At 38.9% G+C, this 142,238-nt stretch overlaps 10 protein-coding genes, 1 long non-coding RNA gene and 2 pseudogenes across 17 annotated transcripts; 9 read left to right on the forward strand and 4 right to left on the reverse strand.

The window, feature by feature from the left end:
- Nucleotides 1–8,403: 8,403 nt before the first annotated feature.
- Nucleotides 8,404–9,891, forward strand: LOC145502288 (uncharacterized; annotated as a pseudogene).
- A 3,618-nt stretch (nt 9,892–13,509) lies between these two features.
- Nucleotides 13,510–14,781, reverse strand: LOC145503417 (uncharacterized; annotated as a pseudogene).
- A 4,256-nt stretch (nt 14,782–19,037) lies between these two features.
- On the forward strand, nt 19,038–21,493 carry LOC145502287 (uncharacterized). Its single transcript, XM_081481544.1, has one exon. It carries the CDS (start codon nt 19,226–19,228, stop codon nt 20,390–20,392), a length of 1,167 nt encoding a protein of 388 aa, XP_081337670.1. The 5' UTR covers nt 19,038–19,225; the 3' UTR covers nt 20,393–21,493.
- Nucleotides 21,425–41,238, reverse strand: LOC145502277 (SLIT-ROBO Rho GTPase-activating protein 1-like). The gene is made up of 18 exons (XM_081481534.1): nt 40,910–41,238; nt 37,213–37,399; nt 35,215–35,371; nt 33,411–33,473; nt 32,838–32,951; nt 32,605–32,733; nt 30,726–30,947; nt 30,336–30,428; nt 29,827–29,994; nt 29,632–29,710; nt 28,893–28,923; nt 28,403–28,511; nt 27,828–27,888; nt 27,041–27,118; nt 26,614–26,748; nt 25,729–25,834; nt 24,665–24,891; nt 21,425–24,178 (listed from the first exon to the last, which is right to left on the reverse strand). Exons 1-18 carry the CDS (start codon nt 40,968–40,970, stop codon nt 23,175–23,177), a joined length of 3,024 nt encoding a protein of 1,007 aa, XP_081337660.1. The 5' UTR covers nt 40,971–41,238; the 3' UTR covers nt 21,425–23,174.
- Nucleotides 41,239–41,376: 138 nt separating this feature from the next.
- Nucleotides 41,377–51,817, forward strand: LOC145502296 (uncharacterized). 6 transcript variants are annotated; one of them, XM_081481557.1, is made up of 5 exons: nt 41,377–41,939; nt 47,945–48,007; nt 48,451–48,491; nt 49,276–49,347; nt 50,052–51,816. In XM_081481557.1, the coding sequence occupies exons 2-5, from the start codon at nt 47,965–47,967 to the stop codon at nt 50,763–50,765; spliced, it is 870 nt and encodes a 289-aa protein (XP_081337683.1). In that variant the 5' UTR covers nt 41,377–41,939; nt 47,945–47,964; the 3' UTR covers nt 50,766–51,816. The 6 variants fall into 6 exon arrangements, with proteins under 6 accessions (XP_081337683.1, XP_081337679.1, XP_081337680.1 ...); XM_081481553.1 differs by lacking the exon at nt 41,377–41,939 and adding an exon at nt 41,961–46,649 and having other exon boundaries at nt 50,052–51,817; XM_081481554.1 differs by lacking the exon at nt 41,377–41,939 and adding an exon at nt 41,961–47,631.
- A 14-nt stretch (nt 51,818–51,831) lies between these two features.
- Nucleotides 51,832–67,048, reverse strand: LOC145502275 (uncharacterized). The gene is made up of 20 exons (XM_081481532.1): nt 66,556–67,048; nt 65,565–65,811; nt 64,597–64,847; nt 64,036–64,142; nt 63,286–63,517; nt 62,423–62,732; nt 60,942–61,216; nt 59,896–60,108; nt 59,462–59,592; nt 58,947–59,107; nt 58,689–58,734; nt 58,425–58,521; nt 57,796–57,986; nt 57,163–57,280; nt 55,858–56,039; nt 55,223–55,375; nt 54,694–54,906; nt 53,981–54,033; nt 53,015–53,563; nt 51,832–52,722 (listed from the first exon to the last, which is right to left on the reverse strand). Exons 1-20 carry the CDS (start codon nt 66,638–66,640, stop codon nt 52,617–52,619), a joined length of 3,720 nt encoding a protein of 1,239 aa, XP_081337658.1. The 5' UTR covers nt 66,641–67,048; the 3' UTR covers nt 51,832–52,616.
- A 108-nt stretch (nt 67,049–67,156) lies between these two features.
- LOC145502278 (protein MCM10 homolog) lies at nt 67,157–78,501 on the forward strand. The gene is made up of 18 exons (XM_081481535.1): nt 67,157–67,240; nt 67,408–67,626; nt 67,828–67,881; nt 68,267–68,464; nt 69,497–69,942; nt 70,709–70,870; nt 71,262–71,395; nt 71,614–71,694; nt 72,799–72,983; nt 73,377–73,437; nt 73,527–73,600; nt 74,462–74,697; nt 74,904–75,030; nt 75,273–75,418; nt 76,043–76,156; nt 76,668–76,819; nt 77,212–77,254; nt 78,229–78,501. The coding sequence occupies exons 1-18, from the start codon at nt 67,222–67,224 to the stop codon at nt 78,310–78,312; spliced, it is 2,535 nt and encodes an 844-aa protein (XP_081337661.1). The 5' UTR covers nt 67,157–67,221; the 3' UTR covers nt 78,313–78,501.
- A 10,254-nt stretch (nt 78,502–88,755) lies between these two features.
- LOC145503418 (neuronal pentraxin-2-like) lies at nt 88,756–91,930 on the forward strand. The gene is made up of 3 exons (XM_081482881.1): nt 88,756–88,904; nt 89,604–89,826; nt 91,171–91,930. The coding sequence occupies exons 1-3, from the start codon at nt 88,756–88,758 to the stop codon at nt 91,444–91,446; spliced, it is 648 nt and encodes a 215-aa protein (XP_081339007.1). The 3' UTR covers nt 91,447–91,930.
- A 5,445-nt stretch (nt 91,931–97,375) lies between these two features.
- Nucleotides 97,376–103,706, forward strand: LOC145502298 (uncharacterized). The gene is made up of 8 exons (XM_081481559.1): nt 97,376–97,695; nt 98,053–98,112; nt 98,208–98,267; nt 98,792–98,929; nt 100,318–100,368; nt 100,841–100,933; nt 102,123–102,169; nt 103,174–103,706. Exons 1-7 carry the CDS (start codon nt 97,608–97,610, stop codon nt 102,134–102,136), a joined length of 504 nt encoding a protein of 167 aa, XP_081337685.1. The 5' UTR covers nt 97,376–97,607; the 3' UTR covers nt 102,137–102,169; nt 103,174–103,706.
- Nucleotides 103,707–106,074: 2,368 nt separating this feature from the next.
- LOC145502279 (ATP-dependent DNA helicase RecQ-like) lies at nt 106,075–109,960 on the forward strand. The gene is made up of 3 exons (XM_081481536.1): nt 106,075–106,475; nt 107,067–107,312; nt 107,976–109,960. The coding sequence occupies exons 1-3, from the start codon at nt 106,092–106,094 to the stop codon at nt 109,635–109,637; spliced, it is 2,292 nt and encodes a 763-aa protein (XP_081337662.1). The 5' UTR covers nt 106,075–106,091; the 3' UTR covers nt 109,638–109,960.
- Nucleotides 109,961–120,258: 10,298 nt separating this feature from the next.
- Nucleotides 120,259–123,066, forward strand: LOC145502303 (uncharacterized). 2 transcript variants are annotated; one of them, XR_014051308.1, is made up of 3 exons: nt 120,259–120,331; nt 121,531–121,681; nt 122,096–123,066. It is a non-coding gene; the product is annotated as an uncharacterized LOC145502303 (long non-coding RNA). The 2 variants fall into 2 exon arrangements; XR_014051306.1 differs by having other exon boundaries at nt 121,531–123,066.
- A 5,015-nt stretch (nt 123,067–128,081) lies between these two features.
- On the reverse strand, nt 128,082–132,845 carry LOC145502297 (uncharacterized). The gene is made up of 6 exons (XM_081481558.1): nt 132,292–132,845; nt 130,646–130,851; nt 129,947–129,978; nt 129,774–129,819; nt 129,131–129,266; nt 128,082–128,577 (listed from the first exon to the last, which is right to left on the reverse strand). The coding sequence occupies exons 1-6, from the start codon at nt 132,356–132,358 to the stop codon at nt 128,402–128,404; spliced, it is 663 nt and encodes a 220-aa protein (XP_081337684.1). The 5' UTR covers nt 132,359–132,845; the 3' UTR covers nt 128,082–128,401.
- An 86-nt stretch (nt 132,846–132,931) lies between these two features.
- On the forward strand, nt 132,932–141,156 carry LOC145502294 (uncharacterized). Its single transcript, XM_081481549.1, has 11 exons — nt 132,932–133,233; nt 133,402–133,488; nt 134,146–134,208; nt 135,164–135,242; nt 135,841–135,983; nt 136,200–136,304; nt 136,827–136,938; nt 137,472–137,574; nt 138,545–138,601; nt 139,350–139,444; nt 140,232–141,156. Exons 1-11 carry the CDS (start codon nt 133,159–133,161, stop codon nt 140,321–140,323), a joined length of 1,011 nt encoding a protein of 336 aa, XP_081337675.1. The 5' UTR covers nt 132,932–133,158; the 3' UTR covers nt 140,324–141,156.
- The last annotated feature ends 1,082 nt before the right edge of the window (nt 141,157–142,238 follow it).

A 142,238-nucleotide genomic window follows, 5' to 3' on the forward strand; every position in this document is an offset into this window, starting at 1 on the left:
ATGTTGTTTGCCGCAGCAAACCTAACCTGCCGAACCAAACTGATTCAAACGCCGCTCTTCTGACGTACTTAACTCATCAGTTAGGTTCGGCCTATGAATGGAGTGGCGTTTGGAACGGGCCTAAAAGAACAAACGTTAAATACCTTTAAACCGCACGATACTTACCTTCAAAATGATCTAAACCAAATTGGTTGACAAGAAAGAAAACAACAGAGTCTGGTAATTGCAGTTTAAGCGTCTTAGATTAGAGAGTTGATGAATTCGAACTCGCAAGTAAAAAATTATTTGAGCGATTGAGCCGAATAGCGCGCCTTTTGTATTCCTCAATCACCCCTCCCCCAGTTAAAGAATTTTCATAGTGTTTAGCTTGATTACAATGCATTAATTTACCGGTTACAACGTCGTAACAACTCCAGTAGTAGGGAGCTTAAGCAACGACGACGACGACACAGAGGACGACGCCTAGTAAAAAATGAATTTATATTTTACAAGCGATATTCGCGATTGTCTAGATCTGTTCGGTACGTCGATGGCTCTAAACACGTGTTTAAGCTAAATATGCAACGACGGCGTTCAATTGCAAATCGAAATACGAAAAATTAGCCGTCCTCGTCCACGTTCCGTAGATGACTCAGAACTTGGTCATTTCACGTTGTTGTTTTGCAGAGGACGGTGAAGAAATGTGCAAAGATTTATAACGCACGTGCAAAGCTATTGTTTTGCTCATTAAGCCTTTTGTTTGGTGACGTTCTCGTTGCCGTCGTCGTCGTGGTTTGCTTAAGCTCCCTAGTTACTGGGTTACAACGTGCGGAACGGGTGGGCGGTCTAGTCGGTCCTAGACTCTTACCCTGCCCGGCCCCAACTGGATATAACAGCCGTCTCTCTTCAAACAATCTAGCTCAAAATCACTTCAGTCGTAAAAAACGCACATATAGTCTCCTTCGTAACGTTTCGTAAGCGTTGCGTGATTTGCTGCGAAGGAGACTAAACATTTATCATTTATGAGGAAACTAAAAAAGCCTTCATAGTACCGCTGGTCAGGGTGAGCGAGTGATCTTGAAAATCCTCTTGAAAGAAAATGGACGAATGAAATGCACTCCCTGAGGCGGAAAGCTTATTTAGAAACCGATTTGAATGTGATAAGATTTATATTTCAATATTGAGAAAAATGTCTTTTATATCAGTCCGTGCAAGATCCATGCCGCAATATTTCAATCACGAGGCATCGTTTTCAGGGAAACATAAGGAAAATCCATTTCACAAAACAAAAAATCCCCAGGTAGGAACCAGAAGGCTTGTTATTGATAACTACGATATTACCATATTAATAGCCTTTATATAGGTGTTTATTTAGGTCAATTACAATGTTGCGCCTGTGTTCTCTCACATTTTCGTGGCCGGTGGCGTTAATTTAATTCTCGGATTCCCGGCGTTGATTTCATGGCCTCTTAGGACGTGGAGGGCACCCGTCTGGTGGGGTAGGCAGGGTAGGGGGAGGTCATGGTTCTGATCTGGGATGAGAGGTTACAATCACTGTTATTTTAGACAATTAATAAAATGAAACTATGGCAAAGGCAAATGGCCTCTCGTGGTTACATTTGTGCATTTCCTAAAATGGTTCAAGGTTCAAGTTTAAAGAGGCTACAATCCCGGCCAAAAGTAGTTGGGACACTTGAGCTGTATCACGTACCCCCCTTCCCCCCTAATCAATGTTGGAAAATATCGCGTTTTCTCCAACAAAAAAGGGAAAAATCACCTGATTATCAACATTGAAAGTGGGGGGAGGGGAGAACTTGCTTCGTGTCCCAAGTCTTTTGTCTGGGATTGTCTGAAAGAAGAATTTAAAGAATGTCACAGCACTCGCTCTAACAAAGCTTGGAGAAGAGGGGAGTTGTAACGTCTCGCGGGTACAGCTAACGAGCGCTACTAAAGAGGAACAACATACAATAACAAGTTTTACCTGGTCGGGCACTAAGAAACGTAAAGTCATCTTTCTAAATGACCTTCTAGGGTGGGCGATTGGTAAGTCCGTGGCATGACCTTCTGTTGCCTCTTGAGGGGCAAACGGCCCACTTGCTTGCCCGTAAAATGAAACTTTGCACAAGATGTTGTTGGACTCTTTTAGAGAAGATTTTTGGAGGGTGTTAAATTGTTATTCACTGTTTTCCATGCCTCGTGAAAAAGATTGTGCACGAAGGTTTAAGTGCTTTTTGAAGTCCCCACTATCCTACAGTTAAATAATGTTTGAAAAGAATATATTCCTGTCCCCAGTCCTCCACTCCCGTTGAAAGAATTGAAAGTGGGGACCCCCATCCACAATATACTTCATAAGCAAGAGAAATTTTTACTCTTACCCACAATCCTTTACTCATTAAAACTTCCATTAGACCCTTTTGTTTAAATCAAAATTCTAACACTGCTCCAATGCTTGGAGGAATACAGGAAAAGAAATTGTTTTTCTTTCATGCTTGAAGTGATTTCATTTTTGCTCCCCCAAGCTTTCGTGCTAAGTTAGAATTATAATATATATTGAAAATGACTTATTGGAAGTTCCACTGTGAAGGATTGTGGGGGTAGAACTTCCCCTTCCCCGTTGGAAGTAGATGGATGGGAGTTATGGATGGGGCCCCCACTTTCCATTCCTTTGTTAAAGGGAGTGGTGGATTGGGGGCAGGAATTTACACTCTTCAAACATTTTTTACCTGAGGGAAAGTCAGGGACTTTAAATGGTACTTATTCCATTGTGCACAATATTTTTCAGGAGGCAAAGAAAATTGTGGATGACAGTTCAACAACCTCTTAAAATCTTCTCTAGAAGAGTACAGGATTCTGGAGGAGTGTTAAACTCCCCCCTTCGCCCCCCCCCCCCCTCCCCACACACACACACACACACACACACACATACACACACACACACACTCAATTTTCTGCCCTAGGAGGGAGAAAGAAATTTAAAGGAAAACTCCCCCCATAGGATTAAACACTCCAGAGTATACTACCCTCAGCTTTAGGAGTGCAGAATATTCATATAAGTAAACTAAATTAAAGTAAGGGACAACGACACAAAGTTAACTGCATTGCCCTTTTAGGTTCTGCACCATAATTGTTTTCCTTATTTAGTTTCTAAGTAATCTTCTATTATAGGAAGGTTTTAAGAGCTTATTGGAGTCTAGTCTTTGATTTGCTCTTAGCACCTTCCTTACACCACTGCTATTTACTTAATTCCTTTAAGCTACAAAACTTTGTTCAATCCTTTCTTTTCATAGACGATCGTGATAATATAATATATCTTTTAACCATATTTGTAAATAAATCTCGTTGTATCCTGCTATGAGGATCTTAAGATCTCTATCAAAATGAGAATGCCATTTTTTCTCAAAGTTTATTCTAGAGTTCAAACCATTTATTTTTGTGTGTTTCATCATTTGTCTTATTGCCAGCTTTTCAATTTCCTACGATGAGGATCTTAAGACTTATATCAAAATGAGAATATCTCTTTTCTTAAAGTTCATTCTAGAGTTCAAAGCATTTATTTAACGTGTTTCTGCACTTTGTTTACTTTTCCTCAGCCAACCTGTTAATAGATTTTAATATTAACAGTGTGTTAGAATGTGCCATTTAGAATCTACATATGCTAATAAATTATGCAGGTAACTGTCCAAATTTGAGTGCTGCTGTGTTACTATACTGTGCTACTCGCACGTTTTATATTTTGTTTCCAAATAAAACTTTACAGTGCTCGCTTATATAATTATATATAAATAAGCTACAGCTAGCTTTTAGGTTTAGATTTTCTTGATAAGAGAGGAAAACTAGGTAAAATTAGACTGATGGGACAGTTAAGCCAAATCAGCAATTGCTTCATAGAAATTGAGAGCAAATATACTCTATATTTCAGTAGAATTCTTATTAACGTTCCTTCAAATAATGATTTCCAATAACTTCTCTACATTTTTTAAAGAAAAATAAACTTCACTTAAGTGTAATAGAGCACAGACTGAATTGTAATTTACATGCAATTTGCAACTCTATCTCAGCACTCGTCATTTTTTGAACAAGTTTTAATTTCTAACGACACATAACAGCGTTTCTCTTTTTTGGCCTCCTTGGGAATTTAATTATCCAGTTAATATTTCCAAATCTATCTTCTAAAACTTCAGGGAAAGGAGAAAGCGTCGCAATTTTGCAGACAATAATGAACAATATTGCGCGATGGGCTACAATACCTCATCCAATCACAATACAGCATGTACATTAGTATACCAGTATAATTCGTCTCGTAATAAGCACAAAACTGTAATTCATTGTGAAGCATAATAAGTGTTTATGCAAATGAGGGTCGCTCACTCATATGCATCTGTTCAGTTTTTGTGCTATTTCTGTTGACCAGTAACTAAAACGTTGGAAATATCAGTGCATGAGTAAATAGTGCGGGCGCATATATCGTTTTAGATATTACGTAAGTACGCAGCGTGTTGCAACTAAACTGGCAACTTTAATTTTATTTGACAGCTGTGTGAAACATACAAAAAGCTTTTGTTTGTAGCCTGTTTCACAATCAGATTGTGGCGAGTGTCAAGATTAAGATTGCAACAGTAGAATTTAAAATTCGTGCAGGGGACTTGACCCCCAAAAAACAAGAGTCCTGCGGAGGCAGTGGACATGAAAAAAAATTCCTGCAAGCTAAGAAAGTCCCACATCCCACCCCCCATCACTTTTCTTATGGTCCGTCCCTTACCTGGGAGTCTCCCGGATGCAGACAAAATCTCTCGTACTCCTGCACGGGTCACCAAATCGCCCAGATACAACAAAAACAGCTTAATCTCTTAATCTCTTTTGGCCGATTTTGGCACTTTCGGGGGATAATTAGGAATATTAGACTCAGGTTTTGTTGTTGTACCGGCGGGGTTCTGTTTAATAAAAAGTGTGTTTTTTTTTTTTTTCTTTCAGGTGGAGAAGGCTTAAATTGGCGACCTTCCCAATGTCGATCGTTTTTTAAATTGGCGTCTCAGTAATTTACATGGGTCGGGGAGATCACCAGCTGATCACCAGCAAAGGAAGCTAAATTGATTAAAATAAAGCTTGGAAGTTGACTGATTGCAGCTTAAATTGCTTCTAACGACTATCCAACAATCCATGTTTGTGCTAAGGAGAGAAATTTTCATTTTGTAAGCCTTCATGTTGTAGCCGGCCATTGATATTTCTTGGCTTACTCGTAACAGTCGTCATTTGTTCATTTTGTATTACTAAGTATATCATCATGTCGAATGAAAAGAAGACGTTTCCAAAGAGGCGGAAGTCTTTTTCTAAGATTTTTGCTTTAGTTCACATGACATGCAAAAATATATTTATCAGCTTGACAGGGAATTACAAATTAAACGTTTTTTCTTTTCTCAATATTATTTTACCTGGAGTGCGTAGGCGTCCTTCACACTCCATTTTCTAGATTTATTTTCCATTTATGGCTTTCAATTTCTCCCCTCACGCGTCTTCTGTTCGTGTGTTTCCTCTTTTTCATAATATCTATTTCGAAATAGCTCAGAAAACGTACAAACAGATCAACTGACAATGAGTCGATTCTTGTCTTACTGGGGCAGCTGTCTTAGTTTAGAATGACCTCCTCGCAGAAAATGTCAACAGTTTTTTGAAATGCTGGGAACAGAAGGTTTAACGGAAGCTACCACGACTTAATATTGTATCGAATTTTGTATCGATTTCGTTTCGTCTATGTTATGTCGATTTCAAAAAAAAAAAGCAAAACATTCACAAAGGTGGCGCTCTAATGTCGGCGAGTTAATTTCTTAATATTTCTGACTTTAGTTGCAGAAAAGCTCATTTCAAGGATGACAATAGTTTTTCACGTAGGTGGCCGAATGAATGAAAGCACTCCTTGGCTGCCTTGAAATGATTAAAACTGAGAGGGATATTAGATTCTGTAAAGAATAGGCTGTTTCCATGTCCTGCTGGGGTATTTCTGTTTTTCATTTATTTCGAAATAACACTCCAATGTCCTCCCTTTAAACAAAATTACCGCTTGGCTTGCGATTTATTAAGCTTTCGTTGATATTTTAACGGTCGCGACGCAAGAACCCATTTGCCCTGCATGTCTCATGATGACGTACCTCGTATATCCCCACACTAGATATGACCCATTGTTTGAGATACCATAGCGTTTGGTACCATGATCGAATGCTTCATTTCTAATCGTTTTAGCCTTTTCTGTCACACAGTACATTATAGTGATAGCTAGTGATTTCGCCTCTGAATCAGGCGCGAAAGCTGACGAAAACGCGCGTGATCATCTGCGTTATATTCATATATATTCTTCAGTAGAAATGCACAAAAAACTCAAATGATGCGTGAAACTAAAACGATAAACTAAAATATAAGACTGAAGGCTCTTTAAGTGTCAAAAAGTGTCAAATATTGGTACTGGTTTGATGAATGTTTTGAGCTTAGCCCTTCTTCACTTTGAAGAAGGGCTAATTCCCCAGGGGTACTCCCAGGAAAATAGGGTGGGGTGTGCGGCTCGCTCCCCAAAACCCTTACTCTATTAATGACTAAAATCTGCGATTTTCCCTATCCTATCTGTGACCTGATTAAAAATTCGAAACTCTATTTATGACCTGACCCTTAAATCAAAACCCTGTTTCAGACCTGCCTTATAATTAGTTCCCTGGTTCAGACTAATGTTAAATTCCCGTAAACCTTCCTTTGACGGTTTTTTTTTTTTTTTTTTTTTTTTTTGATAATGATGAAAAAGTGGCTTTTTCTTAAAAAAAAGCATACCCATATCAAGAGTAGAGCGCAAAAACCATACCCTATTTACCACCAAAATGACCAAAATCGATACCCTATTTGTGACTAATGACTGAAAAACCATACCCCTTGGGGTCGCACATACCTATATAGCCCGTATAAGGGATTACCCCCCGGGGGGAGGGGGAGGGCTAAGCTCGAAACGTTTAGCAAACCAGGTACTATTTGACACTTTAAGGAGCCTTCATGTCAGCCCTGCTGGGTGTTCCTAAAGACATCCAAGTAAAAACGAGGCTCCAGGCAAGTCGCCTGTCTCGAGAGAAACTAGACTGCTGGGAGCCGTTCTTTTCACTTACGGTCATAACATGTTTGTATTTGAATAAATTGACGTTTCACCTAAACCTCATGCCAGTTCTTCACTAACCCCTATTAGGTGGCAACCTCCCATTTCCCTGAGGGTGGCCGCTTCAGCTAAAAACAATCATATTAAGTGTGTGTTTGAATATGTATATTTGTAGTAACTTTTAATTTCGGACTGTTATAATTGACTGTCATCGCCGTTTCCAAAACAAAACCAAATGCCTGTCTTAAATTTTGGGTGGCTACATAATAGAGCTAAGGACAATAAAAAACTCTCATCGGGACGACCAAATTTGGCCCCACCGTTAAAAGAGACTTTATTTATGGTATTTTACTGATAGCAATTTCGGGACTTTGAAAATAATAAAGTTTTTTGGGCGCATTTAAAAAAAACTCAATGCGCTTACATTACTATAAAAAATAAATTGGTTAAATCCTGTAAAATATTTCTAATAACAGTAAATAAATAAAATAAATGAAATAATTAATTAAAATACAGTTTCTCATAAAATAAAATAAATCAGAAGTAGGATTTCCAAAACAAGAATGTTTTGAGGGCAGATTTAAAAGACGAAAGAGATGTTGTATTTTTAACAGAATCCGGTAGAATGTTCCATAATATAGGTGCGGAGAAAGAGAAGGCACGTTCACCGTATGTCACAGAGTTCACAGTAGGGACAGTGAAAAGAAGTTTAGAGGATGAGCGTAAGCTCTGTTGCGGGTGGTATTGTGGTAGGAGGGACGACAAGTAGGCTGGACAAAGTCCATGGATAATCTTAAAAGTGATGAGCAGAAGTTTGAATATAATCCGTGATTCAACAGGTAGCCAGTATAACTCTCGAAGGGCAGGTTTGATGTGGTCGTATTGCTTGGCTCCAGTGATAAAGCGTGCGGCAGTGTTTTGAACTCTTTGAACTCTTTGATAACTAACCGCTTAACAGAGGGTGGTTGTTTAACAGGTGGCTGCTTTATAAAGGTTCGACTATCATGCTGGGGTTATTTCTGTTTTTCATCTTTTTCGAAATAACACCCCAATGTCCTTCCTTTAAACAGAATTACCACACGCCTCGCTGTCAATTTCGCATTTAATTTTCGACTTTTATGTGCTTTCAAAGCTCGCCTGAGAAATAACAAAATTTCAGTCAGAATATTTCTTCGTTTGAGACACAACAAGTGTACCTCGATATAAATATTTGGACAAACTCACCGACTTTTTCGAAGCAGAATATCGTCTTGTCATCGTACGGTTACGACAGAAACTTACGTTTCAAAAGTCCATTCAAGATGAACCTTACTTGCAACAATTCCTGGGACAACATGAGCGGAAATTTTTCAAACGAACTAAATCAGAGTGTATCTGCTAACTTTTCAGCTTGCTCTGAAACAGCTGCTCAGAGACAAGCAGTGATCGACCCATTTGATGATTTTTCCAAAGCCGCTTTCGGTTCCTCCATCTTCATCTACGTGGTTTCGTTTACCACAGTCTTAGCCAATAGTCTTCTGCTTCTCGTTTTCTGCGTCGACCCACTGAAAATCTTCCGCAACGTAACCAAGTATTTCCTCATCGGTATGGCCATTGTCGACTTATTAACAGCACTGGTTCAAGAACCCATCTACGCCACTTGTTTTATCATCCTGTATATTAAGCATCCTTCCTTACAGAAATGTGGACCCTTTATGGAATTTGCAAGTTATTTCCCAACATTCTCTATAACGGTATCGTTATTAATCGTCTTCGCCTTTACCGTGACGCAGTACATCGTGGTTTCATCGCCTCTAAAGTACGCCCGCTTGGTGACCAAGAAGAAAGTCTTCATTAGCGTTGTGTCCATCTATCTTTACAGTGCAATCTTCTATTGTCTACCTTTGATGGGTGTTCCACAAAAAGTCATGGATGGTATAGACCTGTTCCTTCACAACTATGCAGTGGTTCTGATCACAATAGTTTTCTACATCCTTCTGCATTACACAATGAAAAAGAAAATGGCGACAGGAAGTACACTTCAGAACGAAAGTACATCCCGTGAGGAGAGCAAGCATACTCAAGTGCAACGAAACTTTGTTCGTTTGAACGTGGTCCTTCTCATTGTGTTGATTGTGTGTTTCGTGCCAGCAATGGTAATGTTTACCATAACACTACTGTTTATAGAGGACTATCTGCCTCCCATCCTGATTGCAAACTTTGATGACAGATAACCTGCACTACCTGAAATTTCTGCTCGACCCGTTTGTCTACGCGTGGCGCTTGCCAAAGTGTCAAGAATCCCTCAGATTAGTTATTTGTTGCAAAAACACAAGGAAGGAATCAAATCGGAATGAAAACAAACGAAAGGTGACAGCTGGAAAAGGTCGGGATGGCGAGTTACCAACAGTGGAAATGAACAAATCGGTTATAACTTTACTAAGCTTTAAGACTATGTTGGATTCCCCTGTTAGCGTTACCGTTGAGTAAATTGGTTGTGTAAGGACGGGAAACGATCGCCTGCATGAATGGCTCGTGATCACGTTCTCACCTCTTCTCTGTATAGACAGCAAATAATATCATTTTGTTCGGCCGTGTCCGTATAGACTTTAAAAACGTTTCCCTCGAAATAAACTGTGGATAGATGGACGTTTTTCTCCTGGTCGTTTTTGTAAATATCATTCAATATACGCGACAACCACTTATATTTCGTTTTCTTTTTTCGGATTCATAAAATCTACTAGCTAGTAATTAGCTGCAAATTCCGAGATTTATTGTGCGTCAACAAAGTTCATTATATTCCCTGTTTATCAACATCTTCCCAAAAGAAAACGGGCAGCTAGCGCTTGACTATAGACACTGTATAGAAGCGCGTCTTGCTTACGGAGTATCATAGAATATGTACTGAGGATTATTATCATAAAAGGTACTTGTAGTATTCAATGCAAGAAATATAAAACTCCTTATTGTATAAATGATTTCATGCTTAAATGAGAATAAGGCATAACTTGGAGTTCTGTGCCTGTCCATGACTCACTTTGCATTTGGCTTTTCATAGTTATTATTCATGATTAAAAGTTGCTTATATAGAGTGACTTAAAATTTCTGTCAGTAGAGACCGCTTTGTACGCAAAGACGTTCCACCAGTTTATTCTTGAACGGTAAAGTAACAGCCAACGAGAGTTTGAAAAACACATCTTGTTAACAAATTGAAAGTCACAAAACAATATTGGACAGATCCGTTGGTCCCATACGCTTGTAAATTAAAGAGAATATTTTGAAGATATCGTCCATGCAATTAGTAGCTACGAGCAATCTTTAGGAGCTTATCTCAAAACTACCCAGATGATACAGATGACAGTCCCAAGACCTATTACCAACCAATGGCTCCGGCGCTCACTTTTTACAAAGCAACACCACTTCTCGACTCGTTATGGTTGGATCCGTTGGTCCCATAGGCTTGTAAATTAAAGAGAAATATTTTGAAGATAACGTAAATGCAATTAGAAGAGCAATCTTTAGAAGCTTACCTCAAAGTCTATTAGTTATTATATACCTTCTCAAAACTAACCAGATGGTACTGATGACAGTCCCAAAACCATTTACCAGCCAATGGCTCCCGTACTCACTTTTGCAAAGCAATTACCTGGGAAAAATTGATTGTTCCATCTGGCCTCTTTGTCTTTTTTTTATGGCATTTTGTTAATTCACTCACAAATAACATCCTCTTAATTAGCTTCGAGGCGAGTCTTTCAAACGCTATGATTTGAGAATAACTATTGTTATATAACATAACCGTTAATCTTCTGACTCGGTACGAAGAAGGCATGGCCTGTTCATCTCAATCAAAGGTGAAAAGGACTAGCAGTTTATACAGGTCAGCTGGAGGTGTTCTATTAAAGGTAACTTCACGTGAACAATACTGAAACTAAGGAGCCACTAGAGATGCAACCATTAAGGTGTTTGTTCAGGACTAAGAGGTTGTCCTGTTCAGGACTAAGAGGTTGAAGATCTTTCAAGTGTCTCTTGGAATCTCTTCCTCAGTTTTTCCGCTTGTTCACGTTTTACTACAGCCTATAGCCAGTTTGCAGGTCCGTTGACATAACCGTGCAAGTTAAACTCAAGTTCAGCTTGTCGAGATCATTCTTCGAGTACCACAACATGCAGTCAGCAAGTGAAGACTTCAATTCCCCAATTAAAATGCTGCTTAACAATAATTCAACCGACAACTACTCCTCTAGCTAGCAAATACTTCATATGCTGGTATTGGACACAATTCATATTTTAACCCTTGTATTAAGGCTGCCTTTGCCTCAGCTTTCTTCATATCTGTAGTCTCGTTTATCCCCATCTTGGCCAACAGTCTTCTTCTGCTCGCGTTCTGCATCGATCCATTGAAAATCTTCCGCAATCCAACTACGTATTTTCTCATCGGTTTGACCATTGTCGACTTATTAACAACGCTGGTTCATGAACCCATTTACGCCACCACATTATTTTCGAACTGAATAATGTTATTTTCCGCAAGCCCCGCCCAAACACTTGATTATACCCATGTGCCCAAAACGTACTCGTTGTTTACACATTGTTATCAAAAATTTAGTGGGTGGATGGCTTGCCTGGGCTCTAGTCCGTGGGGCAAGTGAGCAGGGAAAGTTACTTTGCCCGAGAGTAAAATGTGCTTGTCCCAGACGAGCGTACGGGGTATTTTCGAGCCCTGCGCTAGCTTTCAAACTTTCTTGAATATAAGTTTTTCAGATTTCAGTTTATGTAAAATGTATGTGTCAAAACACTTGCTCAAACAGCACTATAGATTATAACACTACGAGTAAATTGTCCTTCACCCAACAGCAAAGAAAACCGTGTGCGAGTCTTCTTTCATGAGGTACATACAACGCATAAGCGAACCCGTGTTGTCCGCGCCTGCATTACAAAATTTAATTTACAAGTAAAATGTATTATACATGTATTGAATAAATGGTTTGTATTTTCAAAAAACAAATATTCATGCTTCCTCTCCAACGCTAATTTTATTCATCGAAGAAATATACACCCCCAATAGCGACCTTCCTTTTGTGCGTACATAAACTAATAGAAAGAAATACACTGCTAATACAATGTTAAACTTTTATACTCGTCACTTGTTATTTTCTTACTCGTTTTGCATATTATTTTGAAGCAATCTAATCTTATTCACCTCTTCACTTCACAAGTTTGCTCACAGAGCACTTTGATTTTGATAATAACTAAATAACCCAGATAGATCAGCTCACGAGTACTGAACTAAACAAATCAGCTATTTCCACCCTTCTCTAAATGCGGTAGTATGGTATGGCCGACTCCTTGCAGAAAATGTCTAGAGATGTTCTATATGCTGACGCCAAAAGGATTAACGGAGTCTACCACGACTTAACGTTGCATCAAATATAATTACGTTTGGATCTGTCTAGCTTTCAACAAAATTATTATGATTTCTCCCACGGGATGTCTAGTTCAAGGAAAAACTTAAGAAGCATTCATAAAGGTGGAGCTACACCTTTCTCAATATTTCTGACCAGCAAAAAAGTCCATTTTAAAGATGACAATGAGACTGAATCGTTTTTCACGTTGGTGGCCGAAAAACGGAAGGTACTCTTTAGCTGCGTTGAAATGATTAAAAAAGATATTAGATTCTGTAAAGAATACTTTCCTGCTGGGTATTTCTAATAATAAAGCACATTAAGTAGCTTCTAATTACTTAATGCACGTTCAAAAATGCGCCACCGTTTTAGTATATCGTTTGAGTATCTTTTTATTACTGAGAGTGCTTTCAACGACGGTAAAAAAAAGATATGGATCTCCAGGGCTGTAGCCAGAAAACAATTATGACTGAGGCAATGTCCATGGTTAGATTCTCTTCTGATGAAAAAAAACAACAACAACAACAAAAACAGTTACTGGCTTCGGCCCTGGGACCCGTTTCTCGAAGGTCCTGAAAAGCCGTAGCAAAATCTCAAACCTCATGACTTCAGAGCTGTTTTATGCACATATTCTTAATACAAACAGAGGTTCTCTTCATACAAGAAGTTTCAGGAGTATACACCTCGCTGTCTTTAAATACCGATTAACTGAAAATGACATTGCGGGCTCCAAAAGTTTCCGGGGGTTTCGAGAAACGGGCCCCTGGTCTCGAGTAATTTCTTTACAAAATGAGTGGTAAGTCAGGCAACAGAACTTTTACTGCGTAAATGTTTGCATTATCTTTTTTAAAATACACTTCACTAATAGTGTATGTAATAACGGGAATTGATACTATACTAATATGAATTGCGTCGATAATAGATATAACAACTCTCACAAAATTCAAGTTTTGGAATTTTGTCAATCAGAATTTTTGCCATTAAACTGGGATAAATACAGGTGGTTTTTGCATGCGACAATTTCCTGTCCTAGATAACCGTAGTTTTTTCAACGGTTACAGACGGATCCACCGTAGTCTTAAAGCTCAGTAAAGTTATCACTGATCTCAGTGCTTAGTTCCACTGTCGATAATTCGCCATCCCGCCTTTTTCCAACTGCTTACCTGCTTTCGTTTCCATTTCGATTTGACTCCTTGCCGGTATTTTTGTGACAAACAATCTTGCCGAGTGATTCACGGTACCTCGGAATGCGCTACGTGTAGACAATCGGGTTTAACAGGAATTTCAGGTAAATCAATATTGCTGACATCATTAATCCAATCATGGCATTCAGGGAGTCTGCCACTAACAGTCGTACCGTCCACACGACAGTTAATGGCAAGTTATACGTGATCAATATGGCAAGAAGCATGAAATTCACGCGGACAAAATTGCGCTGCACTCGAAAATGGTTACCGTTGTCCTTTGTTCCCGCTTGGCCTTGAAGGGCTTTTCCTGCCACCATCTTCTTTCGCATAGCGCGATTTAACAGAATGTAGATGAAGATAATGGCGAAGGCTGACGGGGAGCCGTGGATGAAGAGATCCATGATAAGGAGAGCCTTTAGAGAGACACCCATCAATTGAAGACACCAGAAGGTTGCTGAGTGAAGATAGATGACTGCAACACTGATCAGGCCTTTCTTCTTTGTGACAAGGCGGCCGTACTTTTGAGGCGATGAAACCACGATATACTACGTCAAGGTGAAGGCGAAGACGATTAACAACGGTATAGTCATAGTAAAAGCACCGATTTGCGCCCCAATGCGCATGAAAAGTGCGTATTTCATACTGGCAGGATGTTGAAAGTGCAGCAACATGAAACAAGTGGCGAACATGGGTTCATGAACCAGCGCTGTTAATTAATAAGTCGACAAAGGCTCAACCGACGAGGAAATACGTTGTTGGGTTGCAAAAGATTTCCAGTGGATCGACGTAAAAATCAAAAAGGAGACCATTGGCCAAGATGGATATGGGTGCGCCTACGATGATAAAGATGACGAAGCCAAACGCAGCTTTGTAAAACTCTTCGTATGGGTTGCGTCCAACGCGAATAAGTATGACATTTGCACTTGCCAGTAAGGAATCATTCAAGGTTGAATTGCTGTGAACAAGGATTTCCATTGTGGCGTTAAAGGTTTCACTTGCTAAGTGCATGTACGTTAGAAATGCCATGCGATGGAATTGTCTCAGTGATCTCTCTTGGTTTTGATTCTAAGCTGCGAAAAAATCACATCTGTTGGTTGTACATTCTTTATGTGCCATTTGCAGAGTTATATTTACTTGTTACTTCCAGCTGAGGTATTGAATCTGACATGCATTAATTTTACTAACTTCTGTTAATTAAATGAAACGTGTCCCCCCCCCCCCCCCCCCCCACCACCACCAGGGTTTTAAAGAATTTTACTTTTTCTCAGTATTGAGTTTTGTACCACACGTCGAAGTCAATAGCAGAAGCTCATTTATTTTGTTATGCTTTCGTGATGGAAAAGGTTTCTCGGTTTTCAAATTACTACTTAAAATTAGTGACAACAAAATTGCCTTGTGTAGCTGTTTGATATAGCAGTTACTATTCATAATATTGTCACTACGTTGAGGTTTAACCGTTGTCACTCAGAGCTTTTCTTTAATAATTTACTCTTTTTCATTCCAAGAAGAGACACTCCCATATTAAAGTGCCGGAAGAGCTGATCGTGAAAATTTTGAAAGCAACTACTAAGATGCACCAGGATTTCGTCTCGTGGGCGTGGTTCAAATAGACTTTCTCATGCAAGAACTTGCAGTTATTTAAATTTGTTCACATTTTTTGGGCTTAATACTCTAAACGATACAAGGATAAATATAACATACTTGGGAACTTCTGACGCCGCCAATTAAAAGGTATTCATAAATAAAAAGTACCATGATAACTTTTGGCATTTTCCGCTGGGAGTTACCTCGGGAATTTTTCCTTTATAATCGGAGCTCGCTCTCTCTATTGAAATTTCCGAACCTGGTAGGCTAACTTTGCAAGGAAATAAAAGACGAAAATTAAACGGTATTTTCTACTTGTTCGAGAAGAATGCAAAACAGAAACACCTCACACTGTTGACATTTAAGCTGTTGACAAGGCGTTGGTGGCTCACTAAGGGTGGCTTTCCCTCACGAAGTTTGAGCATGTCACCAACTTTTGTGTTGGTTTAAACTGGGTGAAGGCTCATCTCGAGCGCTAGGCTCTGTTTAACACACAGTTTTGAGGAGTGACCTCTTAATTTCTGTGATCCTGAGATGGCTTTGATAGAGAAGGAGACCAGTGGGAGCAGTGTCTGTTGGTTTTCGATAAGCCGATGGTGTCAGGTGACAGCTTCTCTTCCATATTCCCATACCCCCAAATGGAAATTTGTTGTTTGCCGCTAACTCCACAGTAGGTAGGTAGTTGAGTTTATCTTATCTTGGTTAAGCTTTATCGCCGGGTGGTAAACTTTATTGCCGGGTGGTAGTTGTTTTGTGTTGACAATAAGCTGTAACTAGCGATATAGGTCTGGTACTATTGATAGGGTGTTATCAACATACCGTTTGCTATCAACACGTTCCTACCAGAATTTTAAAAGCCACTTTAAGTGAGGTACACATCTTGCGCCATCTACATCAACGCATCGAAGAGCAAGTCATCTACCATTGGGAATCATTTACAAGAGAAGCATAACTTTGAGATTAGTGACCTTGCCAGCAAACTTTTAATCCTAAAGAGATGCAAAGTAAAGCTAGATTGTCTGATCTAGATACTGTTTATTTGGGTCTAGAATAGGGTATCATTTTCCACAAAACTGACTGGTTGGTTGAAGATTTTATCTAGAGTAAGGTAACCAGGGATTGCCACTCAAAAATATAAAAAAATTAAATCGGCAAGTTTAAATTTAAGCAAATTAGCCTCAACAGTGTCAATAGATGGGAGGATTTTGGGAGTTTACTCTAGCATAGGTTAGCAAAATTCAGCTGAACTAGCTCTGGTATAGGCTAAGGGTTCCAGGGTCCCAGCGGCACATCCCCACCCAGAAATTTCCAAAGTACCCCCCCTCCCGGACATATATAAGCAAAACTTCTGACCTTTCTTTTTAATTTATACCTTATAATGATGCCAAGAAGACATCGAAACCTCGTTTTTTCATGTTCTTAGCTTTGATAGTCCCTATTCATTGTAAACTGTATTGACTACTACATTTTCGCTTATTAGAAATATATATTATATTTTATTGTATGGCTGTGTCTCACAAGGACTGGGAACTACCGAATTCACAAATTTGATTGGCTGAAATCGATATCGAAAGCGGTCTAGATTTTCCCATCTAAACCGGCATCTAGACCGGTTACATTTTGCGGTGAAAAAGTTTCAAACTAAAATGCAAAAATATTGACTTTTTTCTTCTAACAATATTTATTTATTGAAGTGCCAAACTGAGCCTGATGAGAAAAAGGTATAGAGGACGCGGCAAACTTTCGCAGAATTAAGTTCGCCTCATCGCCGTTCAAAAGCAAAATGTCAGCTAGTACAGCCCAGTTACATAAAAAGAATTAAATTTCTCTTGTTTACCATATAATAAACACCTTATTAACCGAGCTTAGTCGGTCTGTATGGGAGAATCTTGACCTCGGTCATGTGTACAGACCTCATTGCGTTCGGTCTGTACTCACGACCTCGGTCAAGATTCTCCCATACAGACCTCCTGCTCGGTTAATAAGAGCTAAATATTATTATATGAAAGCTTGAACACAGAAGGATTTGACCACACGTGATGATCGAAAATTCTTTCAAATTTCGTTCTGTGACGATAGGTTTTTTTCGTAATAGTTGTATATTTTCAGCTGAACGGACATTTGAACTGAACTGCGCAGGGAACGCTTTCACAAATTGGGGAATCTAATTCTGGAGAGCTCTGCTTGGCCTGCGAGAACAGAGGATCTACTTTTACAGTCTTCTCGATGGACGTTAAGAAAGAGACATAACTTGGTCCAACACCAGTTTATTCTGCACACGCTTGAAGTCGAAAATGTAATCGTCTAGGATATAATCGAAAAAAGCTTTACAAATGAACTTGCTTATATATCAGGGCCAAGCCATCAAAGCCCTAATAAGCTAGTCCAGGATTAGTGATAATTTTGATCGCAGTTCTGCACCTTTTCGGTGACGTTTTATGTTTATATTGTTTGTCCTCATGGTTTTAGTCTGAATAATCTCAAATTTCAAAAAATAAATAAATAAATAAATAAAAAAAAATAAGCAGTGAAAAACAATTTTATGCAAGAAAAATTAATTCTTCGGTTAACTTTTAATCCTGGGTTAGCGTTAACTGGCTTCCGAACAACCTGACGAAGGTGTTCACAATGCATCTTCTGACATACAAATCGAGCGGAAAGTACTTTAATTAAGATAGCGAATTCTAATCAACACTGCGACGTTTCCAAATTTAAAAATAGCGAATTAACATTAATATTCACCGCCTGAAACTAAGATATAACAAACTTGGTTGGTGTCAATAATTTAAAATTGCAAGGGAACATTATCCCAGGAATGAAAATTAACAAAACTTCATTACGGAAAAATAGTTCAGCTGGCTTGCTTCCGTGGAAACTAATATACGCGATTGAAACTCAAAAGGACAAGATCGATATCAATCTATTTGCCTACTAAATGAAAGTTGATGATGAAGAAGTTGCACAGATACAGGTGTACAAAGAATCGGCAATGTACAAAGTAGAATATTGAAATTACTACTCGTCAACTAAAAAGAGGCTTCTGTTATTTTTTCTGTTCTATAATTTTCCAGATACAAAGAAATGACTGTGCTATGGCGAATTTTCTTATAACAGCTCGCCTAAAAGCTCGTGTAATTTTGAGCGAATAATTTCCAGTTATCACTCTTTGTGGAAATCCGTTTATTTTTGTCTCCACGTAATTCCATATTGCCTTAAAGCATGTTTGTATTTGAATACATTGACTTGAAATTTTTACTTAGCTTCGTGCTAATTTCTGACGAACCCCCATTAAGTGGCCACCTTTCATTTCCTCGTGAGTGGCCACTTTAAGTAAACTTTGAGTTTTGAATGCTTTTGTCAGTGGTCACATCTTATTTCGAACTGTTATCTGTCATTGCCTTTTCCAAAACCAAATCAAAACTACGTGTATTAAATTTTGGGTGGGCGATTATCAGGAGTAAGGCCAATAAAAAACCCTCATTCGGCACGACCAAACGTTGGTTGTGGTACCTTATTTATTGTATTTTGCTAAAAACAATTTCGGGACTTTGATAACTAACTGCTTAACACGGATTAACCGCTTAGCAGGAGGCCGCTTTAACCAAAAATGTATGAAATCCTTCATCGAGCCAAATTTTGCTCGTTAGAGACTAAGAATGGTCAATTGGACCGATCTATTGCGAAAAAGAAAGTTTTAGAGAAAATTTGTACTTTTCTTTAAAGAAGTCCCTGCTGGGTATTTCCCTTTTCCATTTTTTCTTGAAATAACAAAATTACCACCTGTCTCGCCGTCAATTTAGCAATTTAGTCTTTGAAAAGTTGGCCTGAGAAACTACAAAATTTCATTCAAAATATAATTACCTGAGTGCACCTGGATATAAATATTTGGACAAGCTATCGATCTTTCAAAGCAAAAAATTGTCTTACGATCGCACGGTTAGCAGAAAGGCTTACGCTTCAAAAGTCCATCCAAGATGAACTTTACTTGCAACAACTCCTGGGCCAGCATTAGAGCAAATTTTTCAAACGAGCTCAATCAGAGTGTATCTGCTAATTTGCCAGCTTGCTCTGAAACCGCTGCACAGAGTCCATCAGTGATCAACCAGTTTGAGGATTATTACAAAGCCGCTTTCGGTTCCTCCATCTTCATCTACGTGGTTTCGTTGATCACAATCTTAGCCAATAGTCTTCTGCTTCTCATTTTCTGCGTCGACCCACTGAAAATCTTCCGCAACTCAACCACGTATTTCCTCATCGGGTTGGCCATTGTCGACTTATTAACAGCGCTGGTTCAAGAACCCATCTACGCCACTTGTTTTATGTTCGTTTACTTTCAACATCCTTTGAGGAAGAAATGCCAACCTCTCGCGAATGCTGGAAGGCGTCTCGGCGCTTTTGCTATGACGGCATCCTTTCTAATCGTCTTCGCCCTTACCGTGACGCAGTACATCGTGGTGTCATCTCCTCTAAAGTACGGCCGTCTGGTCACAAAGAAGAAAGTCTTATTCAGTATTGCGGTCATCTATCTTTACTCAGCAATCTTCTGGTGCCTTCACTTGATGGGTGTGTCTCCAAATGTTCAGAATATTATGGATTCCTTTATATACAACTATCTCTTAGTCTTTATCACCATTGCTTTCTATATACTCCTACATCGTGCGATGAAAAAGAAGATGACCGCAGGAAAATCCCTTCAAAGCCAAACTGGAAAACGCGACAATAGCAAACATGTCCGAGTGCAACGCAACTTTGTCCGTGTGAATTTCATGCTTCTTGCCGTGCTGATTATGTGTAACATGCCATCAGCTGTCATGTGGACGGTGAAACTGTTCATGGTAGACCAAAATGCTACTCCCGTGAAGACCCTGATTGCAAACTTGATGGTAGATAACCTGCTTTACCTGAAATTCCTGTTGGACCCGTTTGTCTACGCGTGGCGCGTGCCAAAGTACCGTACATCCCTTAGCAAGATTGTTTGTTGTAAAAACACAGGCAAGGAATCAAATCGAAATGGAAGCGAAAGCAAGTTATCAGCCAGAAAAAGTCTCGACGGCGAGCTATCGACAGTGGAACTGAACAAATCAGTGATAACTTTACTGAGTTTTAAGACTATGTTGGATTCCCCAGTTATCGTCAAGTAAATGGTTGTTGTGTAACGACGGGAAATGATCGCCTGCATAAATGCCCCCCCCCGGGGGGGGGGTACACCCAGAGGAAATGGGTAGGGACGTGAGGCCCGCCTCCTAAAAGCCTTACCTTATTTAAGACCGAAATCTGTGATTTTCCCTAGCCTATTTACGACCTGACCAAAGATTCGATACTCTATTTGAGACCTCACCCTTAAATCAATACCGTTTCAGACCTGCGTATTAGTTTACTAGTTCAAACAGATGTTAAAGGCAATGTCTTGTACATAAATTATATGTATTTATTCGATAGGATAGCTTCCTCTAAAAACATACCCAATTCAAGTCTAGATTGCAAAAGCCATACCCTATTTATGGCCAAAACGACTAAAAAACCATACCCTAATGTAGTTATAATGTACGAGTGAACGTTTACCTAGAAGGATAACCTTGGACCAGACACTCGTTTACAAGAGGCATGTTTTTTTCTCTTTTTGGTAACGTTGTTGGCAGCCGATGATATACTCAAAATTAGTGATTTGTGAGAGCCTCAGTATACGTAGGCGCATGCTCGTCCCCAGAGCCTCCGTTCCTTTTGGTCACGTGGTCGGCGTATTTTATTACGAGTTGCACTGGGCACTAGAATGACGTGAGCCTGTACCATTTAACAAATAACTAAGCCTAAGCCGTGTATTACACTGTGATAAAACACGACGGGCATTTGAGAACACGAGGGAAATGCAGTAAACACGAGCCGCAGGCGAGTGTTTTCTACCGATTTCTCGAGTGTTCTAAAACGTCCGGAGAGTTTAATCAAAGTGTAATACACGGCTTAGGCTTCTTCATTTCCTTTATAATATAAAGGTGAAACCAACAGGCCAGGGAAGAATTATTAGAAAAGCCTTTAAAAAAGACTAGGCAAGGATTGGTAAGAATGGTTAGTACTAAACTGACACGCTTTTTAATTAAAAAAACAACAATAACAAAAGGAAAAAGGAAAACGTAATTTCATTTGAAAAACAGCTCGACTCAATTTCCCGGGAACAGTTCCAAAGTTATAAAACGCATGTTTTATTGAGTTCATTGCTTCATAACTTATCTAACATTCTTACATACGACAAAATATTTCTTCACAATGTCTTTTTTCTTTGGAATCTCTAGATTATTTAATATCATTTCGGTCATTTCTCGAAAGTGGTTTACTCTAACTACACGGAAAATAATCAAATTTTGGTATCACTCCGAACTATACGACCACCCTAAACAGTGATTTCTTCAATGGATTAATACGAGAAAACGGAAAGTGAGAAAGCGAGATCATGGGTGCTTACCATTTAGCCAAAAATCCGAAAATTTCGGTTAAAAGTCAAATGGAACATTAAATTTTACGGAAAATCCGTTCGGGAATTAAAGACTACCTCCACAGGTAGTTCTCTTTTTTCGTTCGGAACGGAACGGCGGAAATTTCTTTACCATTTCCTAAATTTTCCAGTTTCCAGTCTCTCAGCAGCCTAAAAAAATTACGGGAAATCCTATTGTAAATTGTAAGCGCCATCTCGTTCGGTTGGTTCGCTGATTTTGGAAAAACTCTTACCGTTATTCAACGGGCATCCCAACCGATTTATTTTGACAAATGATAAGCACCTGAAAAGTATACAGTTCTCAGAATTGAAACGGAGACGGTTCTTCCACAGGTAAAAGTTCTATTAGTTTTGACACGCTTAACTTAAATGACCAAGAAATCGTTTTACAATTCCATGCTACTCTCAATCGACGCGTAACAAAATTAAAACGCGCGAAAATCGGCTGGATCGAAAGTCTGCAATTCGATCGTGCCAATTTCCTCCCGCTTACATTTGGTCTTGCCCAAATAACGGCACAAATCGGACACAAAATATGGAGCCCTTCTAAAAAGGGCGGCTACAATATTATAGCAAACGAACTAAAACAGTTGTCGATACATTTTGGACAACGAGGAAGATTGCATCTCCAGCCTCCATCAACGTAAAACTTCACCCTGCTATCATCTCATGCTTTCTTCAAATTCACTAGAGGTTGATTATTTGTATTTTGGTCGACGTTTTCCAGCGACAATCGAGAGGCTAATTCTGATAACTTGCCTCTAAAACTTTTTAGTAAAAATGTTCCGAGAGATTAGGTTTTGATCTCCAAATTGCAGTCAACAGGATAGGAATCTGGTTGAACAAGTCAAAAGTATGGCAAAAATCGTTTTGTTTCGTCTGCACACTAGGACCCGCCCCCCCCCCCCAAAAAAAAATCATAAATATATAATACTACTAATAAAACTTACAATGAAAATCAATACTTTTAGGGAAGTTGCCAATTTTATACCAGAAACGTATGTCTACCTAAAAAATTACATATTTACAGCACCATTAGAATTCAACTTTGGATTATTTTTCAAAATTAAAATGGTTTCCTGCTTTCGTTCCTTCCCTGCACAATACAAATTTACGAATAACATTATAAAACAGGACAATCCCTTCCACCCCACCCCAGCCCCTCCCGTCCTACCCCTACTCCCCCAACCACACTTCCCAACAACAAATCTACATTGCCCTGGATTTCTTTGGGACAAGAGCCCAGACTCACCCCGAGAAAAAATCTGAACTGGTACTGGCTTCTTGGTAACAAAACTCCCACCCCACCCCACCCTGACAATAAATCTGAACTAGTCTCTGCATCTTTGTAACAAAAACCCACCCCACCCTATGAGATCTAAGATTTTAGGTTACTTTTCACTTTACAACCCATGTCATGCCCCCTTCCAATACTCTCAAAAGGCAGTATCATCCCCCACGGAGCCCCTACTCTTCCCGGGATCTTCCCCTCCTCCACTAGCCCGGTGACTCCGCACGACCTGTGCGGCCTGTAAAGAAGCTAACAAGTCATCGGAATTCTTACGGAAGGGGGGTGCCGGGTTGCTTTTCTTGGGTTTAGGTAAAACCGCTGGGGGAATTTTCGCCCCGGTGGTTGTCCGGGGACTGTCTGGGGGAGTGGGATTTGCCGGGGAATTAGCTTCAACCCTCGGCTGCCATACACCTTCGCTTGATTTACGATGTTCTTCCTTAGTAGGAGTTCTTCCTTTTTCGTCTTTTTCCGGTGTCTCTGCTTGCTTGTTTGTCGCCTCAGCATTTTCTGCTTTCGCCTGGTTCGGCGGCTGTGATTTCCTGGAAGGCGAGATGCTCCGAAGACGCGGCAGTTTTATAGTCTGTTCTTTATCGGGTGTCTTTTCAACAGAGTTTTCGCTATCTTCTCTCGGAGCCTTGCGCAACAGCGTCAACTGTCGCTTCACGATATCCTCCGAGGAGATCGCCGGCGGTGCTGCTGCTGAAGCCGCTGGAGGTACCGTCTTCTTAAACAAAGACGTTCCCGAAAAAGGCGCCTGGGGACTCGATCCTAAGGGGCTCGCTGGATCAGAAGTAGGCGAAGGAACACCATCCCTCCCCCTGAGAGAGCCCTCTCTCTTAGGGATCCTTGGAGGCACATTAAAGTCCTTTGGTCTGTCCGCTCCACTGGATGAAACTTTCGGAGAAGGTGACAACAGCTCACCGGATGAGGAAATGTTTCCTTCACCGTCAGTTATATCAACCTCATCGTCGGCCGGTAGACGGATGTACGTAGCAGGAACAAAGCCGTCCGTTCCATTGATAGTTCCGTCCCACCAGTCATTGTTAAACCGTTTAAATACTCGGATAATGTCGCCCTTTTTGAAGGAAAGCTCTTTCGATGACCGAGCTGAGTAGTCAAACAGTGCTTCGGCATCTCTTGGTTCAAAGTCTGGAAATTGATCATATCACAATTTTAAGTCACGGACGAGAAATATTTATAGATCTTGGACTGAACTAGGGTCAAGCCCGTATTTTAAAAGTGTTATGTTTGCCAGTTTTAATTACAAGATAATATATTATCTTTCTCACTAACCGGAATCAACAAACCATCCCTTAGTTGAGCAGGCCTGGTCGCTGTCGAAAACTACAAGATGGGCGCGGTTGTCAAGTTGTGCTTTCAAAAGCATGAATTGGGAACTAATAGGCCTTCTTCGTATTCTCGGTACTGGACTGGAATTAGCTTGCAATGGAGGCTCATTCGTGGGGAATATCATCAAAAACAGATGAATCTCATTTGCATTAGACAAGAACCCGCATTAAACTCAGTTTCAAGCAAGTTCCAGTCCAAAGCCAAGAATACGAAAATGGTCAACCATACTCTGACATTTTTGTTTTTCATATCTTTTTTCAATAGCGATATTTCAATCTGCTATACCTTCCTCGCTGTCGCTATCCTCAGTTTCAGAGAGTGGAGCATGTGGCGGCTCCCCTGAGCCAGGGAATACCTCAGCACAGTGCTTGATCAAAAGCTCCATCATACCATTGACTTGGCTCTGATAAGCTATCATGTCTTGTTCAGAAGGGATCCGTAATAACGTCGGACCAAATACTACAGCCAGGTTGTGAGCATCCATTTTGTTGGAATCGCTGTGTTCTGCAACCCTGCACAGACCAACGTAAGCCGGTAAATAAATCACTTATTATCAAATCTTCGTCTGTAGTGTGTAGATTTGGAGTGTGTTTCTTTCGTCATCTATACACTTATTTCGCCTGTTCCTAATAGCTCTCCAAAATACTTCAAAAACACGTAAATAATAATTAATAATACTAATACTAATACTAACACTAACACCAACACCAACACCAACACCAACACCAACACCAATACTAACACTAATACTAATACTAATACTAATAATAATGACAATAATAATAATAATAATAATAATAATAACAATAACAATAACAATAACAATAACAATAATAATAATAATATAATAAATTAACATTTTAATGGGAGGCCTCCAATCACCTAGAGGTGGTTTTCAGGAGGGTTCTCTAAAAAATAAAAGTCTAGAATATGCATTAAATGTCTAAAATACAGAAGTAATAACAGCTGAAAACTTAGACTAACCCCACAATACAATGAAACTCAGAGAACCTGGTGAAAACCCAGAGACTATTGAAAACAAGGCCAAGGCGAAAGGGAAAAAAAATTAAATTCTTATCATTGCTTCAAAAAGCAACTACAACAAAGTTACGTGCTACACGAAAAGAGAGGAAGGTCCAGTGACTCGCCAGGACAAACTGGAGAAGTTACACTAGAGAGTGTGAGGGGTTCGCATGATGGACCAGTTATCCCGGCCATACAGGGTGGACGAGAAGGGGTTAGAAAACCACCTACGGTCACTTCATACTACAGAACACAGAGTAGAGGTGCTGGTAGCCAGACTTTCACTTTATTAAACCTGACTAAGAAGCTGCACTTACGATACTTACAAACTCAGGAAAGAGAAAAGGTACTCCATAACGCGAACAACTGACCCAGGCAAAGAATTCAAGACAGTCGTTAATTCCTTCATACTATCTTCTACTGAAGAAGACACTGATGAAACAATGTAATGGATTAGTAAAATAACATTGATTTACAGGAGAGAATGTTTTGAAGCATATCCAAGCCTAATTACTTAGGAACCTTGATTTAGAGTATTTTCCCGCGCTTGAGAACGGTTGCATGCTCTAGTTAGCCGTACATTTTCCCGTGTTTGGCATTGATTTTAAGATTTCCCGCCGTTAGCATTGGTTGTATCAATTCCCGCGCTTTGCACTGGCTCCACGTTTTCCCGCGCTTTTCACTGTTAGTTACGTTTTGCCGCGCTTAGAGGCAGAAGTAAAGCTTTCACTGGGTTTTGATTGGTTCATTTCGTACTATGATTATTACTATGATTACGAAAGTTTGGTGACCAGGGGCCCGTTTCTCGAAAGCCCCGTAAACCTTTCTGTTTTAGATACAGATGGACTAAAAATGGCCTTACGGGCCCGAAAAGTTTCCGGAGCTTTCAAGAAACACGCGCCATGCTTTAACGTTCAACTTGTGTTGTTGTCACGGGCACCTGGCTTCGTTTCCGGTGGCAACTTGTCGACCTTTGACATCACTGACCGAAAAGCGCGCGAAATTGCATGCGACAATAATACCACCACTGGAAACGAGGAAAGTTGCGTGTGGCAACACCGTAATTTCAAGTCCAAAACTTCGTCACCAAAGCTCCGTCGCGCCTTACTCGACTGATAATCGTAGCAACGCAATCTCTTTGTTTTGGCTTGAGACCTGGTCTTAAAAGCATACGCTATGTACATGTACAGGTAACACAATGTGTTACTTACAACTCGCTTTGATGAACTCTTGATAATGTGAACTAGGGAAGAGCGGGTCCTCCAGTTCTCTGAAGTAGACCCTCAGCAATCCAGCAACAGCGTTGATATCTTTCCAGTGATTCAGACCTGCTAACGGATCACGACCTAAAGAAAATACTACTCTTTGAGCTAAGAGGTAATACATGCAGATTAGCCACTTATTGAAAAAGCTAAACGGCGATATTTCAAGTCATTTCAGTCCCTGATGTTGCAAATTACTTACAAATAAAAAGATACCTCATCATGAGTATTTTCCAAGGTAGAACAACACCAACAAATTTGAGAGTTTTTAAATGTCACTCTTTGTGAGATCATTAATTTCATTCGCAATCATATGATTACCGACAGACGAACTGTCGCCTTCAGATCAACTAAACCTCTCCTGACTAATATTTACCATTTTCAAACAGCTGTTTCATGTCGTTTATTTCCGTTGTGGATCCAGATAGTCGAAATATTCCCTGGTGATCTAGACCTGAAAATAATTAATCATGCATAACCGACATCAACAAGAGGTTTTATCGGCTGGGAAAGTGGTAATATATCAAACACGACAGACCGTGTTTGACCAGATTTCCAAACATCGAGAAGAGAGTTGAAAATACGACGAGTAGCGGAGTATTTTTCACGAACTATGAGGTGTTTGGAAATGAGGCCAAACACTAAAACTAAGGAGAAAACGGAGAAAAAAACCGTAAAATCCATGCAAATTACGATCAGATATCCGTCACCGTCACGTTCATGATTTCCTTTGTTTAAACTTGATGCATTTTTGAGTTTGAGAAAAAAATATCACTGACGTACTCTTACTTTCCCAGCAAAATTCAAAAGTAAGTAACAACCAATCAGGACACGATACGTCATCAGTATGGACTTAAACATTCGCGTTCAATCTCCGACGTTTTTCTCGGAAGGTAGGGGGTGGCGACTCGGCCTATACAGTTTCTGCCATACAACCCGTATACAACTGGTCTGTAAAGTGACAGTTCTACAGAAACGAAAATGATTTTGCTCTACCAGAATTCAGACAAACGACACATGAATGGCCTCAAAGAGCTGTAAGCTAATGCCAAGTTTCCCATCCGTATACGTGTATAACCACGACTTCACTTTGACCAAAAACAAAAAACAAAACAAAAAAATACAAAAATCACATATGTAAAATATTAAAATAATGTACTTACCAAACTTTTTAATAAACTTGACACAACTTTCTACTACTTCAGGAATTTCTCTTCCTGTAATCTGTAAATAAAACCACATTTTGACTACAGTACTTACATGTAACTTCGGTGGACTGCAGTATTAATAAATACAGTATGTAACACTGAATATTAATTGCTTGTCTAGTGTGATAACCCTGGGTTTAAATCATTCACACTATCTCGTGACAAAATAAAAATAAATAAATATTAAATAAATAATTACAATAAATATTAATTGACCCCTCCCTCAATGGAGCCTTTCAGAGCCAACGGAAACAAACCACAAAACAATTAATGTCAATGAACATAACCTGGTTAAAAATTCCAACTGGCAGGAGGCAGACAGTTTTTTTATAAGCTTAGTCGAGATGTTGAGCTAAGGTCTACCGAGAACAACACCAGGTAGTGGAGTGGTCAATTAAGCTAAGGTCAGAACAGGGCTTGAATCCTCCACCTCTGGATTCCAAGTCCAGCCCTAACCACTCGGCCACGCTGCCTCCTCATTCATGAGCACCTCAACATACATATAAATAAATAAAAAAATGTAAACTTACGCTAATATAATTTTCTAAATTGCAACCAAACACTTTGGTTTTCTTGTGCACAGATTCCAGGATAGCTGAAGCTTCCTTGGAAGACATGTCCAAATGAGGCCTTTTAAACCTAGAAGAGAGAGAGTCTCCATAAATATATTTATTCCTTAAAGGAGCTCAGTCACGGTTTGCACAGTTTGAAAAGTTTAGCCTAAATTTTTCAAGTTCGTCGTTTGCAATCCGTCTCAATCTTCGCCATCCTTGACCATCCTTGTTCCTTTATGGTTTATTACTATCTCTTTGATGTTTTTCTATCTTAGTAACCTATTATTTTCAGGTTTCCTTCCATTTAAAGGAGATTTTGTACATGTTACAACCTTAGTTCATTTACAAAAACTCTGTAGAAAATAAAGTTTGAATCTTCAGCACTTCCTCACACAGGAAACAAAATTATAATAAATGAACAAAACAAATATTATTTCACAATAATAAATATTTATTTTCATGGTACCTGGCTCCAACTATGTCTGGCGTTACTTCTCCTATAAAGTAAGAAAAGGAATTTATTAAGTAAACTTAAAATGTTTTTTTTTTCTAATGAATACCAAACTACCACTTTAAGGGTAAGTTTCTATTACACTTAGTCAGCTACATATCAATTAAGGTAAGCACAGTAGGCTTGAAGCAGCTCAAGTAGCTACTGTTTGCCACACAAAGTAGCAGTACCAGTCGGAGCAGGGGGTGGGAGGGGGCAGGGGGGTATGCCGTGGTCTAACAAAGGAAATTTAGAAGGTATCGACAGTGATTACCGAGCAAAATGTAAATGGTGTACATGTATCTGAAATTGAAAACTCATCTCATCGTAGTAGATTTTTTTCAAAATAATAATGATACATGTAATGATAATGATAATGATAATGATAATAAGGATAATAATATTAATAATAAATAGGCAATTAGGGAGAATCTGTGAAACTGATCCAGCTTACAAGTCTTCAAAATATGGTTTACACAGTAAATTTTGGAACTTAGACAATGGCCAAAAGTACAACTATTCACCCTTCAACCCTCAAGATTAATCAGCATCAAAATCAATATGATGTAAAGAATGAAAGTGAACAGAATATTGTCATGATGCACCTTTACATTCCCACAACATGTCCCCTAGTGTGTACTGACCTTTAGGTTTGAGACAAAAGCATAGCAACCATAAAAGAGATTGGCATGTCAAGGTTCACAGTGCTACTAACCTAGTGTTTTAGTCAGCTTGTCATTCTCAGCTTCCATTCTGACTTTCAAGCTACTAGTAAGAATAAGTTCTCTCATTTTCTGGAAGCAAAATGTTAACATACCATGAATAACATCTAAGCAAATTGGCACAGAGCAACAACACACACACACACAACAAACAGTTAGATTTACATTACATATATGAACTTCCATACCGCAATATAATACATTTCTAAGTCTTCGCTGCTGTTTTTGATCGAATGACAGCTTGCTGTTCCATTGACAGAGTCTACTTCACCGTTGGCCAGTCTCATCATCTCATTGTCCCACTGCCTGTGCATTTCACTAAGTGCATCACACGTGGCCTCTGCTGTCTTTTCAATCTATTGACATTAACAAAAAAATACAAGGTATACAGTTTATTTAACAAATCATGTTTGATGTAGATACCATATAGTCAGTAGAAACCATGTGATTTGAAAAAAAATTGTCAACCTGTCATCTAAAGCTCTATTCAGAAGTTAATTCTTTAGCACACTTACATACAGCACTATAAATAACATTTTTAATTGCATGTGATCCTCTCTTTGCCTCTAGCTGGACTTTTTCCTCTATAGTCCCTAGTTCAAGTTCTCAGCCATACGTGGTAAATATTAGACAAATTGGTAGCCTCTTGCTAGACAGATTCTTACACAAGTTTATGTTTCTGTTTGTTGGCACTAACCTCTTCTGTTTCTGCCTTGATTTTTTGAAGTCTCTCATACACTTTATAATGGTGTTCTATTACATCTGTCTGTTGAGGTGACACCTGATTCAACTGTAAATAAAAATAAACAAAAACTCAGCAGCCATGCAAATCCATTGGCACAAAAAAGGTGATTAACATATAGAAAAGAGTTCAACTCCCACAGGATTGGTTTAGGGTATCAACATGGTTGCTATTTTATTGTTTTGGGACACCAATAAGGCTGCCATGACATTCTGTGAAACACTCTATTTGTACATGTAGTTTCTGTAGAAAAACACTAGAGGGATAAATTCATTCTCCCCCTCTTGTACTAGTATAGTATATTCCACTGCATAAAGGTTCAATGTAAGTACTGCAGGCTCCTACCTCTTCATCACTGTAAGGCAAGTAAGCAAAAGTAAACGGCCGGGTTACTGTTCCTTGATTGTCATCAAAGAAGTACTGCTTGTCTTTATCAGCTTCAACGGTGAGCTTAGCTTCACGCAAACTATCGGCAGATTGAATGGTTGCACTGGCAAGGTTAGCCTCTGCTGTCACATAGGCTTCAACACCTCGCTTGAATGACTCATGGTAATTACAGTCAAATCCCTACGTGTACACGTAATAATAATTGCACATATTTAGAACATAGCAACATACACGTAAGAAAAATAAAAGTGGTACTAATATTATGATTACTTGTCTGGTAATTCATTATAATTATCAAAATATTATAAGCAAACTTAGAGATATTGTCTTAAAATGACCAACAAATTGACGATTTGCATGATGGCGTCATTTGACTACAAGGACCAGACTCCCCCACTTTTCCTTTTTTCTCATGCTAATTAGGACAACTGCTATGTCGTGGTTCAATGTTACCCTTTATACAATTTGGTGTTTTCCAACAATTACAGTGATCCAAACCCTACTGTGGTTAAAAATTTGAAAAGTAAGGGAGAAACAAAATGATTTCTGGTAACTGTAGTCAGATGATGTTTTTGTGCAATTGTCCTATTCACAGAAAGTACACACAATGTATGTACATGTACATTAAAAGTTTTGACAACCAGTTTCAGGCTGGTCAGTTTTTACACCTTAAGCTTACAAACACATGAAGGGCTAAATGCTATATGTAATAAATGGTTGAAGTTGTCCTTTAGTAGCATTTTGGAATAGATACATGTAGATATATTGATTCAATTGAATATTTTCTTTCATTCCCTGATGATGCTGTAGAACGGCAAAAGCTTGGAATTGCAATACAGTAGCTCAAGGCCTCAATTGAATTGATATATCTAACTACCGTATTTACCCGTGTATTAGTCGATCCCGTGTATAAGTCGACCCCCAATTTTTGAGGCCAAAAACTAGATTTTCTTAACTTCCAGGTAAGAATTTCTTGGAAAACTTATCTTGTATTTCTTAAAATTATCTTTCAGCTACCACAGATATGTAAACAAATCACAGCATGTTTCAATGCGCAGTTTTAAAGCTTATTATGGCACGTATACGAGCGTTTTACCCAGTTTAGCAACACATGTGCATGCAGACTTTTCGATGATAATTTTTGTAAAATGCTCACAAAAATCAAACGTAAGGATTTCAAACAAGCCTTTTTAAGTGCGAAGAGATTAAAAGTGGCTTTATAAGACAGGCAAAACACCAAAGAAGCTCACGACCTTCAGAATGACGCCATAAACAAAGTGCAAAGCGTGTGTTGGGAACTTGGTAGTCAAGCCTTGAAATCGGTCAAGTACTGGTACAGAAGTCCTCGCCCTCGTATCCTGCCAGGTTACCAAGCAGAGAAGTTCCAAGCGCGAAAGATATTTTCCCCGAGCGGCTTTACTACAGCTTTATTTAAAGGAAAAATATTGGTTCTTTATGACAAAATTGAGCCAGTGATTGTCTACAAGATCCAGGTTAAAATTTAACGAATAAATGTTGATGCATTTTAACTTGAAGCTCTGATATGGAGAGACAGATCGCTAAGCGAATGTACGTTGTAAACTGTGCTGCCGCTTATCACATGTTTGTTAACATTGAAAGACAATTATTATGCTAATTATTTGACTGGCGCTTGGATCTCAAGTTTTGACCCATGTATAAGTCGAGGGCGAATTTTTGGACTGATTTTTAGGTCTTGAAAGGTCGACTTATACACGGGAAAATACGGTATATGCAATATTATCTATTGCTACATGTAGCTTACATTCTTTCTTTTTACAAAATGCATGGATAATGATACATGTATGGCAATACTTACATCCACCAATGTGCTAAGGAATCTATTGTAATAATTTTCCAAGAAGCGGTTTGTTGACTCCAGGGATAAAACATAATCATTCTTTGCTTTCACGCACCTCTTCTTGCATTCTGTAAATTTTTGTTGATGCTACACATAAAAAAGAAAAAATCAAATTGATTCCTAAAGAATTAATCATCTAACATGTAAATTGCACACTGTCATATAAACTTGGAATTAAAGCAATTCAATACCTTTCCTACTTGTTTGGCCATTTTTTCATTCTTTCGCCGGGAATCTTCTGTCTTTTGAAGTTTCTGCTCTGCAGTTTTGCTCTCTACAGCCATACTGTGATAGCGATGGAGTTTCTACAATGAGCATGATTACAAACAAATATCAGTGAAGATGTTCTACAGATTACTGCACCTTTCAATGGCATGTGAACTCTGCCCAATTAATGGTTTCATGTTTTGTTACCTAACTGTTAACCATCTTGGCAGAACTCCCAGGAAACAGAGGTTTACAAGTACCTCAACGGATTGAAAAGGTTGTGCCTGTGGGTTGTAATTGGTAGATTTTGCCCATTTTGTTTGTCTCTTTTTTTTCCAGGTTTGTTTCATTTTCATTGTAATTATTATTGTGCACAAGGGTATGTACATGTAGTTTACAGAACTTAATTTCCAAAAAAAAGAGAAAACACTATTCACACAAAATACCTTTAAATAACAGGCCAAAGTTGACCTAAATTTCAGCTAAACTAAAAGTCTTCCAACTTATAAAAAAGCTCTATATTAGTCAAAATTCTAAACAACAACTACAGTAATCACCCTGTTAAGTTCTTGAACTGACTTGAGGAGTTCGTCTTGTAGGGTAGTAGCAGTCTCTCTGCACTGCACAAAAAAAACAAATATCAGCCACTAGTAGACAAGTGTACATACATGTACCGTGAATCCTTGAATTAACCCCCACCCCCCCCCCCCGAATAAGCACCTCCTTCAAATAAGCACCCCCTCCCCTCCCCCTATTTTGTGGACAAGTAATGAGACTGCAAAGGATGTATAGTTTTCGTCGTGTAGTATTAGATTTGTACATTCTTTCAGTTTGTGACCACGTGAATTTTTAATGGTGTTGCAATTTAAACTTTAGGATCAGCTTTTTATGTCAATAAACAGCTTAATATGTTGTTGTTTACATGCAGATGATGTACTAAAAGAATGATCATGTCAGGCCATGATTTGGGAAAAATTGAATAAGTGCCCCCCTCCCCCCTCCCCCTCGAATAAGCATCCACTGTCTTCTCCTAAATTTGAAATAAGCGCCCCAGGCGCTAATTCGGGGATTTACGATAACTCAAGTGCTATACAGTACAGACTTGTCACAGGGCATTTTTGTATTATTTCAACAATAAGATCATGAGCTCAAGAATTCTATTAATAGCATGATAGTGCCCTCATGTACTATCACGCATACAAATGGGAAGCGAATAATCTTATTGTTTTAGTACAAATCTACTACCCATTCAAAATCTCTATCTAAATTTATCCTCTTTACAGACACTAGCTTTAAAAGCACAAAGAAGTGGCCACCAGTTTTTTAACAAACACACACTGCTAGGCTACTCACTATCTAGCCAATCATAGCACAGCATTTGTAACAGAATGCTAGTAGATTTTATCATTTGTACTAAAATTATTTCCAATTGATACATTGTACACTCACAGTAGAATCCTGATTTTTCAAACTTCCAAATATTGGGTTGAAAATTGGCTAGTTCCAAAAATCGAGGGTAAAATTACAGTGACTCAGGGGAGGGAAACAACTTTTACATGTAGTCTGCGTTATCAAGAGGTTTGAAAAATCGACGGATCAAGAAACCCAATTCCACTGTACATATACAATGCTGCCCAAGTCTTAAAGGTAATGGTAAAGGTACATGTAAACTTTATTCAGCCAGGGTGGCCCATTCAACGACGAGGCTGATATCCAGAGGGGCCCTGGACTAAAAGTATAATAATTAAAAGTACAAGACATCGTGATAATGTTTTGGGACATTAATAAAGCTTTTGCAGTTCAAATCTGTCCATAATCTGTGGCTTGCAAATTAATTTCAACTTACAATGTTTCCCTTACTCTCCTTGACAATGCTGGATTTCAAGAAAAATGTAGTAAAGTTCTGGTCACATATAACTATTGCTGGGTACTGTGATTACTGTACATATGGTCTTAGGTGTCCTGCAGGGCACAATGAGGAATGAGACTGTGATTACATGGGGAACCAAATGGGTTTCAAAAGCACTCAGTCAGGCCTGGTTCACACTGGCGACATAATGACATAAAAGACATAACAACATACAGTAATCCCTTACAAGTGCCCTTACTGTACGTCGGTAACATGAACATTGACATAAATTAAGAAATAAGGAAAAGATCAGCTTTTTTTTCCTTGTGTCATAATGTTCATGCTGTTATAAAGTTGCTTTTAAATGCCATTATATCGGGATGTTCACACTGCAATCGTAATGACATAACATCCTTCTTATGTCATTATGTTCATGTCGCCATGTTGCTAGTGTGAACTAGGCTTTAAAAGAGTGCCCGTACTTCACTGGATGGGATACACTGTGTAGTTACCTTTTTGGATATTCTTTGACAGTCGTCGCTTATAATCATAAATCTATTCACAATGTTGTTGGAAACATTGTCACTAAGGCCAAGGTGCATCTTAGATTTGTTCTTTGTTTCAATGAGGACTTGCTGCCATAAATCCATAGTGGTTCCCTTCTCCTTCCTGAATAAAAAAAAATATATATATCAAAACAAAACTTCATCAGAAAATCTTCAAGAATTAACAAATTGATGTCAGCTTTTCAGGTGTCTGCCCTGTTATTGATATCATGAATTTCATCAGAGTATTGTCAAAGTACAGTGTAGCTGTGGATCCACGACGTGATATTGTTGTTTCACAAAAACAAATTGTCGAATTTTGTCCGCTCTTGCTCGTTGCGTCAACATCGCATCACATACAAATTCATGTGTCTGTCTGCTTATTGACAACGAAAATTAGCCAAAGAGTGTGTGAGAATTTCTGCAGTTAACACAAAAAATAATAATTATATGTATTAAGTTTACTATAGACCTTCAAGGGCCTATTTTGTCCAAAAATATTTTTTACACCAAATTTAAGACGTTTACTTTATCTGAATTTTCCAAAACAAATATTTCAAAAACATAAAACACGAATGAGCTATCCACAAAAATGTAAATTCTTACAACAAGTCAATGAACCGCAAACTGTGATAAGCCAATGAAAATGTGTCAACCTTTAAGTTGAGCAGTAACAATTTTTGCGGCAACTGATCTCATTGGCAGAGTCATATTTCACTTCTTTTGCTTATCCTTTACGTCTTGCAATTTCTCGCAGAGGTATCTTCGCTTTTGTTGATTATTTTCATCTCTTAAGTGATAGACTAGGTGCTTCGCATTCCCACATTTGAACCCAAGTGCAAAATCGCAAGCGAATGTTTCGTCGATGCCCTGCTCTAGCTTCTTCTGGTACAAAAGTTGATTGCCGTGGAATTACCGACGAATTTAATCGCTGATATCTGACAAGGTAGCTCCTCCAAACGCTCCTTTCTCCTGCTTTACAGAGTGTTTTTCCATATTCTACTAAAACAAACAGGCCGATGAATTGCGTGTTTAGTTTTTTCTTTTTTTTTTTAAATGTTTAAATATCTGCACTTGACTCGGCTCGCCGAGTAGGCCTGTTCAAGGCTCTTCTGCTAGCATTCCTCTTTTCCCCTTTTCCTTCTTTACCATTATTTTACCTGCTGATTCCATTTAGATGCTGAATGTTTCATGGCAGACGATGTAAGATATAAAGATATACTGTAGATGTAAACATTGCACATTCATTCCCAGGAAGCATTACTGTAGCCCTCCGGGGAGTTCAAAACTGCGTTTCATTGGTTGGCAGCATGGCCGCATTGACAACCGCTTCAGTGAGGTACAAAAAATGTGAATTTCTTTCAAGGCCGAAAACTCAAGGTTTATTTTTGCGTGAATTACCTCTATTCAAATGAATTAATAGGGTATGTAGATTTATTGGATTTTAATGAAACTTGGCCGAAATGTTCGTCAGATATTAGCGCACCAAAGGGTGTGAGGCTTTTGCGAAAATCAAAATATTTTTCCTTTGACGTCCCATTGATTAACAGCAGTCAGAAAATTTTCTATTGTCCAACTTTGAAAGAGATTTTCTAAGCAACCAATAGAAATATCAAAAAAGCCTCACACCCTTTGTTAGCCCATCATCTCCTGATTGATAATGTCCAGTCAGTTTGGATGTCCACAGTAACACAAAGGCTGGTAATTCAGTTTACATGTAGCAAGTGTGGTCATTCTAATTTACGTTTTTAGGCTTGCACATGCCTATGAAAACAAAAATAGCAAAATATATTGTTATTTTCGGATTCTACAGTTTATTAGCTTTACCATGATATATAGTTTGCCGTGGTTTTCTTTAAATCAGTACGTAAAGAAAGCATTTTCCGGAAGGCACTCCTGAAGGTCTACAGTACATGTAACCTTAAGTACATGATATGAGTACAGGCATTTTTAATGTACATGTACCTTTGGGTTTTGTGCCTTTGGAGCTTGTCCAAATACATTCTTGAAAGTCTTTCTAAGTTTCTAGAGTAGTCCAGTTCAATCTCTGACAGCCTTCTAAAAAATTCCTGCAAATCAGCCAGAAAAAGAATCTTTCCTTCTGTTCTGCTATCAAAGCATTTCAGTTGTTCAATCACGATCTGGCGCACCTCTGAAAGAAAATAACAGTTATACTATAAGTAAAGCAACTTAAGGTTGGCACATGCCCCTAAGGGGCATGTTGTGGGGACATAAAGTGGGGACATAAAGTGGGGACAAGCTCCTTCAATAACGCACAGGACACATGTTTCAGGGATAGTATGTAAGTTGGTGCACACAAAGCAGATTGAGGCATAAACATGACTGTGTTGTAGCAGAGACAGTTTGCAAAAACTGAAGAGGTCATAAAAAATTTTGTCCCTGCTTCATGACACAAAAGTTCATACCAGTTGCAGGGACAAAATTTTGTCCCTGCAACAGAACTTTTTCATGTCACACAAGGAAAACTTGCTGCAACATGTCCTGGCTTCACGTCTCCACAACATGTTCCCTACAAGGAGTGTGTGATGACCTTCAAGCCCAATTAGCTCTTTGTATTTTACTGTTTTCTGCAACATGAACCAGCTTAGGAGCATTGGTAATCTGTCATGCAAGGTTATCCCTCTGTTCTCTCTCTGATTTTTCAACAATTTGTGGGTACCCATTCATAATCTTGGGCAGAGCGAGGCAATGTCAGTAAATTGTTCTGCCCAGCATAGCTGGGAAGCACAGGGTTAGACCAAGCTGATTGATCCAGAGTCCAGCACAACAACCATTAAGCCATTGCACCACTCATTGTAACTGATGTGCAGCAATGCTAATTTTCTAAGCAAAATTATACATGTACATACACCTCCAGTTATTTGACGGTTTAACATCTAACATGCGTGGATACTTTGGTAGCTGCAAACTTGTATTTTAAAATTAGGAACAAGCAAAATTTCTATGCATATTTTATATGCTCTTAAACCAACAAACACAGAGTTTATTTTTCAACTATCACGTCATTTAGGTCTCTAGTTTTTGAAATACATCACGCATCATCAGAAACTTGTACCGATCACATAAGGCAAATGTGAGTGAGTAAAAAAAAAACTGTATGTAGTGCAATTAGGGCTCATAAATGATATTTTGCACGTTTTCTTGACCTAATATGGTAAAATGGAATAATAAAACAGTTTACATGTATGTGTATTTACAGTCAGATGAATACATTATCAATAATTGGATTTCTAAGAATTTTCCTTTTATCTTTCAGAATAACAAATCAGTTATGCACTGATAATTCCGGGGATTTTCCTGAGTTTAATAATGACAAATGTAATATTTTGGTGAACTTAGTTTGGATAAAATCAGAGCTTCAGCGTTAGTTCTGTTTTGGTAGTAATTTAATCTACGGTCAAGCCAAGCCCTACATTTAAGAAGGAAGTACAAATATAAGATCATCCTAAGAAGACGGAAACTTCCTGTTCTAGCTACTTACTCATGTACACATGTCAAAAGCTGGGCAGAAAAAAGCTAATTTTTATCATATTACTGTATAAGTATTGTGTTTTGTTATATTTATGTTCTCAAAGATATTAGCTAATTTTGCTACCAAAAATTCAAGAGTAAATAAAGTACATATAGTTTATACATGTAGGTTCATCTATGTATGTATGTATGTAATGGTACCAGGATTACTTCCAATAATATATGCAGGGTTGCTTCAGGAATTCTGAACATTTTTGTTTAAGAGGAAGATAACACATGTGTATATCAGCAAGCAGGATTATACCACAGGAAGTGGGTTGCAGTTAGAATAAAGATCAAACAAACAACTGTTATCAGTGAAATCATTAAATGACAATTGTTATGCTTTCAAGAACATGCAATACAGCAATCAGTAGCCCAACTACACCTATAGAATGTGTCAATGTTCAGAGCTAATCCATTGCTTGAAAAAACAATCTAACTGACCCATGTGTGTAATGCAGGGTTACAATTGAATAATTCAACATGTGATCACAGATTGAGTTATATTACAAATATCTAACTGCAATAAACAAGACAGTAGTAATTTTCAGGTGGGAAATAACAGCGACACATGTACAATTATAGCAGACTTTTAAAACAATGCCAGCATAAATATGTTATGTGATATACTTGATACTTCCAGGCTTGAGTTCAGTGCTGAAACTAAATACCAATATAGCTTTATAATTTAAGCTTGAAAAACTATGCCATTTGCACGTGAATCATTCATAAAAGGTTACCAATGAAGTAGGTTTATAACACTATACATATGGTTGTGCACAGAAAGATGTGATTATGAAATATCAGTTTGAAAATTCAGTTTATTAAATAAACTTCACGTGTTTTGTAAAACTTTACAATATTCACCAAAACGCAGCGATTTACATGTAGACAGTTGTCGAAAGTGTGAATGTTCCATTTTGCTACATTTCGCGACCCAAAACACGACAGTATAGAATTTATATTTCTTGATGCTCAGGTTAAACAGGAAAACTCTCAACTTTCTTTTGTAGTGGTCTCCGTTTAGACACGCAATTCTGCTAAAAGCGAATACCTTTACCCTAAACTTGCTAATGATGGCTCGAGAAAGTCGGAAATTTTGAATAGCAGTGAATTGAACACAGGTTGCTAAATTCAGAAAGGCTTCAACAACATTTAAAATTAAGCGTACAATAATTAGAACTCAATAAGTTCTAATATCACGACAAAGTCGAGAAGCCATTATATTCACACAACGACAAAGCAATTTGTCAAACTACAAAAGTAACGAATTTGTGAGCAAGGGTCCAACGAATTTCAATAATGTCATTTGTGAATGCTTTTGTGGCATCTTACGAGATCACTCCGACCAAACTTTCCCTTATCTCGAACGCAGCTCTTCAAAATTTCACAGTAACGTTTCGTTTTGAAGAGTTTTAAATATTTAATGCTTCTAAACACGTTTAAATTGACAAATTTAAAGGAAGACTCTCCACATTTTTGACCACGAGGGAAACTACATGTATTTATTTAAACGAAATTGAAAAGTATAATTTCCACACACTGGAATCGCGTTTCTGGCAAATTTATAGGCACCGTGAAAGCTTGGCACAGCGATTTATGAGACACAAGGTGTACTTAATTTTTGAAAGCAAAGATTCGTGCCTGAGACTAAACATATCCTTTGATTGTAAGCTATTTAGAGAAGTTTGCTTGTTTTATAGCAACAACGTAAACCCATATTTCTTTACTGATTAAATTTACTCCTACACACAACTCTAATAACACCATTACATTACACTGTAGAATGGAATATCGAGCTTTCGCGACCTTCTACTCGTAAATTTTGCCCTTTCGAAGAAAAGGGAGTTTATCTCGCCACTAAACAAGAAATAACAAGCCAAATTGCCCAATATTTACCGACCGTCTAGTGGAAGTCAAACTGCGCGCTCAACAGTTATCGCTGTTATTAAAACGACAAGAGAACTGCCCCCTCATTCTACGTAAGCTAGCAAGAACACTCCTGGCCGGAAGCCGCAAAGGCGTATATTTCGATCATTTTCTCGGTATCACCGTGTTTTACATCAACTATTCATTTATTCTCCGCCTCTAGCAGCGTCGTTTCAAGACAGGACAAAACAAAACTGACCTTTCGATTGAGTGTCGAACTCCAACACAGCCGCCTTGCCCTTCTTCCCACTCGACGTCATTTTCAGTCTCTAAAACGAGTACGCCTCTACGCCATCTTGATACCAGACGATTGTACTTTCACGAGGAAGGAATCTGCCAGCTTTTGGCTGGTTTAAAGATCAAGAAACTCTTTGTTTTGAGACCAAAATTCGCGCAGATAGGAGATCTTGCTGGCCGGAAGGAAACTTCGGAACTGCGCTAGCACCCAGGTTCCTTCGACTTGGGGTATCGAAAGCGAGGCCATTATTTCATTTATTTACTATTTTTATTTTTTCCATGCCCGGCCGGCTCTCTGTCTGTAATTTTATATCAGACGAACCCGTGAGCCAAAAGAGAAAGGTGCGATTCATATTTCATATTTTTATTGTTTTGCACTATTTTACATATTGTTCACAATCAAAGGCGAGAGAGTTCGAAACAAGAGGACTGGCTTAGCTATGCACGCGGTCAATTTTCCTCTCGCGAGTTTTTTCGCGTCACACAGGATGGACTAAACAAAGAGAGGGGCTGCTCGTGATCTTCTGCCAGCGATATGAAAACTACAAATTAGAGGGGGAGAAGTACGACCCTAAAAACGGCTGCGAAGGACTCTGCAAAGTTTGTAATTCTGTAATTCGCTCCCTGTCTCACAGAGGCTCGATTACCAGCCGCTGCTCAGCGGCGGAAATGAAATGTTTCACGTATCTCTATTTTTTACTAGCTAGGTTTATTTTTTCTGTTGTTTGTTCAATTTTTTTCTCAACCAATTCTGTTCAACCTTCCGTGCGTGGCGCCTTGTTATTCTGGAAGATAACCAAAAACGGTATTACTTACCGTATTTTTATACTGTGATGATATTTAGTTAATAATTTCCTTATCACATGATAGCTATAGTCATCTCCGGTTAAAATACGTGCTGTGAAATCTGACCAAATGGGCCATAATTTATTACACAATGAATTTGTTTTGACGATTTTACATTCAGGACAGCACTGAACGGACAAAAAAAGGTAAAATTTAGTTGAGTCATCTGTGTGTGTATTCTTCACACTTTTTTGTTTAATTTACCGATACTTTTGAGAGCTATAGCAAGTCCTGCGCATTGAATACATGCAATTCGTATTAACATGTCTGATCGCCGCCCGCGCTTTTGTATAATAATTTTCTGATCAAGAGATGTTCGCGCCGCGAGATTTAACGAGAAGTATAGCTCAGCCGTAAGTTAAGTTTATGTATGTTCAGGAGAGCTGGAATGATGTTGATATGTTAATTTTTAAGTTGTGTTCGGTGGTGGCGGACGATCAAACTTCCAGGTAAGAAAGCCGGAAAGGAATAAGGTAACGCGTGACATGCGACAAACGTGACGTGAAGCGCGCGTTACACGTGCGTAGAGGGAAGTAAAATGCTTTAATTTTAATACCAAGCCTAGGTTTAGTTGTAAGTTATATATTAGACTCTTTCCCAGACGTTATGCGAGTCGTCACACAACGGTTCTTTGCGTAATACTGAAACGAAGGAATCCAAAAAGGAGATGTAATCTCCGATATTTTTTTGAGGGAGGTTTGGGCGAGGGTAACGGGGAGGGATATTCGATTCCCACTCCCCTATATAAGGCTGGTCATTGGCCACACGAACAATTTCCTTGCGAGTTTTGGAACAGTTTTCAATGCAAACTATTATATGCGACTCGCCGAGACTTGTATACAATACTTAGTGTTGAAAATATGCAACACGAGTCGAATAATGCAACCATTTGCTTTTTTCTATATGCACTTGTCCATAAACCATAGGCTTGCCACGTTTGCAAACGGCGTTGAATTTTCATGAATATTACCATGGCCTTGCGCATGTAGACGAGACTGAAGTTCGTCTAGCGTGCTCTATTTGGAATTCTTGTTTGAAAAATCAATGGAAAATCTTGGACTGCTGGGTAGGTTGTACCAATTAATTAACTAGTTTAGATTTAAAATTCCGTTTAAAGATTCAAAAGCAATCTTTTCAGTAAAAATAGGCAGGCAAATGGCAGGCAGTATTTGCAGAAGTTATTTGTACCGAAAGGAGGGCATATGTTTCTAACGGGCGTATTTAAGACACGAAATGACGAATTGGCACTACTAGTCACTGCGAGATACGGGTATCTGCTGTACGGGTTAACTTTGACAATTTTTGAGAGCTAACCAGTGCTATTTAGGCTAACCTGAGCGCTATTTGGGCCGAACCAGAGGGCTATTATATTTAGGCTATTAATTAATTTATTTTTTACTATGCTATTTCGTGCCCGTTTCTGACTTGACCATACCGGGATTATACATAAAGAATACCCGTTTAAAGTGAATTATAATCACTCATTAGATCTGCAGAATTTTTAAATGGCCGATATGTATGCGGTTCAATAGATCCTTGCCAATAATTCACCAGGGAACATTCGCGAGAGTGTAAATAAAAATATGACGGTGACATATTTTTGCCAATATATTTCAACAAGGTTCACACTTGTAGCGGTTGTAGGGAATGTCCAATTGAATAGAATGACAGTGAGTTGCATATTAATATCAGTTTAGTCGGAAGTGCATAGAGGTATTCCGTCTCGCCGATATCTTCGAAGAGCAGTATCAAAATTTTAAAATGTAGCAGTGAATATTAATACAAAGGGAACCAAAAAACGAATGGCTAGTGAGAAATGCCTGATTTGGAATACTGCTTAAAGTCGATACCTTTGGATAGCTGACGAATGCAACTGACCTCTGTCCATTTCAACAGAAATTATCCCGGAAATTAGAATTTTGAATTTGTCGGTATAACATTAATGCATGTGATGATTTGCAATTCACGAGACGTATCTTATAGCTGTATTGTTTCATACAAGGTTTGCTGCTGTCGTCTTATCCGTCTAAGTATACTTCTCAATTTTTTGGTCCACTTATTCAAAAAGCGAATTATTTTTGGGCTTCCGTTTTCTTTGCGATAAAAAGGAATGCAAAACGGCCCCATGATTTAACTTAGATCAGCAAAACATTCTGGTCGGGATTTTGCTAAGCTTGGCCAAAATTCACGTTGTAAGACTTGAATGCAATTAGAGTTGGTTTTATTTAATACATTTATCCGAAAAAGATTTATACATCAGTAGCCATGCGATCGGTATTTTAAAATTCTCCATGTAAACCGCTTTATTTCGGTAAGACAGAAATCTTCTCTTGTTTTGAATTAGTTTGGCTACCAAGAAGTTCTTGTTACCAAGTTACGCTTCTTGCAGAAAACCATTTTTCTCGCGTTTGATGTCTTCACTTTCCTGTTAACAAAAAGCATCAAGACTATTTCATGACACTTTTGACGTTTTATCTGAAGCGCGATTCATCTACTTTACACGGAAGCTTATAGGCTAGGAATTTATCTTCCACAACGGGAGATATATATCCAAATAAACGATGACGTTTTTTAAAAAATGAAATCTTCCATTATGATACACAGCATGTCGTGATAATGACGACTGCAGTTCCTACATCTCCCAGCATCCTCTTCGAGACGGGCAACTGATTTACTCAGCTGGCCCGAAAACAAAAGACCTTTCGCTAAGTCGCCCGGTGATTGGTTAAAAACTCAATAACACAGGTTATTTTATCCACCTACGAAACCGTCATCAATATTTCAGGTTTGGTGCACTCTAATTTACGTTTTAACTGTGGATTTGAAAAGAGATACCTACAGGACGTAGTAAGTGAATATTTGCGACGTAAATTTTGGCTTTTAGCACGGAGACATGTGATTTTTGCAAGGAATAGTTTAAGGTAAGAAAACTGGATTTTCTAATTATTTGCCTGTCCGAAAAACAATCTGTCTGCAATCGCTTCAAATGAAAATTCGATATCGCGTTTATTTTGAGGAAAACCGGCCGACCGAGCCAAATGTATTATACAATGTACAGAAAACAATTTTGCAGCGAGGGTAGACGAACAAACCTTTAACTTCCAGACCGTTATTGTCGAAATCCTACCTGATGCGTTTAATTTAAAATTCAACTTTAAAAGAAAACAAGAATCTAACCAGCTGGAAGTCTGCTAGTTCACTTGTTTAACTATCCTTCTACGCGTGTCTTTATAAAAGGCGCCGTGTTTTTGCGTTTCGCTTGACTGATTCTCGCACAGGTGCTATTACGCCAGAACGCATTCTCCTCCGTTCTTCGTTGATGTTTATAGATAACATTACGCGAATAAATTAAACTTGGAACTGTCTTCGATCCGTCGTGAGTTGTTGTACTTTCGATGGCTACGTTTTCAATGTGTCGAATTTTAAATAACAATAATCAAGGAGCTAGTGATGAAAGTGGTCTCTCAAGAACAACTTATAGTGTCTACCTAGATAGCCAAACTCGCCAAGATTATACCAGTTCTCAATATCTTTTACAAGGTGTTAAGCCTCTGTTTCCCTCATTCACGGCGATATCAATACGAAAAACAAATCATCCTTAGACTCATATGCAAATTCATGACAACAGGCCAGGTTTGTTTCGGGTAAATATTGCTGATAAAAGACCTCTTCATTGTGCGATACGTAATGTAAACGATTAGCAGTTCCGTATCTGAAAATTAGTACAAGATACCTATAAACTTACATACTTGTTTCATCGACCAGCAAAATTTGAAAAAGGCCTTTTTTAAACTCCTAGCATGTATCATTATTTTTTACTGTTAATTTCGTGAGGTTTAGTTAAGGTTTACAAAATGGTTTTGTTGTTGCAGTTTCGCGCGACTGAAGAAACTTCTCGCAATATAGCAGAGATTTACTCTGTGGATATTTACCTGTTCGTTCGATGGATAAACATCGACGCGTTTCAATTTTGGCTGGAAAAATTAATGGAAATTAAACGAGGAGTGCTAAAATAGAAGACGTCAGGGACTCATTTGGGGAGATCCATCCAGATTTATAAGTGTGCGGTATATTTAATATAGGCTATAAAAACGCACATCAGACTATTATATATATGTTGCTAAGGAGAGCTGGATATTTTTGGTCTACACTTCACATATATATGAATATAAACACGGGATTTCAACCGCAAAATGGCCGATGAATGCGTTGAAATGTGTATCCGAGAAAGGCAGAGCTATAATTTGTATACTGATTTAGCTGCCATAAATTGATTTTAGATTTTACATGCTCGTGCTATGTAGCGCTAAAATCTAAGCTTGCTCATCATACTTGAAACAAAAAGTAGCATCTTTCAAATTTGGATATTACCTTCAAGAGATTTCTCAGCAATATATATATTCTTACTAATCGTATATATTTAATATTTTTTTTAGTGAACCAATAACCGTGTATATGTGCGACATATATATGTATGCGTCAAATGATTTTTGTCTAAATTTATCAAATTACTTCATACTTAGCTTGTATTCTCCGTTTGTAATTATAGATCTTTGTTTCCTGAAGTGAATAACCAGTAAAATCCCTCAGTGCTGTATAGTGTTCCACTATTGTTCGTTCAAAAACTTCCTTTTCACGAAAACGAATAAATTAAAATAAAGTTTCAATATCGCGACTGCACATTAAACCGAATTTACGTGCTAGAAACTTGCCCGACGCAAAAAGGAGAACCAATATCATTTCAGAGACAGATTTGTGTTAGTTTTGGCAGCACGAATCTTAGCCACTTTAGAGATTATTACGTTTCGTGTTTTCGCTCTCTGACTGACAGGTTACAATGGATGAACGTAAAAAAGGTATGTTTTTAATTTGGCATCGAAACTTGACGACGTATCTTAATATGAACGTTAACAAGGCACGTTCATGATCACGAACAGAGTTATTGCTTTGGTTTACAATACAGTGAATCCTAATATCTCGTAATTTTCTTTCTTGAAGTAATAGTTATTTTCGTGCCGAGTAAGGGAGTAACAAAAATTCAATCTTGGTTTTCAAGTTACCTGTTATATAGTAGATAACAATTTCTAGCCAGTTTTTATGGGTGAAACGAAAATAACATTCTACACTTCGCTTGTGTTGACGCCATCGTGCCATTATTTTCAGAAATTATCAGCTTTCTTTCAAAACGACAAGTCATGGCTCGCAATGAACTTAGTGTTTGTAAAGCCAACGATTGTCAGAACCATTCTCACTCGCTAATAGGTTAAGAAAACGATAATCGGACTGTATTCTTCTAAAAATAGGTCGGTCACGGGAACTGGACAGCGAAAATGGAAAGATGATTCAAAGGAAACGTTGCTGATATAAAACCACCAAATTCGCCTCATGTTGTTGTTAAATGCGTTTTGCGAATAAAAGAAAGAACTAGATTTTCAACACCCACCTGTGGGGAAGAAAGAAAGACATTTGACCATCATTATTGACCCTTATTGATTTGAAGAAGAAAGACGCCATTGGCGGATTCACCGAGCGGAAAAAATAACCCAGGCAAAATTATTCCTTGCAGTCAAAGGTGTTTCAAATCTGTAGCTTATTTGACCGATGTGTCAGTGATTTAGTGATATTTTACCGATGTTGTCATGTAACTAGGATTAACATTTACATCCTTGACACGAAATACAAGATAGAATGAGGGGTTACCACTGACTGTAAATTGACCGATAGCCGTAGGGTCGGACACAGATTGAATTGTAAGCGCAATTAACAACATCATTTATGAAACATTTATTCATAAGTCAACTTGGCCTCAAAATTGGATAGACTGGCCACAGATTTCGCGTAAGTAAAACGATTTATGTATGAAATAGCCGATCTTTAGGTCGACTTCAAATCGTGTCACATTCGGTGACGGGGCTGTGTTCGGCCATTTTGGCGATGTGTTCGATATTTTGCGGGAAATTGCTCGCGATCAATACGGGTTTAAATTCATCCAACCTTAACAATTCTTCTTTCTCATTTATGAAGGATTTTATTGTTACAATCAAGTCACTATAGCTTACTTTCCCTTGAAGATTACTTCTTGTGTAGTGCAGTAAATGGTAGCTAGCTTGAATTTTGTCCGCTGTTTTATTTTGTTTTTTTCCTCCGACAGAAGAACTAGAAAAAGCTAAAATGCAGAGTTATAGAAGTGTGGAGCAGCTTGAAGCCTTGAGCGGTAAGTAAGGCTTAAGTCGGTGTTTAATAGTGTCATTTCTTTCAAAGATAAACGAAGGAACCATGAACGAAATTATGTCACAGCAGTTGGTTTCTAATAGCTATACGCTCACATTCTGCCATAGTTTCCGGGTACTAAATTAAAGCACACGAAGTTCGTGTAGAAACATGGCTGCATAATGCCATTGTGACGTTTTGCTTTGTTTATAAAACGCTAGAAAAATCATAACAACTTCTTGAAAGAATTCAGCTTAAAAAATCTTTACCACTGCTGATAAAAGGTTCCCTGAAATTTTAAAATGATAATTTCAAATGTTATCTTTATTATTTAGTTTAAAGCCAGTCTCTGTACTTTGTAATTAACTTGTTCTTATGACATGAAATCAGAGTCTCGGTAGTTTGATATTGCTCATGGAATTAATGTAATGTTGTTGTTTTTCTTAGCTGCTTCACCCAGCGGTCACACGATTAAGGACCATGAAACTGTGAGTGTTTATAAACTGCTAAACTTTAGAGAAGATTTCTATATGTTTATGAAACTAAAAGCCTAGCCTCTTTATCATCTGCAAAATGCTGATCATCAATAATTACATCTTTACACCAGAGAGTACTGGTTATGCAACATGATTTTGGCTATAAGAGCAACCATCTATTGTACAAGTAAACTCCTTTGTTTTGAAAGTTCAGTAAACAACACTTTTTCACTGGCAATTTTACATTATCTTCGTGATGTGAGGTTTGCAAAATTTATTATTAATCCTTTTGATAATTTATTTAAATTAACGATAGGTTACGCTTAACCATAACATTGTTAAGATTCCTTGGAATCGTAACGACAATCGTATGTTTCCTTAATAAAACAACATAACTTCAGATATAAGTATTTCTGACAGGTGAAAGAGCAAAGTCCTCAAATCACATATTTTGTGCAGGAATTATCGTTGTATCTTTTCGCTTCGTTTCGGTAGTTTTATAAAAGAAAAAATAAACCTTTCCGAACTTGTTTTCAACAAAATTTTTATAGAAACCTCTTCAGAGGTTTTCAAATTCTGGTAGAATTTGTTAATTTAAATATTTGAAAGTGTTTCAGTCCTAGCACTTGGCGCTTTTCATCAAACTTTCATTATTCATTTTTTTTTTTTTTTTTTTTTTTTTTTTACAGTTACTAAGCTGTTCAAGTTGTGAAGCCCGAGTCTTAAACACGACCCACTACAAACTTCGAATATAGTAAACTAATCGTCACTTACTTTTAATCTCTGATTTTTGCAGTTAGTTCAAGAGCTGAAGAAAGAGAACTTCGATTTGAAACTTAGACTTTACATGGAACAGAAGGAACGGGAGGTAACTGAACATTTAATAGATATTTTTTCTGGTGTTAATATGTTTAATTGTGTATGCTAAACAGCCAAGCGTCCTCGAAAAGAAGACAGTAGCCTTGCTAGAAAGACTGAGAGGAAGAAACTCAAAAACAAACAAACAAAAGTATACAAAGTACATCGGAAAAATTCAGAGATGAAATAAAATTTTGAGATTGTGTCCAATTGAAATTGTCTAGTTCGATTTTGCATTGCTTCGTCTTATTCTCCCATGTTTGACGTAACTATTAAAGTTGCCTACCATTTTGAACCACATAAAGCTAGAAAGAAGACTGAAGATGATCGAAAAAGTCATTTTTCTCACAATGCTGTTATCCTTACTGGTTGTCGTACGGGCCTTTCGACATAAGTTCTGAGAAAGTTTACATCATTCTAGCCACGGCGACGAGGAACGTTCATCCTTGTGACACCTATATTGGACCATCTATAGCTCGGTTTTGGCGCCTATCCTCTAGCCAAAAGTCGCCGTAGATTTTTCCCTTTTTCCAACTTGGTGTGAAACTCCTGTTAATCTTAATTTCCATAGCTTCAACCCGTGAATGACCACAATGTTGTGCTCTACTCCCATTATATAGCAAACTATGAAGGAGAGCATTTCAATTTGACGCACAGCGGACTTACTATCTCATATCATCGTTTGATATGTCTGTCTCTTTTTTTATATCACAGAGGGTAACCGAGGATTTCAAGCAAAAAATTTTAGTTTTAGAAAGCGATCTGACAGAAGCTTTGGATGAACTGAGTGATGCGCTTGAACGTGAAAAGGATTTCGAGGCTTGCTTGGAGAGCTCTCAACTTCGAGAGAAGGCGCTGCTCAGTAAACAAAAGCGAATGGAGGAGACATGCAGGGAACAAGAAAACGAAATCCAGTATCTCACTTTGACAAAACCAAAAGACAAAGACAAGCCGGCGCCAGAGGCTGAAAAATCGACTACTGAGACGGGAACAATGACAGACTTCCCGTTCTACAGCGAAAGAGCGATAGATGTTGGCGGTTACAGCGCAACCGGCGGGTACAGCGCTACCGGTGTTAATGGCGCATTCAGCGATATCGATTTGAAAGACTCGGGCGACAGTCCACCGCACCCGCCAGGAGACTCGAGACCTGAAGGTGTGGATCTTCTAAGCAGTACAGGGACGCTGCTGAGGAAGAAGAACGAGATTATGAGAGAGGCGAAGCGCAGGAGGACAGCGAGGTCTAAAAAGGGGCAGCGAAGAGATGTACGTAATAGATATGGCCCTGAGCCTGAATACGAAAAGGCCAGAGCGAAGGCCGAGAGGAAAACGCTATTGAGTAGACTGTGTTGTTGTGTTAAACAACAAAGTGCTGAGTATGAAGTAGATCCTGATCAGGACAGAGCAAGAGTGCGATACCATAGATAATGACGAACTAGACATGGTGACAGAAGTGAAGGTGCATTAACTGCAAGTGTTTCACAAGACCGAATGGCCGAACATACACGAAGTGTGAACGATTGTCACCGAAAATTTCGTCTTCGGATCTGCGACGAAGATCAGCTGAAAAGGACTACGAATTAAACTTGTAGCTGAAACAGAGCGCATTTTTACAAACTTTCATGAGGAACTTTTAACTGTAAATATTATTTTCTTTTTGTTTTTCGAATTCTATTTGCTAAATTTCAGTAACAAGACTAACTCATTGGAACATCATGGGTTATACGGTTGAAATCATCAGGGGTGATTTTAACCAATGATTTTAAAAGTAACTTAAGTCCCAAGGAGAGAAAAAGAGGCGAGAAAAAGGTTAAACTGGCCATAAAAATCTGAATCTTTCAATGTTGCCAAAGCATAACAATCCGCATGATATTCTTTTAAACTTACATGTTGTATGTACAGTTGAACCTCCAGCTCGTGTAACCGAACACCTTTGAGTTTAGAAAGCAGGGCCGTAACTAGTTATTTTTGTTATCGGTTTTGCTCATACTTTTATCAACAACACCCTAAATACCTTGGAAGAGATTTTAACCATGGACATGGTCTCAGTCGGGAATGTCTTTTCTTTTTCTGGCTAAGGCCCCGGAGAGAGTCCACTTGGATGGGGCGTTAGGGAGGTCATGTAGGGAGTTAGCGGAGGTGCTGTTTTCCTGGACCATTTTTCGCCTGTATGCAGTTTAAGCTGTGTTGGGTTTATAAGTTTACTTTGTCATTGGACTCAGGTCTACAGTGCAAATTGTATCATACATTTTTTAACGTTCATTTTCATTATATTCGAGGATAAATTTAAATATTAAATAATCGGCCAGTATGCATACAAGTTAAAAAACGAAAATTGTACAAATGTCTTTGAGAGTATTTGCTTTTTGCCGAGAAGTTGCTGTCAATTTATTATGAAATAGTAAATTGTATTAAATCTAATAATTTGAAAGTTATAACTTATGATCGTCTTTAATATGACGGTGAATATGAACTGAGCCATGAGTTACCTGGGTACAAGAATTGCCAATCGCACCACACTTTCAAGAGAAGTACGTATAGAAAGTCACTAAAATTAATTCATGCTACAGTTTGACTCTTACATAACGAATCTGACCACATTATGAATAATTCTTGTAGCGGAGACCGTTTCCCAAATTGTTTTATCGATTAGACTTTTCAATTCTACAACAAGCATCGAATGTAAATTTTTTGCCACCGAGGACTTCCACTACGTAGAAATTGTTCTGCCTAAAACCTGTAGCATTATTTTGATTTTTAATAACCATCCTGGCTTCAAAAATATTATCTTGAAAGACAACAATATTTAAATTTAAGGTTAAGGGGGAAAATCGAAAAAAGTCTTTATATCTTAAGTAAATAAGACAAAATAAATTTCTCAAGAGGCATATTTTATAAGGCAACCTTGGAGAAAGCGACCAGAGTTTTCTTTGCACATTTTGCAAAATACATAATACTTATTTTAGACCAAGGACATCATTTTACTTCATAAAAGTAGCTGTACATATAATTGCATACCGCGAGTAAACTGAGCAAGACTTTTTTATGTACATATGATAGAATTAAAAATAGATTTATGAAGAAAATTCTACACGTTTCTGTTTTAAGTCTCAGGATACAGTATCTATGAATTCTGCGAAATGGAAACAGTTTTTCACAGCACGCGTTGTTTTATTTCCAAGCCTACAAACGCGAGAAACACACCGTTTCTAAAATGTTTCAGCGATTCTGTAGGCAGAGATGATTGATATCATTGCAAAAATGATTTGGTAGCAACCGTCAGCTGCAGATGTCCGCAACAGGAAAAAGATGGTTGTCCCTTTCTTCGTCCTTTAAAGGTTCGATAGGTCGGCGACAGAGGATATTTTTATCTTTGTAGTACAACCTGTTGCAGAGAAAGAGAAGGAAAAATTAAAGAAACATTGCGGAAAATTTTATCGGAAGAATTTGAAAAAGCTGTGTAAACATTCGCTGACAACTCGTCAGAGTTTCTAGAAACTTTCTGACTCCCAGATTGCACTAGTGTTTTTTTTTTTTTTTACATAAGGAAAAAACAGGAAGGTGTTTTCCCTTTTTTAAGGCAAACTGGCCGACCCAGGGCATCCACCCGTAGTCGGATTGAAAGGCTATCACTGAAAACGTTTTGCAAGTAAGCACGACTTCGTAAACACTAGTACCTGAAATCGTGGCCCTTGAGGCTCCTAAACTTCTCGTGCTCTTGATCAGGTATTGGCACCTTATTCTTCTCCATCAGCCAGCCCTCCTTCTCAAAAGGTCCCGGATAAAATCCCCAGTTTCCCTCTTCCCTTTGATCTCTCGCGATGGGATTTAATTTCCCAGTTTTCCTCGCGGGAGTGTCGACGCTGGGATTAGCGACCACAGCCAACGGTGGAATTTCCTCCAAAGTGAGTCCTACCCTCGAAAGTGAGAATTTTTCCGGGTGATTTTTAAGAAGTCCTTCCAGCTTCGCAAGCTGATTTGAGGCTTTAGCACCTCGGTCCCTAAGTTCTGTTTCCGTTAAACAACGATGAGTACGGAAAATAGTATCGTCCACAACAATTCTTTCTTGCCATTGACGAGTATATTTCTCCGCCGCTTCGTTCTCTTCCTGTTCTTTGGTGTCACCAGCGGCGTGCACAGAGAGGACAGCGTTTTTGTCAAAGAACGGAGGTGGAACAGAAAGTAAGTTTAAGTCGGCATCTCGATAATCCCATGGAAAATTCTCCCTGTTGATACAAGAAAACAACGTAAGGCAAGTCTCCATACGCGCCAAGAAGCGCATCAGACCGGAGCGTAGCATGAAGCAACTAGGAGTATTTCTACTCCCCCCTGCATGGGATGCTAGACCATCGCAGGGTTACCCCCATGTTTATATACTTGGATGGGGAAAGGTACTGTAAGAGTAGTGTGTCTTTCCCAAGAACACAACACAATGTCCCCGGCCAGGGCTCAAAGCCGGACCGCTTGATCCAGAGTCGGGCGCACTAATCATGAGGCTACGCGCCTCCACAAGAAAAAAAAAAATCAAATCTGGCAAATTCGAGAACCATTTTCTGCGACGTACAAAATTAATTCAAACTGAATCAAAATGAGAACAACTACATCCTCGAGGTAGGCTGGCAGGAATTTTTGCACAAACTTACCTGTCTACTGTAGGTTTCGAGATGTTAGCGTGCAAGATGTTCTCTTTCCATGGCTGCAAGGGAAAGAAAATAGACTAAGAACAAGCTTAAAGGTACTTCATTTGAATTCGTCACTAATCTTGGGAATGGCGGATTCCTAACATACACGTGTAAACGCGACGGGTTTTTAGGTAAAAGGCCACTTCCGAGTTGCTTTTTGCCTCCTTATCAAAACGAGTCTTCGTGTAAAACCATTCATATGAAAATGTGTGCCCCCTACATGGTCATTTTCATGCAAATCAAACTCATTTTCATATGAAAGTTATTGCACAAAGACTCGTTTTGAAACAGAGGCACTGAGTAGCTCGGAAATGGCCTATTTGAGAACAAAAATGTGGTGTATTGTTAAGTCTCTTAACCATTTTGTGAGTTTGCCAGAGCTAATGAAACAAAGAAGGAAGAAATTAGACACTTTGATTAATGACTTATAAACTGAAAATATACTTGGAAAATTTTGGGTGTAAGAAAATGGGCAATTCGAGGCAGGTCTAAAAGTTTTGTTACATTGAGAAAGTAGTAGACTAGTAGATCGCTCAGAATAGTTTTGCTAGCTGCGAGCTACTAAGGCTTGTAAACTTATTATATATCAATAAAAGTTACTGTGACTGTTACTGTCGATTTAAGCTCTGGTCTCTTTGTCACTGTTGCCAAAACTTTATCTATCATGCAGGTACCTTTTGTAATTCGTCCACCCGAGCCGAGTCAGGCTTTTTAGGATGTATGTTTGAGACTAAAGAGGTCTTCTTTCCAGGAAAAATGAATCCTTTCTCAGTTCTCCACCGTTCTTTTGAGTCCATAAGATCTTGTTTTTTCACAGTCTCCGGGTGGATGGGTAGAACCGTGGCTGAATTGTACAGAGGACAGTAGGTGAAACGACGGTCTTTATCCTGTAAATTAAGTCACAGAAGCAATTTAATAAATTAATAACGCATTATCTGTCGTCTAGATGTTCTTCAACGAGTTGACACGCTTGAATAAGCGTAGAATTACGGAAGCCACTTAAGAGCACGCAAGATCCCTGGACTGGCTTACACCGCCAATCACCTTTTGACACTGACTTCACGTGCCACGATTTTCGCGCCTTTTTTCTCACGAGCTGGCGTGCTGTAACCATGTAAGAACATGACGCGTGCGTTTCGAGGGCACGGGTGCGTGCGAGGAATACACACAAGATTAAAGCGTCCAGACTATAAAAATACGTACCTGTGCAAGAACTTGTCTAAGTTTCTCTCTCGCCAGTTCAGTAGAGTTCAGTGTCTGTATGCTATAATTGTGCGCGGTTTGTTGATGTAATTCAGTCATGTCAACAGCAATGGTCTGTGGTCTTCTCTTGGGTTCTGTTGTTCGCGTCCTTAACTGAAATCAAAACATTTGACAAGTTAGATGAAAATCATCTCATATCCAACAAGCGCGAGTGAAATAACTGTTTTGTTGAAATAAAATATAGAAAACTAAAGGTCTCTGAAGAGTCTCTTGGCAGAGACGAAACGTCGCGTCAGACTAGCCACGAACATTTCACAAGTATTTTAAAATAAAATAAAAATAAAAACAAACCAATTACGCGTTCCCTCATATATACCATATTTGTAAAGCACGGTATAATGGCTCATGTACCATGATGGCTAAGCCAATGAAAACTCTTGAATTGTATTATCCAATGACCCAGTTTTTAATAAAAGCGTTTAGACGCCAGTTCGGTTGAACAATAACCTCCCCATCTCTTCAATTTGGCGACTACTTCTGTACTTGCTTAAAGTTACGTCTTACGGGCCCCGAATTTTTCTTCAGACCAAGGTAAGTATCATTTGTTCTTTCATGATAATGTGCATTTGACTTACAATGTTCTCCCTGATGAAGTCGTGCCTTATAAGAGTCCGTTCTCGATCTTTCAGCAGTGTGACGTAATCTGAGTTGAAAACAGACAATGGCGTCCATGGCCGAGTAGTCCTGGGTCTAGGCTCCACCAGTAGGTTACCTGATCCAGCTTCTTCCTTTTCAGAGCCAGCGCTTGATTCCAGTTCTGATGAAAACACACGAAAACAGTACGTGAAAAACCTTAACTTCCAGTAGGTGTAAAAATTGAAAGCGAGGACACAAACAACGTAGTAAGTAACATCGATAAGAACGCCAACTGAATTGAAAATAGGAAAAGTGTTTGTGAAAAAAAATATATTGATCAAACCAGGGTGACGAAGATTCTCAATAGTTTTCTACGCAATCTCATCAGATGCTAATAATAAAGAGATGACTAGCTAATTCTTCAATGCAAGCAGGTAGTGAAGGTTTTTTCAGAATCAGTTATTAAGGGTACTGGTTAACCAAACATAACACCAAAGAAAAGAAAAGAAAAAAACAACAAAAAAAACACCACGTAATCTAAATTGATATAAAAAAGGAGAATGTAAGAAAGAGAGAATAATGCTGATTCGTTACTGACCTTTTAACAAGCACAGGAGTGAGCGTGGAAGAAACTTTGATGAGACATTAAAGTAGTAGAAAGCCTCTGGCCTTTGAAGAACTCAAATGCCAGGGTGTAGGAAGCAATAAGCCTTACTCGGATAAGGCAGAAAAATCAGAGGAAAAAAAAATAAGAGAAGAAGGAATTCTTGTGTCGAATTTCACAAGATGCAAAGTACAAAGTATTCCACAGAATCCAAAACGAAAGTAGAGCCAGATTGAGGAAAGATAAGATCTGGAAAATGGAAGATTCAAGAAGAGTAAGTGAGCAAGTTATAGGTTAGAAATGTTTACTGCCTGGAAAAGATCCAAAGTTACACTTATCGTGGCAAAGGAGTCCACATTATCAAGTCAGTTACAGACTGAGTTTATCATAGCAGAGGCCATAGAGACCTAAATAATACTCTTGCCTTCACAAAAGAGCAGATATGCTTTGTCTCTGATGGTCAACAAACTGCTACCAAAACAGAGTGTAGTAAGGGAAAAGAGAGCGGTTTTCAATTGAGCGTCGAAAGTAATCAGGCAATTACTTTGGTTTTAATGCTGATTTTACACGGTTTGAGATTGGCTGAGTGCTCTAATTGGTAAGCTATTGGTTTGGTTTTGACTCAACGAAAATTCATTGAAAACCGCTACCACTGCAAAAGGTCATGCTCGCAAAAGCCTGGTAACTATTGCACACCCACCTCCAAAATCTTCAGCGGTCAGCGGCACTCCGAACTCGCGGCTCATGGAGACGACCATGTCAGCGGATGGAAACAAGTCGTTACGAGTCACTTCACGGAGTTTGGTGACTTTTAACATCTGTGAAGGATGATCAATTCAGTGAGAACTTGTTAGACACAAAATACCTAAAAAATACTCAAGAGTTTTCATGGTTGTGGAGGCGCGGTGGATTGATGGTAAGTGCGCCCGTCTCCTGAGCGAGCAGCCTAGGTTTGAGCCCTGGCGGGGACATTGTGCTGTGTTCTTGGGCAAGACCTTAGCTGTGACAGTGCCTCTCTCCATCAAGGTGTATGAATGGGTATCGGCGAATTTAAAGCTGAGGGATAAAACTACTCCTAGTCGCTTCATGCTACTGAAACCGGAGATTAGCTAGCGCTGGCCTGATGGGCCACTTGGCTCGTATGCAGACTTTTTTATATATATATTTTCATGAATATAACAGACTGAAAATAACTCTGTACTGTTCCACCACAAATAAGGTTACTTTCAGAGGTAATCTGTCAAATAAATGAAAATTAAGACTTTGACTGATGACGGTAAATTATGGGGAACAGTCCAGGAGTTTTTATCCAAAAAACAAACAAACTCCTTACCTGGTCTAAGTTTGCCAGTGCGTCAAAGCAAGGTTTAGGTACCAGATCCCTCACGTACAGTAATGGATTTTGAACGATAACCTCCAGCGGCTCATGAAGTCTGACTCGGCACAAGTCCACATCGAGGGATGCGTACAATCGCTCGTGAAACCTCAGCTCGGAGTTGTAGAGAACATTAAACTTCGTGATATCTGAAGGAATTGAACAAAAACGCTGTATATAATGTATCTGATAAAGTGCTTTTTGATCAACTGTCGTAAAAATAATGCTTTCGCTTGTCAACAATTTTACGGCTTCCTCAAATAACACTTTGTCCTTTCGGATAAGCTAATTGAGAGACGTTTCGGGTGCGGCCAAAACGTTCCCCTCAATACTTTTTTCCCAGCTAATCAAGTGCAAAACCAATAATAGTTCCATCGTCTTTTTCGAATCTAGCCTGCGAGAGCATCCAGTTTTTTCGGCTCCTGCTCTCGAGAAAAACGAATGCTCTCGCAGATTATTTCGAATTACACGCAAACGCGAAACAGTCATAACCTTCAGCAAAATCCTCATGCAGTTTTATAACTTTTCGCAATACCTTTTCTGTAACGTAACTATATTTTTACAAACTCTACGACTTCAACCCTTACCCTCTTCCTGTGGCCTAGGTAGTTTCTCCCATAGTCTTCTAATGCCCTTTTCGGCCAGGCCTTCTAGGACAAACATGTGATACTGGCCATCCAAAACCTGTTGAATAAATATAACAAAGGTCAAATATTTCCATAATAAAATATCAGTTTTAAAATCGAAGGTAAAATATCTTTATGTACCAACTTAATTAAGGGAGAATTTCTAACCAAAACGCAAATTTTTAAGTTACACAACTAACAAAAAGGAGAAGAACGTAGAATCACCTGGAATCCTGTTATAATGTCCAGTTGCTTGTTTTTTCGCTGTTCTCTGCAATTTAGCAATTAAGTTAATATGTGTTAGTGATCAACCAACGCAAGAATGCACACGAGTCATTCTACGAGCTGGTCTATGCGTCCGCGTCCATTCCATCCTGTTAACTCAATATTTTCGCGCTTTTATTTGAGAAAACTGTTACTGCTATGTGACAAAACGACAAAACTCTTCATTCTCTTCCTTCTCGTTCAGCTACGACTACTTACCTTGACAGTTTGTATGTTGACAAAGCAGCCTCGATCACATGTTGAGGTAACGTTTCTAGTTCCAGTGCCTCCGCATTCACGGCAGTGATCTCAGATTGTAATTGCCGGAGAAAAGGAGCATTCCTGTATTCGAATATGTAAATCACACGACCAAACGGACACTGTGGAAAGATAAAACACGAAGGTTATAAAAGGACCAACACAAATATCGCGCCTGTCTTCCACCAATCCGAAGAACTGCTAGTTTAAAGAATATTAGTCAGACACGCTCTTGCTTGACCTTTCTTCTTTGAAAGTCAACAACGACGTGGATTTTCCCGCGCTTGGCGACGCTCAATAGGCGCGGGTTGCACAATTTTGTCGGTTCGTAATCTGATTGGTTCAATTCATTACCTGCTGTCATTTGCGCTATTCACGTGTTTCCTTTTATAGACTTGTTTTCACAAGTAACCAAAAATCAACGCACCTCATATAAGAATACATGTAATATATTGAACGTTAATTAAACCCCATACCTCGTCAACTTGAGCAGTTTCTACATCTTTCATGTCTTCTTCAGAAGCATTCAGCGGATAGGCCAAATCGACCTTGATCTTCAGTTCACTGCCACACTCCAAGTAGTTAGCCACCGGCATGGGTTTATCCTCTGAAAAACAAGATTATTACATTTGTGCTTTTGTAATGCAGACCGCTGAGATAGAGCTCCCACAAATCATTGTCAGCCGTACTTTTTCATTTTTTTTTTTAGATGAAATAAACATTTGCAGGCATGTAGCTATGACTTTTAAATCCATACCCTTGTAAAACAGAAACTCAACCAACGTTTCCACTATACGGACCTCGCGCGAGAAGAGATTCTTGTCTCGAGAGACGAGCCTCTCGAATCGCGAGACGAGACAATCGCGAGAGCCAATATGCCGTGCATAAAAGTTATTTTCAGAAACTGTACCTGGACCATCCACATTTCCCGGCTGTCCCACAATAGGTCCATCAGGTTTCTGGAGTCCAGAGTGAGTGTCCGGCAGAGGACAACAGTGAATAGGAGACCTCAGGTAAAGGTACGTCTGACCAAGTAACAACCCTGACAGATCAAACTTAGCAATGCCGTATGGATCCCAGGGCTTGTCACGACTGGAGAATGGGTTGTGAGTGGTGCGGCGACCTGCAATTAGTATATAACCAATGTTAATACCTCTTACTAGGTTCGTCTTCTCGGTCCGTACAATAAGTTACGGACCGACTTTTTTCCCCTTCAATTTATGGCCCAAGGGCGCGGGCCTTAAAGGAGCTCAGTCACGGTATTTTGAGTTAATTTGGCCACATACAAAATTACCTTTAAATGGTAAGAAACCTGAAAATAACAGTTTAATAAGATACAGAAAGACCAAAGAGATAATAATAAACCATAAAGGAACAAGGATGGCTATGGATGGAGAAGATAAACACGGATTACAAACGACGAATTTGAAAAATTGAGCTAAACTTTTCAATATGCGCAGACCGAGACTGAGCTCCTTTTAATCGAAGAGGAAAAAACGAGGATCCGTAACTTACAGTGTGGACCGAGAAGACGAGGTTAGTAAGACATATCTCTACTGTGTGTACGATGCATCAAATGTATTCCGTTCACACTACGCCGGAGAAATTTTGAAAACGCAACAATCACCGGTCATTTTGAATTTATGTTTGAGGAAAACTCAGGCAGGAAAATCACATCGTCATCGTGATGTCATCGCCTTGGATAAGTTTTGTTTTCAAAATGTTTTCCGTCCACACGAAAATGTTCACAAATTACAGCCAGTGTTTCAAAATTCCTCCGGTTTGAATACCGTTTTCGTGACGGATTAGTGTGTACAGTAGGCCTAACCGTAGAAATAAAGCTGCGTTTTCAAATTTCTCCGGCATAGTGTGGACAGGGCCTCATGTATGGGCATTATTCTGAAGGAAAATTAAATTACTCAGACAAGCTTGGGATCCAAGTATTATCAGTCGTACCTGCAACCAAACTAACGTTGTTAATCATCTCATCCTCGGGGTTCTCGCCAAACAAACTGGACTTTAGTTTCTTGTGTTCAATCTTACGGTCCCTGTCATGGACCTCAACTTGGAATTGGGGCCCTTGGAGATACTCCGCAAGACCACCCTTATCTAATGTTCCCAGAAGGACCACATTCACATCCTCCCAGAAGACATCACTGCCGTGGTCTCGCCCAACACTCTCATGAAGGGGCTGTTTATAGAACTGGTATGACACATGTACAGGCTTGCATCTGTGGTAAAGAAAACGTTTGTGAATGATGATTCTCAAACTCGTTAATGATTCATCAAGTTAAAACAAAGAAAATCACAACCGTGAAGGAGATTTGGATATCCCTAACCCTGTCTTAATAAGCATGGATTTTGACGATTTTACTTCCCCGTTTACTCCTTATTTTTGGTTTCGATTGAGAAGATATATCAAACACTCGAGACAGTGTTTCATCGGAATATCCAAACACCTCGAATTTCGTCAAAAATACTCCGTTCCACGTCGTATTTTCGACTCTCTCAACCCTCTCAACCCTGAGAAACGTTGTTAAAAGAGTAGAGCTCTGTCAATTCAAACACAAAAACGCATCAAATATTCCAAAATTTTTACCCCAAAATTGGCCAAAATAATATTGACTTGGGAGATTTGACCCGTAGGAGAGTCTCTCTCTGGCTCTGCACGTGGGAGAATCCCAGATAATCTGGAAGAGTTCGCATAGATCTTATTTACTATTTATTTATTTATTTAGTTATTCATTTATTTATTTATTTATTTATTTATTTATTTATTTATTTAAAACATAAGCAAGCGAATATTAGAAAGTCAATAGCCAACGTTTTGGTGTCATTGTGAAACCATTTTCAAGGCAAAGTGATTTGAAGAAAAATTAAACCATCGCTAAACGTGCTAACAGAGTCAATTCTCACAAAGGCAATCACTTGAACAACTCGTGATCCTTTGTTATTATGCTAATTTGTAGAGACTGTAAAAGTATAGAAATCAAATCTTCGCATTAATTTATTCACTTTGCCCGAGAATGTTGTCACGATGACGCCGAAACATCGGCTATTAACTTTGATATTCACTTGCTTATGTTTTAAGACATCATTAATGATCAAGATTTATTTATTTATTTATGTATTTATGCATTTATGCATTTATGTATTTATGTATTTATGTAGTTATGTAGTTATGTAGTTATGTAGTTATGTAGTTATGTAGTTATGTAGTTATGTAGTTATGTAGTTATGTAGTTATGTAGTTATGTAGTTATGTAGTTATCTATTTATCTATTTATCTATTTATCTATTTATCTATTTATCTATTTATCTATTTATCTATTTATCTATTTATCTATTTATCTATTTATCTATTTATCTATTTGGGGAGGAGGGGGAAGATCCTTATTTACACGTACAAATTCACATATATCAGAAGTCTTGCTTACTTTTCTCTCAGCTGCTTATATGTCAGAGGTTTGTTGGGAAGCTCACTTGCTGATGAAACCCTGATAACCATGGGGTTCAACTCTTTCTTCTGACGTTCTGACAGAAGATCATCATCAAGTGACACAGAAAGCAGCAACTCCTCGATGTTTCCCGCAGGCTTGCCTAACTTGGTGGTGTTTGATTTTACTCCAGAGAAGAATGTGTACATCTTCACAGAAAGTGTGGCCGTGCCATGGAGTTTTTTATGAGCTTCTGCTAATACAAGATCCTTCTTGGAAGAACTTGTCTTTGTATGTGAAGCCTTCTTTTCTGGAAATGAGCAAATAAAATTTCTCAATGTTTCAATTAAAAGTCTCATGAATAATGTAACTCCAACAACTAATTACCCAACAAACAAACATACAAAGAAGTAAACAGTTAAATCAAAAACCGGACAACTCTTTTTTGGCAACTCGAAATAGGTTAGGACTTTAGAGTGGGTATTACATGTATGCCAGCACCCAGACCACAGAACAGCACTCTCATACATGAACTGCAACAGTGAAGGAATATTAATTGAAATACATGCAGGTTTGTGTACCCATGGTCAGGAGAGGTGCAAGAAATACATGTAGAAAGCAAGCATGGACTCACTAGAGTTGGCTGAATAATACAATGTACAGCTAATTTGTGCAAGAAAAACAATTGGGTGGAGTAGAGGCATTAGAGAGCAATACCAGGGGCCAGAAACCCCAAATAAATGCAGCTACAGTACATGTAGTTCTGTGCTAATTTATATTTTAATTTGCTACAGAGACTCAGCCTGGAATAGTTATTGCACACTGTTCAAAAATACACACAGAAAGTAATGATCTCCACTTACTTGTGCCATCAGACTTTGCGGGAGACCTCTCTCTACGCGACTGTGATCGTAGTTGCTTTTGCTCTGCACTATGAAGGTCAGCTGCTGTCATCGGTGGAGTGACACCAGCCAGGGTTGCTAAGCGACTGAACTGGGGTGTTTCTTGTTCACCAACTCGCACTTGAACTTTCACCATACTGGCAAAACCAGTAGCGGTTGAGGGACTTGTGGTTAAAGATTGAGAGCGAAATGTCTGTTGGCAAATAACATAAAAAATGCAAGGGTTTAGCGTTACCTGAACAGGTATTTCAATTTGGCTCTGGGTAAAGGGACGGGGGGGGGGGGGGGGGGGGGGACTCTCATATGAAAAGGTCAGAATGCTTGTTGCCTTGTTAAGGGATGAAATCACAGATTTTGGTCTCATGTTCAGGACGAAAGGCCACTAATTTTTAGCTGTCTAGGCATCTTTTAAGTTGCCATAGTGTTAAACCACTGTCATTTCTGGTGTCTGTTAGCGGTCAAATAAAGCTTGAATCATGACCAGATTGGTCTCCTTTAGGGTTTTTTTGCAACATATTTTCCAACTACTAAACATTTACTTAGTGAAAACAATAAGTTTGTGTCACCTGTTCCAACAACAAATACAGATATGAGATACATGTAAATAGATATAAGCTATATTTTTTTATTAATACATGTAGGAGTTGATTGACAAAAGCTATATGTAGTGCACACTGTAAGACACAATGAAAAGTTCAGTTAATATCTTACAGATGGGGCAGTTATGGCTCTGCTAGCATCAGAAATAGATCCTACATCAGGTAGAACTGGTTGGAAAGCCTGAGCAGTCTTAGAGTGTCGCTTCGGGCCATCAGCATCTTCATTTAGGAAATTGAAAAAGAAGATGAAAGTTATGACCTACTGTACTAATAGTTTTACATTTGTTTTAATTAATATTTTGATCCCTGGATTTTACTCCCTATAATGGAGCACAAGGCTGGAGATAACTGTTAAATAAAAAGGAAGGGATCGATTTCACAAGCCAAAGAAGAGAAAAGGGTACACTGTACTGTAGAGAAAACTTTCATTTCTAGTATTTTATATGTTCTTTCAAGATATCTTCATGGTAAAAAAAGGCAATGACCTCAGGCAGAGCCTCCCTGACAAAAAAAAAACAGTTTTTTTTGTACCCCTCTCCCTATCCTTATTTCCTGTTAAAAAAATTATAACTTTTTTTTTTTTCATCCTACTGATATTCAAAGGGGTAAAGCTCTTGCATCATACAGGCTTGCTCAATATTATAAATTATTAAATTAAAGCAGGTTTATTCACCTGAGTGAACAATGCGTGACTGTTTAGGCTGAGTGTTTTCAAATGACTGTTGTTGACTCGTGACAATCTGCTGGACTCCTCCATTGTTTCCCTCAGAATCCTCTGGGCCCCTTGAGGCAGGGATCCGAAATGCCTTGGGCCTATCAAACCGTGCACGTGGGGACACCTTGTCTTTTGTGTCCCAGATCTTAAGCTCCAAGGAATGGCTGAATAGCCCGAGGAGCACATCCTTGGTAATTGTTACAGTGTGGCTAAAATGAAATACAGTTGACACTTTAATCTGAAGTTGTTACATTCAAAATGCAAGACACGTGTTTATGTAGAAGTGCAAAACATGCAGTTTAGTATTTGTGAAAAAATGTGAGGTGAAAACCAGCGGTTAATTGCCTTAGCCTGAATAACCTTCTGTGGAGCAGGTAAGGATATTTTCTGGAACTGTATATAATGAGCTCAAAGAGCTAACGTAGCAGTTTGCATGCATACCGGGCCTATCACGCTGGATAGTGTTGCATACATGTACACTGTAACATCATAAGTGAAAAATGCATGTAAGACATGGTGTAGTACATGTATGAGCAAAGGGGTGTGCAGTGACATTGAAGCTGTTTGCACACATTGCATGCCCACAATCTTAGACACTGAAAATTCAGCTTGCTACAATGGGCTATTCCAGAAAAAATCTGTACCCCACTACCCCCCCAGACAGATGGATTTCTGTAAATTCTCTCAGGTGGTGGGGATCAAAGGCTATGGAAATCCAGGAAGGAGGGGGTTGAACCTAGACAATCTTCTCCAGGGGTCATTTTCAACCAAATTTAATCTCGAACTTTTAGATCTGGAAATCCAGGCGGACGGGGGTCTAGTGTTTCAGGAAATACAGGTGGGAGGGCGAGGGGGTTGAAAAAAGTGTGCCCATCCTTAGGGTGTGTGGATTTTTTTTTCTGCAAATTATATCCCATTTAACCAACCTGTGGGTCCAGGTAACCCAGGTCCTATCGCCATCACGCCAAGTCTTCAACACCTTTGAATCGCTCTCAGTATAGATCTTGGCTGCGACGCCATAGGTAACAACATCAGCTTTGACTGGATCAGGGTCATTGGGAAAGAGTTTGTATTCCAGGTGGTAGTAGTAATGTGGTTTTGGTGCTTCAAATAATTTACGTTTCCCCTTGAAACCTTGAACTCCACGAGTGACAGGTTTAGGGTCAGTTTCATCTGAACAACAGAAACACACACAGATAATGTTCAGTCTTACAATTAAATGAAATATGGCTCACTTTTCAAACAAGGATGGTGAACCAAATCCTTATATGTGCTTGGCTAGGCGAGCAGTTAAGATGGGGCTGTCTTGCCAACTGTATTCCACAAGAAAATATTGCCCTGTATGTGATATAATCCTTGACCGAGCTTGTCTGGTCAAGATGACTAGATATTGGCCCTGCAATTTTGTCTTTTGCATGTCTATGGGCTTCAAGTGTGTCTTGGTCCATTAACATGCAAAAGATCTCAAGACCAGTTAATCCATCCAGTCATGTCCCCAGTCAGGGTTCAAACCCATGCCACTCAATCCAGAGATAAGGGCACTAACCATGAGGTCACCCCACCTCCCATGACACAGCTGATTAACATGCATTTTTGTATCACCAAATTTTAGACCTTAACATAAAATGAAAGAGAATTTATCACTAAATAATTAGAGATGGAAGGTATAGGGGGTTGGGTACAATATTTTGTCTGTCTTTTGCAACATTCATATGTATTTCTATAACCACGACAATATTAAGCTACATTATGTAAAGATTAAGTTTATTTACTATGAAAACAAGATAAGCTAATACCATGTTTACTAGAAATAACACAACACTTAGACTTCAGCTTAAATTATTAATTATCAGGCAGTGTAACTCGACACCACAAAGTTGAAATTTTACAGTATAAAAACTCTTGCAAAACACAAACCTGTCGGAAAAGCCAAAGCCACAGTCAGTGTGAAGGTGACTTTGTGATCTCCCTTTTCCTTGTCCAATTTCTTGTCAATAACCATATTTGCATCGGTAGCTTGCCAAAATGAGGGTTTCCTTCAACAGATGAATATATGCAAGCTTGTGCCGAAAATGGGTCCAAATAAAACTGACAGCTGTAGCCCAGCGCTCAGTTCTTTCTTAAATGTCTTTTTACAAAGTCCTTGGATCTTATAAACACCTATAAGCACAGCTCTGCTATCGATCGTGTTATGAAGTGTAGAAGTCAATTTCCTCTTCGCTCATTTGGCAGTCCAGGGAACTCCATTTTATTCTAGAAGACATAAACTTGTCAGGATCCTTCTGTACCAAAATACTTCCATTTTAAACTAAGCTTAGCCTTTCCTTGCTGCAAGAAAGGTCCACAATGCGATCACAGTGTTTGAAGTTTCCGGAGATGAAAGCTTCTATTCTGTTCAATCGTTTGTTGCCATGTGGTTGCTAAGGGCGTTAATGAGATGCTTAGTCACTGCGCGTGAGCATAAATTAATCCTTTTGAGCCGCGCTACTTGAAACCAGCAGATTTACCATTTACGCGGGAAAAAACTTGTTCGATTGCTGTGGCGTTCGAAACCAGGAAGGTTTTGCACTTTTGCCCTGAGAAATGTCTGAAGAAATGGAAGGTAAGCTTGATTATTGGGTTATTTAATTTCAGTGCAGCGATGAATTGTTTCTACTGCTAAGGAAATTGTCGTGGGATCGCACTAAGAGATTGATGAAAACTACATGGCTTCGTTCCACCTTGTAACTTTCATGATAGCAAGTCAACTTTTGTTTGCTTCATCTTTAGAGCAAGATGTGGATGATCTTGATCTCCTAGCAAGTCTAGTCGATAGTGATTCGGAATTGCTTGATGATGACATTGTTGGCGAAGCGATTTCATCGTCAAATACTTCACCTCAATCAGTAACGACGGCTCCTGTAACTGGATCCCAGTCACAACAAGGTGATCGTGAAGATGGCGTACAATCTGGCACAACAACGAACGTAACAATGGAAGAAATGGCAGGTAAGTAAGCTACTCTGGTCGTATACATGTAATGTTAAGCTTACGTACATCTCACCTGTATTTCAGAAATAGCAGTTAGTTTGTTATGCTATTGCAAATCTGAATATTTAAGCTTTTAAAAATCACCTATAATTAAATCAGATTAATGATAAGCTTGGTTATTTACCTTAATCGGTGGAAAAATTTATGTTGTTTTTGTAGCACGAATGGCCAACATGGAACAATACATTAAACAACTTGAGGCCGAACGAAAATGTATCCTTTTTAGTGCTCTTACTTAACCCTTTCATTCCCAAGTTCAAAATATGAATTATCACTATTGATTGCCTCTTCAATTCTTTCAATGTTGCTTTGTTAAAGTTGGTAGACATCAAGACAAAATATATGTCAGTTGATGAATTTCATAATTCTCATTACATGTCTACTAGACCATGTATTGATATTGTTAAGAGAACAAACATGTTGATCACACTGGTAAGTTAATGAAAAATACAAGACACCTCTAAACAGTTGTAATGTTTTGATCTGTATGAAAAAAACTCGTGATATCATATTTTAGGAGTTAACTTAATTAGCAATAAAAAAGTGTAAAGTTCTACATATAAAACAGTGTATGCCTCCTTAAAAACTTTGTTCACAGTACTTACATCACCATCATCAGTGAAGGATACAAGATTGTCTCTTTCTCCCATGGACAGGCAAGAATTGCAACAGTCAAAATTAAGTCAACAAGTTTGTAAGAATGACAGAGTAAATCAAGACACAAGTCATCAGATACTATTGTCAAAGAATAGTAAGAGAAAAGCTCACACTCCAACACACCATAGGGACAGGCCAGGTGAAGCAAATGAAGTATTGGTTTTATTTGTGACTCAAATTAGTGCATTGTAAAATTCTTGAGAAATTATAAATTTGGCTTGAAATGATTCACCCTCGGTGTCAGAGGGTTTTTTTTTTTTCTGTAGTGAAGCTGTGATTGTGAGTGTCAAAACTACGATCGAGATCCAGGCGAGAGAGAAAAAAAACCTTTCACTCTCGCCAGGATCTTGATCGCGGCTTCGCCTCTCACAATTGCAGCTTTGCTACGAAAAAAACCCTCTGGCACCCAGGGAAGAAATGATTACACTTTAACTGTAGTTTCTAAAAATATCCTCCTAAGGGGTATCCTAATACTTATCAACATAATCATCATCATCATCATCATCATCATCATCATCATCATCATCATCATCATCATCATCAACTTTATTTACCCTCAGATTTACAGATTAGCATTGGGGCTAATTTGTTCCAGCTATCTAATGTTACCAATTAAAATAATGATATTGAATGATGATGATTATGATATCGATGGCAATGGCGAGAATGGTGGCAGGCAGCAGCAACAACAATGGCAGTGATGATGATGTTGCATTATAGCAAGGACTTATCTGACGTATAAACAGGATCAAGCCTATGTGTAACATGTTTCCTGTCTGGGATGCATATTTCCCTGTCATGCATTTACCCTTGCAGCTGTGAAGAGAGGTGCAATGGTAAAATGACAGTCTTTCTCCATGAAGAATCTAATTACAGCAGTCACTCTCCTTAGGAAGTTATAGTCACGCAGGCTTGAACCACTGTAACATGCAGTGTTCCGTTACAGTATACAGTATACCTTTCTATTGTGTAGCTACAAGTATATAGCAAAATTTGAAGTCGCCTTAAACCTAGTAAACAATTTGGTTAAAAACTTGTGCTTTCTAGTGCACTGCATGTGCCTATTAATCCATACATGTACATGTACTACTGCTGTGACTGCATGCTATGAACGTACATGTATGCTAACATTATAATAGGTTATAAGTATATATTTTGTGTTATTTTCCAGTCTCCACAGAATCTAGCACTTCCTCTCACCACCCTGAAAAAAGAAAAGCTGATGAGAGCAAACAGACACTGAAAAGGAAACCCTCATATAACCTGGAACCAAAGAGCACAAAGACTACAAGGACTGTGCAAAGTTTCATGTGTCCAAGAGGTTTAAATCCAACTAATGGAAATGTGAAACCATTGAATAAACAATATGTTCCTGAACCTGAAACTAGAGCAAGCAAAGCTGATGATGATGAGAATTTCTCAAAAGACAGATTTTCTAGTTTACGGATCATTAATCCCTTGATTTCATCAGTCGTAATGGAGAAAAGAATGGAGGGTCGTAGGATGGTGATGATTTCACAGATACCGACAAAGATTAAAGGGAATAATGATATTGATGGAGACTGGGTAACAATTGGTGCAATTGTCCAGAAATTACCACCAAAGAAAAGTTCAAATGTAAGAATAATATTTTTTAGTGATTGTTTCTTTCATTGATGACTTATGAGTTTTAGTGGACTTCCCATCAAATAATCGTAATCACCCACTTAGTTGCAAAATGAAAATGTTCATAAAAGCACAGAGATCTATGACTATGTAGGGAACCTGGATCATGTGTACTAAAGGCATCCGCGGCTAGGTGTTGATCAATACCCTTGATTGACATTCGATCGACACTCGATCAACATCTCAATCAACATTCGATTGACATCTCAATCGATACTTAGTCAACATGCGATCGACATCTCAGGCAACACTCAATTTAGAATCAACTAATTTTCATAGACATGCTATCAAGTGTGGATCAATGCATGTGAGTCAGTCAACACTCGGCCAACTATCGACTGACTGTCAATCAATTGTCAGTTGAGATGTCAATCAAGTGTTGGTCTAGTGTCGATGAAGTATTTATCAAGATGTCTATTAAGTGTCAATCAAGATGTCGATCAAGGATTGACTGAGGGTCAATCGAAAGTATTGATTGACACTCAACTGCAGATGCCTTTAGAACACATGATCTGGGAACTTATCATCTCATAGAGTGGACAACAAGTTACACAATTGAATATACTATGGACTTAGTATAAACAATACAAGAGTTGGCATGTCTGACGATAACATCTACACAAGACAAATATCACCCACTGGAAACCTGTTTTACAATTTTATTCTAACCCTGATCAACTACTGTACATGTAATATACGTGTATGCATTTATTTTCAGGGGAATACTTATGGTATTTGGAAGCTCTCAGATCTTGGACCCAATACTGCTAATGAATGTGTTGTGCTGTTCCTCTTTGGAGATGTGTACAAGGAGCACTGGAAGACGACAGAGGGAAGTGTGGTGGCTCTTCTTAATGCATCCCTTCTCCCAGCAAAAGAGGTGAACAACAACAACAAAGCTATCATAATGATTATCATAAAATGGATTCCTATTTGATACATCTTTACTGTCCACAGTTGTGTTCCCCCTTTATTTCAATATAGTCTCCCAATACATGAAGATACTCCCCCTCCATGCTTTTGGCAGGTTACAAAGAAAATGTATTTTCACGATTGTCCTTGCTAGTACATGTAATACTTACAGTACTTCTGTAATTTGAATTTCCTCGAAAAATTTTCCCACTAAACTTCACTAGCCAACAGGCTAGGTGCAGGATGGAAGGGGGGCTACAGTATATTTAGCACATTAGGTAGTAATATGTAAATAAATGTCATGCAACATGTTGGACTGTAAAGTAATAATATTATTATTATCTTGTCATTCTTTTTAGAAATATTCACAAGACTTGGCTCTTACCCTGGACAATCCTAAAAAGCTCATGCTCATGGGAATAGCAAAAGATCTTGGAAAATGTAAAGGAGTTAGAAAATCTGACAACCGTCCTTGTTCAAATTTTGTAAACAGGTACAAGTTCATGGTCATGTCTTGGATTTTAAATTTGCTTAATGTCGCTAAACCATTAAACCATGAATTAGGTGTATGTACAAGCACCATAATTTAGTGCACTCGTTGTACTTTTCAATGTACCTTGTGCTCTCATGACAGGTTTTGTTTTCCGATTTAATTGTAAGTTCTTTTCAAATATTCATTTATGAATAAAACATACTTTAATTTCCCATCAGGCAACATGGAGAGTTCTGTGAATATCACATCCAAGCAGCCTACAAGTCAATGAGAGCTCAGAGAATGGAATGCCAGGCAGGGTACATGTTGGCAATAATTCATGCTTAAAATAATCTATGATGTCAGGTTCTCCTGGCCAGACTGTTTCAAATCCATTTGAACCTCTTGTGTTTAAAAATTGAGAAGTTATATTGTATATAAAACATGTAATTCATGTGTACTTTATTAAGCACATACAGTGTATTGGCTCAGAGACTGAGTGCTGAAATGTTGATTCAAGTATTAATAATATATTGATATTATCATTCTAAGTATTAGATTTTCAAAATGACAATGTTGCCTAGTTGTGGGGAGAAATAGGCAAGGAAATAAGAGAGTTTGAACTGCTCATTTCTTTCGTCTTTCTGATACATCCTTAACACCTTTGCTTGTTTTCTCTGTTGTAAAGAAGGTGATGCAATGTTGTGAGGGTTGATTTGCTCATTCTCCTTGGTTCCTGTCACCTTGAGAATCTTTCCTGTCATGCCATGGTGCTGTTGTCCTGCTACTGAACTACCCTGCTCCTCCCCAGCCAATTGATGACTTTCTTTTACTTTCACCACCCACCCTTTTGACTAAGGTCTTATTTCTATGGTCTCAGTTACCCGAGACAACCCTTCCCCCACGTTACCCTAGCCGAGGAAACTTTTCACTGATTTCTTTGCAAAATTCAACCAACCATTTACAAGAGGGCCAAGACAACTCCAGTGGGCAAGTTTTTTCACCTTGGCAAGTAGGGTAACCCTAGCAGGCAGGACAACTTTTCTTGATATAAACACTTTGGCTTGCCTAACCAAGGCAATTCCTAGCATAGCGAGTGTCACGAATTTAGGATTTAAAGCAGAAATTTGTATCAAAGAAGTGAAAATTAACTCTGCAAAAGTCACTTTGATCAAATGACTGAAGAAAACACAAAGAAGAGAGAAGAGGGATATTTGCACATTTGATTGTTCAACAAGGGTTATGAATGATCATCCAGGGTCAACTTTGACTCGGACTACAGGGACAACGTTTTCACATCTAAATACTCAATAAAGTTGCCTCGGGGAGGGTTGTCTCGAGTCCCGAGACCATATAACTGGGGTGTCAATGTATTCATAATATTATGACAAAATTCTATCTTGATTATTCTTTGCGTATTTAAGGTATGGCCCCTCAGATAAAGCACCACTTATGAAGAAGTTTAAAAAAGACCTGAATTCTTCGACCTTCATTTACCAGGGGCGTTCAGTGAATGCCTCAAATCGTCCCACAGACCAGAAAAAGAAAAATGTGACATTAAAGAGTCTTAACATAGGAGACAAGAATGTTGCTGGGGCAGCAACTAAGGGTAAGTTTATAGCAGTAATGCACTGATTCAACAGTTGTGCCTCAAAGTGATGGTTTTTTGACCCAACAAATGCACACTTCAAAAGTACAAGTAGCATAAAACACAGCTTTTAATGCAGTTGTAAGGACACTGACCACATTTTGGAAAAAAAAATTGCATTAGCCTTTTTGAAGTATTAACCATTTAACAAAGCAAAGGGATAGCTGTCTAAAAGTTGTGAAACATGGATTTAAGTGATTCTGTTTACTATGCGAAGTTCACTGATGCGTGTATAATGTGCTTGACTGTTGTTTTATTGTAGAAGTGCTTGTAAAATAAACAGTTATTTGTTTTTTCTGATTGTTGACTTGTTTGTTTGTTTGTTTGTTTGTTTGTTTGTTTATCTTTCCACAGCTGCTTCAAGTGGAAAACAGGAAAATAAAAGCAATGCCAATGCAGAATCTTCTGACTTTTTGTAAGTGTGATTTAAGTGAAGGGGAACAACTAATCTCTTTAAGACTTCCTTCAAGCAAATTTTTTTGTTAACTTTGTTTTCTTTCGCAGAGTTCAGCTCCTTGCATTACCTACTGTTGGCACCAGGAATCTTGTCAGACATTTAAATCAGGACGAGGAACAAAGTAAGGAAAAGTTTGATATTATATTATCATTATATGGCTCTGTCTCACAAGGACTGGGAACTACCAAATTCACGAATTTGATCGGCTGAAATCGATATTGAAAGCGGTCTAGATTTTCCCATCTAGACTGGCATCTAGACCGGCATCTAGACCGGTAATGCTTTGCAGTGAAAAAGCAAACTAAAATGCAAAATCATTGACTATTTTCTGCTAACAATATTTATTTATGGAAGTGCTAAGAGTCCTGATGAGAAAAAAAGTAAAGAGGACGAACAAACTTAGATTCAGCTCATCGCTGTTCACAAGCAAAATGTCAGTTAAAACAAACCAGTTACATAAAACGAATTAAATTGTTCTTGTTTGCCATATAATAAACATCTTATTAACCGAGCTTAGTCGGTCTGTATGGGAGAATCTTGACCTCGCTCGTGTGTACAGACCTCAAGTGCTGCATTCGGTCTGTACGCACGACCTCGGTCAAGATTCTCCCATACAGACCTCTTGCTCGGTTAATAAGAGCTAAATAAGTTTAGTTAACAGAAGTAGACTGAAAAGCCATTAATAACATGTGGCATGAAAGCTCTTTAACAACAACTTGTGAACAGACGTTTGTAGCAAGCACAGCAAAATGTATGTACTTGGTGGTAAGCGATGCAAAACATGCTTGCCTGGGCAGCAAGCATAGAAAAACATGTTACCTCAGAGGAAACCGTGGAGAAACGTGCAGCCTGGTCTACATTCACGGCAAAACGCGGGAAAATATGAATACACCTAACATATTAAGTAACGATCACGTTGTTAGTTTTTTAAGAATGCTCCTTGCAACGAGTTAGCAACAATTATCTTTCGTTCTCTTTTCAGACAAGCCGGAAGAAGAGAAAAAACCCACCATGTCTGCTTCAGAGCTCCTGAAAGCGCACGAGAAAGATATCAAGCGTAATCATTCCCGTTGTGCGAGCACTTCAGCCCCGACAGCTCAAAACAGTGCAACTGACACCCCTATGCTTGGGCGTGGTCTCGCCCCGGGATCCGATCTTTTCTTTGACGAATCACCGAATATCAAGAAACGAAAATCAAATGATGTAGAAAGAGCTAAGGTGCGAGTTGTAAACCATTTTTTTCGTAGTTATCAATTCAAAACGTTTCTTCCTCTTTCAATGATAAATTTCATCAATATGTACGAGAATTCTTAACAGAGTTGATATTTTGGAGTCCGTGCAGAAAGTTGTTTGAATTATGGCTTTGATTGCATGTACAGGTATATCAAAAATTTACTTTAGTTTTCTTTTTTTTTTCCCTTCAGTTAAGAGCTTTGTCAGTTGTGAGACAGAAAGGGCCCATAGAGAAAGAAGACCCCAACGCCGTGCGAAAGAAATTATCTCCAAAGGCAAAAGAACAAATCATGAAGAAGACAGAAGACAGTGGTAAAGGTATGAATAAACATGGTTTCTTAGAGCGGTTTTCAATTGAGTGTCATAAAAGCAAAGCGAAAGTAATCGTTCTAGGACCTCTAGCCAATCACAAGGAACGCAGACAATCCAGAGAACCAATCAAAACTAAAAGCCAACACGCGTAGCCGACGCGAAGCGCAGGAAAACGTGTGCGAGCGATTCACGTTATGAGATAAAGTAATAAATGTATGTAACGAGTTGTTTCTTTTCTTACATTGTAGAAAACGATGAACACAGTGCAGATCAAGATTGTAGAAAGAAAAGAAGACGAATATTAGGACCAGAATTTGGTTCCATAGATCTGAGTTCCGATGAAGGCAAAAAGTTGCTGGCAGCAAAATCGCAACATGTCGGAGCTGTTCGAGCTGTGAGTACCATTTAAAGTGTTAATGTGACATTTTTGGTTATTAAACTGTTTCTGATAAACGAACCATGCATAGAGGTAAACCACAAAGTCTGTTCTGGAGCCGGTTGACGAATATTTAGCCATCAAAAAAGGTTTGCTTTTTTCACTTCTTGGGGACAAGAGGGAAAAGGGCGCGATTTTGTCACTTACCAGTGATAAATGGGGGGAAAATGGCGGATTTGTACTTGACATCAACAAGCTAAGACCCGACTTATCATCCACGTTAAAACGACCGGAAACGCTGATGAAAACCGAGGCTTTCGAAAACGGTTTCACGCAAAAGTGGAGCCTTTTGAAAACGCATCGTTTTGAAAACGCTCCGTTTCTAGTGTGAACAGTTGAAAACGGAGGCTTTTGAAAACGGTGCCGGAAAAAGCGTCAAATACGTCCGCTTCCATCAGCGTTTTCGGGCGTTTTAGTGTGGATGATCGGCGAATTCTACTCGCATCGGTGCCAATGAAAAATCACGAATTTCACTGTCGTCGGCGCCAAGCCGACAAAAAGACACATATTTTACAGTTTTAGCTATAAATCAGTAGGGATGCTTTCCGCGTTAAAGTAATATTAACGAAATTATGTCTTTAGGCTGAAGCTGAAATCCAGGAAAAGTATTTTAACGAATTAGAGAAAAAAGAACAGCTGGAGGATAAGATGAAAACAATCACAGAAATCAAAGTGAAAGTAGTGTGCTGTAAAAAGGTAACGAGGTCTTTATTATTGGTATTAAAATAAATAACTAAATAAATAATTCATAATATTTAGAGAGGAAACCACATCAGCCTTAGGAGGTCTTCATACAGCTCCTCTATCCTGGTCGAAGTGGAATTTGGAAATGTTGGTTTTTGTGGAGGGAGGAAAACCACGAACCCGGAGAAAACCCTCAGGGCAAGTCGAGAACCGAAAACAAACTCAACCCGCATATGGCACAGGGCCGGTGGGAGGCGAGCACTCTCACCACTGCGCCATCCCTGCTCCCCGGAAACCTATTGTCCTGATCTACAACCAAATTCTCAGAGCTAACGTTATGTTACTGTGGGTTAAATTAGTATGGAGAATTTGTGTTTCAAATCTGAGGCCAAATTGAAATGTTTAATGTGAAATGTTTCTTGCAAATTAAAACGGTGTGTCGTCTTTTTTAAATGTTTGATTTCAATCTTGCTGCTACGAAAAGTTGGCAGTATTAACTTATTTACGTTTGTTTTTGTTGTAGTGTAATTACGTAGCAGAGAGTGCTTCAGAACTGTGCCGTAAAGAAAACCACTCACTGAAGTATAGCAAAGCGCTCAAGAAGTTTTTCGTCTGTAAAGTTTGTAAACAGCGCACGGTAACTTATGGAGCACCTATTCCCAAACACCCTTGCAGGTACGTGATAACTTAAACTCAGTCACGGTGTTTTGAGTTATTTTGGCCACAAAGAAAATTACCTTTAAATCGAAGGAAATCTAAAAGTAATAGTTTGCTAAGACAGAAAAACACCGAAGAGATAATAATAAACCATAAAGGAACAAAAATGGTAAAGTGAGGTTAAGGATGGAGAAGATTAACTCTGATTACAAACGACGAACTTAAAAAGTTAGGCTAAACTTTTTAAGATGCACAAACCGTGACGCACTCCTTTAATCCACTTCCCTCTCGTTCCCTCTTCCCCCCTGCCCTCCCCTGCCCTCCCCTGCCCTATCCTACCCTTCTTAAATCAAGTTGTGTAGAGCTCAAGGGCATGACTGCATAAACGTTTTTATAATTTTTTTTTTCAGGCAATGTGGTGCTTCTAACTATGAGAAAACATCTATGTACAAGGTAACGTACCTTACAACGCTCATCTGGCTTTGCTTGTTTCTTTGTGTTTTTTGTTTTACCTCAGGAAATAGGTACCGTTTTTGGCAAATCTTTGTTGAGGCTCTCAGTGAGTTTCACAGTATCGATATGCACGAGCAATCAAGACTTCTCCAAGTGGGACCTTGCCATAACATGTTGCCTGGATACCTTAACAAAATTAGAATCATTCTGAAGCTTAAGTAACGACGAAGGCGACGCCGAGGACGATGCCTCGTAAAAAAAATGAATTTCTATTTTACCAGCGAAGTTCGCAGTTGTCTAGATCTAGAGTAAAAATAGAAAACAAACTGCAGTCACAAACATGACAAAACAACGCATGTTGTAAAAACCTTGATTTAAGAACTTAACGTTTCGTATGCTTCTACATACATTATCAGAAGTATAAAAACGGTAGCTGCTAATGCAGCTACCGTTGTTTTGTCATGTTTGTGACCGCAATTTGTTTTCTATTTTTACTCAAGCTGAAATGGCCGAAGAATAAGAGGTTCTACAATTTGTCTAGATCTGTTCAGTACGCCAATGGCTCTAAAAACATGCTCAGGCTAAATATGCAATTACAGCGTTCAATTCCAAATGGAAATACGAAAAATTACCCGTTGTCGTTCGCGTTCCCCAGACTACGCAGAACTTGGTCATTTCATGTTCTTGTTTTGCAGAGGACGTACAAAGAGTACAAAGATTTATAACGCATGTGCACAGCCATTGTTTTGCTCGTGAAATTTTTTGTTTGGTGACGTTCTCTTTGCCGTCGTCGTCGTAGTTTGCTTAAGCTCCCTATTTTGAAGCTCAATACGAACATGATTCTTTTCCTTGAAGACTATAGTACACTTACTTTGTTATATGGAATGTCTTCTTTGAAGAATACAGTTTAATGAAGGAAAACGTCGAAACCTATCGTAAAAGTTGCTTTCTAATGTTCCCTGTTTTGGTTTTAGGAAAAAGAAGGCCCGAAAATTGGAGGAGAGACTTTACTTGTCAGAGGAGAAGAGCTTCCAAAATTTCTTAACAGTTTAAAATAGCAATTTGTAAAGAAAATTGAATTTTCAATTTTAATAACAAGTTTTTAAACAAGTTTATCTATTTAGCATTGTTAATATTAATTATTTGTTGTTGCCGGATTTAACTGTACAGAAAAATACAATCACCATTTTAAATACCCAGTTTTAAATGGTATAAATGTTGAATAAACGTTTTCAGTTAGAGTTCTATTCTTTCTTGCCTTTTTCTTGACAGACTTCTTTCGAAACTGGCTCCCAGGGCGCTCTTCCATTTGAAGGGAAAAGCGCCCTGGGGACGAAGTTGACGTCTTGCTTCTCGCAGAGTACATCTCCTCCTCTCCCCCTCCCCCCAACCCCCACCCCTTGAGAAATGTTCTAGGCTCGACCAGGAAACGTAATCGCAGTGACAGTTAACGCTTGAATCGCTAGGAAGACGGTGCGCGGAAAAGAAAACTAGAACCCATCTTTACAGCGTATTCTCGAATTAGTGCCCGGTTCCTTTTCCAAAACGCATCAGTAGGGACCAGCAGGCATTCAGTGGGTATTGCCATTCAAATTTGCCAATTGTGGACTTCTTTTGTTATATACATAAGCTGCCAGCTATTGTTGTTAACCTGTGAATTCGGCACTTTCCAAAGGGTGTCAAGGCGAGAAATAAAGAAAACAATTCACCTTTCTGGCTGAATTGAAAAAGTGTGGTGAAGTATCGACCACGGACCAGCACTGGATTTTGTTGTCTTTAATATGCCAAGCTTTTGAACTGAATTAAGCATTGTAATTCCTCAAGACTAAGCATTGATATTCCTCAAGTCTTATTTATAAAATGTTCCGTCTTAATAAATCTTTCATCTTAAAACTCACAACTCTGCTGGAGATGCATTAATCTTTTATGATTTCATTAGCGGAGATCCAGCTTTGGCGGAGAAAATTAAATCTGTAATAGCATTTAGTTTCAAAGTTATCATGATCAAAGAATATCTCGCGTATTTTAGCTATTGAACTTAGCACGAGCATGTCCCTTCCTGGTCTCGGGATTGTCATTAGATAATCATACTGTATTTGACACTGTAAAGTTTTCTTTGGATAAATGGATTGCGAAGGACTTCTATGGCCTTTAATGTATTTGGTTCTCTTGGCAAGAGGCGTCTCTGCAACCAGAGATGCGTGCTTTCGTTCCGAGGAATATAGAAATGCAAGAAAAGGTAAGGGCCATGAAATATCAAGCTTTATTCGTGATCTTGGCACAATCATTTGACGGTATGTTTTCTAATTTCTGAAATTAATTTCTGAAACTATTCTTAAAGTCTTCGCGTTCATTTTACGGGACATTTTAGTCAATTAGCAAGATGAAACATTTAGTAACATTCATGTATTTATGTTGAAACAACTTTGTGTGGGCCCAGGATCTTGTTAAACGGACTTCGTACCAAGACCTAAAATGTAACGTTTCTGGCCAGCTTTCCGACAAAGTTAACCAAATATCAAGACTATTGTGTTGGGAAAAGTTGTTTATTATATATACATTCAAACAATAGCTCAGCAATGCATGGCTCCAAATTAAAACATAGAATCTTCCAGAACCTTAGGATTAACTAAGAATTCTCACTAAAAGTAACTGGAGTTTGTTTCTAAGACGCAAAACAACATAACCGTTTGAAAAAATAATTGGTCTCTCCTTAATAAGTGGTCTCCCTGCCTAATGAATTTTGTTGTATATAAGTAAAATATTTTAGTTAGGCGAAGTTAAATCAATAAATTAATAATTCTATTTGATCCTGACAAAGGAAGCCTAGTAGGAATTGACGAAAACAACGAAAATCACAACAAATATTCATGTAAGTTATTAAAGCTTTGGCGGAGCTATGACTGAAATATGTCTGAAGAGCTAGGACCTGCGCTTTTCAACCAATTTCAAACTCATGTTTGAAATAGGTGTCGCCATGTAACAAAATCCTGCCTTATGTAGAGCTTAAAATTAAACAAAACAGCGCGAGATTGGAACAAAGCCATTTTGGGTATCATTTTAAAATACGGTGTTTGCATGACAGACGAGACAATTTTTATCTATTCTTGGTGATATTTCAGAAAAGAAGTATTTGCATAAGAAACATATTTTCTCGTTCCGTAATCAATAATTACCCGCTGTGAATAAAATGTAACTTCTGACGATTGGGGGACAAAATTATATTAGTCAGAAATTATTATTCTGACGGCACGATGGAGAGGCTCGCGGGGTGCCATGGGACATTTAGGGACTATTTCGGCACTTGGCGGGAATTTAGGTCATTCTAAGTTAGTCAGACTTCTGTTCGTCCACTTTTTTTTATTAAGCTTTTGTAATTACAACAGCTTGTATGTATAATTGTAAATGTTCTACGTTACTCATTCGGCACCCTTTCCTCGAGATCTCGTGCTGCCGCGTTAGATGAGGAATACGTTTCCACATATTTTGTGGCCACATGTAAAGGGTGCTTTGCTTTTTTAGTGGTTTTTCGTATCTGGCGTAGTACAGCTTCTAATTGTTAGAACCAATAGTTGTAATTTGCAAGGATATAAATAATGTTGTAAGACAGAATACAGTGGCGGATCCAGACCTTGAGCTAAGGAGGGGGCCCGGTTGTGTTTTGCTTGCCCTGCCGCCTTTTCTTCCTTCCGTGATTTTTTCCTTTTTTTACCTACAATAAGGGGGTACCGGGGGGCCCGGGCCCCTCCCCTAGATCCGCCACTGGAATACATTTACATCAGATGACTGACTGAGAAATCCTTAAAAAAACTATTCACTTTGAATGTCTCGTGAAAGTGTTGTCAGAAACATCATATTTTCACGTTCCGTAATGATTAATTACCCGCTGTGAACAAAGCTGGTTTTCTTTTAGGGTTTGCTTTGTCTGGTTACGTGATCTCCTCGACCCAGGTTCCCGATTTATTCGATTGCTCGTTCGCGTGTCTTGAAGAATCTCGATGCCAATCTTACAACTTCCGGCTAATCCCAGGCCAACTCAGCCTATGCGAGCTGAACAATGAAACCATGGTTACTAAGCCCAAAGATTTTCAACTGCAAGCTAATATGACATATTATGACGCAGGCAAGGTAGGTAACCATAGTAATAGCAACCAAAAGCAGAGGGCTACAGTTTGGCGGGATGTGGGATTAGTGTAAAAATGCATGGAGACGGGATGAGAGATAACAGAAATTTTAATGGCGGGTTGCAGGATAAAAATACTTCGGAAGATTTACTCATTTTGACAGACGGAATGCTGGGTAGTTTTAAATTTGACGGCGGGATGCGGGATGAAAAAGGGAAAATCACAGATTACGGACGTTCCGCGGACAACTGTGAATTCAACCAGGCTGAATCGAAATAAACTGAAGCGGGATGGCGGGATTGAGCCAAAAATTGTGGCGGGCTGCGTCAACCGTTCTGACCTTACGAGAAGATGATCCTAACGTTCGTCTAGGTTGTAAAAGTTAAAAAAAGAAAAGATCAAACAGAGCCAATTATGCAGTAGAGCAATGTCTCTCCACCCAGGTGTACAAATGGGTACTCGTGAAACCCGGTTTGTTTCATCCGGAGTCCAGCGCGCGAACCATGAGGCCACTACCCCTTCCATGAAATTTGTCATTAACTACTTTCTTCGAGCACTGATTTTCTTGACGTTCTACTAAAAATACGATCATAGCGAGCCTTTGAAAGCTTAAACATTGAAACTGGGACCGAAAGAGTCTCAGCCGGTTTAGCGGCCGCTAATAGTATCAAAAACTACGACATCACGGTAGTGCTATAGACTGACACTGGTGTGTAATTTTGTTAAGCCTCAGGAGCAAGGGGGCGGATGTTCCTCGTCACCGTGTCAAAATGGGGGGAAATGCGTCAGCATGTGTCACCTTGTTTCGTTCAGTTTCCATTGTGAGTGCAAAGAGTATTACTTCGGAGACGAGTGCCAACACTGGACAGGTAACATTAAAGCTAACAGTAAGCCATCAGACCATTTGCGAGTAACCTTGTGCCTCGGTTTTAAAACGAGTCCTCATGCAATACCTTTCTTATGAAAATGAGTTTGATTTGCGTGAAAGTGAATCTGTAAGTGGAACACATTTTCACCTGAAAATTAGCGAGTCTAATTTTTCAAATGAACGGTTTCGCATGAAAACACGTTTTGAAAAAGAGGCCAAAGGTAACTAGAAATAGTAGCAGTAGCAGTATAGCAGTAGCAGTAGCAGTAGCAGTAGCAGTAGCAGTAGCAGTAGCAGTAGCAGTAGCAGTAGCAGTAGCAGTAGCAGTAGCAGTAGCAGTAGCAGTAGCAGTAGCAGTAGCAGTAGCAGTAGCAGTAGCGGCAGTAGTCGGCAGCAACGGCAGCGGCGGCAGCAGCGACAGCAGCGACAGCAGCGGCAGCAGCGGCAGCAGCGGCAGCAGCGCAGCAGCCGGCAGCAGCGGCAGTAGCCGCTAGCAGTGGCAGTAGTCGGTAGCAGTGGCTGTAGCCGGTAACAGTGGCAGTAGCCGGTGGCAATGGCAATAGCCGGGAGCAGTGGTAGTAGTCGGTAGCAGTGGCAGTAGCGGTAGTGGTGGTAGTAGAGGTAGTAATCTTTAATGAGGATACCAACATCACAGTAGAGTGGTTTACAGAAGGATTCCCAAAAAATTACCTAGATAAAATTAACAACAAATTGAGAAATATAAAAAGAACATGAATTAAAAATCACATCAAAGATGATCGAAAGATAAAGCTATCACGTCTTTTCCAATGTTTTTTATCTCATTCAATGATAATATTTTTCCTTCTTTTTTCCTTTTTTTTTCTCCTCAGGAGACTTCGATTTGTCATTCAAGACGAAAAGCATATCTAACTATGCAAACACAACCATTTTGAATCAAAGTCTTACAGCGCTGACCTTCTGTATATGGTTTCAAACAACGCAATCAGGATCTTTTGGACTTGTGGCCGGAGACATTGATCTCACTTGTGAAGACAACGGACAATGCACCTTTCTCATAAAAACCGCTAAGAGGTAACATAAGCCATCAGACTCACCTGTGAGAAGATAAGATACTTATTAGCGGTTGATAATAACAATACATTTAGAATAACATTGAAGATCAATCTGTCCATCTCAAAAAGGAAAAGAAAGAAAGAAATTTAACATTTTTTATCTCTTAAGGCTGGTTTTCACTGGTGACGGAGTCGTAATCAGAAGCGTAGAGTGATACGATCTAGTAAAAATCAACTCCAATCCGACTCCAATTCTGTCGAGCTTATGACTCCCCTTACGACTCCAATTTTTGATTTTCACTAGGTCATAAGCTCTCTTACGACTCCGTCGCTAATGAAAACCAGACTTTAGTATGTCATTCTTTCTATCTTTTTATAATTCCTTTTATTAGCAGTCGTTGTTAAGATTCTGCTATTAAAAAAGAGTCTGCGTAGCAAGAGATCCGTAGCAGAGCGCGAAGTCTGGCCGAGCGAAAATTGGGGCGAAAGGGACACATAGTTGATTGTTTGCTCTCGCCCAAATTTTCGCGCGGCCGGAATGGAGGAAAAGCTTTCCGTTCGTACGGGAAGCTACCCGAGCTAGCCATTAACCATAACCAAAAACCTCCTTTTAAAAGTAAGGCGCAGTAATAAAGAGATAGGAATTATGCTATTTTTTATCCTATCAACAGAACCTTCTATAGTGCTCCGCTCAATGACGGCGCATGGCACAGCGTGTGTGTCACGTGGCAGAAATCGACAAGTATTTGTACAGCATATGTTGACGGAAAAACCAATGACAAACGTTCTTTTGATGGTTGCCGGGGCAACAAAGACGTTGAATTTAATGGTAAAACGTTGGCGCTAGGTCAGAAAATACCAAATGAAGAAGATGGCTTATTTCTCGAGAGCCACTCTTTTATTGGCAACCTCAGCCGCTTAAACATCTGGGATTATGCCATAGATGACGAGCAAATGTTCGGCGTTGCTACTGAGTGTTCTAAGACATCAGGAAACGTCCTCAGCTGGGCAATGTTTCAAATGGATTTACAAGGCAGCGTCGTTAAAACGGAACGATCGTGCTGCATCGGAGCAGGTCAGTGAGTTTGATTGTCTCGGGTCGGGAAGACGCTCTCGTAAGGTCTCACATGAATGGCTTGATACACCCTTTGTGAGAACAATAGGACAAACAAGTTGAATAGAAACAATGTCACTAGGCCAAAACTCAATAACAGCTGCTAACAAGCAAAAAGATTACAACCCTACGAGAGCTGTTACACTTCTGATTGTCTCCGGATCACGCGCTTGTCAAAAACAAAGTAAAAAAAGCTGACCGGTTGACTCTCGCGAAGATTCGATTAATTACGTTGAAATTCAGTGAAATCCACAGGAGCTGGTAACCCTCGCTCCCAGGGCTAGGAGAAATGCCCCGGGTACGAGGTTTCTGATAACCAACCAAGGGAACGTCAGGCTCGGGTTTCAACTCTCGTAAAATAAGTTAAGGTCTAACATGAATGGTTGATACTCTTTGAAAAGGACAATAGTACAAACAACAGAAACAATGCCCCTCGCCCCAATAAACAATAACAGCTACTACACAATGACAACAAATATAATTACAAGCTTACGAGAACTGCTTCACTTCTGACGGCGGTATCGTCGACGCTGATTTCCCTTTCATAAACGGTCGATTCCATTTATAACGATCAAAATTGGTAACCAAGCTTTTCGAAATGGACGATGCCATATCTGCTCCAGTTCAGGCTTGGACTAGGTTGAAACTGGTTATAACTTGCTGAAAGGCTAATACGTACTCGCCAAATGCTTAATTGTTCACTTTTACACTGGTTTGCTTGCGTTGAGTTTTTATTTGTTGGTTAGGGCAATACCATAAGTAAAATAGAGTAAAAAGTCATCATTTATGATTAAATTTTGCGGGTATTTGGCGCGCCAACCTGTTGGTGTAGCGTTAGAGAGGAATGTTAGCATGCGAGAGGTCGTGGGTTTGATACTAGCTATAGGTAGTGACTTACAACTTTTCTTTTTCTTTGATTTAGTAGGGAAAAAATTCATTGATGGTTAAAAAAATTGTGTCATGAAAATGCATCGTCGACTCTCGCTATCGACTGACGCGTCTTCAGTTGTAATACTTATTATTATTATTATTATTGTTGTTGTTGTTGTTATTATTATTATTATTATTATTATCAAATTTTGTTTTTAGATTTCTCATCCAAAGTTGCCGTAGAATTTCCCGCCATAACAAAGGTGGATCGCATTCGATATACGGGAACGTTACCCTCACTCCAGGCCTTCACGCTCTGTCACTGGATTAAGATTGTCTTCATGGTTCATTCCGGCTCTACAGTTAGTTACGCAAACAGCGAAACGCACAACGCTCTGTATCTTGCAATGAAGAAAAACATCGCAATGACAATTCACCTCAACGGCGCAGCAGTGTTAGTGAAGACTTGCTAGACAATTGTTTTTTCGCTTGGCATTTTTACATCAATAATAATAATAGTTAAACAGGGCGGGGGAGAACTTGAACGACTCGCTCCGATTTGGGTCACCTGGTTCGGATTTGAGTCTGGCAAGGGACCTGGGCAATAACATAACTAAGCGGCATGTTACTCTCATGCTTAGGCCCTCTCCTTACCCAGTAATATGAATGGGTACCTAACTTAGATAGCCTTGAAAAGTGTGAGCAATCATGGTCTGAGTACAGGCTTTGCATGGTATGGTAAATTTAACTGCTACATATTGTGGCTTTTCAACCTACTAATAAACTTCACAGCGATGTAAACTTCAATATGAGACAACGGTCTCAAGCCATACTCGCCCCCAGAGCCTTTCATATTTTTGGTTACGTGGTCAGCGAATTACGTTACGATATTTAAAAATCGAGTGGCCCTGGGGGCAAGCGTTGCGCAAATCTTAGGGGTTGCCCGAATTCGGATCACTTACTTTTCAAGACAAGTACATATTTCAAAAACGAGACAGTAACATTACAAGAATTCTGTTTTTTCCAATGGTATCGTCAAAACGGCTGTCAAACTCGTTTCCAGGGATTTTCCCTTATAATAAGGGAAAACCCTGGGAACGAAGCTAAACGGCATGTTCCCATGATGATGCCATATTAAAACCTTGTGGTATTTTTCAATTTTAGGTCTATGAGGGCCTGTCCTCTTCTGGACAAACACTGGCATCACGTGTGTATCACGTGGACAAATATTGCGGGAAAACTTAATTTTTATATAGATGGAACCATAAAAAAGGCAAAATCAGAATTTAAAAGTGGGGCCGTTATCAGAGGGGGAGGGGTGGTGATTATCGGCCAGGATCAAGACTCGCTTGGAGGGTCTTTTCAAACAATACAATCCCTCGCTGGCCTTCTGAGTCACGTGAACATGTGGAATTTCGTGTTGCGTACTTTTGCTCTGGTTGACATGGCAACAGGGTTTGGCACGGAGGCTGGGAACACAATTGCTTGGAGAGACCTGGTCAGGAGTCAAGCGTACGGTCAGGTTAAAGTTGTGCCGATCTCCCGAGATCCTCCTAGACGTAAGTACAAAAAATCAGTATATAGAATTCAGATTGTTCAGACCTTCAGGGGAGAAGAAATATAGTTCGAATTAAGGTGGCCGAACACAGTTTTCGCGCGCGCTTTTGCTGATGCAATTCAGCGCGCGCACAAGGATTGCAAAAACAAACAAACAAACAAACAAACATGCCGTCAATAGAGCGCGATCATTTTATTTACTCAGCACCCGCACTGTCTGTGCTATTTTTCTCTATAATTTAACGCAGTGTATTGATGGCTTTAGTCTTTTATTACAAAGATATTTTGGAAAAGGTAACGATGCAAAGAACCGAGCAAGTCTCAGCTTTTTCTTTGTTACCGAAAGAACCCAGTTAAATGCAGCGCATGCGTAGTAAGTCAAAAAATTGCGATTGAATGAAAAATTGCACTCTTGGAAATACGCCTATTTCTCGAGAACCACTCATTAGAATTTCACGAAATTTGGCACGAAAATACTTTAGGAAATAAGTAACTGGAGTATTGAAAATAATTGAACTTTAACAAAGGAAATTCTAGATATTCCAGTGAACCGTCAACAAGGGATAATTAAAGATCTCTCTGTTAACTTATTAGCAAAATGGTGTTAGCTTGTGAGAATCGTTACAAGCTTGTTGCACGCAAATTATAAAGAAAATCTAATGACTAGATTTTCTACAAATAAACAAAAGCGATTTTAAAGACCTGTATTCATGTTGCCATGGCAACGGCACATACGTCAGCTTTACCATCAAAAAACCAAAGTTTGTGTAGTTACCTTGCTTGCTGTCGTTTTTGGTGACCAAAGGATCAAGGGTTTTAGAGAAAAAGGTGACTGAAACACAGGTATCAAAAACTGTGTTCAGCCACCTTAATAGGATTTGAAATTTTTAGAACACGGAAAATGGAAAGGTATATATTCCTCGATAGAGCAGCTTCCAATTGATGGTTGATCAAAAGTAACGCGAACTGTTTTTAATTTGATTTACGCTGCTCTGTTGGTTTCTTGTTGTCGTTGGTTTATTGCGTTGTTTTTGTTTGCTGATTATAGCTTTGGTAGCTGCGGCTTCCTGTGGCTGTGATTGGTCTAACGACACACAATTGAAAAACAAATCGCTTTTTTCATAACCTGCTACCATATGATAGTGACAACTGTACTGTCAAGACCTCGAGACATTCTCCTAGTATTGCCTTTCCTCTTGGTTAATAAGATATATAGAACGGTTCTTACTTCGGTGTCGAAAAGTTATTGGTTTTGCATTACCATGCTACACTATTGGTTTAAAAAACTCGCGCCACTTTTGATCCAAAACCAAAGCCAACGTAACTCGCTCGCACACTTTTTCCGCGCTTAACATCAGCTATATGTATTTGCTATGAGTTTTGATTGGTTCTCTGGATTGCCTATGTCCTCAGTTGTGATTGGCCAGAGTGATAACTTTGGTTTTGGTTTTACGGCACTCAGTGGCTAAAATTCCCTCTATGATGCGCGCCTGCAGGGAATCATAGTAGTTGTACTCATCAAAACTCATCAAGTATGCAGTCCAAGTTGATGAATACAGCTACCATGATTCCCTGCAGGCATGTCTTATAGTGGAAATAGACGTTTCCGAATTACCTTTAGCCTCCTTCTCAAAGCGAGTCTTGGTGCCCACCTTACATGTGAAAATGAGATTTCATTCACACTCAAATTAAACTCATTTTCATATGAATGACTGCGCACCAGGACTCGCTTTGATAGAGAGGCTTAATGCAACCCGAAAATGGGCTATTGGCCATTTAAAACTGTTCTATTCATGGACTTCAAATTTACACTGACCAGTGTTGTGGCCCTTTTGACTTAATTCGCAGGTCCAAAATCTGATTTCAAGTTCGTCTTTCCAACGCAAGGCACTGAAAACTTTGTCCAGCTTCACAATGCCACGTCAGATTTAGACATGGACCAGTTCACGGCCTGCGCATGGGTGAAGATCTCTGTAGAGAGCATCATATCGCTCTTCTGTTACAGAACACCAGAACATCGAAATTCCATCGCCATCCAGCCAAAGGCTGATAGATTTAACGTCCTCATTAATGGTGTTTTTCTGTAAGTAACGCACCGTCCACACTACGCCGGAGAAATTTGAAAACGCAACAATCACCGGTCATTTTGGAGTTGTGCTCGAGGAAACCTCGGTCAGAGAAATCACATGATTATTGCGATGTCATCGTTTTCAAAAAGCTCCGTTTTCAAAATGTTTTCCGTCCACACGAAAACGTGAAGCCGGCGTTTTCAAATTCCTCTGGTTGGAAGGGCGTTTTCGAAAAGCTCCCTTTTCGTGACGGATTAGTGCGGACTGTAGGCCTACCGTAACGATTCGATTTAGCGCCAGGGGTGCTTATTTACTTTTGGTACCTCAAGAGAGGGCAATTATTTGAGACAGGGCGCTTATTTCTTCTTTGAGAAACAGCATAATGTTCAAAACAAAAATTAATACTGTATGAACCTCCGTTGATAGGTACTGTGACGGCGCTGTAATATTATAACATAAGAATAGGGCGCTTATTAGAATGGAGGCGCTTATTGGAAGAGGAGCGCTTATTAATAAAAACACATTCGAAGGAGGGCGCTTATTCGAAAGGGGGCGCTTATTGGATGGAGGGCGCTAAATCGAATCATTACAGTAACCGTAGAAATAAAGCTGCGGCACCTAAAATATACGGCTACGTCCATGTGTGCGTGAGATATAGCTTTCCCGAACTTTATCCATCATTGCCATATATTCACTCAATCCCCCTTACCATGAAATACCCCTCCCCCCACACCCTCCACACCCAACCTTTCAAAACGTAGTGATTTGAATTTTCTTTGCTTTTCGTTTTTACGCAGGCATATCGACTACACGACTTTTTTCGGAACATTCGAGTGGAAACATGTTTGCTTTACGTGGGAAAATAATGCAGGAAACTGGAAATTATACATAAATGGAGAACTGGTCAAATCAGGAACCGGCTTTCAGATTGGAAAGGTATCTACTTTGTGATATGCATCATTTTCGACGTTTTTTGCGTGCAATTTTATTTCCATTGTCAGGGTCGTAGCAAACATTTCGCCTTGTTGGTATGGTAGACCTGGCCGCACCTTGCATACGACAGCTGCGCTCGCAGTACAAGCGGCAGTCAAAACTGAGCTGTCCTACCGAAACGACACGACAATAGCCTTTTTATTCACAACTAACAAAAATTAAGACAATGCTAAAGTTGCTTTGGCCTCTTCTAATAGTTAATTTAAAAATGTCGGGTTTAATTTGACGAGGAACAGTACATTTTGTTCAAAATAAGACAACTATTATCCTACCTGACGACACTCGACGAACTACGAGCGAGTTGCCATGCCGAACGCCGGCGACCCATTTTTTGCGCCATATTAGAAGTTGGAGACACAAAATGTTTCATATTTTTCACTTTTTACAATCTGATATGATCTTGGGAATTGTAAATCCCTTTTCATGAATATTTAATGCCATCTCCAGTGAAAAAAGTTGCAGATTTCAATGCCTTTCCTGTTAACTTATATTGACGTCAGGACAGTAAGCTTTTTCCCGCCTGCTAAATCCAGATTGGTCAATTCAAATTTCAGGTGCGCCAGCCGTATGCGTGGCAGTTGTTCAAAGGGCGGATTACGCTATCCACTGGATAAATCACTATCCAGCGGATAGCGTGGTTTGTTTTGTTAACACTTATCCGATGGCTAGCGATTTATCCGGTGGATAACGTTATCCACCCACATGATGCGCAGGAATTTCTCTTTTCCACAGACCTGGGCGGAAAAATTGTAGACCCGAGCCAATGGATCTATAAGCTAGCTACGTCCTTGATTGTTCTTAACATGAAACTTGCAGATTCAACCAAACTAGAGATCATGCCATACTCAAACGAAACGACAGACTTCCTTCATGATCTTTGTTTCTTTTTTCGTGCAGGGTAATGCATAGTGAGAGTCACTTAAGAGAAGAAAGTCTTAACAGTGAAGGTCAAAATGAAAGGGTAAAATCTGATTGGTCGAAAGCCGTCAAGTTGCATAATACGACTGCAAGTAAAGATCTAATTAAGGTGTCCCTGGCAACCAAGCCGCGATTGGGTTCATATTAACTGCAATGCCCCTCTCCTCCGCCCCCTGAAAGGTATCGCAGATATCCGCTGGAATCGTAAAAAAGGGAGCCTAGCCTGGATACCATGGCAGCCTAATTTTTTACTTGCATGCTTAGCCTCACGTCGCCTTACCTTTCTTCTCTTAACATACTCAGGCTCATTTTCAATGGTCTTCGAGTCTCCATCTTCCCCAATAACAGAAAGCGTTGCTTTAATTTCAGGTTATTAAAGTAGGCGGTAAAGTTGTGCTGGGACAAAGATACTCACAGGTCGCAGATTTTGATGAATTCAAAACAGGACAGTCCTTCATTGGTGAAATCAGTCATCTGAACATTTGGAATACCACGCTGGAGCCAAAGGTTGTCAGCTCCATGTATCGCGGGTGTGATTTTATTGGCGGGAATTGGTTCAACTGGGCAGCGATCTTACAGGGTGAAGTGGCGGGAGATGTTACCATGGAAACACCAGCAGACTGTACACTACCAGGTCAGATATAACGTCTTAAAAATGTGTCCCCTTGAAACAGCTAAGTCAGGTGGCACTTAGAAGTGAAGGGAGCGGAAAATCTTCTGACTTTCGACATTCGACATCCGACATCGAACATCCGACACCCGACATCCGACATCCGACATCCGACATCCGACATCCGACATCTGACATCTGACATCTGACATCTGACATCTGACATCTGACATACGACATACGACATTCGACATTCGACATTCGACATTCGACATACGACATTCAACATTCGACATTCGACATTCGACATCCAATATCCGACATCCGACACCTGACATCTGACATCAGTCTGGAATCCGAAATTTTTTTTGTTTGACATCTATCGTTTTACGTAATTTGACGTTCGTTGTCTGAACGTTTGACATGGCACATTTGCGCTTGATGATTAACTTTTTCTGATTGCCTTCATTGTTTACAGATGAAATAAGTTCCAACAAAAGGAACAAGGTTTGTGCGACCGAGACAATGGATGGATGCACATCTCCTGTGCGTGCATTGTTTGATGGAAATTCAAATGGTCGCAGCAAGAAATGGAGGTGTTACTTTATAGACGCCTTAACAGATGATGCCTTTGGTCTTGAAGCGTACGACAATGATAAGAATTCAGCATGCTACAAAAGCTTAAATTGATTGTTAAAGACCAAAAAATAATATTTTATTGTATTAATATTAGTATTAGTATAGTTTTTCAGCAGTGTCCCCTAATTAGTATGGTGTATTATTTCCAGGCTATAAGGTTTTTGACACTTTAATAAAGTTCTCACTCACTCACTCACTCAATGTGGACTGATTGGAGTACGATTCAGAAAGTAATCGTGCGAATAATTTCAAAATTGGACGAGCGCGAAGCGAGAGGCCGATTTGAAATTACGAGCACGATTAGTCACTGAATTGTACGACACGAGGACCAGTTACTAATTAATCGTGTCTATAACAAATTACGAAATTAGAAAAGTCTTCTGAGAACGTCTTTAGAGCTAAAAAGTCACTAGTGCTCTCCATAAGTTTTAAAAACCGAGGAAACACTGAGAAGGAAACCATTGAAGTGCGAGTAATTGACGTGCAGATAGCGTAGGTATCCAATTTAAAAACGTTGTAAATAGATACCTGTAATTGGACAGCCACGTAATCCCTTGCCGATTACGTGACAAATGGGCGCACGGAGAACCAGTTACGATCGAGAACTTTGTTATAGATATGATCAACTGAGAAAGAGGACTGGACGCAAAAACTAAAGAGTGCCTGCCTCGACCTTGATTATTCTGGATATCACAGAAACTGAATCTAATTATTGTTTTATTGTGCATTGAACGAAAAAACAAAAAATGGAAGTCATGTTTTTGCTTCTTCACTGACGGCAAGCAACACAAAGCGAGCGAACTTGACATGATTACCCTTAGAAATCATGCACCGCGGTCATACATGGCATGATTACCCATGACCTTGAGTGTTCTTGACATGATTATTGTATAATCTGCAGCTATATGACGTCACAGGCGCTGATTTCGAAAATTCACTGTACGCTTTCGGCCAATCAGAAAAGAGATAGTGAGTTCAATGTATAATAATGTAAAATAATGAAATCACATCAATACATCCCAGTTGGCCGTGATAACGAGAGCAGAACAAAGAAATATTAATTTAGGACCAAACTTACTTTTATGAGACATACATCATTGACGATTACTGTAATCAGTTATATTGTTAAAGAAGTTTCGTTTTTGTCATATATTTCAGTTTTGACCTTGCTTTACTTCCTACTTTCAATTCTTTTATTTTATAACTGACATTTAACGGTATTCACGTTTGTGGGAGGCGCGGTGGCCAAAATGGCTGGCGCGCTTGACCCCAGTCCTCCGCAGGATGGGCTCCTGTCATCCATAGGAAAAAAGATGGCGACTCTACATTTTTCCACAATACCATACGAGGCTTACAGGGCCCATAAAATACAAGACCATACAAGGAAAGCCATAGTTTTTGCGATATTTCTCCCTGTGCTAACGACATCGTGTTTGCAAGTGAAGATTTTGAAACTTTTCTGCACGTTTTTATGAGCGCGCTGTTAATGTTTTCATGCGCTAGGAATCATAGGCAAATGTACCAGTTGCCACCTTTTTTCCTACGGAGGGTTCGAATTAAACCTATAATGAAGAGAGTGTATACAATATGCTGTATGCATGAGTATACTTATTCTTGTACAAAAGAAGTTGTTCTTGTTAAAATATGACTAAGCCTTATTAGTTTCATAAGCTTAAAAGAGAGGCTTATTACTGAGAATAAATAGTTCTTGTTCATTTGATACCAATTGGATCTGATTGCGTCATAAAATATGAAATTATGTTGTTTTTGTTGGTATATATATATATACCAACATATAGCCGACAAAACTTAATTTCCGATAAAATTGTCAGAAGGATTTTGTGGTAAAATATTTTTCTGCCACAAGTTAATATAAAAACGTTTTCGACTTCCAGGCTCCAAGAAGAAAGTTTTAAACAAGAAAAAGTTTGTTTAATTCTTACAACTGTATTAGAAATGTTGTTGTTGTCGTGTGAAAAGACCCCGAAAACAAGGTTGAAAGCGCATGTGACGAACTTCACGTTTTAACTTGCCCAAAAGGAAGGATAGAAGGAAACGAAGCCGACCTCTATTACTGTCTATTATATAGCTGAATTTTATTGTAAATGCCAAGACATTTTCTGAATTTTATCACGTACTGCGGTGAGATTATCTAGAGCTACTTTGTTGTGTTACAAATGTTAGAGATATTTTTAGTGTGGTCTTAACTTGAAACCAGCGTCTCATATGGAGTGCCACCCCCTATATACCGGCTTTTTGTTGCATAATTTCTTTTATTTCAAACAGAACATAAAGACGTATAATAATAATAAGGACGTATAATACGTCTTTATGTTCTGCTTGAAATAAAAGAAATTATGCGACAAAAAGTATAGGGGTGACACTCCATACGAGACGCTGGTTTCAAGTTAAGACTACACTAAAATATAACTAGTATTGTACTGAGTTTTGGTACGCGGAAGCTGTAATTTTTTTTTTTTTTTTTTTTTTTTTGGACGCCCGGTGAATCAATTAGGGTAAATAATCACTCGCTCTATCCCCGCTTTCTATCGATCGAGTTATCAACTTTTAGAGAAAGGCAATACTAAGACCTCTATAAGCGCTAAGTAAACAAATAAGGAACCGGCGAAAAGGCACCAGGAGCGAAAACTAAAATAACGAATAAGAGAAAGCGGGTGATTTACCATTAACGCCAATAACTAAGTATGTTTACAAGCTTTTCTAGCGCCGTTTGCCAATCTTGGCAGCCGAAAAGTTAACAAAACACGTTAAATGAATTGTTGTTCATGACTTTACAGCAAAAGACATCTGATCTTTATGTTTGAGGATGTGTAGTTTTCTTTTATCGTGAAATACAAGTCGCCCGATGACAGCTTGAAATCGAATATTTCTGCGTGCACCACGCTATCTTATGAGGTTCTTAAAATAATAAGCTTCTTTTTAAAAGCGTCGCGTCCCTTTAAACGCCTTGCTAGTAAAAAGCTGCAAATATTTAAAGCCGATTGTAAGGTATACCAGATGTATACTTGCCTTTTTGAAATTTTCCAGCACAGTCTATAGGAAAAAAAAAGGTGTGGAGTGTATTTTGTTCTATTTGAAGGGTTAATTAATTGTAAGTGTTTATGCAAATCAGAAGAGTGACAGTCACAAAACTGTATTTTTTTCATTGAAGTACAGCAATCTTTTGCCGTGTGCCTGTGTCTAGGTCCTGGTGACCCAGTGTCGACTGATGCAGTGTATTCTGAAACAGGTCGGCGCATCTCTCTATCGCTTCTCTTGACCGGCTCGCTTTTCATCGCTCGCGCGCGTGGCAGTCTCAAGTTAACCTGTTCGGGCTACTCGATGAGAAAATAGTGGACAAACATGCTTTCCATTTCGATTTTCGGTTAGAGTTCGTTGGGGTTAGCGTTTTCTTTTTAGGACCCTCTAAGTGGAATAAGATAAATAACGAGCGCGGCATCGAGAAAATCGAGATTAGGAACGAAGTTATTGCTATGGCTTTCGTGCTTTTCAATGCGCTTTAGTTCCATTAGAATTTCGCGTTGAAAGCTCGGAAACGCCCAGAAATATCTTAACTGCTCTAGACAATTTAGATAACATCACGCCACTGTGAGCTTGTGTTATTTTTTTTTTAAGGACAGAGCTATATGCATTTGTCTACAGCTCAGGGTAACCGTATATCTTTCCATAAAAAAAGTTACCTCTCACATAGTGCGGTCCTGTTGAAAGTAAATTGAACAAACTAAAATCTCTTCTCAGGTCCATGCTTCGTGACACGCACACATGCTGATAACACTAATTACGTGCTAATTCAAATTAGGAAACTGTGTCCATTTAAATAGGGGACCGGGGGGCACTCCCTCGTATGACCTGCACAGAATGGACTGTTTTTGGCCGTGCTGTCCTAATCAGTGTAAACAATGTACATACCTTTATGGACGTCTGTCCTAAGTAGGGTCCGAATCTGCCCTGAACAGGTGTGGTTGCAAGATTGTTGCCGTTAAACATGGTTTTACTCTACTCGGCAGTCCGAGACAAGAGACGCCTAATCTTGGGCGTTATTTGGCTTATTAGCCATGAGATAATTTTCAAGTAAATAGTTGTAAGGTTGCCAGTATCTCTGAATTCCATTCACTTTTTTGTCCCAAAGAGGGTTCTAGAATAGTAGGTGTTGTCCTAAACACGGCAGGGCTTCAATTCCACGGCTGCACCCTTATCTCCAAACATGGCTCAAGTCCTCCCCCCCCCCCCGGTCAATCGGTCAATTATTTATAGCTACATCTTTTCCTCCAGAAATGTGTAAAAATATGAACAAAAAGCATGAAATGAAAAAAAAAAAAAAGATTTTCTGTGCAAGCGCAAATGGTTGTGCTTGCATGTGTGTCTGGCTTTGTTTTTCATCGGCTTCTAGAGATCAGAAATTGCAGAAAACGTCCAAAGAGCACACCCAGTAGACAAATTTCATGAACGAACTTTTTTCGAAAGACGCCTGCAGATAAAAGACAACAAACCAATCAATTCTATGCATGTTGCATGTTTTAATAATCAACAAAAGATTGAAATAATCTGTCAAGCATTACTTCAAATAGCCTTGATCTACATTGATCTTTTGACGATTAGTCTGGGTCACGCCAGAACTAAATGTACAAAGAAAAGGCTTGTTGACCCACAGCCTTGTTGAAGTTTTCCCAAGAGAATTTTAGCTATCTTTGTGCAAATTTTTCCACCTCACATTTACATAACAGTTGACGGGGTCCATTCTTAGTCTGCTTCATATCCATTTTGGAACAAATTGTGTCAAGTGCCTGGTTGAAAAGATGGTTAAAAAACAACGCCAGATATTTGATAGATTTTCATGCCTGACATATCTAAAGGTCACAGCCCGATTTTCCCGAAAGTCGGAAACCCGGGTCGGAAAAACGACGCCAATTTGTGCCATATACACGCGCTGAAGAAGAAATTTGAATTGAACATCGAACAAATTCATACGACAAATTCTTTCTCTACTTCTTTTCCTTCCAGGAAAATACAGACAAATATTGAGTTTGGAGACTGTCAAACTGCAGAAACCTTATTGAAAATATTTTGTTTATTGAGAAATCGAACGCGACTGTCTTTGATACATCCGGTGTTTGTTTTCGTCGCCTTGAATTATGAGGCACGTGGACAAATTTAATTCACCCAAACAGCAGGTAATAAGTCCTAAAGATCATCTGAAAGATGCCAGAAACGCAAAAGTACTCACTAATCTTGTCGCACCCTACAAATAGTTGGTTTGTCGAACTTTCTACACGGTACAAATGGCCTTATAAGATAACTGTTGTTAAATTATACGCACTTGCAAATTGTTTTTCAAAACTCCTGGCTTCTAGCCGACGTGTGGGATCGGAAAAAAGCCGACAAAACGACCGTTAAAAGTTACCGCGTCCCTCGGGTGTCAATCAACAGAAGAGGTATAAATTCGAGAGCGTCGGTTTGAAGGCGATCAGTTTAAAGCACGCTTGTGGTTGAAGAAGCTCCTTGTATTTGTCCAGTGTGTGTATTGCCTTCTGTTGTGATGGACGGTAAAGTTCTTCTGATTATTTGCCTAGCTCTTCTTGGGACTGCTCAGGGATATACTCTGCGCGATTTACTGCGAGAACGAGGTAGGAACTGTTTGACCACTGTCGTTATTGTACAAACGTATTCAAATAGTTTGGCAAGGACATTCGGTGAAAAGACTGAATCGCGTTTTTTCAAATTTACTGTTGCTAAGCTGTTTAACTTAGAACTTGAAGAGTCGGAATGAGACTTAATGCGGGCAAAATCGGTCATATTTTTGCTCTGACTTTATATCACGTTTAACAAGAAATACTTTCGAGAATATATTTTTGCTATTATTACCATATAACGTACGGTTTATGGTGACAAAATGCAATCGCATTCTAGTTGTCGGGTGACCTCGACCAAAACAATTTGAGAAGAATTTGCTGATCTTGGAAACTTTTATAATTGTTTTGCAGCTCTGAAAAGGTTGAGAGAATTCGACGCGAATCAACCGTTCAACGAAGAGGAGACCAGAGGTATGTTTATATTGTTTTTTTTTTCTAACTGACATCCAATTCAAAGGAAAGATTTCCCGAAAAATGCTTATCACCTGAATAATTGTATTTTTCAGCACTACACCGCTTAAAGGAGTACCATTTTAGACGGCTGTACGACGAAAGTAAAGGATCAAGTAAGTCGGATGTCGCACGGGTTTTTAACTTTAAATTATTTACGAAAACGCGTGAGCGCGCACTTCAGTCTTCCCGTATACCACAAGGCGCAATCCTGCAAATTATGTTTCTGGACTATTTTAGGTTTCTTTTTGGAAATTTGCAATTTTTTTCCATTCCGTTCGCCAAAAGATACCCGGGAAGGGTGGGGGATCGGGGAGGTGTCAAATTATGGGAAGCAGTACCCCCTGGTGCTAGGGCTTTTACATGCGCGGTTTCGGGTCTTGGATAAATCCAGGCTTGGTCAATCGATAACAATCGTTATTTCTGAAGACAGAAATTATCGATAGTTAGTGATTTTTGTCAACCGATAATTTTCTTTTTGTGAGTTTTCGCGACCACCTTCATTATTATAAGCTATTCGACTGTCTGCCAAATCAGTTCAGTGATAGTCGGCCCTATTGTTTGTTTATTTGTTTGTTTATTTGTTTGTTTGTTTTTGTCTCGCAAACTGCTTTCACCTCTTTGTTTTCTTTTTTCATAGCGTGTAAAGATAACAATCCAGATTGCGCAGGATATATTTATGAGAACGGCGGTCCTGAAGAGTACTGTAATGATCCCGAACCTTACATACAAGAGTATGTCAAGGAGCACTGCAGGAAAACTTGTAACATAGACAACTGTAAGTGGTCAATTCCTGTTATCATAAGTAATTAGATAACCATAAATGTTTTCAAGCAGTCACAGCGGCTAAAAAATAGCGATTCAGTAGAATTCAGAGATAAAAAGCAGCAAGGAAATGGCTTATCAAAAAAAAATATGAGCTTTGTGTCGAGACAGATAGAACTGCCCGTAATAATTGTGTGTCTATTACAGAGGCGCTTTACTATACTTTAATGGAGGTCAGTCACGGTTTGCGCATATTGAAAAGTTTAGCCTCAATTGTTCAAATTCGTCGTTTGTAATCCGTGTTAATCTTCTCCATCCTTAGCCATCCTTGTTCCTTTATGGTTTATCATTATCTCTTTGGTGTTTTTCTATCTTATTAAACTGTTATTTTCAGGTTTCCTACCATTTAAAGGTAATCTTGTATGTGGCCAAAATAACTCAAAATACCGTGCTGAGCTTTTTAATTGATCACGTCTTTAGAAGTTGAACAAGCAGAATGTTCAATGGAAGAGAAGGGAGAAAACACCAAGATTTAAAACAACTACTTACAACCACATCCGCAGTATGGGTGGTTTACCATTTCCCCGAAAATTCCAGAGTTTTCGGTCAGAATGTAAATGATAAGACAGTTTTGGCTCGACCGACCGGAAAATTTCCGAAATAAACGGAACGTCTTGGAAAGGTAGTCCAAAATTTCCAAAGGAAAATGCGCTCACAATTAGGTTCTAGCAAGCTCCTGTTCTAGTCGCCATCTTGGAATTATGATCACGCCAAACTCGTCCTAGTCCCTCTCAGTAAGGTTGTTAGGTGGCTTACTACAGTTTTGATGGATTATGACAGCCAAACTTCTAACTCTTTTGAAAAATGTTCCAAGATGTTTTTCCTTTCTCTATTTACTGTTTACTTAAGTCTTTTACCATTCTATGTGAAACTTGAACAATTAAATGTCAACAAATGGCCAAAATGAACGACCGAGTACCTAAGGAGAGATTGGGCACTAGTAGGTTAAATCACGTTTTTCTCAAAATCTACCCGTGTGACCCCACCTCAAAATTTCAGAAATAAGAATTGGCTCTAATTTAACATTCATGCAAAGTAAAAAATAAATCTGTAAGACAGATTTTTCGCAATCTAAGAAAATGTTAAATAAAAAATAACTCAAAATCTGTCTTACAGATTTTTTAAAAATTTTGACTCTAACCGTGATTCACCCCTACAAATCAACTGTGAAAATTTTATCATGGGTTGTACGGTAGGTTTTCGAACAATCCTCAATCAAAGACTGGCTTTTACAACCTTGGACAACTACTGTGTCGTTTTTGAGAACTTCTTGCCATGTCCCTGCATTGTTATCGGTGCTGTATTGAGTTTTAAGTTCTTTTTTTTTTTTTTTTTACCCAGGCAATGGAGGATACGGCAATGAGATCAAAATACCATTTCCCCAAAAACCTGGTAGGTGGACCTTTTTTGTTTTGATTTGAACACGATTCGTTAACAACACTGAGCTTTTTCTTGATAGCTTACATGTAAGAGTTTATAAGTCAATTACAGTACAATGACATATCAAAAATAGTTATTAGCACTTCTGACCTTTTGCATGTTTTGTCAGCCATCGCTTCCAGGCTCTTGTAATTAATCGCAATCACGCTTAAGTTCCTGCAAAAACCGAGAAAAAACCAATCGCGGTTACGAATGAGGAAGATTCGTATGGAATTAAGAAAAGAAACCATTCTTTTCAAGATGAGTCGCGGAGAATTGTTAAAATGTTTCTGACGCCCTCCCCTCCCTATAAATCAGAGCTGCCTTGTATTTGCGCTTGTTACAAATTTGCTAGACATTTACTGCGTGCTGATGTTTTCAAAGCGTATGCGCGCGTGTTAGTAGATTTATATATTTGCGTCACTAACTTAACCGTTTCTTTTAGATTGCGAAAACGCTTTGGAGGGCGTCTGTTTCACTCTCAAATCTCGATGCGATGAGTACTATGTTGATAAGTACTGCGCCAAGATATGTAGTCGTAAGTATTAATTTCATTTTCATTTCATTTTCATTTCTTTTTTGTTATAGTTTTTAACCTAGTCATAGATTGTAATAATTGCATCTTTTAGTTAGGTTTTTATTCTTTTTAATCATATGCAATTGTAAGCGCATTGAGAATTCTAAATGCGCAAAAAGAACCTTACTACAGTTGGCTTCCAGGGCAGACGCCCTTTTGGCTCGTCACGCAATCTTTCCTGGGGAGGAAGGCGTGACGAGCAAAAGGAATCTAAGCTACAATTGGAGGAATAGCAGATCTGCTCAATAGCGTCATTTGACTACAACTACCAGAATTCATTTTGTTTTCTCGTTATTATTTACATTTTGAATTCACAATGGGATTTAGATAACAATCGCCCTAATTAACATAAGAGACAGGAAAAGTGAAGGGTTTTGGTAGTTGTAGTCAGTGTGCGTACTGCAGCGCAAAACAGGAATCGATGGAGAGCACATGTGGAGGCCCTATGCGCCAACTTGGCGCCAGGGGACAGGTGAAGGTGAAGGAAGTCAAATGATGCCATCATGCAAATCACCTAGTCACGCAGTCATTAAAGGAGTACGTCACGGTTCGCGCATCTTAAAAAAATTAGCCTAAATTTTTCAAGCTCGTCGTTTTTAATTCGCGTCAATCTTCTCTCTTTTTTCCTTTATGGTCTATTTTTACCTCTTTGGTTTTTTCCCATCTTAGCAAACTACTATTTTCAGGTTTTCTTCAATTTAAAGGTGTTAAGTCTGTACGCGGAGGCCAAAATATCACTGTCACGTCAACTTTAGATCGAATTCAACGTGCCTTTTCCTGCCGTTTAAACTGTACGACGTGGAATAGTTGTTCGTTACAACGTTTTTCTTTCCAGTTTACCTACTTTGTGTGATAACTTAATGTCTGGATGAAAACAGTGTTAAAGAAAATCTCACCCTGCTTAGGTTCTTTTTTTCTAAAGTAGACGATATAAAAATTCAAAGCAATCTCGTGCTCTTCTCAATTTGTTTTCATCGCTTGAAATGATTCTGAGGTAATAAACTATTCTGAAAAAAATAGTTAACACATTTTCGCACAATTTAGTCCAAATCTATTTGTTAAGATACAGTTACTCTGACCATGTTCTTTATCCTGAGAAGATCAATGAAGTCTCGATTTTTCTTAATCTTTTGTCCTGTTCTCCTTTTAGCTGCATGTCGCTAAAGTAACACCAAAGACACTGTCGAGGCATTGTGGGTAGGTATTTCATGACCCAAGGATTACAGAGTAGATGGAAACTAAAATTAATTGTGCAGAACTTCATTACGTACTGTCAGGGTTGACACAAGTCAGGAAATGGACAGAAAAAAATTCTTAAAGGTCAGGGAAAATTGTTATTTTGAAGAAAAGTCAAGGAAAATTGAAATATTAAGACATGTATGATTTAATATCATTGAAGGCTGAAAGAAACATTTGGGGTCGCTGTGATCTCAATGATGTTTTTCCTTAATTGAAGAAAGAAAATTTGTTGAAAACGTATTTGTCTTAATGAACGAGATGAAAGGGCGGCTGTAAGTTGAGGCCAGAAGCCGCTACTAGATCTGATATTTTGTATGTTTTTTTCTTGATCAGGAAAATCTTACTCTTTTATCAGGAAAAGTCAGGGAATTTTGAAAAGTGATGCCTGTGGCAATCATGACTGCAGCACGTTACTCTATTAAGTACCGTAATGATTCGATTAATCACCCGGGGCGCTAATTTACTTTTGACAGCTCAAGGAAGGGAGGGGGTGGGGGGGGGGGGGCGGGCTGGGGGCGCTAAATCGACTCATTATGGTAAGCAGTGTCAGATCTGCTAGGGAGAATTCGTCTTTCGCTTCTTTCGGAAGATTGCAACCTTCCGGTTCAGGCAAAACGGTGTGTAAACTGTTTCCACTCAAGCAAAACAATGTTTTAAATGAAATCTTTGAAGAAAACAAGCATTCTGCTATATAGTAATAGAAATGTAGGCGTCGTGTGTTCGCCGCTCATTGAGTAGTCCCACTAAGTAATTTTTGGCCTAAAAATAGACAATTTTTGACCTGTGTTCTAGCGGCCAAGCTTAGACGTCGTACGTATGGCAGTCGCGTAAACTAGGGCTTGTTTCAAGCCGAACGAATACCTTTGACTAATTTTAGGCACGCGCTTTCTCCAAAGTTTCCCAATCCATCACTAAAAAATACTTTACAAGACCAATCATTCTCATTTTCTTTTTAATTTCAGATGTCAATGGAGCTGACACAAGACAAGAAAAATCTATCGTTATTTTTATTAGTAAATAACAGCAATTTAAAAGCAGAATCTGCTAATGAAAGAAAATAGCAAACACATTGGAGTGACAAAAGTTATTGGGGTTTTTTAAAGTAGATATGTCATTGTATCGTAAACGCTAACAAGGCTTCTTATGACCTCTAAGAAGAACTACCGAAGCTCTTTTTGCGAAACACAGCATGTATCAGGGTTTTTTTAACGTTTTTATTGCCTTAATAAACCTTGTCAAGTTCTAGCCCTGTCTTTGTCACGTAACGTCGACAGAGAAGACCCTTGCGTGACAGAGAGAGGGTCAGTACAATTATTAGATATAACAAGCCTGACAGTGCGTTTTTGGCCCTGTTAATATGAAGAGTATCGTGTCTTAAATTACATAGCGTTGTTGAATTTCTGGCCATTTATTCTGTTAAAATGTGTGGTTATATTGTAAAATGAGAAACAGTTGAAGAATGAAATAAAATCTTGCGAAATTTCTTTTAAATCGACATCAGTTTTGTTCTTTCTCAGGGATTAATAAGAGGCAACCCGAACTTAAATGAACTCGTTTAATATAACGGCTACCTTTTTAGAAGCTCGCCATGTACTGTGTCAAAAAGTCGTAGATGGCAGAACCGGTACGTTTGACTTTTTCTCTAGAGTGACTGGATCATTTTTACGCTTCTATACTGGATATCAATTAAAACAAAAAGAGTTTTCAGCAAGCCGCAACAGCGTGAAATGTGAAAGAGGGTGAATGGATTTAAATTTGTCTGCTGAGAAGAAGCGCGTTTCAACTGAACAAATTGTTACTGGGGATCTTAAGCAAATTATTATTTTCACAGATGTTGTTTCAAAATTTTGTCGCAAGGGAAAAAAGTGTCCGAAAATAAACGTCCGAATTTTTTTTTGCAAGTCATACACAGTAACGTTATACACAGGACAAACAAGTATGGCTAGAGATACAACATGAAAAATTCCAATTAAAACATGCAGAAAGGTCGCTTTATTGCAGCCGACAGTCGACAAGAAAATATGCCAAAATCTACACTGCACGTGCAAATCTATAGTGCTGCTCATGATGTTAAGTCTCCCTGACTTTCCTTTCCTTTTAATCTAAAGCCTGCTAATTCTAGAGAAGGTCAACGCCCTTATCAATCAACTGAACCGATTGGTCGCCCGTCGGGATTTAAATTTGTGATTGGTTAGCCAAGCCCCTCAGTTTCAACATAGTTCACTTAGCATCTGGATCAGAGTCGCCATTACACAGAGTTGTTTTCACCCAGTATTTGCCACTATTTATCTTCAAAACAAGAAAAGCGACAATAAGAACTAATTTACACCTAGTCTTCAATTTTTCTGCACGGCCAGACGTATGCAACTGCAATCCAATCAACCAGAGGACTTGCTTTGTTAAACTTTTCTGGAAATTAAAATCGCTCGTCTTTTGTTTCACAGAAGTGACATTGAATGCTGACTTTTTTGGTTTTACGCCTCGTCATAGCGATAAGGAAAACGTTGGCAAGAATGAGCAACGTAAATTTATTGCTTCCTTTTTTCATGCTAATACTGGCGATTTACTGAATGTGAAATAGACCCACTGCTATAGCGAACTTTTTACCCTCTATATAAACTGATCAACTGGATCTGATCAACTGCGCCAGTCCTGTGCAATTTTACAAGGAAAAGGTTGGTAGTTCTTGATGTATAAGGTACTAACAAAGTAGTTCTAAAACGACATAGATTGCGAAATTGGGCTAACAAAAGAAAAGGTTTTTTTCATTCAGAATGACTGCTTCAACTTCACGATAGCAGGAGTTATAAATCAGCTAAGTTTAATTAAGCCTTGGTCAGAAAAACCATATTCCTTCAGAAAACGTTGTTGTGATGGATTTGAGTGCTCGCTTTCATATGAAGTATTTAATTTCTCTGCTTGAAACGTGCCAGTACCGCTAGCAGATTTGCGTCAAACAAGAATCAAGCCTTTAGTTTGCCATAAAGATTTACTGACTTGCTTATGCGCAGCGTAACTGGATAAAATATATAATGAATGGCCTTTTAATCCCCCCGAGATATAATCAGTATATAATCTGTATCTACCTTAATCCCTCAATTAAAATCTCCGTTATCAAAAGCAGTACGAGAGAATATCCTACTAAACTCGATAAACCTCGTTTACGGACAAAATTTAATTCTGTAAATCTTGTTCCATCGTGGATTGAATATTTTTTTATTAGGTCGGCCGGCATTGAGTTTGACGATTTGCTGCAAAATTTTTGCGAGAATTTTTTACGGGAGTCTTTACCTGATTTTCAACGTCCAATATTTTGCGCGGTAGAGTTATTCGAGAACATGATTTTTAAAAATTTCAGACCAGCGTTTTTAAATTCATTTTCATTTATTAAATGAATCAGTCAATTTGAAACTTCAACATCCGTCCCTCAAGGCAATCCCTCGAGGCATAAGGTGTTCGCAATATTCATTTGGTCAAAGTCCCATCCCTCGGGCTAAAAATGATGTTCAAATGCACCACCTTGGGTGGCACTGGGCGATCGAATACCCCTACCCCAGGGACATACATGGTAAAAACGAGTAATGGAAAAGAAAAGAAACAATTCACCTTCAAACGCCCGCTTTGAAGTTCCACTGTGTTCCAGTTAAACAACTTTGAAATATAAAAGTTATTAAATTTTTACCAGCAAAACTGTTTATGTTTACCTTCGAACACAAGCTCTCCAAGGGCCATTTTGAGAGCCACAATGTTACAATGAACGCGTAGTCTGTTCTCTCTCCTCCGCAGAGGCTCTGACAGGTTTTAGGTGGGGAGAGTCCGCTGTACGTAGTGAGTGCAGGCGTAATAAAATGGCGAGAGCGGCCGCGAGAGCCTCTGCCAGATGTCACGCCCAATATGGCCGCCATCTGGGGGAGGTAACTTTTCATCAGTATTCCTCACCGGGGTATGCCGCACCTGTTTGTCGGTCAGCAAAATGGCGGCCAGATTGGAATGTCCTGTTCTGCGGTTACGCGATGTTCAAGTACAAAAAACGTATTTGGATGCGTGGAAAGCTGGAAAACTTTGTTGTCCTCATAAAGACTGTTTGTCTGAAAATATTTTGCTATGTAGCGATGGCTTAAAGCATCACTTCAGAATTCGACATTCGCGAGACCCGCCATGTGGCGATCAAGAAATTAAAGAAGGAAAGAATATCTTAAGGAAACGTTTGGCAGATGAAACTCTGAACAACTTATTGATTCTGTCTCAAAAGAGAAGAGAACAAGTAAGGTTTCTTTGAAGTGTTGTTAAATTCATTGATTATCGAGTACGAAATTTCCTTGCAGTGCTGCTAAACTTAAGCTTATTAGTTATATTTTTCCTCGACCAAATAAATGCTTTTCATGTGTATTTTGAAATGTACTCGATCAAATCGCTGATATATTTCCTGTAAGAAAAATATTGCTGTAAAAAGGAGCTTTCTGTTCAGCAGTATAATCAAATTCGATAAATTTAAGCTTCAGTTGAAAGACTTTTCGTTAATAAACAACAATCCGTACCAAAATATTCTTTTAAAAGCAGCACAAAAATACCACATATAAGATATGTATTAAATTTCCTGTTTTCTTGTTTTAAATAAAGCTCAGGAATGGTTGATTCGTTGATGTGTCAGTCTTGTAAATAGCCTTTATTTGCTGGAAATCCCCTTGAAAACTTATAAATTATTCCATTTATTATTTTATTGGACAAACACCAAAAATACTTAACAGTCAAAATAACTTCAACTAAATACATACAGTTGCAGTTAATTTTCATCTTTAACGTTGCATAATTATTTATTAAACTCGCTGATCACCTGTCTTCTATAACAATCCAGAATTCAGCTCATTATGAATCATTCACCATTGAATTCAATGATGAATGTTTTGCCTTAGTGGCAACACACGAGAAAGAGGCAGCAAAGCTGTTTGGCCTTTACCTTTGGCATAAAGGAGTATTGAACTGGCTGGAGGCTGGAAATAAACCTGTAACAGTTGCCGTGAAGAACAAGTGGTTGGAGTCAACATTTGCCTTGTGGCGAAATAAGGAAAAAATCTATGCAGAAGCCACGTTTCATAAAAAGGTAGCTAGAAAGATAAATGGGGTAATTGTCTTTGTCCCACTCCAAATTTAATTGTGGATGAAAATATGAAAGACATACCATAGAATAAAACAATGCATTCTGTTTGTTGTTGGATGTTTTAAATTTTTATTCTTTCATTTTAACTTTTAACTAAATTAACATACACAGAGTAGAATTTTGAGACTTTCAGAATTGCACCTAAAACATACAATTTTTACCCATAAAGACAAGATTATTTTCTGACTCCTCTGGGTGAGTGCTGTAAAATTCTATCCTAACACTAGTATTTAAAATTAAGTACTTTTAAAGGAATTAAAAAACACCATTTCACAAATTATCCTTACTGGTCTCAAACATTTTCATGAGTACTAGTTGGGAGAACCTGTATACACATCAGGACATAAGTAAATATTCATCATTGGAGATCATTTCTTTAATTCTCATTACCTATGTATTACAATTCACTGATAACAGGAGAACATTGACCAGCAAATTAATTAAAATTAACCTCTGTTTGCCCAGATATATTCTATTCTTTTTGGCCAATTTTCTTGTTGAAATCAGCCACTGCCATGCCCCCCCCCCCTAAAAATACCTTCACCATCTTCAAAAGAACTGCTTCATGTGGCAAACATAATCTTTTGTCTGCTATTTAAATTGTAGTTTCAGGCAAGTCCACTACCTACTCCTGCACCTGAAACCCAGCCAGTTCATGCTGGAATTATGCAAGGGGTTCCAGATGCCGTGTCTAAAGAAGATGAACCTCTCCATGTCATGAAGACAGTTTTCGGATATGATTCCTTCCGTGAGGGACAACAACAGGCCATCCAAGCCATAGTTGAGGGCAAAGACTGTGTAATATTGATGCCCACTGGGGGAGGCAAAAGCTTAATTTTTACTATTGCTTCCATAATTAAGCAAGGTCTAACTGTCATTATTGAACCTCTAAAATTTTTAATGGAAGAGCAGGTTGCTGCTCTGAGGGAAAAAGGTGTGTCTGCCTTTTACTTTAACTCTTCACTCACAGACACAGAGATGGATTTTGTAGTTCACAGTCTTACTCGGTTTAGGTCCCAATATGTTATGCTTTTTACTAGTCCAGAATGTATTTTTAATGTAAGACTTCAAAATGTCTTATCTAACTGGAAAGGCAATAGCCAGCTGGCCTTCATTGCCATTGATGAAGCTCATTGCATCGATTCCTGGGGAGTTGGCTTCAGACCAGATTTCACAAGACTAGGAGAACTAAAAAAGTTTGGAACTGCAATGGCAGCTTTTACTGGAACAGCAACACCCCATACTTTGCAGGTAGTTATTGACAGCTTAAAACTCCAGCAGTGTACTGTAATCAAGACATCTTTTATGAGAGAGAACCTGTTTATTGAAGTGCAAGAGAAGAAAGACAATGCAAAGAAACAAGTGGCCACAATACTACAGGAGAAATTTCAGAATAGTTGTGGAATTGTTTACTGTGCAAGGCGTCAGGATGCAATGGACATGGCTCAAGAACTAAAGAAACACAACATAAGTGTCACATATGTCCATGGCACCCTAAGTGATACTGACAGAAAGAAACATGAAGAACTGTGGAGCAATGGCAATGCCAAAGTTATGTGTGCAACAAAGTGCTTTGGAATGGGAATCAATAAAGAAGATGTACGATTTGTCGTTCACCTAACATTCCCAGAATGCCTTGAAGACTATTACCAGGAAATTGGAAGGGCTGGGAGAGACAGAAATCCTGCAACATGCATTGCTTTGTTCAAATTTGAAAACCGGTCTTTTCATCTGCATAACATCAGTAAAATTCAAGATGAAGGTAACAGAAATGAAAGGTACAATAAACTCAATCAATCCAGCTATTTCTTTTACAACTCTAATGTGTGTAGGCATGTGGGTCTACTATCATATTTTGGGGAAGATGATTCAATCCCTTGTGAGGAGGCATGTGATGTGTGCACAAGAGGACCTGTAGCAGAGGAAATACAAAGTGACAAGACAGAACTTGCCAAAATTGTCATCCACTGTCTGATAGAAATGCAGCCACTTGGCCATGGAAAAGTGACTGTTACTTTGCTTTCTCAAGTTTTAATGGGATCTGCATCAGCTGAGATCTTAACTAATGGTTTGGATAAACTTACCAGTTATTGCAAGGCTAAGGAATTTTTACCAGGAAGAAATGGAAGAAAGCTGTTGGTAAAATTCATATACTGCCTTATTCTTAAAGGTTTCCTCAAAGAGAAAATTGATGGAGCATCTTCCAACATTCTCTTAACTGTTGGTGATGTAAATGGCATACTATCAGGATCAGACATGTTGACCTGAACTAAAACATAATTAGCCTCAGTAAGAGCTTAACCCTTTAAACCCCATAATCAACATACAAATTCTCCTTGATCTCTGCACTTTTAATTTGCTGTTTCTGCAGTTATGAGAAATTTTTGTTTCAGTTTGAAGGTAAATTCTCTTTGGTGATTGACTTAATATTGATATTGCAAGGAGAAATTTGAAGTTGATCACACTAGGGCCTTAAAGGGTTAATGCAGCACAAAAAATCCTGAACTTGTATCCATGACTGTTTTAATGATCCCCCTGGGGTCATGCAAACAGTTGACAATAATTTCATGTAAATACTCGAAAGACCAAAAAAGTACATCCTGAGTGATTGACTGGGTTTGCTGTTGTCAGCTTTAAATAACTAAGTTTTCTTTGGTCCAAGGTTATTGACTACTGGTACACAATTCTTCTTTATTTGCACCTTCCCAACAATCTGACTATCATTAGAGCACCTAGGAATAGCTTCTACATGTAAAATGATAGAATTAACCTTCAAAAAATTTGAGGGAAACTTAAGAAATAATTATTATAAATTGTGTGACTTCCTGACTTGCAATTGGCTCTATTTATTGTGTTGTTCCAGAAAACATCCATACCCCTCCTGCAGAAGGTTTTTTATCCCCTCAAATTTGTAATGACCTTCTGTGAGGTGGGTATATGAATATTTTCTTGAACTGCACATTTTCTGTCTGTAAAAGACACTTGGCAATTAAGTACTTCATGTTACACTTTGTTAGCCTTTTAAGCAGTGGATAAATACTTTCATAATTGTAAAACTTCACACTGCAAATTTCAAACTTAATTTGTCAAAAGGTCAAAGTGTAGGTCAGGAAAGGATTCATACAGCTTATCCTTGAATTTCTCTGCAACCTTTTTGGTGCCCTTCTCATTGACATCCAAATGACATTTTTGAACTTTACCACTTGGTTTGCCACTGCCTTCAAGAGTATACACATCAGGGGGGTCATCCGATTGAACTCCATTGAAGAATCCATTTTTTAAGCAAAACCACGTGCCTTTAAGCTGGTCTAGGAAAGAGTTTGGAACAGAATGTCTTTGGGTGGTGTGCTCATCAAAACCTTGTTTGGAGGAATATGCTTTCCTGACAGCTTTAAACAGATCAATACTAGACATTATCCTTTCACACATCTTCACTGAGGTATGTCCTAGAACGGAAAATTACAGACATATTACATAAGTGAGGGTTTTTTTTTCATATTTATAATAATTTCTATACTATGACAATGTTCTGACAACTACTTAAAGACTAGACATTTTAAGTGATAGAATTTTTTTTTTTTGATATTTCATGTTCAATAGGTGTCCACAACATTAAAAGAGAGAGTGCCTTGCTTGGCCATCTTTACACAAAAATAAAGTTTGATCAAATGAATTCATTTTTGTAAGGTATTTGATTGGTGATGATAACGATAGTTATTTATAACATAGCTAGCAGAGGCTTGCAATCAAATACCTCCATTGTGCTCACTAAAGCATGAACCAGTTGTTAACTGGCAAATATATATGATTATTTAATTCATTCACAACTTATCTTTAGACCTGTGAGCTATATGAAATTTACAAAAGTTGACATGACAAAAATTGTTACAAAGCTGAAATTTTCCCCCAAGAACACATGCTCTTAAGTTCGCATGACATGTATCAATAAAACTGTTTCCTGCTATACATTGTAGTCTGGGCAACACTACAAAATCCATGATGTCAGAGGGTAACAGTACACCTTTGCCTGCAAATGTTGAGGGCCATCCTTATGTATTAATTATGAATTATAACAAATCACTTACTCCCTTAGGAAATCAATTAGTTAACTTTGTTTTCCTTGAACAAAATTAACTGTTTTCCCTCAGGACCAGTCATTTAGTATCAAGTGTATTCAACTGAGTGTCAAATTTGAATTAATTTCATCACTCAGACAATTTTCCCATATGATTAGGGCACTATTGTGCTGGTTGGTCAGGACCACCTGTATAATCATTACAACTGAACTGCTCTTACCTGACACATAGATCTTGAGTGGCTGAACTATTTCAGCTTCCACAAATGCATCCAATTCCATGGCTCCCCCTTTCTTTCCAGAAAGGTTAACTGCACAATTCTTTTGAAGCAATTTGCGGAATGCCAAAGGCCATTTTCCAAGAAAATTGACAACATGAGCAAATGTTTCTGTGAAATAGTTCTTGAAATTCAAATGAGCATAAGTGGGCAACTGCAGAATATAGCAAACCTCTCTTGCTTGGCCTAAAACATGTGATGTGGAGATGTCAAACAGTTCAAGGAGAGGCCCATAGTACAGGAACATTCTTGAATAGTACCTGAAAGCAACATTCCTTTCACTTGATTGCTCTATCCATTTAATGAATGCATCATATAGCACATCATTGTGGTTCCCTGACTTTCTGAGGCTAGCTGACCTATCTCTCGGACCTGGATAACAGTCACTTTTAGCAAATTCAATTGCAGCAGCTATTCCATATGACCTAGCACAGTCTTGTACTGCTTCTTTTATTCGATCTTGATTTCCTGTCTCAAACTTTTTCTTCTTGAAAACATCAGAAATGAGCTTTGGTCTCTTCATTACCTTGTTGGCAATGTAGTGGAATCCACCAGGTCCTTGTTCTTTAAAACAGGCTTCACAAAGGTATCCTTTTGTATGCAGATCACCTGGTATTATCCCTGCCCACTCGTAAGCTGAAGCTCTCCCCATCACTCCCCTGATAGTTTTGCAGGTGCCTTGATCTCCTACTAAGCCTGTAACAAATCCTTCCGAGTTACGATCCACCTGTGATACTGGTTCATCAGATCCATCCCTGATCAAAATATCTGTTCTCTTAAAGGAGTCATCATAACCTGATATGTCATCATCCTCATTATCTGACGTTTGTGGGTTCAGTACTTCATATATTTCAGCTAGTTGCATTTGTTCTGCAATTTTAAGTGGGCATGGAATATTTGTGAACAAAGGCCCTCTCACACAAGCTCTGTGATTAACCAGAAGTTCACAGACCTGTTTGTTTTTCTTTATCACTGCTATTACAAGAGGTGTTGCACCACACATTTCTTTTGCATTTGGGTTGCAGCCAGCTTGCATAAGACAACAAGCAAGGTCATAGTTTCCTTGTTCCACAGCCATATGTAACAAGGTACGGCCAAGATGGTCTCTAACATCCTGCAGGTTAATGTTGCTCAAGTCTTGAATAACACGTTCCACTGAATCACTTTGTTTAGATTCCCACACCTTATCTGCAATGTTATTATACAGCGCAGTGAAAACTTGATCACACTTTGCAAAGCGACTCTTAGCTTGCTGAATAGTTGTTCTATTTTCATCATCAGAATCACCTGCAAGCTCATCATCACCATCATCATTTGTGGTTAACTCTTGAGAACTGTCAAACTCTTTTTCTGTTGCCTCCAAGGTTTTTAATAAGTCAGCCATTTCATCTCTGTGTTCATACAACATGATTAAAAACTCAACATGTTCCCTGGCTTTTTTAAGGCTGAAATTCCTGTTCCTTTTGTCAAATGGCAATGTTTCCAGTTTGTCCACTTTATTGCAAAGGCCAAATTCCTCAGCAAACTGATCTAGAATCACACTTGTTCCTGTAAGGGTTGCATTATTTTCTAATGACAGAGGTAATATGTGAACATCAGTCTTCACTGTGGACATACTTGTGTCAAAAATGTTTTCAATGCTGGGAATGCTCAGTTTCACATTCTGTTGGGTACAACCATCAGCATTTGACAACCACTGGTTACATTGTTTTTCATTCATTTCACAAATGGGTTTTTCATGTGGTGGAATCTTGTTCAATCCATCATAAAGCAACTGGAGAATGTAACTTTTACTGAACTTCTGCCAAATTAAAAAATGTTCATTACAGTTTTCCAATTGTATATTGTTAGCATTCCACCCTACCACATTGTCCTGGCTCTGCAGTGAAGTGTCAGGTGTACTCAACAAATCTTCAATGCCAGTGATGTCTGGGTTTAGTAATCCTCTAACAGTGAAATTCCACATGTTCACCTTTGGCACCTTAAACAACCTATGGTGTCTTTGATATCCCCTGTGAATGTTCACATTGTCCAATAGCAAAAACAAGGGTTTCTCTGCTGGTATATTAGAGTGCAGTTTGTCAAACTTTTTCCTGTTGTACCTGTCCAGGAATGACATAAGAGTGTCCCAGTGAAGAGTTAATCCAACTTTATTCAGCATATTGACCATTCGTGTACCAGCTCCATAAGCAACCAGAAGAATTGTAAAAACTAATGTTACATCATTTTGGCACTGATTGTTTCTCAGGCTCATTAATAGGCTTAGAGAGTGAACTGCTCCTTTCTCCTTTCTCCTGTCGTCACTTGGAAAGAGAGTCTTAACAATGTCAAAGAGAAAGGGAAACTTCTCTGCAACATTGTTTACAAGATCTGTAAAAATCTCCTCATTGATAAAGACTTCCTCACCACTTCTCAATCCAAAACTTAATGTTTTTGATAACAAGTCTACCTCCTCTGTAAGTTTTGTTTTCTCTGACTGAGAAAGTGTGGATGACTGATCAGTTCTCAATAAAAATTGAATTTCACGCTCATAGATCTTGTCAAGTAATTCTGATTTAGCAGTTAACAATTCAGTTTCCGTTTTGTAAGCCAACAAAAGTGCTTGCAAGGCATTAGTCTCTCCAGCAGTTACCTTGGCAATAATATCCTCCAGAAGATCATTTCCTCTTTTTCTTGACTCAGCAATAAGGGCTTGTACATTAGCTATTTCACTATCCACAGTAACTGTTCCTGATTTATCATCTTCACAGTTAAAAGAAACTGCTTTTCTGATGTTAGTATAAACCCCTTTTCTTTTATTTAATTTGGAAGAGGGGAATGTTTTTGTTACAGCACGTGTGGCCAGCCCTTTCTCTTCTTTGTTTAACTGTAAAGCACTGAGAATGGATTCTTGTGTGGCTTGTTTCCCTGGACTTTCCACAAACCTTTCTTGGAGAACAGAAGAAAACGTTTCTTTCCTGTCCTTGTAAAATCGTCCACTTAAATTCTGTCGAGACCGTTTACTGGCGGGCTCAACCTTCGATGGTGTTAACTGTCTTTTCTGTGGGTCATCTAAAAAACCAAAGGAGGTTGTGAGGTTTTCGTTTAAAGGATTTACACATGGCAAAATGGCCACCAAAAGCACATAAAGCACTTAAAATAGAGCATTTCAATAACACAGCATATATATACAAAAGGAGATACGGCCGGATGTAGAAAAAAATTAAATAAGATTGAAACGGATTGCGATACCGATTTTTTGAAAAATTAGTGGACGGAACAGTTTTCAAAGTTTAAATCGTTTGTTTGTAACTTTTTATATGCTTAATTGTTACTTCCGAGAGACAGATTTGTTTGTAACGAAGCTATGGCTTTGTAAAGTTAGTGAACTAAAGGCCGAAATTTAATAAACGAAATGCAGCTAGTAGGGATAAAAGACAAAAAGAAGACATAGAAGAGGAATATTTACCTTCAAGAGACATCTCTTGGAAGGAAATGTCAAGCGCCTCCTCTCTTGCTTCCGCCATTTTGACATTTGACCTCCAAAAAACAACGTACTTGTCACTACTCCCCATAGTTTCAGCCAGGTTCCAGGGGGGGCTTCGGAGAACAATATTTTTGCTGTTTTTTGCGAAAATATGTAACGTTGTCTGGAAAATAACGATTGCTAATTGTAGTAGCATACCTAGCGCTGATTTTTGCCAAGTTTCAAGCTCGCAAAGTCCGCGAGGGCTGAGAAATTGATCAATGTACCAGAAAACGACAAGGATGTACCAGAAAACGACAAGCTTCTGGCAGAGGTTCCCCGCTCAGTGGATCCCGTTCTTTTGCGCCTGCACCCACCTTGCCCAGCGGATTTTTACAACGAAAGCCCCATTGGGAACCTCTGCGGAGGAGAGAGTAGTCTGTTGATGTTACCTCGATTCACCACGAGGAACAAGATATCTTGTTCAAGGTTTCATGTTTTTCATTTGCAACAATCTGTTCCGGTTTCTGGCATTTTAAACCCCTGTCTGTGAATATTTTATCGCTCTCTCTGTGAAGAAAAGTGGCGCGACTTCAATGCCTTTCTATTAACATAGATGTGTTATTCAGACAGTGCTGTTTCAGTTTTTGCCTGCTGAGTGCTGATTATTTTCAGTCAAATTTCACAGACACTGGCCTTATCGGCAAGTTAGTCATCTTAGCATCAAACCCCAGTCTCCCTGCTTATCTTGACGAATTGCAGCCTGGCGGCGCCTGGCCACAAGCCATTGGACATTTTTCTCACACCACTGCCCGTTTCTATGGAGAAATAAAAAAAACAATGACAAAATTTGTACATCTTACGATCGTTCTTCAATCAGGTGCTTTAAGGACGGCCCAGTATAAAAATCAAAAACCGAAAGTTTACTTATTTTCACGGATGAGGTTTACGGATCATCTCACTTTGATCTCAAATAATGATCATTGAATTGATTCATAACGTCCTCAGAGGAAACAAAATTCAATCACAAAAATCATATAATTATTTATTCTAGTTAATTAATTCTAACTTTAACAGGAGTACCGAATTGGGTCTAATTTCGTATTTTTTCTTTGTTTTTTCTACCAAACATGCAAACGACGTGTTTTCCGGCATTGAAACCACAAAGTTTTTAAAATGTTGGTCTACTTTATAAGCTTAGAAATTGAAAATAATGCTTCACATTTAATTACACGCAAATATGTTTTCAAGAGAAAATGATGATTGATGTTTCCTAATACAGCAATCGCTCGCCAAACTAGGACAGGAAATGAGTCGCCAATTGAAGTGCCTTCAAGTCTAGAGTATATATTTGCGACAAATGAGCTAGGTTGATTATTACAAACAGGCTTCGAAGAAGTAAGATGCAATAATTCAGAACCAATGGCAGTTAACTGAATCAAAACACTGGAAATGCAGCATCCCAATATTTTATTTTTTAATAGAATTAACTGCGGCCGTGTATCGGTCTACGATCAGTTATACGATCCAGCCGAATTTGAAAATGATGATGCACATTTAAATGCAAGGAAATCTATTAATCTATTAATCTCCTGCCGTGATCGATTAAGACCCCGTCCGACACTACGCAGGAGGAATTTGAAAACGGAGCTTCATTTCTTTGTTTCTTTGTTTCTCGGGTTAGGCCTTCCGTCCGCACTAATCCGTCACGAAAATGGAACTTTACAACTGAAACGCTCTTCTAACCGGAGGAATTTGAAAACGCCAGCTTTGCGTTTTCGTGTGGACAGAAAACATTTTGTAAACGGAGGTTTTCGAAAACACGATGGCGTCACGATAATCATGTGATTTCTTTGACAGAGTTTTCCTCAAACACAAATCCAAAATGGCCGGCTAATGTTGCTTTTTCAAATTTCTCCGGCGTAATGTGGACGGAGAACATTTGTTGCGTTTTCAGAGTGAAACCTCTGTTTTAATATTTCTCCGGCGTAGTGTGAACGAGGCCTAAGGTTATTAGGATTAAATATCATATCTCAGTCTGACATGTCATGGAGTGATTTCAAATGAGAAATGACTGATTTTAAACTTATTTCTCATTTCTCATTTCGTAATTTGTTCAAAAACAATTACGAAACCCATTTTCTTGGTAAACATTTACTTCTCGCAGATCGACGCACTGTGGGTAGTTAAAAATCGCTGATTTCAGTACAACACGGGTCCCATTGGACAGTTTACAGTAAAGGATCTCTACGTTTAGTCAGGTATTGCCAAACTTTGCTGGCGTTAGCAGTTTTAGAAGCACTTTTAGTGCAACGGAGGCGCAGTTTTCGCGACAATTTGTTTATACACCTCCACGAAATGTGAGCGCGGCACAGCAGCCTTGATTCTAGAACAAAATGTTATCTTTTTCTGCTTCGTAAAGTTAAACAAGTTAGGTTCTTTTCATTTATCTTAATCTTTCAACTTAAAGGACCGACGTCACGGTTTGTGCATTTTGAAAAGTCTAGCCGAAAATTTTCAAGTTCGTATTTTGTAAACCGTGTTAATCTTCCCCATCCTTAACCATCCTTGTTTCTTTATGTTTTGTTATTATATCTTTGGTGTTTTTCTATCTTAGTTACCTGCTATTTTCGGGTTTTCTTCAATTTAAAGATGATTTTGTGAGCGGCCAAAATAACTCAAAATGTTGTGATTAAGCTCCTTTAAGAAAGCTAGGTGTACAACATTTCGCGTGTGAACTTCCAGCAATAATGCTCAAATCCGTGATTGACCACATCAGGGACTTTGTTGTCCAACGCTGTTTACGGACAAAATCTGCTTGGCGACAACTTAACGCACGAACAAGTTATAAATATATTATAATCAGATATTCGTATTCTGAAAGGTGCTAAGCACAATTCATGATCAAATTCAAAGCGGAGAACAAAAGATGTTGAAAGATTCTTGTCCTCAAAACTTTTCCTTCGGTAACAGATACAAAGCAAAATTTAGTTCTTTACTAACTGAAGGCATATGGAACTGCGGGTCACGTACGTTTGGAGTATATGCTTGTGAGAACAATTTCCGTTGCCATGGCTATTAGCCCTGATGTATGGATAGGAAGTACGTTCAGCAAGTAAAATCATTTGATTTTCCTGTCCGAGTTTTCGTCAAACACAAATCCAAAATGGTTGGTGATTGTCGCGCGTTCAAATTTCTCGGGCGTAGTGTGGACGAAAAACATCTTATGCGTTTTTAGAGTGAAACCTCCGTTTTCAAATTCTTCCGACGAAGTGTAGCCGGGGCTGATATTGACAATAAGCTTTTTTGTCAACAATTGTGAGGAGATGGTGACATTCAAAATGGCGCTGTGATTTAATGACGTCATTTGACATCATATATAAAGGAAATAAACAACTTATTTTTTAAAGTAAGCCCCAGGCTGGCTATGTGGGAGGCGCGGTGGCCTCATGGTTAGTGCGCTCGTCTCCGGATCGAGCGGTCCGGGTTCGAGCCCTGGCCGGGGACATTGTGTTGTGTTCTTGGGCAAGACACTTTACTCTCACAGTGCCTCTCTCCACCCAGGTGTATAAATGGGTACCGGCGAACTTAATGCTGGAATGCGAACTTAATGCTGCGATGGACTAGCATCCCATCCAGGGGGGGAGTAGAAATACTCCTAGGCGCTTCATGCTACGGAAACCGGGATAAGCTCCGGCCTGATGGGCCACTTGGCTCGCATGCAGACTTTACCTTTTTTTACCAGGCTGGCTATGAGCTAAAAGCATAATGATTATTTTCTTCTTCTTATGGGATCTCATCTCTTCGATCCTTATGGGCCTACTGGCGCAATGAGAAGAGATGATGGGAGATGACAATGATTTCAAAGTATTTTACAATCACATGGAGCTATGACGAGCTTGTGACGTCTGATTGCGCCCCTTGCCTAAAAACTACCACAATACTCTACAATGTGCAGGTTTCACGTCGCATGCATGTAAAAATTATTTCAGTCCCATTGTTTTATTGGCACAATGGAATTTAGAGAACATATAGCCAGGTTGGGCTTGAGGGGATATAATTCATGGTAGGATACATGTGTAGTTTGCTTTTATTTACTGCCGTTTGCTTGCGATTAGCATTTATATACTGTGTTTGCTTGCGATTAGCATTTATACACTGTGTTTGCTTGCGGTTAGCATTTATTTACTGCTGTCTGCTTGCGATCAGCATTTAAGGGATGAAGGGGAAAAGAAATAAATGTAACCTACCATGAATTATATGCCGGCTTGAGTGCCGCAAAAACACTAATTTATGTAGCCAGTGGAAACTAGGTTACAGATTAGTTACAATCAGAGGAAAAACAATTTGTACCAATACCTTTAATCCTAAGCCCACTATCTTAAATTACGCAAATTTTGGTTTTGAGAACTTGTCGCATGGCATGTGCAGCTCCGACCTAGAACAAAAGATATGATAAAGGAAGCGGGAATGAACAAAAGACACGAGCGAGAGCAGGGATGGCGCAGTGGTGAGAGCGCTCACCTCCCGCCAATGTGGCCTGGGTTCGATTCCGGCCCAGTGCCATATGTGGGTTGAGTCTGTTGTTGGTTCTCGCCTTGTTTCCCGAGGATTTTTCTCTGGATTCTGCGGTTTTCCTCTCTCCACAAAAACCAACATCTCCAAATTCCAATTCGACCAGGATAGAGGACCTGTATGAAAACCAGATAAGGCTGACGTGGCTTCCTCTCTAAATATTGTAATTTGAATACATACATCCTGAATACGAGTCTAAACCTGCAGTTTCGAAAGATATATTATGGCATTTTTAGGAAAGTCGTACACAGTCAACTCTCATCATTTCCGGCCCTGTGCGATGAGATATAGTAGTGTACATTGTATGATGCACGCTATCTGCCGATCAGGCACAAGCACTGCGCTTGCCATAAAATGTACAATCATATTAATATTCCAAACGTAGGAATAGTCTGCTATAAATTTAATAGCAGTTGAACATTTTACCTTTTTGTGATTCTTTTCAGGCTTCCAAGGCAGGAAAATATCTCGGGATACTTTTTAGATATACTAAGGAGAAGGCCCCGTGATGTCAAATTCAGTGCTCTTACTGGTCATGCTGGTGGCTATGGCCTTCATGCTCACAAGAGGAGATCAGGTTTCCTGGGACGTAAGTACTGTTACCTCGTTTTTGTTCTCTTTTCTTCCTCCTCCTCCTCCTCCTCCTGCTCCTCCTCCTTGTTGTTCTTGTTCCTGTTCCTGTTCCTGTTCCTGTTCTTGCTCCCGCTCCCGCTCCCGCTCCCGTTCTTGTTCTTGTTCTTGTTCTTGTTCTTGTTCTTGTTCTTGTTCTTGTTCTTGTTCTTGTTCTTGTTCTTGTTCTTGTTCTTGTTCTTGTTCTTGTTCTTGTTCTTGTTCTTGTTCTTGTTCTTGTTCTTGTTCTTGTTCTTGTTCTTGTTCTTGTTCTTGTTCTTGTTCTTGTTCTTGTTCTTGTTCTTGTTCTTGTTCTTGTTCTTGTTCTTGTTCTTGTTCTTGTTCTTGTTCTTGTTCTTGTTCTTGTTCTTGTTCTTGTTCTTGTTCTTGTTCTTGTTCTTGTTCTTGTTCTTGTTCTTGTTCTTGTTCTTGTTCTTGTTCTTGTTCTTGTTCTTGTTCTTGTTCTTGTTCTTGTTCTTGTTCTTGTTCTTGTTCTTGTTCTTGTTCTTGTTCTTGTTCTTGTTCTTGTTCTTGTTCTTGTTCTTGTTCTTGTTCTTGTTCTTGTTCTTGTTCTTGTTCTTGTTCTTGTTCTTGTTCTTGTTCTTGTTCTTGTTCTTGTTCTTGTTCTTGTTCTTGTTCTTGTTCTTGTTCTTGTTCTTGTTCTTGTTCTTGTTCTTGTTCTTGTTCTTGTTCTTGTTCTTGTTCTTGTTCTTGTTCGTCATAATCATAATCATCATCTTCAACTTCTTCTTCTTCTTGCGCTGCTGCTGTTGCTTTTGCTTCTTCTTCTTCTTCTTCTTCTTCTTCTTGTGCCGCTGTTGCACGGCAACCTAGAAAAAAAAGGTCAAAACGACAATTTCCGAATTGTCACTTTCAAGTTGTTCATACATTCAGGCTACAAGCGCGGCAAAAGTTTTAATGTTGTAATTAGTGAAATCACAGCTACAGAAACGTTTGCTATTGCAACCTAAAAAAGGAATTTGTTCCTTAACGAAAAAACTGCATATGGTTGTTCGTTTCAACCGTGCCTGATATCGAATATGACTTGCATTTACATTTACTTGTAATGACTTTGATCTCTTTGGTTCGTTTCGGCGCCCTCCAAAGTGTTGTTCCTCTAAATTGTAATTAATCCTTTCTTAAACAATTAGTGTAATTAAAGTGTTGATTCCTGTTTAGGTGGATGATCTTTTTAATGAATATGACGATGATGGGGATGGTCTTGTTGCGCCAGAAGAAATAGAGAACCATCTCTCTGCTGCGATGGTTACCATTAATAATTATGTGATGACATACGATTCAGATAATGATGGCAAGCTGAACAGCGAAGGTAAGAAACGTGATAAACTGTACTCTCAGTTCCAGATCTCTTGTGGGCGAAGCTTCGCCCGCAAGAGACCTGGGAACGAGATTGAATAAACTATTTCCGGGAACCGTTACAAGGGCGGCAGATATTCAGTGGAAATTTGAATGAAATCTCGTAAATGAGACCAGTCTGGGCGTGATTCAAACTTCATTTCACCCCTGGAGAATATTATTCTGAAAAAAATACATAGTAACTCCAATGCATATGGGTATAAAGACTTTTTCTGCGGTGTTGATGGGAGTAGCAATAATGAAGAAATTCATACTAAGCTATAGTTACGGCAACTAGATGAGCCAAACTATAAAGTTTGCGAAAAGCTACTTTACTTTGTTCTTTCAATTTCACGTTAATAATCATGCTATTATTATTCATTTGCAGAATTCGCAAAATTTGCGGCATTTGCGAATATCCAAGATCAATAAAGAAACAAGATCACTGGCGTATTTAAATCGGGCGGGCAAATCAGCTGAAAAAACCTATTATGTTAAGTTAGCAATTAAATAAATGGAGACGATATCTGGGTGACAACTCGTGTGGCAGTTTTTCATACTCTAGAGGGGCTTTGGTTGCATAGGTAATCGTAATAAATGAGAGTGCAGTTATAAGGATTATATTACAGGTGATGTTTGAAATTTCTCTCCAAATTGCAAAAGCCTTTAGGCGAGTGCAACTTGCAAGAATTCAAGTATCACGAGTAGTGTAAATCCTTAACTGTTCGAGCCTTCACACGATCACTCATTTGTTACATGACTGGGAAAATTGCGAACGCGCACGTCAATTTAAACTGCAGTGCAAATTAAGAATTAACAATAAATTGGCCTGCTCTCAGCCAATCACAATGAAGTAATTTTCTCAGTCAGATAATAATATAGGAAAATTCACTACCCGACGAGGGAATTCCACGTGTTATGAATTTTCCTTGAATCGCATAGCCTTCTTTTTAAATGAAAAAAAACTCCGTTTCATTCAAGTCTGTGTGAATGTTGCAATATTCAACGTGCCTCGCTTTCAAGAGTTGCAATTCCACACTGAATACCTCGCCTAGGTAACCAATCAGGGTGCGAGAATTCTCTGAGCTAGGCGATTGTAGGTTATTATTACAATTTAATGGCAGATTTACAAAACAACAAACAAACAAAAAAATAAGCTATAAGGATAATTTGTAAAAGAGTTGGGTGACCCCATATAAAAACAAATCACCTCATAAAATTATAAAAATTACAATAATCTCGCTAAAACTGTAATAATATTTACAATTTTGTTACAAATTTAATAACGTCAGCTTTAAACTTGTCAACACTGCATGCCGAACGGACCTCAAAAGGTAAACTGTTCCATTCATCCACAATCCTATAAAAGTAACTGTTTTTAAGTATATTTGTCCTGGCATATTTCTTTTTTAAGGATTTATTGTCGAAATGTCTCAATAAGTAACGGTTCTCTTGGCTATAAAAATCTAAGAATTGAGAAAAGTCAAAATCTAAATGGCCATTAAGAGTCTTAAACAAGAAGGTGACATCGACAAGGAAACGTCTTTTCTTTTTGTTAAATAAGCGTCCTCCGTAAACAAAAAGGGCCCGGTCTATACGCCTAAGGTGCTTTGTATTAAGCGTCACTATTCCAATATGCCTTAGAGCTCGAGTTATGATAGGCGACAACGTGTCAAAAAGTATCCGTTTCCGAATATGAAAACGCAGTAGTGTGGACAGGTGAAAACAAACCGAAAACACTAGTGTGAACCAAAATATTTTGCTTCGTTTTCGTTCTGAGACGAAAATGGATACTATTGAGAACGGAATTCGTGTAGTCGGGGCTACAACGCTCGAAAACGCCGATGGAAACGGAGGCTTTCAAAAACGGTTTCGAAAGTGTAGCGTTTTAAATACGCCGGAGGCTTTTGAAAACGGTGACAAAAAAGCGTCATACACTGCCGTTTCCATCAGCGTTTTCGAGCGTTTTAGTGTGGACGATAGGCAAAAACGTGCTAAAAAGTATGCGTTTTCGAATTATAACGTATCAGTGTGGACAGGTGAAAAAAAAAAAAAAAAAAAAAAAAAAAAACGAAAACGCTATTGTGGGCGAAAGTATTTTGAGGAAAACGGATACTCTAAAAAACGCATTAGTGAAATCTTCCATCCAGATTAAATTGTGAAATAATGTCGGATTTTAGATTAACACAGTATATTCAGTTATACAAGTATATCCCCTTCATAAAAATTAAGAACCTGCTTAGCCTAAATTTACAAATATAGCAGGGATTGATCTAAAAACAACTTCTGAGGGATTGCCTTAGGAATAAAACTACATGAGAGATTCTTACCACAGTTATCATCTCTTGAAAAGCTCTCATCTTTCATCTATTAGCCATGTCGAGTAAACCGAGTTTGGTTTAGTTTTGGATTCCGAACAATTATTTTGGCAGCACTGAGTCACGGGGCACTTTCATTTCCATTCGATGAAAACTTCTGTTTTGAATTTCAGGAATTATCCAGTGACGGATCGAACAGCATTTTCCTGAATTTCCGAAAAAGGAGACAACCTTGTGAGTTTTATCCACATTTTCGGAACTTTTAGTTCCATCTGATTTTCCTACCGCAATTTCCGAAATTTTCGGTTGAGTGTTCGCTTCAGGGGAAATTCAAAAATTCCTGATTATCGGGAAACTTTCGAAATTTTCGGAAATTTTGGTTGAATAGATTGCGCTCATTTAAGAATCAGGTAGTTGGGCACTTTAGAGAGAGAAAAAAAAAACAAAACAAAAAAATTAATGAATAAAGCGCTCCCGTCCCGTGTAAGCGTTGTCCTTGATAACTGCCAAACTTTAATTGAAACTTTCACTCAGTGATGTATGGTCATTGTAACTCACTAACATAGGATCTTGAATCTTTATTGAGCCTTTCATTAACATGTGGACTCTAAAATTTAAAGCACAACCGACAAATGCGTTTTTCGCTACCGTCAATCAAATGTTCGGCGGCTCCGCCAAGTTTCCTACTAATGCCGAACACTGTTTCGTTGTCTGAACTGCGCACAAAGATTTGATTACCGCGCGCTCGGCAGTAGTCGGAAGCTGGGAGGAGCCGCCGAACATTTGATTGACGGTAGCGAAAAACGCATTTGTCGGTTGAGCTTTGAATTTTAGAGTCCGCATGTTATTGAAAGGCGCAGTAAGGCTCCGTGCACACGACGCCGGAGGAATTGGAAAACGGAGCTAAGTTTTCCTGTGAAAACGCACCAAATGCTTTACGTCCACGCTACGCCGGAGGAATTTACAAAACGCAGCAATCACCCGTAATTTTGAATTTGTGTTTGAGAAAAACTCGGTCAGAGAAATCACATGATTATCGTGACAACATCGTTTTCAAAAAGCTCCGTTTTCAAAATGTTTTCCGTCCAAACGAAAACGTAAAGTCGGCGTTTTCAAATTCCTCCGGTTTGAGTAGTGTTTTCGAAAAGCTCCTTTTTCGTGACGGATTAGCGTAGACGGTAGGTCTCACCGTATAAATAAAGCTGCGTTTTCAAATTTCTCCAGCGTTGTGTGTACGCTGCCTAAATTACAAGGCAGAGAATGGTGCCTCAATTTGTGGAATGAAAACTTTATGAACTTTCTCTAACAAATCAAAAAGGCAGGAATCATACTTTGATAACAGATAGCTTAAGCCAGTCAAAGAGAGGGTTCACGCCCTAAATAGCCTGCGTAACAAGCGAAGAGGTTCCCGCCTACTAGACACGCGAAAATTAGGGCGAGGGCATAAAATTGACAGAGATGGGGATGTGGCCGTAATGCAGAAAAAGCTGTTTCGTTCGTATGGGAAAGCTCACTATGGGAAGCTACGTCTTAGTCAGTTCAATTATCAAATGCTAATGCAGCCTTGGTATTTGTTCACAATCAAGTTAGACGGGGAAGGACTTAAATCTGGGGATTGGGGGGGGGGGGGGTTGCCATAAGCAGTACATTCCTCCACTTAGCGCACATGGGGCTAAAATCATGGCTGGACAGGGGGAAGCGAGCTTATGACTAGCATCTTACTATAAACTGCTACCTTTAAACTACTACACTCAAAGTGAAGCAGCCGTCATATTGTGTCAGCTTAATCCTCACTATAGAAGACAACTCATACTGTAAGAATCGATAAAAAAAATTAATTGCAAATTACATCACTAAATAATTTTAGCATTACTATTCAATTTAACTTTAGATATATACTTAAAAGTTAAACGGCGGAGTTTTAGTTTCTTACGCTATACAGGAATATCTGCATTTTTAAAGGCAGCAAACCAGTGCCACATACAGTTGCAGGGTAACTTTCAGGATTTTTCAAGGAAGGGGAAGGAGTTGCAGAATCAACAGGACATGACCCCTAATTTTAAAATTTGACAGTTGGAACCTAATTGAAAACTGTTACAATAGTCTGGCTGTTAGAGAATAACATGTTTTTCCCCAGGGAGGAGGGGTGAGGTACTCCCAGGAAAATTGGGTGGCAGTGTGTGGCCTGCTTCCCAAAACCATTACCCTATTTATGACCAAAATCTGCGATATTCCCTACCCTATTTATGACCTGACCAAAAACGTGAAACCCTATTTATGACCTGGCTCTTAAATCAAAACCCTGTTTCAGGCCTGCATTATAATTAGTTCCCTAGCTCAGAGCAATGTTAAATTACCATAAACATAATTTGTGAAGGGCTTTTGTTGATTTTCTTTTCGATAATGATGAAAAAGTGGCTTCTTCTTAAAAACATACCCATATCAAGGCTAGAGTGTGAAAACCATACCCTATTTATGACCAAAATGGCCATAATCAGCTAAAATCAAAACCCCATTTATGACCAAAACGGCTGAAAAACCATACCCTTTGGGGCGGCACATACCTATATAGCCCATATAAGGGAGTCCCCCCCCCCATGGGGTTTTCACTTTTTCAGCTAGATAAAAAAAAATACTTGTAATTACAATAATGTACATGTCTAGAGTGCTTGTCTTTATTTCTGTCATAATATCCACAATCTTATTCATTTTCTTTTTCTTTTTTTTTTCATTTTTTGGTTCTCGAAAAGGGAGGGGGTGGCTAGCCAACCAACTCACCCCCTCCCCCCAAATCAATCCTTGAACTGGTCATGGAACATTGAAGCATTTGCGATGCTCATCTGCCAGTCAGAGGTGAGAACTATATACACAATAATTGAAGGCTTTTGTGCAAAAAGGAATCCTTCGAATCCTTCGAAGGTGGATTTTGACATGGTGCAAACTTAGACGGTTACTTTTAGCAGCTTTGAGAGCACGTTTTTTTTTTAAATAGGTGTTTTGATTTTTGAAAGAAGTAGAGAAATAGACTGGAAAAAAAAAACGACCAGCCTCGTATCGAACCGGTGTCATGGCAAAACAGACTAGAATCCGACCCGTTCAGTGCCTTATTCGCTTGCGCTAACAAAGCAACAGTAAGAGAATTGCGTAATTATATGAATACTAAAACTAGTGGCAAATACCATGCTTCGGCGACTTCATCGTTTAGCAAAACAAAAGGTTTCTTTTGTTTTTCGCTCAACAAAAGATCTCCAAAACATACCCTTGGAAAACTGAGTGTTTTTGCACACGTTATTTCTCGAAAATGAAGCGCAAATCAACAAAAACAATTATGCAACAATGCTTTTCATGTCAAAACAAGTCAGTCTACCAAAAATTAGCTCGATCGTGCAAAAAATAAAAATCGGTCCAAAATGCTATATATGCCCTTTTTGCATGAAAGCCCTCAATTGTCCAATTGAAAGTTGTTAAAATTTACCTGACCAAAATTAGTTCACTTGTTTGGCAACTTTAAAATATTTTTCACTTTCCACTGGAATTAAATACTTCAGATTTCTAGCCTGTGACAAAGCAGGGCTGTCTCTGTTGACGTGGGTCTGGGGAGGGTATGGGTGTAACTACATGTAGATAAATGTATGCCCCCCTCCTGCTCTCCCTTATAAAAAAGACAAGAGTACTTGTCATACCTTTTAGGGGTTAAAAAGCAAGTTTGGAATCTCTCAGGGTGTTCAGCATCAAAAGGTTAACAGCATGAGCTTTCAGGGCATCTTTTAGTGTATTGAGCCAAAAAAAGTCAGTGTCAGTTAATGTGTAGTTTAAGAACTGGTGCCTCTAAGGGGTGAAAAAAATTTCAGCCCACCCCCAAAAACAGTACCTTGATACCTCCTAGAGGTTCTTCTCAAAATTTCCAATGAGCACCCCTGTCCTTTTTATATGAAAGTCCCCCTCTGGTCCTACATGCATGCTTTCTTTTGTCAAGAGTAGATGTACCTCATAAATTGCAAGTAATTGTATTTCAGGGGGCCCTGTCAAACATGCACCCTGATCACCTAACCCCCCTCCCCAACCAATCAGAGACAATTCTGAAGAGGCAATAATAATACATCAAATACAATTTTTCCAGGACCCATCCAGGGTGCTTATTTCCAATTGCAGATTTACTCTTTTCAATTTCCACAATTGCACAAGATTTTTCATACTTCAACTACGTTTTTTGGCAAAAAAACATTTAGAGATTCTGAATTTACAGTGAATTCTTAATGCATTTGTCTGAAATCATTTATAAATTCCATGATTCTATGGGGACCAGGGTGGCTGTTCAAGGAGGGGCACTTGATTGAGGAGATATGTAGTCTGGTATTTCAAACCCATTTGATCTGTTAAAGTGATGGAAAGTGCAGTAGCAAAACTGCAGCTGCAAGTTGAAGAAAGCTCCAAGAAAAAATGTTACATGCTGCACTTTTAATAGTGGGTGTCGTCCCTACTGGTGGAGGTGCAGTTATTAAGTCCTGTGGAAACTCACTGCTACGAGCAAGGCTGCACCAGTCATCCACATCTGCAGTGAAACAAAATGATTGTCATTAAACATGTGGGGCTAGGTGCATGTATAAAACAATCATTTAAATTTCCAACCCTCATGCTATAACAAATAAGACTAGGTCAGCTTGCTAGCCTTAAATTATCCACCAATAACCAGAATTCACCTATAATTTAATCAATATACCTGGATAGAGAGGGGCATTGTAAGGGTGGTCTTGCCATACCATGTAAGAATGCAAACTGCAACAATGGCTCAGCTTGAGCACTTTTGATTGCTTGACTAGGAGTATTTCTACTCCCCCCTAGATCTGATACTAGTCCATTGCAGGGTTGCCCCCAGCCCCAGCTTTAAATTTGCCAGTACCCGTTTATAAATACACCTTGGTGGAGAGAGGTACTGTGAGAGTAAAGTGTCTACGGCCAGGGCTCAAACCCTGACCATTCAATCAAGAGTAGAGCATACCAGAACCATGAGGCCACCACACCTTCCACACAGATGTAGAATGTAGTTGATACAGAAAGGTCTCTTAACAGCCCTACAAACAGAAACTCATGAAGGCTTTCCTCACCTGCTCCTACAGGACTTGGAGTTAGTCTGTACCAGAACTGAACATCAGTATCGCAGCCTGCTCCAGTGTCACAGTAGAACTCAAATATCACTTTATCTGTTGTTGGACCCCAGCAGTCCACACTTAGAAAGCCACCCTTCAAAAGAGAGCGAAGTCTGAGTTGAGAAACATAATAATTACCGAGTTGTATCATACATCTGCAATGTGTCAAATGGCTCTATCTACAAGCACAAAGAAGGAAACCATGGTGGCCATACACTACCTATAGAGTGCGACTTGAGCTATCATAACAATTCCATTATAAAAGAAATATTACAAATTTAGTTATCAATTATAACAATTTTGGCAAAGTATTTCTTTCTGCTCTGCAACCTTTTAGTTTGGCATTGTTGTTTATACAAGCAAACAGGTTTTGAAATTTTGATGAACGCCAGCAACTGAAACTAGTACTCTACCCTAATCCCCTTGTCATTTCGTCAAACTTACTAGCCCCCAGTTTTACTCCTGCAAAAGAGCGAGATTTTGAAGGGTAAAGTATTGTACATGTACCTCAGTAGTAATACAACAGCCAAGTGGCTTAAAATGTTCTAAGTACAATTGATACTGTCTGACTTGTAATGTTTGTTGCTTTATGCACGCCTACCTGAGTACATTCTTTCTTTGGAGTAGGCTTGCTGTCATCTCGCACACTAGTCAGAAGCAATAAGAAATTGATAAGTATTATACACATTGTATAGTATGCATGTATTAACTGTTAATTAATGATTATTATCAATCAGGCATTGTGTAAAATAATCACACTGAGAACATACATACCATACTGTTTTGCCTGGGACACGGGTTTGAATCTGGTGAGGATAAAGAAAAAAAATATATAAAAAGTAAGAAATTATGAGCTGATCAGTAAACATCTTTTTGAAGAGTTGTTTCCTAGGATGCATGCACAAACTTAACTCTTTACATTCTTCTGAGATTTCATGGCCACTAAAACTAATAAATTTAGCCACTGGTGGGAATTCCTAATTTGGGGCAGATCCAAGAGTTGGTGAAGGGATGTCCAGAAAATTGTCTGCCACAGGAGATTCATTCTCTTTGGTCAAGTCCAGGGGCATGCCTCCCCTGGCCCCTCCCCCAAAGATTTTGAGATTTAGACAATTGGAAAGGTGATTTCCAGTGTTTTGAGGGACGATTGTTAGTTGTATAATATTATCTTTGAAATCATCTCTGTTTGAGATGTTTAAACAAGCACTATATGAGAAAGTTTTGGGCTGGTGGCAATGTTTTAGCTAAAACTGTGGCCCTCAAAACCTTCTCATTCCCTACGTAAAACAAGGAAAAGGTTCTCATCTATCAATCTTTACGTTATTTTTGCTCTTTTCCAGTTACTTTTTTTTTGTCCACTGAGGTTTTTGTCAGAAACAGCAAATGTAAAAAATTAGATTTTCATTTCAGTTTACTGTTCTGACCAAACCACCCTGGAAACCACCCCTGGATCTGCCCCGGCTACTTACTTACCATGACTTCCAGATCTCTTGATGTCAAATTTTTCACATATACACAAGGGTTTTCTATTTCAGACTGAACACCAGGGTATTGTGCTGTTGCAATCATATATCCTAAGGGTCTCTTGGTAATATCATCTGCAGCACTGATGTTCCTGTCATACTGTTCAGGAGGAATCAGCTTGAACTCTGGGCAGTCGCTAAGTTGTGAAGTGGACACTGAAATGTAATGAAATTACAAAAAGTGTATTTTCTGGGAACAACTCTATATACTGCCTTATCCATGATTGGCACTGAGGGTTGTGAAAGCTTTATGGTTAAAAGTAAACAGTGTGCCGGATTCTAGAGAAGCAAGCTCAAATCCTGTAGACCAAGGTTATTGTGTTATGTTCTTGAACACGTTAAGATGTATTACAAGTACTCTCACAGAAGTTGGGTGGAGGAACATACAAAATGAACAGAACTTCTGCATAACAGTGACTGGTCAATTACCATCAGAAATTTAAGAAGGAATGCCTGGCCAAAAGGAAACAGAATTGATATATCTGGAACCTCCATTGGAACTACCAGAGTGGAGAGGCACCCCATCCAGGGGGAGTAAAAGTAGTTCTCTCTGTTTCAGGGTACAGGTAAGGTTAAGTCTGGATGCGAGCCCAGTGGCCCATCAGGCCAGTGCTTATCTCCAGTTTCTAGGGCATGAAGCAACTAAGGGTAATTTTGCTCTCCCCACCCCTTCATAATGGATGGGATAATGGGATGCCAGTCCGTCACATGCTTAGAAGTAGAGTTAATCATTGCCACTCATGAGCCAATTTAATCCTGTTTTTCTCCCATAATTCTAATGCAATAATGTTTACTTGGATTTGAACTTATTTTTAGCTTGCAAACTCCAAGAACCACTTTGTTTTGCCAGTTTGAGAGTGTTAAATTCAAGCCATTGTGGCCCTCTATTCGAGTAGGGGTGGGGTGGTATATATCAATATTTCATGGAAATGCAATTGGCGGCAGAAAATTCCCTTGAGCGCATGCACATGCCAGCTAGTGTGCAAATTTGTTTCCTAAAGAGTTTATGTTGATGACAAAATTATCCCGATAAAACTTATAGTTTACAGTGACTAATTTACATCCACTATTCTTCATATTTCCTACAAGCTAGTTAAACAAACAAATATGTATAGTACAGTACTTGCAAAGAGTAATTGAAAATCTGTGGGCGGTCCTGTCCACAAATTTCCAGTTTTGTGTTCCTAACTCTCAAATCAAGACTTAATCTGACAATAGATCTAATTAAACTTAATTAAACAGGACTTCCATTTGACGATCAACTGACAGAAGCAAGTATGACAGCTTCAAAACAACTGAAACGGCAAGTAGATTCCGTACCAAGTACAACGAGCACAACAAACACCTTTCATAGTATTCAGTATTAGCTTGGGCATCTGTACGAAAAACCGCAATCTGCCGGATTGAAACATCAAAGAAAGGAAACAAACTTCGTGGAAAGAATTGTAAGATCACAAACGGTGAACTTTATGCTTGTTCAAAAAAAAGACTCTAGAAGAAAATAAGCTTAGCTACGAATTCTCTCGCTTTCCGCGCGATCAATTACTAAAATGATTGCCGTAATTTCAGCAAAAATTGTGACATGGTAATACTCACCTGGGCTTATTATTACACTGAAGGTAAGGAAGATAAAGAAACAAAGGTTTCGAAATCTAAAATCCATTTTTTTGGCTGAACTTCCAAATATTTTGCCTAATGGGAATCACGCGCGACTTCCTCGCGTTTGAGAAACTGACATTCTTACCCAGGGTGGGCTGGGGATATGTCAGCCCCCGAAATGATCCCGAAATGATCCCGAAATGATCCCCAGTGAATTTTAAGAATGCCGAAAAAACATGGGAATGTGGATAGACTGCTGGCAGTCTGTTTTTCTCTCGAAATTCAGTAGGGGCTATGAGGGGAGACGTTTTTGCTAAAGGGGAATGGGACGCGACATGGGCGCCGTACTCGACCTGCCCTTGTCCCGCCCTCTTCCCTACTCGGGAATTTGTAACAAATTGATATATGGTATCGATAAGACCAAATAAAAGACAGTACAAGAAAAATAATAATCGGTAGCGACTTTATTATCCTGTACATTTTTTTAGCATTTTATGTCATTGTCACAGAGGGGTTTGTAATTCGCGTGACTGTCACGCATCCTTGCGTGACAACCGCTCTCCCAAATTTGGACAGTATTGCAAACGAGGTTTAGCTGGGTCCAGCTCCCGTCCAAACACAAAAGTTTTGCACAGAAACTGCACAGCTAAGTACAATCCATATTTCACGGCTAACAGGGCATATATTTAGACTTCCTGAAAGCTATCATGTTCTACACATGACATATCGTATGAGCTTCCTTCTGAAGGTATCATATACAACTTATTCTTTGGAGAACGAAGTCGAAAAACGCTCGGTCGAAGAACTTGAACTTATCCATGGCCAAGGAGTCTTTCATCACTTGAATGTTTTCGTCCCAAAATTATGGATCTAGCTCCTAAAGTAGAATTTTTAAAATTTCATCAAGGATATGTCCGTGGAGTGGCATTTTCGCCTGTGGTAAGATTTAAAGTTATTAATACCAAACTATATACAACTATTTTGGAAATTCTGCTTTCATTTTATCGCAGTTTTAGACAAGTACTGAAATTAGACGTAGTTTAATAGTTTGCGGTGTCCTTTGTGGTGACGAGAGAATGTACTAGATATTATTTTTTCACCTTTTAGGATCGATACTTGTTTTGCTCTGGTGCGTATGATGGGAAGGTCAACATCTACAGCGCCAAGAAGTGTCATCTTTTGGGGAGTTATCCGGTACAAACAATACCTTGAAATCCTGACATAGTTTTTTGAACTGATCGCTTCGATCATATCCACCAACAAACTATGCCTTAAATGACAATTCATTGCGTCACTGTAAATTTCTTCTTTCAATTCGAAACTCTTTAATTCCCTCTATCAATAATCTCCTATACATTCACTTTAATGTTTACTGTTTCTCTTTGTAGCAGGCATTTGAATGAAAAACATTGCAAGCTTGTTAATATTTTAATTTTTTTTTCTCATCATCTGTTATGTTGTTGATAGTGCGTTTATTTACATAATGTACTTCAAAATGATTGTTAGATTTTTATTGCTGAGGCTGTATTAGGGGGTTTCGGAATACAGGATATTTAGGTAAAAATAAAATGGCATTCCGAAAACCTCTTGGACCTAACATCAACAGGGCATCAATACTGTAGCATCCCTTGTGAGAAACAATATCAAACAGCGTGCAAACAATCCCAATAACAGACTCAGCATGGATGTGGAAAAAGAAAGATCAGCAGACCAATATAATTATTTTTCAGCAAAAGTTATCACTTGGCTTACTTTTGGAATTACTCTCTCATCAGTAAACACCAGTAGACAGGCCTGAATCTCTTTCATAAAATGCTCATCCTTTAATTTTGTTTTTCTTGCGATCAACAGATAACAACTCTGAGTTTAGCGAGGAATATAAAGGCTGTTAGATTTACAAGTGATGGACAAAAGGTACATTTGTGCATTCTATCCAAAGAAAGATTTCATAATTGTCAAGGGTTTCATTAAGATTTTCAGCAGGCTGGAAAAGGTTTTCATAGGCAAGCAATACTCTGGGCAAAATCATCCTCATAACTGGTCAGTTTGCCCATTGCTCAGCCCTTAATGGAACTGCTTGAGTTGCATAGTTTTTGAAGATTCACATATTTAACACATAATAATATGGAACCACAATTACAGAATCGAGGACACCTAGTGTCCTCAATTCCGTAATAGCAGGGGTCGGTATCAGCAGGAATTGTTTCTATACATTTCTTTGTAGTTTCAGCCAGGGATTTAGCTTAGCTGTCCTTAGAAGCATGGAGGCACGGTGGCCTCATGGTTAGTGTGCTCCTCCCTGGATTGAGCGGTCCGGGTTCAAGCCCTGGCCGGAAACATTGGGTTGTGTTCTTGGGAAAGACACCTCACTCTCACAGTGCCTCTCTCTACCCAGGAGTATAAATGGGTACCAGCAAATTGTTGAGGAAACCTAACAAATTGCAGGGGAGTGACCTGCGATGGACTACCATCCCATCCAGGGGGAGTAGAAATACTCCTAGCCGCTTCATGCTATAGAAACCAGGATAAGCTCCGGCAGCTATAAGCCAGTAGGCTCCAAGGCTTCACTCTCCCTTTAGTAGCAGGGTGTTCGCAAGGAAAGATTTGACTAGCTGTGTACTCTCCCTATAAAAAGAGCATGAACTGATAGCTGGACTTAATATTAAAGAAAAGATACATTGCCTTTTTCATTTTCACTTTCTTGTAAGCCCAGACATACATGTAAGGAAAAAGATACTTTCATTTTTTTTTTACAACCACAATAGTTTTAGGTACAGTACAATAAGCATTAGGCTGTCAAAAGTAACTTCAACACGGCATGATTTTTGCTGGCAACTAATTAGAAACAATTTTTATTTTCAATTTTCAGATTTTGGCATCAACAAATGCCAGACGATTGATAGTTATGGATGTTGAGACAGGAGAACAAGTAGTATCATATGATAATTGTAAGTCACCATGTGGAATGAAGTCAGTCAATTTCATATTCATGTTGAAGTAAACTTCAACTCTTCATGAATGGTGGCACAATCCTCTGAAAGCAGCGTTTAATTTTCTTGAGGATTGGAAAGGAGGGAAAACTTGCAAGACCTTTTTTTCTTATGGACACAAATCTAACCACTAATTAAAAATAAGTAAAAATAAATAAATTATTTAGAGAGGAAGCCACATCAGCCTTAGCTGGTTTTCATGCAGCTCCTCTCTCCTGGTCGCATTGGAATTTGGAAATGTTGGTTTTTGTGGAGGGAGGAAAACCGGGGCACCTGGAGAAAAACCCTCAGAGCAAGGCAAGAACCAACAACAAACTCAACCCACATATGGCACTAGGCCAGAATCAAACCACATTCTTTGGTAAGAGGCAAGCACTCTCACCACTGTGCCATCCCTGCTCCACCCACTGACTTTTGCTGTTAATTATTCAGTGTGAGACTGTGGTTTGAAATCAGTTGTTTTCTGCTAAAAAAAGAACTTCAAAATAAAAGGAGCTTAATTTGCTGTCAATTTCAGTGATTGTGATTCTTTTTTTTTCTCTCCTTTCTTTGCTAGGTGTTTACAATGGTCCAGATCGGACTGGGTTGGCAGTGGATTCCCAGACAGGTCCTAACATTGCAACTTGCTGCTGTGTTAATGGGCGAGGTCTTTCCATGTTTGACCTCAGAATGCCCCTTCCAATGGATTTTATCTATGATGTGAGTTGTTTTTTTTATACTAGTAGCAGCAAGTTGTACCTTGATGTATCTAGTAGTTCATAGTCATGCACGCCCTACTCTCCCAACCTGTCTAGATGTATATGCACTGGCAATTTGCACTCGGGAACTTTAGTATCTAAGTTCTTTCTTTTCCTTGCTTCCTTCTTTGTAATTTTTGATTGGTTAATATGTGACATATTTTCCATCCCTTTCCAGTTGCATAGCAACGTTATTCGTGATGTAATGTTTCTTCATGAAAGTTGGCCATGGTGCAAGGGACAGAATGCATTGCTATCAGTTGCAATTGATGGCACAGCAAAGGTACAAATGAAGACAAGAACACAATTTTATTAACACACATCTCTCTCTTCATGCAATTCTTTCCCTGCTCAGGGTTATCCTCTGTCAATTATAGTCCAGCACCCTCCGGAGCTCCATAATTTTAGCATTTGTTATGGGTCTCGTGTATTGCTCTCTGATGGCTGAAAGCACTGCATCTTTCAGCAAGCTCGTGCAATCTTTAACACTGAGGATATTGCTCTCACTATTTTTACAAGCTTCTTATCTATATTGATTTCTTTTTTTTAATATTGTCACTGAAAAAGCCCACCAGGAGAGTGTCAATAATATTATTGTTTTACTGTAATTGCTTTTGTTCAAAGAGTGGATTTTTACATGTACATCCATAACTCTTTGAATTTAATTTAGAATTTGAAATGGCAACATTGTCTATTTCAAGGTAGGGGAATGGAAAATTAAATAAAAATATAAAAAATGAATTTCTTCTTTTAAAATAAGAAAGGGTCATTTTAGACTGCTTTTCTGTTCTGATCACTGCTTTAGGTATCTACCATTGATGGACGTACTTTGCAAAGCACAGAGATAGGGTCCATGCTAAACACTGCTGCTCCAACTCCTGAGCCTTTTGGTTCTATGGCAGATGATGGGTTCTATAGTAAGTACAGCCATATTTCCTTGGTTACACATGATATAACTACTTCCACATAATTACTCTAAGTATTCTTCTTCAGTTAAGTGCTTCTTAGAATGATAAAACTTGAAATAAGTATCTACCATTTCTTCAAAAAGTAGGGCTTGAAAAAAACCTTCCAGCTTGTTTTCGAGCAAAAATTAAAGAAATTGTGAGGAAAATTCCAGCTTGCCCTTCTCACATGCAGTTCTCAATTTTTGCTTGCCCTGGGCAAGTCTTCAGCTATGTAATACTATAATGTACCTTCTCTGGACCCTTGCCCATTGGGCAAGTAAAATTGAAAAGTTACTTGCCTGGCAGGAGAATCTACTTGTCCTGGATGACCAAACAGCACTTTTCCGAGCCCTGAAAAAGTAGACTAAGAAAGAGAATATGAACTGTCAGAAGGCAGCTTTTCTACTAAGTAAGCAACAAGATTCAGACTGATTTCAGGTAAACCTTTTCAGGCTCAATGCATTTGACACAAACTGAAATTGGTTTTAATTTGTTTTCTTTAGGTCTTATTATGTTTGGTGGTGAGTTTCTGACAAGTTTTGTCCCTGAAGTTGGAGTCCAAGAGCAGATGCGAGAGCATGGAAAAGATCCATTGTGGAAAATTAAGTATGAACAGCAAAATTTGTAGAGAGATATGTGGAGACACTAGAAGCCAGCTAATGTTTAGTGTGTTTAACAGTCTGCCCTCTGTCCAGATCAATAGATCTGGGTTCTTGCTCAGGACTAGGTCATTGTGTAATGTTCCTTGGTCTCACAGTGCCTCTCTCAGCTTAGGTGTGTGATTGGGTACCAGTGTGAAACGAAATCCTTTTTCTGAGCTTTTCCAGGCAGGCTGTACATTTAACTATGATGTACTAGCCGGAATGTTATCACCACTAGCCCCCTAAAATATCATCTCTTAAACAACACTTCTGTCAGTAATTTGCCTTTCCTCAAAAAAAATTAGCAAGAAACTTAACTTGCCTCTCTTCAAGTAAAGGACAGAATCCACCAACCTAAATGCAAAATTAACAAGCTAAAGGCTATCGGACATGGCTTTTTACATGGTGGTACCAACAAGTTGTCAAAATAACTTGGCAAAATAATGTACAAAATCTTGGGATAGACATGCTTCCAATCCAGGGAGGGGGGAGGGGGTATGCTTAGCAATAGGCCAATCTCGATATATTAAAATTCAGCCTAACACAGTCAGTGCTGTCATTCAGTTTTGAGTCACCTGTACCCGTGTTCTCCACACCCATAGCAAACTTGTTACTTCGTGGGAGAATTCTTTCAACAACAGGCAATTTCACACGAAGCATCAAGGGAAAATCAAGCATATTCAGCCGTAACAGGTGGTACGGCTGAATATAATGATAGCCCTGACACTAGACCTCAGCACAAGGCTCTGGGGAATAAACCCCACAAACTCTGTAGTTATTCCCAGAGCCTCATACTGAGGTCTATTGTTTTAGGCTGAATTTTATTGTAATATATTGAAATTGGTCCATTCCTAGTTGCTTCTTGGAGGTAACTAAATATTTGAATATGTAAGTAATATAAACTTTTGAGTTTATCGTTCAATTTTTTGTTTCAGGTACACTTCTAATGGTAGCACACTTTTTACTGCTTGTGACAGAGGTGTCATTCGAAAGTAAGGGTTCAGTAACAATTATGCTATCTTTTGAAATCTTGTCTACCATCTCTGCTTGGTTAGAATTTTGTTTTTGTCTGAGTGATTTCAGTTCCTGAACCGGACACAGAGAGGTTTTATCGTAATTGTTGTTGTAAAATCAAAAGAAATTGATAACAATCAGATTTTGCCAATCACCTCAGACAAAGATGATGCAAAGAATTGGAACCTGAATTTAAACATGTGTCAGTCAAAATCAGGGTTACCTTTCCTTCTAAACACATACTAGATTGAGGAAGGAATGTTGAAGCTTAGCTCAGCACATCACGTGAGAGTCTGTATTGCAGGTATAAAAGGGAAGGGGCCAGGGAGGCATAAAACGCGAGGAAGAAGCCCCATCCTTCCATCTGCGCCTTGCCTCCCTGTCCCCCGTTCCCGTTTAACACCTTTTAGACAGGCTATACATAGACCAAATCAGTTTACATCCATTAGTCAATTGTTACACTTCCTAACATACTTATTATAAGCAAATTGTTTTGAATGTTACCTGAAAGCAGTCTTGGTGTTCAACTCACGCAATTCTCTCCACACATCAATCAATGCCTGTCAATTGTCATGCAATGCCCCTCACTCGTCAGGCAATACCTGTTACCACTTGTGGACTGAAGGTTTTCATTATGACTCAAACACTACAGTGAAAGAGACCAGTAGTGACCAACTGAAGTAAAAATAATGTGGTTTGAATGAAATGCTTGTCTGATTCTTGTAGATACAGGAGATATCCTGATCATCACGAGTTTGTAGAGGACTTGTTTTGCCATTCAGATGACGTGGAAGACATTGATATTTCTCCTTATGATGAATGTATCCTTGGTAGCTGTTAGCAATTTTCGTGAATGCTTTTATTGATCGGGTTGTGGTTGAAAAAAGAAGATAAAAGCTGTATTCACGTTGTCCCAAAGTTTCACGCCTTTTTCCATTACTGCATGCAGAAACAAGACAAGTAATTGTATATATTATTGTATATATTATTTTAGCTTTATGACAATTGTATTGTAAATTTCTGTTTCTCTTATTTAGACTTAGTAGTAGTAGGTCCACATCAGCTGTACAGTTGCTTATTTTAAACCTACTTATCAAATAAACGTATGTATGTATGTATGTATGTATGTATGTATGTATGTATGTATGTATGTATGTATGTATGTATGTATGTATGTATGTATGTATCTATGTATGTATGTATGTATGTATGTATGTATGTATGTATCTATGTATGTATGTATGTATGTATGTATGTATGTATGTATGTATGTATGTATGTATGTATGTATGTATGTATGTATGTATGTATGTATGTATGTATGTATGTATGTATGTATGTATGTATGTATGTATGTATGTATGTATGTTGCTAGAAAATATTCGTTACGAATGACGTAACTGTACAGAGATCCATGCACAGTTCTAATTGGTTATTATTTTCGTGCCAAAATTCAAACCTGAGTAAGACCAAATAAGAGCACGACGTGCTTGTGACGTCATCAGTATGGAATCTCAGACGTCTCTCGAGCAGCAACCTCGTTTCCAGGGTTCTTATTATCGTTATGTTCTTGGGAGTAAGCAGTTTCCTTCCTTGACTGCGTGTTAGATTTAGTAACAGCATCTAAAGACCAAAGTGTTGGTGTTTATAAACTTGGACCGCCCAGTCACGGCGTCACGGAGTATGGAGAGATTAGGTAGCAACGGAGGAACATAACAACAGCTTAGACGTGTATTTACACATGTGCAGCCTTTGTCAAAGGTTTACCGTATTACTTCGGATGAGTCACACGGTGGATTTGAGGAGGCTGGTATGTAATCTTTCCGTGGTGATGGACTTGGCCCGGGCTACCTCGGTCAGCTCTCATCGTATGCTGGGCATGCGCATAGATCTCCAGTTTTATCAAACTGTGTGATGTATGTATTTCTTGACATCACAAGGAACACAGCAAGAGGGTAACCCGAGAAAAAGGGTCTTTGTGTGAATAGCTATGGAGTTAAATTAAAATTTGGTAATGGGAGATTCTTCGGCAGATTTTGTTTCCCAATATTGTGCTTCATGGGTATCCATGAGCGTTTATTTAGCTGGAAAGAAAAGAAGAGTAAAGAAAAGAAAGACTGTAGTCGATGATACTTACAGTTACTCGAATTCAAAACAGCATCTGAAGGACCAGAAATAGCTGAGAGAAAAACAGTAACAACAACTACTAAGCATGAGGAACAATATCATCAAAGAGTTATACAGTGGCAGATCTAGGGGAGGGGCCCGGGTCTCCCTTATTTGGGATAAAAAAAATAAATCGCAGAAGGAAGAAAAGCCGGCAGGGAAAGCGAAAAAAACCGCCACTGTTACATAATAACTAACAACTCATTCCTGACAAAAAAAAGGTCAGCAAATGCACTGCAATATGTGCAGATAGTTTTCGCCAAATTGTGTGAGCAAAACTGAACAAGTCTCTCCACAATATTATTAGTGATGGTATTGTATAATGTAAATAGATAGTTCCCCTTAACAGGTTGTTAACCAATTGGTTCGTGGATAAAAATCTTGCTTGTAAATGCTTTGCTTTCTAACTGTGTTTGTCAAGAACTGCGTAATACTGGTGTATTACACGAAAAAATCGATGGAATCATTCTCATCTTATTCCAGCTGACTCGAACCCCTTCTTATGTTTTCTGATACACGTTTTGTTTTTGTTGCAACTTTAGTTACAATAAAACAGAAATTGTATTGCATTGTGCCTTTTATTAAAGGATACTTAAGTGTAATTTGAAGCAGGGTGCACTCCCTATTAGTTATATGGGCTATATAGGTATGTGCACTCCCAAAAGGTATCAAGGGTTTTGAGTGATTTTGGTCTTAAAAGGGTATAGATTTTGACCATTTTGGTCTGAAATATGGTATAACTTTTTTTTTTTTGCTCTGGCTTGGCATTTGTTAACAAGGAACTATTTTTTCTGCATCAACATTGGCAAATTTGTAGCCCTTGCTAACTATTTACGTAAGTGAAAGGCGTCTCTGGTTAGCTGCGTTCTTATATTAGAGCCTTGTACTAGTTTTAGATGTCTGACGAGGGGTATCAATTCTTTGCTCAGGTGGGAGAAAGGGTATGGAAAATCGCAGATTTTTGGTCAGAAATGGGATACAGGTTTCAAGGTTTGATCCGTACACTCCCACCAAATACTTTTGGGATTACCCCGCCCTCCCCAATCTACAGTCAGTTAACCGGGTTTACTCAACCAACTTCTGCTGGTCCCCAGGGGGGACTGCCAGATAGAAATGACGGGGGTGGAGGTACCAAGGTCCTGTTTCATGGGTGTTCCTTGGAATGTTTTTGACCCTTAAGAGGTACCAATTCTAAAATAACACATGATCTCCTGTCATGCTTTCTCAGCTCAATAGTCTAAAAGGTAGCGCTGAAGCTCCCGCTGTGGACTTTTTGAGGCTAAATGAACAAAACACTTCAAGAGGTACCATAATTGCTTTTTTAACCCCTAAAAGGTATGACAAACACCCCGTCCTTTTCTTATGGGGGTCCCTCCTTCCGGGGTGTTATAATTGTTTTAGCAGAGTGGTCGAATGAAAGAGGTTCTCACATAAAATGACTTGGGTAGT

The sequence above is a fragment of the Orbicella franksi genome, chromosome 11 (genome assembly GCF_964199315.1).
Source record: "Orbicella franksi chromosome 11, jaOrbFran1.1, whole genome shotgun sequence".
Lineage (NCBI taxonomy): Eukaryota > Metazoa > Cnidaria > Anthozoa > Scleractinia > Merulinidae > Orbicella > Orbicella franksi.

Coding starts and splice junctions, on each gene's coding strand:
- LOC145502287 (XM_081481544.1), top strand. CDS start 19,226: ATGAACTTTACTTGCAACAACTCCTGGGCCAGCATTAGAGCAAATTTT.
- LOC145502277 (XM_081481534.1), bottom strand. CDS start 40,970: ATGACGTCGAGTGGGAAGAAGGGCAAGGCGGCTGTGTTGGAGTTCGAC. Junction 32,952..33,410: donor CAGTTCAAGAACTTAACAGG/GTGATTACTGTA, acceptor TGCTCATTGTAG/AAACTCCATCGCTATCACAG. Junction 24,179..24,664: donor GGATAGCGACAGCGAGGAAG/GTATAGCAGATT, acceptor ATCAATTTCCAG/ACTTTGAACCAAGAGATGCC.
- LOC145502296 (XM_081481552.1), top strand. CDS start 42,838: ATGGAAAATCTTGGACTGCTGG. Junction 48,492..49,275: donor CGATTAAGGACCATGAAACT/GTGAGTGTTTAT, acceptor TGATTTTTGCAG/TTAGTTCAAGAGCTGAAGAA. Junction 49,348..50,051: donor TGGAACAGAAGGAACGGGAG/GTAACTGAACAT, acceptor TTTATATCACAG/AGGGTAACCGAGGATTTCAA.
- LOC145502275 (XM_081481532.1), bottom strand. CDS start 66,640: ATGGTTATTGACAAGAAATTGGACAAGGAAAAGGGAGATCACAAAGTC. Junction 64,848..65,564: donor TGGGTTACCTGGACCCACAG/GTTGGTTAAATG, acceptor ATTTCATTTTAG/CCACACTGTAACAATTACCA. Junction 53,564..53,980: donor TCGAAACCTACAGTAGACAG/GTAAGTTTGTGC, acceptor TTGTATCAACAG/GGAGAATTTTCCATGGGATT.
- LOC145502278 (XM_081481535.1), top strand. Junction 67,627..67,827: donor AACAATGGAAGAAATGGCAG/GTAAGTAAGCTA, acceptor TTGTTTTTGTAG/CACGAATGGCCAACATGGAA. Junction 76,820..77,211: donor ATTCCCAAACACCCTTGCAG/GTACGTGATAAC, acceptor TTTTTTTTTCAG/GCAATGTGGTGCTTCTAACT.
- LOC145503418 (XM_081482881.1), top strand. CDS start 88,756: ATGGACCAGTTCACGGCCTGCGCATGGGTGAAGATCTCTGTAGAGAGC. Junction 88,905..89,603: donor CTCATTAATGGTGTTTTTCT/GTAAGTAACGCA, acceptor CCCCTTACCATG/AAATACCCCTCCCCCCACAC. Junction 89,827..91,170: donor CCGGCTTTCAGATTGGAAAG/GTATCTACTTTG, acceptor CTTTAATTTCAG/GTTATTAAAGTAGGCGGTAA.
- LOC145502298 (XM_081481559.1), top strand. CDS start 97,608: ATGGACGGTAAAGTTCTTCTGATTATTTGCCTAGCTCTTCTTGGGACT. Junction 97,696..98,052: donor CGATTTACTGCGAGAACGAG/GTAGGAACTGTT, acceptor ATTGTTTTGCAG/CTCTGAAAAGGTTGAGAGAA. Junction 98,268..98,791: donor CGACGAAAGTAAAGGATCAA/GTAAGTCGGATG, acceptor CTTTTTTCATAG/CGTGTAAAGATAACAATCCA.
- LOC145502279 (XM_081481536.1), top strand. CDS start 106,092: ATGTCACGCCCAATATGGCCGCCATCTGGGGGAGGTAACTTTTCATCA. Junction 106,476..107,066: donor CTCAAAAGAGAAGAGAACAA/GTAAGGTTTCTT, acceptor ATAACAATCCAG/AATTCAGCTCATTATGAATC. Junction 107,313..107,975: donor AAGCCACGTTTCATAAAAAG/GTAGCTAGAAAG, acceptor TTTAAATTGTAG/TTTCAGGCAAGTCCACTACC.
- LOC145502297 (XM_081481558.1), bottom strand. CDS start 132,358: ATGGATTTTAGATTTCGAAACCTTTGTTTCTTTATCTTCCTTACCTTC. Junction 129,267..129,773: donor CAAAGAAAGAATGTACTCAG/GTAGGCGTGCAT, acceptor TCTCTTTTGAAG/GGTGGCTTTCTAAGTGTGGA. Junction 128,578..129,130: donor TCCAAGTCCTGTAGGAGCAG/GTGAGGAAAGCC, acceptor GTTTCACTGCAG/ATGTGGATGACTGGTGCAGC.
- LOC145502294 (XM_081481549.1), top strand. CDS start 133,159: ATGGATCTAGCTCCTAAAGTAGAATTTTTAAAATTTCATCAAGGATAT. Junction 133,489..134,145: donor ATCTTTTGGGGAGTTATCCG/GTACAAACAATA, acceptor TGCGATCAACAG/ATAACAACTCTGAGTTTAGC. Junction 138,602..139,349: donor GACAGAGGTGTCATTCGAAA/GTAAGGGTTCAG, acceptor TGATTCTTGTAG/ATACAGGAGATATCCTGATC.